Source organism: Ostrinia nubilalis, chromosome 6, assembly GCF_963855985.1.
Source record: "Ostrinia nubilalis chromosome 6, ilOstNubi1.1, whole genome shotgun sequence".
Taxonomy (NCBI): Eukaryota; Metazoa; Arthropoda; class Insecta; order Lepidoptera; family Crambidae; genus Ostrinia; species Ostrinia nubilalis.
The window spans coordinates 17,430,467-17,574,645 of record NC_087093.1 but is presented as its reverse complement, the minus strand read 5'-3'; the positions used below and the strand labels follow the sequence as shown (position 1 = coordinate 17,574,645).

General features: G+C 38.5%; 6 protein-coding genes across 15 annotated transcripts; 4 read left to right on the top strand and 2 right to left on the bottom strand.

Annotated features, from left to right (window-relative positions):
- Positions 1–35,352: 35,352 nt before the first annotated feature.
- On the top strand, positions 35,353–103,851 carry LOC135072739 (embryonic polarity protein dorsal). Of its 10 annotated transcripts, XM_063966777.1 has the most exons (10): positions 44,159–44,276; positions 55,553–55,618; positions 71,436–71,562; positions 83,288–83,440; positions 85,109–85,296; positions 90,355–90,584; positions 93,312–93,467; positions 98,506–98,584; positions 100,510–100,578; positions 103,605–103,851. In XM_063966777.1, exons 1-10 carry the CDS (start codon positions 44,210–44,212, stop codon positions 103,727–103,729), a joined length of 1,260 nt encoding a protein of 419 aa, XP_063822847.1. In that variant the 5' UTR covers positions 44,159–44,209; the 3' UTR covers positions 103,730–103,851. The 10 variants fall into 10 exon arrangements, 9 of the variants coding, with proteins under 9 accessions (XP_063822844.1, XP_063822847.1, XP_063822838.1 ...); XR_010257487.1 differs by having other exon boundaries at positions 98,506–100,578; positions 103,605–103,633; XM_063966774.1 differs by lacking the exons at positions 44,159–44,276; positions 103,605–103,851 and adding an exon at positions 35,353–35,411 and having other exon boundaries at positions 55,550–55,618; positions 98,506–100,603.
- Positions 103,835–111,117, top strand: LOC135072853 (uncharacterized). The gene is made up of 7 exons (XM_063966891.1): positions 103,835–103,861; positions 105,058–105,336; positions 105,722–105,796; positions 107,455–107,622; positions 107,756–107,851; positions 108,440–108,617; positions 109,796–111,117. The coding sequence occupies exons 1-6, from the start codon at positions 103,835–103,837 to the stop codon at positions 108,614–108,616; spliced, it is 822 nt and encodes a 273-aa protein (XP_063822961.1). The 3' UTR covers position 108,617; positions 109,796–111,117.
- A 3,610-nt stretch (positions 111,118–114,727) lies between these two features.
- LOC135073005 (intraflagellar transport protein 43 homolog A) lies at positions 114,728–116,258 on the top strand. The gene is made up of 3 exons (XM_063967003.1): positions 114,728–115,104; positions 115,339–115,449; positions 115,824–116,258. Exons 1-3 carry the CDS (start codon positions 115,025–115,027, stop codon positions 116,026–116,028), a joined length of 396 nt encoding a protein of 131 aa, XP_063823073.1. The 5' UTR covers positions 114,728–115,024; the 3' UTR covers positions 116,029–116,258.
- Positions 116,259–118,094: 1,836 nt separating this feature from the next.
- Positions 118,095–120,124, bottom strand: LOC135073004 (gamma-secretase subunit Aph-1). Its single transcript, XM_063967001.1, has 3 exons — positions 119,711–120,124; positions 119,365–119,538; positions 118,095–119,221 (listed from the first exon to the last, which is right to left on the bottom strand). Exons 1-3 carry the CDS (start codon positions 119,930–119,932, stop codon positions 118,895–118,897), a joined length of 723 nt encoding a protein of 240 aa, XP_063823071.1. The 5' UTR covers positions 119,933–120,124; the 3' UTR covers positions 118,095–118,894.
- Positions 120,125–121,231: 1,107 nt separating this feature from the next.
- On the top strand, positions 121,232–123,954 carry LOC135072729 (ATPase family gene 2 protein homolog A). Its single transcript, XM_063966757.1, has 2 exons — positions 121,232–121,691; positions 121,961–123,954. Exons 1-2 carry the CDS (start codon positions 121,343–121,345, stop codon positions 123,850–123,852), a joined length of 2,241 nt encoding a protein of 746 aa, XP_063822827.1. The 5' UTR covers positions 121,232–121,342; the 3' UTR covers positions 123,853–123,954.
- LOC135072730 (DDB1- and CUL4-associated factor 7) lies at positions 123,943–132,173 on the bottom strand. Its single transcript, XM_063966758.1, has 8 exons — positions 132,007–132,173; positions 131,745–131,827; positions 131,505–131,607; positions 131,223–131,358; positions 130,167–130,417; positions 127,902–128,027; positions 127,055–127,236; positions 123,943–126,395 (listed from the first exon to the last, which is right to left on the bottom strand). The coding sequence occupies exons 2-8, from the start codon at positions 131,807–131,809 to the stop codon at positions 126,197–126,199; spliced, it is 1,062 nt and encodes a 353-aa protein (XP_063822828.1). The 5' UTR covers positions 131,810–131,827; positions 132,007–132,173; the 3' UTR covers positions 123,943–126,196.
- Positions 132,174–144,179: the final 12,006 nt, after the last annotated feature.

Below are 144,179 nucleotides of genomic sequence, written 5' to 3'. Positions count from 1 at the left end.
GTCGGGTCAATCTAGCTAGCACGTATTTTCTATAAAAATGTGTCAAAATGATCCGTCACATAGGCTATCCACAACTTATCCAGAAGTCGTGAAACAGGCCCTTACTAAGCGATTGTGAAATATGCCCTTAATGTCAAAAAACGAACAAATGGACAGTAACATTATGTTATTACGTGTAAAAAGACATTTCTGTCATTAAAACAACATTTCACGAAGAAACAATTAAATTTAGTAAAGGTGTAGTTATATTGAGAATGTTATCGTGAAAGTTCCCGAGAATAATATTCTCGACAATACTGCAAATAGAGTGTATTGTTTAATATACACTTATATGTCGACTTAATTTGATACTATTTTACTTAAGAATTGTTGTTTATTTCCATTTGATAAACATGATTCTCACCATTCTCACTAACTAGATGATTATTATAAGCAGCGTGAAGTTCATTTATTAGGTAAGGCTTGCCGCGTTGTACATTATTATTGAATTAAATAAATAGATCTTAATTTTTATTAACTACAAAATATTGTAGTTGTAGCCTACTGAAACAGGCAAAATAATATAAATATTGCGGCATTGGTAATAAAGTGTCGTCACTTATTATTTTTATTAGGTATTGTGAAACTGCTAAGTTTGAGAACTTTCAATAGTTGGTTTTAATTGATCTCAAATCTATATATATAAAAATGAAACCCGTTTCGCGTTGTCACGGCATCACGTGTGAACGGCTGAACCGATTTCGATAATTCTTTTTTTAAAATGTTTGTGGAAGTCCAAGGATGGTTCTTACGGGAAAAAATATTAAGAAAATCTCTACGCTAAGGCGGTACGAAGTTCGCCGGGTCAGCTAGTAGGTAATGAAAATGTAAAGATTTTATTTTGTGTTGTCTTTTATGAGTATCTACTTTTTTAAAGTGGTAAATTTAAGAAATTATTATATTAAAACGTATGATTGATATCAACGAATGCTAAAAATAGTAAAAACTTGTTTTTTTTTTACATAAATATAGATGTTCAACACTAAAACAGGTTTTGTTATTTTTGACATAAATGCAATTTTCTTTATTTCCTGAACTACTAAGTAGCTAGTACTTAGCTTAAATGCCGTTATGGTGAAAAGTTTTGTTTTTAACTGCATTTTAGTCTTGTAATCAAAACGAATCAAACAGGCATACCAATAGTTTCGTAATTTATGTGTTAATACTAGACTTAAATGACGTTAGCTAACATTAGCTGCATTTAAGGCAAGTATTTTGACGTTAAAAAATAATAGTATTACCGAGCTAAAACGTCGTTAAACTATTTAACGGCATTAAAGTTTAGTAGAATTATTATTTAGAAACTCATTTTACAAATGTATCAAAGTTATTCAAGATCCAAAACTTAAACGCCGTTAAGGTAGCCATACCGGCGTTTTAGTTGTGTATATTTTGAGATATTATTTCAATAATACTGAGTTAAAATGTATGAATTAAAATATTTCAAAATCTATAATATGTAGCGTCGTGAGAGTTTGTGTCAATTGTAGCTCTTAAAAATACCTTTAAAATGATATATTTAAATTACAAATTACTCTTTTACTTTTGAAACAGCGAATTTTTTTTAATTCGCGATCTTTAAACTCGTTTTTCTCCGAAAGTGGTTTTTGCACTTAACGGCGTTACAGTGATCGGACGGCAGTATGGGGCTAGCTTCTAAAGCCAAGATGCACTGTCAGTTGACAGAGCGGCTTTACTATAGTTAACTATAGTAAAGCCTGGTCCGTGGCAGCTTGGGGTCATTGGACGGGATTCTACGTGCTCACGGACCAGGCTTTAGTTCTGTCAACTAACAGTGCATCTTTACTATAGTTACTAACTTTGTGAGTGGGCGCGGCCACATATCCAGCTGGGCCTGCGTGTGCTGGAGCGCGCGCGCCACGCGCTGCAGCTCGGCGCGCGTGAGCTCCACCGTGAACCGCAGCTCGCTCTCTTACGGCTATAGGACTAGCTTCTGAAGCCTAGCTAGCTGCTGTTGCAAACGCTACTACACTGACTTGGTGAGTGGGCACGGCTACAGGTCGAGCTGGGCCTGCGGTGCTAAGCGCGCGCTGCAGCATGGCGCGCGTGAGCTCGTTTACGGCCATAGGACTAGCTTCTGAAGCGACCGCAATGGTTCGCTATTATACTGACTTGGTGAGCGGGCGCGGCCACATATCCAGCTGGGCTTGCGTGTGCTGGAGCGCGCGCGCCACGCGTAGCAGCTCTGCGCGCGTGAGCTCCACGGTCGCGCGCAGCTCGCTCGTCTCCTGCGCCGCCGCCGCCACGCGCGCGCTCAGCGCCGCGCATTCGGCCGAACATTGCGCGCGAGCCCTGCGCGGAAAGAAGGGTTGACAATTTTCAATAGGGGTAAGCCTTTCTACGATTCAATTGACTTAGGTACTTTTTATGGGCTGTCAAAAGGGTTATCAAAATGCGGTTCTCCCTTAGATTTTGTACAGCAAAGACAAGCTATGACGTCATTTTTTCGAACTCAATTGATTTTTTTTTATTCACAACGAGAAAGCTCTTGGCCTGTATCTCACCTGATGGTAAGTGACGATCAAGCCTAAGGTGGAAGCGAGCTTCACCCGGAATCCTCAACCACGGAGGAACAGGCTATCTTACCTCTTTACTATCATCATTTTCAACTCAATTGAAAACAATGCAGTTTTCTGGGCTAGTGAAGATGAAATGACGTGATCTTTTAGAGAGGTTGTTCCTTGAAATTATTGATGGTTTCAATGAGCCATTTTCCGGGGTGGTCAGGCGCGGATCCAGCCCTCTAAAAAGGTTGTGGGCACAGCCACCAAAAATTAGCAAAGTGAGAGCCAAGTGGTCGGTGGCGGCGGCGTTTTAGTGGAACGGCTGTGTTCCAAATCACGCTCGATTTTTTAAAGGCTCATCAGTCAGCCGTTTTTATCATCAGCCTATGGATCTTGTCAATAGATCATAATTAAAACAAGTAAATTAGGTTGTGGGCATGCCCACAGTGCCCACAACGGTGGATCCGCGCCTGGGTGTGGTTCGAAGTCCGCACTACACATAGCGGACTTACTCGCGCTCCAGCTTCAGCTGGGCGGCGGCGCGCTCGAGCTCCCGGCGTCGCTCGTCCGCACAGCGCCGAAGCGCCGCCGCCTCCGCCTCCGCCGCCGACAGCAGCGCCTCGTGCTGCGCCAGCTCCTTCTCCACGATCGACAGCTGGAACACCATTCCATCTTTAGGCAATGAGGGCTATCGTTTTAGCGCTCACCAGTTGGCGCCACTGTAGAGTAAGGTCCTGTCACTTGCTAGTAGCGAAGACATTGGCGCCAGCTGGTGAGCGCGAAAGTGGTAGGAGGACTATCGCATTTGCACTCATCAAGATGGCGCCACTGTAGAGTAAGGTCCTGTCAATCGCCAGGGGTGCCAACTGTTGGGTAAAAAAACGATAGCCCTCATTCATTATTAAAATGTCTCAGCGAATAGAGTCGCTTCTCAAACTAAATTTTAAATAAACTTGAAAAAATCGAACTGCTAAAGACTAGACTCGAACCCACGACCTTTCGCCTGCCGGGCGACTGCTCTTCCAACTGAGCTACTTAGACACTGGATGAACCTGTCGAAATTTTCAAGTGTAATACGCCGTTATGGCTGCCGTTACGGCCGCCGTTATGGCCGCCGTTATGCTGGCTTAAGCCATTCAGTCTCAAATGCACGAGAACGACCCTCTCTAATTGCATCATCATCATTTCTGCCACAGGTGCTAAATAAGTATAGGCTCTTTCATGAAATTAATGCCATTCCATCACCAGGCCGTCGCTTACTATGGGCCTCATAAGAAGGCTCAAGGTCACCCAAAGGGCGATGGAGCGTGCTATGCTCGGAGTTTCCCTACGTGATCGAATCAGAAATGAGGAGATTCGTAGGAGAACCAGAGTGACTGACATAGCCCGCAGAATCGCTAAAATAAAGTAGCAGTGGGCGGGGCACATAGCTCGTAGAGCTGATGGCCGCTGGGGCAGGAAAGTTCTTGAGTGGCGACCACGAGCCGGAAGACGTAGCGTGGACCGACGATCTGGTGAAGGTCACGGGAGGTGCCTGGATGCGAGCGGCGCAGGATCGGTCTTCGTGGAAATCCTTGGGGGTAGGCCTTTGTCCAGCAGTAGACGTCTTTCAGCTGAAACGAGAACGGTCTGCATTCAACGCCTTCTTGCTCTCTTGAGAAGGACATAGCTGTCCACTCTATTTTACTAGAGGTGAATGGAGGCACAAAGCACAAAAGAAAATTATTTTCATTAATATTTCCACTATGCAATCTTCGTTTATTCGTAGTACTGGTTTAATATTTATAAGTAAATATATCGTTGTTGTTTTTAGATTCCAAGAAATCCTTGGATGGAATAATTCTTTGATACAGCATATTTTCTTCTGTGTTTTCCAAGTCAGTAGGTAGGTATATCTACTCACGGTAGATAATTGTGCGATATTAAAACCTAACCTGCCTCACATCACAGTAAACAATCCGCTATGAATCATTGTAAGGAGATATGACGACTACAATTTAGATACACCTAGGTACGGTCTACCTAGCTACCCAGCCCGATATGAGAAAACAATCATAATGACCTCTGCAAAAGGGATTCCCAAACAAAAAGGTCCCCGTGTTATTTATATAAGTATTTATACATTTTTCCATTTTTAAATGTCTTTTTCCCTACTTATTGCTTTATTAATGCCCTCTTAAGGCAAAACTGGGTACCTAGGTAACTATACTACGAGTAAAATATCTAAATTAGTTCCTTCTTGCCAAAATGATATAAGATAAGTAATGCATTATTTTTCGGGGCTTTTCTTTCCAATTCCTTTTATTTTTACAATTGTTGACATCCAAGGTAGGCAACTACCAAATTGTTGGACCTTTTGCGTCCTTCTCACCTCTACGCCTCGTACAAAGAGGGTTAGCCAAATTGCCTTACATTTTTTTGGAATTTATCAGTGGTAAGTACGAGTAGTTGGGTTATTTCTTAACAGATTCCATTGAACTCGGCACGTGTAAAACACCCGACCGGATCTCGAGAATACATTATAAAACATCGTCTAGCTGGTATAATTAAGTTTAATGGCCGTAAGTTACCTGTTACACATAATCGCATGTTATTCGGAGATTCGGAAAACATACGGCGAATTCTCGGAATGGCACGAGTCATATTAAGGCTACGCATCCACCAACGCTGAGCTGCGTAGCGTAGCTAAGTGATGCGCGATTATTTTATAAAGTATGCAGTGTTTTTTCCTAGATTTGGCGGCGACGAGACGCGACTAAACATACGAGTAAGCTTGTGTATGGGGCGATGTGTCGACACCACAACAATTCTTCGGTAAAACTCGCACTCACAGATTCGCGATTCTCTCCGCGTAGTCGCGTTCATACAGATGGAATGGCAGCCTATAAATTTAAGAAGACGGAACGACTGCGGTGTGTTGAAATTTTCAAGGCCACGTCCGTCAGTTACATCCTGTCTAAATCGACTCTCAAAACTTTATCAAAATAATATTTTTATCCTTCGACATTTTACACTTTGGGCCTCCGCCCATTATTGGTTTTTGGGCCTTCATTTGCGCCAGCTCGACCAGGTTTGATCTATTGTGGCAGCCCTTGTGTTTAGAGTTCACTGCTTAGTCCCGTTGAGTCTATAAATTTCCAGATTATTTGGGGCGTGATATCTGCTATCTCATCCGGGTGCATGATGTGTCGCCCGAGATGGATACTTCTTTTGCTCATAAGCGGGCCATATGAGCAAAGAACATGCATGGCCGTTTCTTCTTCTGTATGGCAGAATCTGCACAGCCTGGGATGGCGCAGCACGAAATTGTCGAAGGATATCAAGACACCCTGTAGACTACAGACTTTTAGTCGGCCGATAGTTGGGTCGGGTTGTTAATCTGTACTGTATGAACATGTATGGAAGTGCGCATATTACACAGATTTGGTAACGGCCGATTCTTCATTATGCAGTCTCCAAGGCATTGTCTGGAGAAACAAATTATCTTGGGACAAATAGAAGGCAGACATGCTCGAAATAGGGCACCGCCGAGATGGTCAGATGCGGTGAAGAAGACGGTGGGCGGAAGTTTGCATCGTGCGGTCCACAACTCCAGACAGTGACAGAAGTCTGTGGAGAAACACTATATGTGGTCGCGATCCTCATCAGTGAGGGAAGAGGAAGATTCTTCATACAAATTGGAAGCCGAGTAAACTAGTCTGTAGTCTACGGGGTGTCTAAGCCTTACCTTGCGCTTGGCGAGGTCCCGCTGCGCGCGAGCTCTCACTCACACGCCACCCTGCTTCCCAGTCAGGAAGTCAGGGGCAGTCCTGTTGTCCCCCCCGGTTGGATCCTCACGGCGTACGAACCGAATCTCGGGAGAGCGCGCGGGTACTTGCTCTGGGCTCTTTTCCCCGGGCGGTTTGCTTGACTCCCTACAAATTTATCTGATCCATGTCCCTTCTCATAGTCAATTCTCCCCCTTCTGGGCCTTGACACCACAAATACGGTACTTCGCGTCGGGCTGCTATCGTTGATAAATGTCGTCACTTCTTCTCGTAACTTCGCCTGATTGTGTGCCAGGAGTGCGCGAACGCGCAGCGCGATCCAGTTACTGCGACTACCCCTGGGTGGACCAGGGGGACAACAGGACTGCACCCGCCAGACACTGGGATAGCGCAGCGTGAAAATATCCCAGGATATTAAGCCTTACCTTGCGCCGGGCGAGGTCTCGCTGCGCACGCGCATCGGCAGCAGCGGCGCGCTCCCCCGCCAGCGCGCGCTCGCACGCCGCGGCGGCTGCGCGGACGCCCTCCAGCTCGTTGCGGCAGTTCCGCCAGCCTGTAGAACACACCGGTCGAATGGGCATTTAGGACGTCGCCACACTTCCCAGATAGATCCGCGAAGGCATTTCAGCTAATAGCAAATGTCTTAGAGCGCTTTCACATTAGGGCGTTAGTAGCGCGACACCAGCGCGGCAGCGGCGTTTTTATAATGTGCAGGTATGTATCAGCTGTCACATAGTATAAAATTTTCGGCAGCGCTTCTGTCGCGCGTTTATCTCCCTGCTAAATCGCCTAAATGTGAAAGCGCTCTTACCATATGCTAGGCAGACATAGCCGAACCGTGAGTTTAGGGGGCCTTGGGCTATTACTTAGGGGCCCACTAATACTTTCGCATTATCGTCTAGTTTCGACTTTGACTTACTTAGCTGGGGGCCCTTCGAATCCACGGGGCCCTGGGCTGAAGCCCAAATAGCCATAATATGGTAGATCCGGCCCTACTCATGGGCTACTTGTCAGACTTATTTTAGGGCACAACTTCTAAAAACAATCTGTTGTATAATTAAATTTTAAATGTAGTTTTCAGTTTTAGTACATTAAGTTATGTTCACGAAATAATAGTGATATCATAACTTGTCTTTGTATTGCGTTTTGACAGCTAATAAGTAATGCACTTGAAAAAACGGACTGCCTCAATTAGGAATTGACCCACAACCTTCTGCTTGCCGGGTGACTGGGTGGGTACCTACCCACTCTGATAACTGAGCTACTACGGAGACTGCTAAACCCTACGTCTTAGGTGTATTTTACGCTGTGAGCCAGTCGTCCGGAAGTGAAGGTTGTGGATTCAATTCCCAGTTGAGGAAGTAGGTTTTAAATGTTGCGTTGCGTTGCGATGTGCCGATGTAAGTAGATATATAATATGATATAAGTAGATATATATATGATAAGACACGAAGTTTAATTAAAACTTAAGCAATGGCCTGTTTTTAAACTACATTGACTGTGATTGGTTGAAGAATGAATCCAATTTGGGTATTTTACAGGCTTGCATACGCATAAGTAAGTAGGTGTGGTAATTTATTTTTGAGCTTCGCGTCGCTTCAGAATACGGGCGATAATTGAGTCGTCTAGTTTCAAAACCCGCTAAAACGCTCCTGCAACTAATTTCTGTTTATATCTCTAAATGATGCTACTGCAATTTTCTCATCATACTGTTCAATCATTTTCGATCAAAATACACTAAAAGACTACTAAACTAGCACTTAAAATTAGGTTTGTGTTACAAACTCCGCTAAAACGCCGTCCGTTTCTTTCAAAACCCTCTAAAAGTTGATTGACCAATGGTAGCACGGTATTTTGGTCACGTGACTGCGAAATCAGTATGGAGATTTTTTTATAACGTGGTTGCTTCATAATTTGCTCTTATCAAATCCCGCTAAAATACAACATGTCCGTTTCAAATCCCATTAAAACCGAATGTTCGTAACAAAATACGCCAAAATGAAAATAGTTTTCATTATAATTCAAATTATATTTAATTTAAAGATAAATAGCAATTACTGTTAGTATTGCCAGATGACAATAATAATTCGTATCATATTTTTTTTTGCCTAAGGCCAAAGCTATATGGATAAGCGGTTTTTTTCAATTTCTCGAAATCTTATCAAAATCGTTTTAGCGGGATTTGAAACTAGACGCCTCCAGTGGCGGATTTACAAATTTGCCGCTAGTAGGCCATTCAATTTTGCCGCCCCTACTGACTTTTGAAATTCAATACGTTAGTTTAATCCCGGGGGATTTCGGAATTTGTTAATAGTTTTAACATATTCTTAACAATTTTTCAATACTAGAAAAAGAAGTGGAAAGGCTTTATTTTCTGAAATAAACATTTTGACGTTTTCTTAAAGCGTGCGGTATGAGTGCTCCTATTTATTGGCCATAACATTTTTATCTTAGGTTTAACAAATTTTTAAACTTCATCGCAATGTTTTAACATATTTTAAGTAAAACTTCCTCGATTTTTGTTAAGATTGAAGCAAGGATCACTCAATCCACATGCACATGTTATTAGTATGATTGTGAACTTAATGATATTTCTGTCAGTTACTAGATTATTTTTGCAACCCGCTATGTACCTACTGAAGAGTTTAATGTTGACCTAAAAACAGCAGCATACCCACACTATACAGTGTGAGTCACGATAAAGTGCACATATGAAAAAAGATGAAACTAGACCTATTTTTATCGACAAAAAAGAAGTCAAAAATTTTTTAAGTATTTATTTTTTATTTTTTATAGAATTTTTTTTCTTCCAATTACTTATTGTAAAGAAAACGTAATAACTTTTAAACTAAGAGGTATCCTGATAAAATAAAAACAGTAATAATGCTAAATAACAGGCGATAATAAAAAAATACATAAAATACTCAGAAAATGGCAACAAATAATAAAATTTTATACATTTTGAGAAAAATCTGCGTTTAAATTCGTGTTTTTTTGGTTATTTGATAAATTTCTCCAAATAATGCCCCCATAACAGGTGGTTTTTATTACTTTGTGTTATTCTTTATCGTATTACCTTTGTAAAACCAAAAATCGCATAATCTCTATCCCTATCACAACGTTTGCAATGATCGTTTTGGTGCTAAGGAACTGTATACTTTTTTTGATTGAGGACCTTATACTGGTTGCTTTAGTAGCAAAACTGTTGATTTCCTACGTGTGGTTTTCGAGATTTTGGCGTGTAAAGAAAAATACAAAATTTCATCAAAATCAGCGTTTTTTAAATTTTTAAGTGCTCAATAACTTTCTTTTCCACGACTTTTGTGTATGAGGTGTAGTGGTGGGACTATCACGTTACATCCCCCAGCAGCAATCAGCCATCATTATGCCGATCCCAACTGCCATGGTACCCCTCTTACAATGGTTTTTAGGTCTTGATGGCATCGCTCCCGCTGTTCTTTTAAGTTTACTTAATAAATTAATTAAAATGTTTTTTTATGCTCAAACTTTTTTTGTTCTTTCCTCACTTTATCCACTCTGAACTTCATGTTACGGCTTCTTTGACCATTGAAACATTGCCTTAAGTGTTCACAGCAGCTTACACAAACAATTTTGGGTATCCACGGCTTGAATACAACCCCAATTTCCGACTTAAAGTAAGAAAAATAAGCACTTTTAATAAAATCTTGCCTGAATTTTCGAACTTTTTAACTGTGTACACACCACAAATGTAACAAAAATACATTTTGATTGTTGAGATAACTTCTTGGCAATGCAGACATGATATTAAAATAAATGTATTTATAAAAATGTACCGATAACACTACAAACTGTGCAACCAAAGTACCGATTAAAGATAAATTTTAAAACTGAGGGTAGATCCAAAACTACACGTAGAAAAAAAAGAAAAATATTTTTATTATTACTAATACTCACCTAATAATAAACTATCATCAGAATCTCGGCACCATTTTCATTTTGATTTTTTGTCGACCTGTGTTATAGGGGCATTTTTTGGAGAAATTTATCAAATAACCAAAAAAACACGAATTTAAAAGCAGTTTTTTTTATAGTATAATTTTTTATTATTAGTTGGCATTTTTTGAGTATTTTCTGTATTTTTTTAGTATCGCCTGCTATTTAGTTTAAAAGTTATTACGTTTTCTTTGCAATAAATAATCGGAAGAAAAAAAATTCTATAATTTAAAAAAAAAAACTCAAAAAAAAATTGATCTCTTTTTTGTCGTTAAAAATAGGTCTAGTTTCGTCTATATTCATATGTACACTTTATCGTGACTCACACTGTATGAACACAGACAAAAAATGTGTGGTCAGTAAACATTGTTTCTGTTTAATATTTTTTATTGCACTTAACAGTTTAAAAACAATACAAACAATTTCTATTAAAGTTACTAAATTTAAATTGAAATTAATATTAATAATAGTTTATTTATTTATTTATTTTCTCTCCACAACAATCAGATAACAGAAGATAATTAGCTAAGAACTACTTAAAGGTAAACAGAAAGACCAAGGCTTGGTAATAAAACAATATACACGAAGTTGTGGAGAGATGGTGCTCGTGCTAGGCTCCGAAGATCCTGTGTTACGAGTTATTTATTTTATTTTTATTGAAACGCTATTGGAAAATTTTAAAATTCATGATCACATAAGTACCTAAGTATATTATTATTATTACAGTGCGTTTATTAATCGTTTATTTATATGGATTGTGTATACGTATAATTATAATTTTTTTTCTGTGAAAAAAAAACAATTAGCTGAATTTGCCGCCCCTCTAAATCTGCCGCCCTAGGCACCGGCCTACTTGGCCTATTGGTAAATCCGCCACTGGACGCCTCACTTATACTATACATATGTTCTGGGATTCGAAACCTTTGACTCGCAAAAACAAATAAAATGCATTTGAATTCGGAAATTTTCGTCTCGCCAGAATTCGTGATTCATACTCGATCATTGCCCTAATCTACCAAGACTGCTGAGAGCGTGATATCGAATGCTATTATCGAGTTGCCTGAGAACGCTAGAAAATGTTAATAAGAACGAATAAGTGTATGATATCGACATCAATAAAAGACAGCGAATCATCCTCAACCTCTTTGGGCCGCTTTATCGATACAAGAAATGAGGTATACCGCCTTATTGTGCTCAATATATTTTTAGGGTTTGCCAATTTTACCTTAGAACGGTAGAGACCTGTAACATTCATAGTGATGTATTGACTGAAGCTGCACATTAATGCTGTGAGTCACTTTCCTCTGACCGCAAATGTCCGCACAGAACGTAAACATCAGAGGTAAAGGTCGGAGTCCGATTTGAATCAATCATTAATCTATGGATAAAGATTCTTAATATTGTCATTTACATTAATAAAAGAGTCGACTCTTATAATACGTCTTTGGGATGTAGGTCAAATAACAAGCTTACTACTTAAGCCTTGGGCAGACCAAACGCGGGGCAGTAGCGGCCATATTATAGCATGACACACCGGACGCAGGGCGGTAGCAGCACGTTGAAAGCGGTTTTTGAATATTTAAATTTTTGACAACCGCCCGCGTTGCAACTGCTTTGAAACTGCGCTGCTTTCAGTGTACCTCAGCCGCGCTGCAACTGACCCGCACTGCTTCTGACCCGCGTTTGGTCTGTGGAAGCCTTTAGGCCGACCATCTTACTTTGGCTTTAACAAACGTCAAAAATCTGTCAAACTCCATACAAAAAACGCCAGTTTTATTATAGTTACTGTTAAAGTAAGATGGTGCAACACATAGCCTTAGTATGTAACATAAGAAACACCGTAAGGATGTAAGGATGTTTACTAAAATGATTATTGCAAAAAATACCAACTAAAATAGTTTGTAATTAAATTGTATTTATTTTAATGCGAAATTAAAAGGTAGAGCTGCTAGGCAATTGAAGCGGCGGTACCTACGCAGTACTTATTTATGTATTAAAATAAAAGACAAGGCACTAGAAGTTGCTAAAAAATCGTCCGTAAAACATAATAAAATTATGATACAAGTGATTTGCATATGTTAATAAATAACACTATAAAAAAACACGTGTGGGAAGTAACGAAGAAGCTTGCGCGATGATTTACTTAAGTACTTGTTATTTTAAATAATTCGTGTCAAAAGCGGTCTACAAGTCATAAACACAGTTTTATAGCTTTAAATGTGTTTATTTTGATTGTAGGGGAGACCTAGGAGAGTTGTGACAGAGGTGAGTTGTGACAAGGACGATTTCTCCTTACTTAATATAGTTAGGAAGCTGGTAAAAACGTTTGTTTGTCGCTTTTAAGACGCTCTTCTTGACTAAGTACCTGTGGGTGGTGCTAGAGGCACGGTTCCGTAAATATGACGTCTGTGTACAAAAAAATGCGAAAAGTAAGTTTTTCGTCAAAATTTTATTTAAGTTTATATCATGTTTTAGTATAATGTGCACTGTTGTGTTATTTTTTCTCAAGTTGCATGGTTATTCAGGTCTCAAAATGTAGCACTGATATTTTGTGTGCGCATCGTGTTTAGAAAATAAAAAATATTATTCGAACCAAGTCGTCATTTTAAACACCTAGGAGAGTTGTGACAGCCTGTCACAACTCTCCTAGTTTACTTAATTTTTCTGATGGGCCATTTCCACGATGTTTTTAGATGTTTTTTTGTATGTTAATAGGTTCATAATTTGTGTAATTGCCTGCTGCTACTTTTTTGATTCTGAATGCCTAATAGGTAACTATACATGAATGCCATATACATATAGGAACTGTTTGCTGGAGTCGAAATATAGGACCTAGCTTATGAAGTGATTAGGTTAAAAAGGGTTAAAGTTTAAGATTAATATGCTGCCTGCGACCTATTACAATCTAAACTTGTCAAGATATATTAAGAAGAAAGAGGCTTATCAAGTAAATCCAGAAGGCGAAGCTCCGTCTATGGATTATACCACCGCGACTATTTTATTTTTACAGAAGAGGAAGAAAATATATTAAGTGACTACATTAGCTAAAAAATATAATTAAAAAAATCCAGTGTGGGAGAAAAATGAAAGCTGGAGAAATGTGGTTCAATCTGTGTAACGACATCCTATAACTATTTGTTTTAATTGTTACTAAAGGATGATTAAAGTACTTTTTTGCTAAAAAAACATATTATTTGATTGAGTATTATGGTATTTTTATATCTAATAGATGAAATACAATGCTGTCACATCTCACCTCGGTACCTGTCACAACTTACCTCGGTGCTAGGAGAGTTGTGACAGAGGGAGTGGTCTAAGATTTTGGTGATTTCCTCAGAAACCCTAATACTTTAGTCAACTTGGGTGATTGTTTTGAAAACAGAAGGAACGGCGCTACATAAATTTGTATGATTCATAGCTGTGGAATGTTTTTTGAGCGAGATATGGCCCCTAAAGTAAAAATTGTCACAACTCTCCTAGGTCTCCCCTACAAAAACAGACTGATTTTGATTGAAATGGAACTCTATGACATAAAACCTACCTACTTATCTTACTTGTGTGACTATGATTTTTAATGAGCTGCGATTGAGTGACTCTCCCATGCAGCTTTCCTTGAGTTTTTTTAGTTTTTTGTGAGAAACAACCTCTTGGATACAAAACTTGTTTGCGATACTTATGGAACTACGAGAAACTGGGTGGCAATTTTCATTGTAAAGTGAAAAATTGCATTTTGATCACCTAAACAATTCGCTCCCGTTTCAGCCTAGCCAGATTGTTTGCCTATCTTTCACGTAATTAAATCATCGGTGCACGTTTACGTTCCTCTGAGTTATTTGCTAAAGACATGACATTTACCTATTAAACGATGTTTGAATGATAAACTAATAAAATAATCAACATACCGATGCTCATCTCGGAGGCCTGGTCGTGCGCCGCGCACACGTCGCGTTCGAGAGCCAGTTTTTCCTGTTCGAAATAAACATCCATTATATTACGTCTAAATCGGACTCGGATGTCCTAATGTGGACTTTGGTTCATGTTTTGCTGGGCTATTTTAGCCTTTGAAATAAATTAATATCGTCAACAAAAATTTTGGCTCGGATACCGAAAATTTCTTCAGTTCTTACGTACCTACGAATAAACATTGTATTCATCGGTGCATTAGACTAAGTTCATGTTTGGATTAGTATGTGCTGTGATTGATAATTAAAAAAAATCATTTCACGCATAATTAAAATCAAAATCAAAAATATTTTATTCAGTTTAGACCACAAGTGGCACTTATGAACAACATACAATGCCTTTATAATTTTGAATTCCTCAACATTTTACAGAGCACGCGTTTAAAACACGTTTGAGGACAGATTTGATCCGCTCGAGAACGGCACACGTGCTTAAGTTCTGCTTTTGAGATATTGAGATGAGAACACCTCTGAGTCGCGCAATTAGGCGCCAAAGTCTCAAGATCTCAAGACGCAAAACGATAACCTCAAGACGCAAAAAGTGAGTCATGGTTGAATTATTTTCCGTAATTTCTTTTAGCAGAACACAAATCCATCAGCCCTACACTCGAACTCGCATATTTAGGAGAGAGAGTGTGGTAGAGTCGGGTTATTGCCGCCCTCTAGTCGTTTTGCCACGTTTATGAATATTTCTTCAGTTTGTGTTGTGGAAATAACAAAAAATGGTGCGACATCGGCTAAACTTTAAATTGGATTTCGAGAAAAATAAGTTAGAAGGTAAGCGAGTTTAATTACAATTAGACACGATTATTACGATTACATAAAATCTTTAATTAATTTAATGTGTTAGTTCGCATTTATGGGTAATTGGAATTTGGAACACGCATACTTCATCATTCATCTACATCTTGAGTTCACTTTACCATAATCGATGTTTTTTGTATTTTTAAATACCATGTTATAGAGAAATTACGGGTGTGGATATTTAAAATCGACGAAAACCAATAAATTCACTGCTGAACAGGCTATCCCCAGCCACCCAGATTTTCCGATTGTAATGGACTTACAAAGCGGCTTTCTGCAATTTTATGAGGTTTTCTGTCCACTTTGTTTTGGGGAGGATTAACTTCAGTGGTAGGCATCTACGAAATAATGGTGACGGTGAAGACTGAAACATAAGTACCCGCTGCAGCAGCGCCTTCTCGACGTCCCCGTCACGAAGCAGCTGCTTGAGGCGCTCCAGCTCGCGCATGGCCAACCGCACCTTAGCGGTGTCTGACTCCAGCAGCGCTTTCAGCGTGGACACCTGGATGCGCAGGCGCTCCGAGCACGACACCTGATGAACACGACGAAATCTCAACACAAATAGTCAGCAACTATCGCCTTAGCTACCGCCCTTCAGTGGTATCAATGATACGGAGCTACAGCCCCCAAGGCCAAGATCGAGAAGAACTTAAACACTAAAAAACAGAGTACACGCACCAAAATGGCATCTGCTCAGTATAAGCCGTGACGGCAGAGAGCAGATTAGGGGCCTTGTTGTTGGTGGTGTAAAAAGGATTAAAAAATACCCATTTCACTATCAGTTGTGCAAGCCGGTGATGTATTGGGTACAAGCCCTAGCGCTAGGGTTAAGCTTAGGTACCTACCAGGGCCTCGGACAAGATTTGATCACAACACAAGATGATCTTGTTATTCAGAGGCGAGACTCAAGAGCAATTTATTTGTCTTCACTACAAGAACACGATCCTCTCCAATTTACCAGACGCAAATCGTGGATTTGGCCTTTTTTCCCACCCAGTGCCCCGATTACGCTAATTTTTAACGTTTCCAATACATACTTCGTTGTATGTATTGGACGCTTCGCTGTAAGCGTATTCGCTTCTTCTCCAGTTGCGCTCCGTTTTTCATTCCAGCTGAGGTGCAAATTCGGTATCAATCACGGTAATGGACCTACCTTTACCGTTTGGAGAGACCTGATGATCACTAACTAGTAATATTTATTATTAGGTATGGTTCGGGTGAATGTGATATGATTTAGTTTTAACGAGCCAAAGAATTTTTAAATGTGGCCAAGTCAAATTATTTTGAAGTTTTTCCCTAGTTGTAGGTAAACTAAATATATTTTCTTATGAAAGGATATTTCCTTAGGAGAGATGTATAGTTAGATCCTGTTTTGATGATTAACAAAATGTATTGACGTTCCACTTCACCAGTTCCGGATATGGAGGATAATGTCCATTAATATTCACAGATATGAGAATATAATAATGACCTCAGATCCCGGATTTATTGACTACATATACCTAAAAAGGGTTGTTAAGCTACGTTGGCTCTTAAAATAAACTTTTCTTACAAAGGTTACAGAGGCGATAAAATTGGTATCAAATCAAACTGTTAAATATATAAACTATCTTCGATTGCGCAGTGAAGTTATGTCAAGGGCACCTACTGAGACATTTTAAAGCGGAAGTCTTCTCTTACGATAATACATCTACAAAATTGGCATTTTCTATTGCCGCTTCAGACAGAGAGTCTATTTCTTTGGTTATTAAACGAATCTCAACAGTATAACACAAAATAGTGTATCTCAACGGGAATAAAGAAAACAGTCAACTAGTCTTCATCGTGGCAGTGATATATTCTATAGAGACTATAGAATAGAACTACAACTTAATGAACTACGTCATGCATATTCACATAACACGTCAACGGATGGCGTAGCAATTTTTTTTTATCTTAACGGTGCTTAGTGCATCCCTTTTTATCTTGTATTATGTCTTCAATAATGTCTCTTTTACACACGAATCTATGGTAATTCCAGTGACATTTAGTAAGAGGAAAATTCACTTGTAAACAATGAGTCATATACGCACGCGACCAATGTGTACATACATTTTGCTAGACAATATTATGTGGGAATACGGATAAATTTCACAAAAAATAGTTAATATTTAAACGCCAAATTACATTGTAGGTGGTTACAATCCAAATTATGTTTTGCTAGCTATTGCAAGAAACTTCGCCCGTGTTGTTTTCGGTCTGTATGTCACTTATTGTCTTTATTCATTGATATCATCCATCAGGGATAATGTATAGCTCTATCTATGGTGAAAGAATTGTTTCGGAGCCTTCAAAAACAAACAAACCTTTTCTCTTTACAATACTATTAAGATGGAGCACTAGTAGGTAGGCTTGTACCTGGCACTCCAGCGTCTTCCTCAGGCATCGAACCTCGTCCCTGCGCCGCCGCCAGGCGCTGACCACCAGGAAGTCGTACACCTTACGTGCTGCTTGCTCCTCAGCCGCCGACTGCAGCCCAGGCGACTTCACCGCTTCCAGGCTGCTTTCTTCCCTAAAGCATAACTCATTTGTAACCTCCTAATGATAGAAGAACTAAAGGATTGAATCTAATTGAAATTGATTGATCCTAATGAAAGAAGAACTGCATGCGTACTGCGGTCAGTGGTCAGGTCAAAGTGAACGCAGCCCGCATCATTTACTTATTTATTTATTCATGAATAGAACGGTAGTACCAATTACACTATTCAAACAAGACGTAACAAAGCTCAGAATAACATTTATAGCCTGACCAGGAACATAAAAACCCTCGCCATGTTGCGGAAAACTAATGGTACTAATTTATTTTAATGGCAACAGTAACTGAAAACTTCATTGACATGTCACCTTGCATGTCAGTCTATTGTTGTCAAAGTGTAAACAAACTTTATTTTAAATGTGTGCAATTGATTTTGTGAATTAAATTGCTAAAATATTTTTATAGTCGTGAAAGAAAAGTGGTTCACAATGTGTTAATGTATTTGTCGAAGAGAAATACTAAGGGTTCGGACAATATTTTCATTGAATAATGTTTCCGACAAAGGTTGTCAAATTGACTGACATGTTTATCGTATAGTCCACTATGAAAATTAGCTGTAGTCTGTTTCAACTACCTATTTTAAAGTTTTTTGTCACTTTCTAAGTTTTGAATTTTATGGAATTGGGAAAGAAGTACCGAGTTTGAAGCGTTAATGAGCAGACATTGCAGTTGAATATTCAAGTTCTGAATTTGATTATTGATGAATAATAAAATAAATCCTACTAGCTCGATTGATGGTTTCATTTAATTTATTTAAACCAGGTTACCTTTAATAATATTTTTTCGTTAATTTATGAAAATATCAAATTAGCCCGTAATCCTGAATCCTGATACATAAAGGACATTGTCAGAAACCGCCTAAAAAACCGCCCAAAAACATTAACCCATCATAATTATTTTCTATTTTTTTTAATACATTAAGCACCCTTTCGTTCTAATGGACACTTAAGCATTGAAAAATTAAATAAATAAGTCTTTTAACGTTTATTCTATAATACTATTACAACTTCCGGACGTTTTGGTGCGTGGCATGGTCTAAAACCTATCAAGTTCCATAATTTTTGCCGATAAAATCTGTACGAGGCATTACCGTACTTTATTGCTGGGAGTCCATGTATAGTGATGTTCCTGCGGCCATCATAGACAATAAAATATCGATTTTGAAAATAAAATAAATCGATTAAACTGCTTTGAAGACTAGATTTGCGTTAAAAGCTAAAAAGATATTGACACTATTACAAGAAGCTATCTAAAGTGTCCAACTGGTCGAAGGTCGTAAATAAAATAAAAATAATTAGGACCATAAACTGATATTCATGGTATCATAACTGTAAAAGTGTCAGAATCCGATGTTGAATCCAATGCCAGTTGAAGTGAGAGAAACATTATATCAACCTAGTATAGTTGCCAGTCTCTCTTAATCTATGCCAATGATATGATACATATCTGTCAATGTCATGTCAAAAATAACCAATCATGCAGCATTTGGACCTCACGTCTACGTATTGCCATCTGGCGGATTTTTCAATCGCGAAAACCCTCATTCATAGCACATGTATAATAATAGACCAAATGAACTTTTATAGATTGTGAAAGAGAAGATAAAGATTTTATTATTTTATTAAAATCTTGCCACGAGGTAGTTTTTCAGTAGAAACCAGAGCCCCGATTACGGTAACTTTTATAACGTCTACAATCCAGACGCGTTTCTGATTCTACGATACGATTGGTCAAAACAGCTGACGTACGCTGTTGAACGACCAATCGTATCGCAGAATCGAGAAGCGTGTCTGGATTGTTGACGTTAAAAATTACCGTAATCGGGGCTCTGGATTGGATAATCGCTACAGGCAAGTATCAGAACATTTTATAAATATTTTTAATCGATTATATCCTTGTGAATCGTTTTAATAAATTGTCATTTTACTTTTTCAATTAAAACTTTTTCAATGCCTAGTCTTGTCAAACTGTCATAATGTCAACAAATTATAAATGTCACGTCAGTTGACTCAATTTCAGTCTTCTGTGCGTTTATTGTATTTTTATTTCAATGAAATAGTGCTAAAGGGTTAGTACTAAAAGTGAAAGCCTTTTTTCAGAAAGAAAACCAATGTGGTGCCCTTATTATTCATACTGTTTGAAAGTTACAAGTCAGTGATACAGAGTTGCCGACATTATAACTCCGTAGTGATACCATACCAAAGAAGAAGTTTTCCTAAACACACACACTTGTGTTATTTTTATATGTGATCAAATAAAAAGGATTTGCTCAAATGGAATAACTTATCCCAAGAGACCGAATATAAAAAAAAAACCTCTCCATAGAAATTATCACCATCACGAGGATGTGAATTTTTTTGAGAATTTGATATTGGTCCTGTAAGAAAAGTAGTTGTATTTCAGTAGTAGAATCAACCCTTCTTGTTTCATCAGCAAGAGTAACTATAAAAACGCCCTGTAGGTAGGTATTATTAAGCTGAAGAGTTTGTTTAGTGTCAAAGACTGTCACACAGTGTAACTTAAATTGGCATATTATGATAATGAACATAAAAACTTAAATAAATATTTATGTTAATATTTTTTGTATTTATTTATTTTCCCAAAGCTTCACAGTGACAGCTGAAACAGCAATACTGTTGTAAAACTAAACTTGGAACAAACTGTTACAAATATTTTACAAATTAAAATAAAACCGCATGTTGCTTTACTTTCTCGTATAGGTAATAAATGTAATTAATGGCTAGATTATTAATGTTACTTTGTTACCCTCAATAGTGAGGAGATCTTATAAAATGGTAACCCTGATTTTCATTGTCATTCAAGTGCTCTTTCTTCGCATAGGCTTCTGTGATTTGGCCAAGGGCCACACACATTGCGATAACATTATGCGACATTGATTTGACAGCAGCGGAGTGAAGTCTTGCGACTATGCAAAATGATACCCTGTAATCGTAGCGTATATAGACATAGACGGGGCGGGGCACATAGCTCGTAGAGCTGATGGCCGCTGGGGCAGGAAAGTTCTTGAGTGGCGACCACGAGCCGAAAGACGTAGCGTGGGCAGGCCTCCCACTAGGTGGACCGACGATCTGGTGAAGGTCGCGGGAGGTGCCTGTATGCGAGCGGTGCAGGATCGGTCTTCGTGGAAATCCTTGGGGGAGGCCTTTGTCCAGCAGTGGACGTCTTTTCGGCTGAAACGAACGAACGAACGATACGTATTACCACTATTTACCAGACATTACTATTTATTGCATACTCGCCGGATTACACGTAGGAGCACGCGCGTTACAGCTTCGGCCTTGCATTATTATAAGATCTTGTTCCGCCCTTTTACGAACTTCCTCCGTGAGGATATCCCCGCCGAATTCTATGATGAACCTATCAAAAGTCATATTCTGCAATGTCAACCCACCACAAGGTGGACCGACGACCTGATAAAGGTAGCGGGAAGGCGCTGGATGCAGGCCGCTACCAACCGTGCGATGTGGAAGTCATTGGGGGAGGCCTATGTTCAGTATTGGACGTCCTGTGGCTGAAATGATGATGATGATGATGAAATGAATGAAAATGACAAATCTTCGAACGTGTATAATACCGTGCCAAAGTAATCATATAATTTTGGCACCTTAATAACTATTGCCGTTTTTGTTGTAAAGATCATGCAGCGCTACTTGCGGATATTATTGGAAAGAAAACTATGTGGGCTCTAGATCTGAAGCCGCTTTAACGAACACGAAGTGCTCATACAATGCGGCGTATTTTCTTCCAGTCTTTAGTCAGGACTTTAGTCGAATTAAAACCCCGGTTGAACGTGATATAGCCGCACTAGAATACGATGCTTTTTTGCATAATCGCAAGACTTCGTTCCAGTGTCGACCGAATGTTATCACGATGTATGTGGCCCAGGGGTTACCGTAGCCGCTAAGGTTTGAAACTTCTTGCTTAAAATATTGTAGTCTTTGGCATAGACTACGACGGTAGTCATGGAGATAGGAGTTTGTTATCTCGTGTCAGATGTAAATGGTGAAAAGAAAACTCATGATTCGTGTTATTTTTATGCAATATGTAGGTATTTTATAAAAGTGGAACCCCGAGTGATCTCCAAAACCCATTCTATTATTATATACGATTCGGCTTCGATATCTATAATACAATAGGAGTTTATTTCATGTGTCAGATGACAAGGGTGGAAACAACCTACGATTCATGTTGTTTATTTACGTGCAATATGTGGGCATATTATAAAAGTGGAATGCCGAGTTGTATTTCTAAAACTTGTTCTATTTTATTTTATACTATTTGGCTGCGACTCGGCGTGACGACAATACAAAACATTTTTCGCGAATCGGTGTTCATACATTCACACAATACATTAGACGCCATGTTGTCATAAACGACATATTATAAAATCACTGTGATTTAATATTCTTAATCATTAATTTTATGGCAAGTGTCCATCAGGAATCATTGTTCTTACACACAGAATCGTATTATTTCGCTTTCGGGTAGTAATATGTCAAAATTGTTGGTTCTTAGGCGAACAATGTATGGAGAACGAACATTGTCCTTTAGCCTATTAATTTAACACATGTACGACTGTACTCAGTGTTGCACTATCAAATGCAATTGACGCGCCTCTATGCCAGGGTTTTTATGTTCCTGGTCAGGCTATAAGTAACAATTTATCATGAAACAACATTGTCGGTCTTGCCCGAACCGCCGACTCTTGCCCTGACCGACAATGTTATGGCAAATCCTTGTAGAACCACGGGAATCGCCAGTCGTTCCAAATTCCAATCGACTAATTAAATATCTCTACTTAATTCTGAGAATGAATTCTTGAGAGGTTAAGTAATAACACGAAGGTAAACTGGCCGAGAATGTCTTATGGCATTAAGTTCGCCTTATTTTCGAATTTTGGAATTAAAAAATAAATCATTAACATTACACAGTAAAACAAAGTCACTTTCCGCTGACTGTCCCTATGTTTAAATATTTAAAACTACTTACGTTACGAATTTTGATGCGGTTTTTTTTAATAGATAGAGTGATTCAAGAGAAAGATTTTTAAGTATAATACATTGTACCTGTGCGAAGCAGGGGCGGGTCTCTCTAGAAAATAGAAAATAAATAAAGTAAGACGATTTTGGCTTGATCTACTAGCTATGCAGTGGCTCTACCAGAAATTACTAGAACTTACTTTGCGTACTTCTTGAGAATTGAATCCAGTTTTAGAAGGACGACTGATTTAATACACCTAATCGTTGCAGTTTTCTTAATAAGTACCCAACTAATCGGATTAAAAAATATGTTCACCTATGTTTTTCCGCGAAGCGGTGCAAAGATACATACCTATGTATCAATTCCACGTAGTTTTGTTATACATATTTAATTGGCACGCGATTCACTGAACCCATCTCAGTAACAAAACACGAAATCACTTTGTTTACGGATGACGATGCCACTTGAGACCAGCCGCGCGCGACTGAAGAGCGCGTAAACCGCTCTCAAGACCGTTCTCAAAGTTTGAGATAATATAGCATTTGAATATTTTCAATGATATTCAAGTTGACATTATCTAAACATGTTATTTGTGATTAATTATGCCACAGCAAATCATCAGATAACCTTATTAATTGGCACGATGCTTTTCGGATTCCTGTTGTAAAAATGACTCACCTACATCTTATCTTAAACCAAAACATCCTCAAGTTGTGGGATTAGGATTACGTGGTTAAGGCAGCGGTAGACACGATACAACAAAAACGGTACAGGAAAAGTGTCGTGACGTAACCTTTGTTGTATTGACATGGTGTTACGTCACTGATGTGTCAGAACAGTGGTAGGTTGTACCACAAAGTGTTACCACAAGCTTGATGCCTTGAGAATAAGGTACAAAATCTGTTCAAAGCCTTCATGAATGTATTATACTTGCCATCGTGGCGCGTGCGACGCGATTTGCACACACGTGGCGCAGGACAACAAGATAATATTTGAGTTGCACCATGATGCAATAATAATTACATAAATGAGCAGGTATTAATTTATACATACAGAGTTTATGTTTTTACGCTTAGAAACGCAAGAATACTTACTTATTGAGAATGTCTGAATCGAATCCTACCTAATAACAGTAAAGTGCCAAGAGCAAGAAATAGGGTCTCATTCTTTTTTGGCTTATTCCACTATTCCCCGTTGACAAACCCCGTCGACCACCAATTGGGCTTATTCCACTATTCCCCGTTGACAATCCCCGTCAACGGGATTAGTGAACTTTTTGTCCACTAATCCCCGTTAACGCCAATTGGAGTTTATAATGGGGAATAATGAACTAAAAAGTTCATTAATCCCCGTTATATTAGGATTTTATTTTGAATGTAATGGGGATTAATGAACTTATTAGTTCATTATTCCCCGTTATAAGTTCCAATTTAACGTTAACGGGGAATAGTGGAATAAGCCTATTCTTTTTGAGACTATCAACACAGTATATATATGGGCTAAAGCAGTACGGAAACTTAGCCCTTTCGGCGAGTTAAATACCTACACTTCAACTGAGTGTTAGGGTTGGCACTCTTAATCCTTATAAAATTAATAAGGTTCTTACTTACTTATATATTAAAACGTTTATTTAGGTTTTTTAATTATCAAATACCTAATGGAATAAATTAATTGACTATGTAGTTAACAAAAAAATTAGGTTAACGTTAATAGGTTCTATAATGATCGAATACATAATCGAATAAATTGATTAAGTACTATTAGAGGCCGGTAGAAGATCTATTCTCATAAATAAAATACCGGATACTTACTTTCACATACCTATTGCCTCATTTTAAATACAGTTCATCACTTAGTACCTACAAAAGCGCGCGGAGCAAATTACTTTATCAAATAGAACACATAAATTGTTAAAAAGCGTAATTACGTAATTTAAAAAGAACTATTACAAAATCAGATGTAAGGACTTTATTTAAAAAGTAATATTTAATCATCTTTTCAATTCAGAATTATTACGATTCATTTAAAAAATGAACGTTCTGGTTTTGAAGATCCCGAGTTCAAGCAGCCGTATACTACGCAATACACTCGTGGCATGTTTTCAACCGACTTCAAAAAAGGAGGAGGTTCTCAATTCGACCCGTATGTTTTTTTTTTCTATGTTTGTTACGCGATAACTCCGCCAATTATGAACCGATTTGAACAAATCTTTTTTCGGCGTATAGGTAATACCAGGCCTGTTCATCTCCGCGAGTTTACATCGAAAACAAAACACGCACGATTGCCCCCTACAAGAGTACTATTCGACAAGGCCTCACATACGAGCGAACATTGACTCACGCACGCGTATTCTTGTGTATGATGGAAAAAAATAAAGAAAATGGTGTACTAAATACTGTGCAGTATTTAACTGCCTAAATAATAATAAAAACACAGAATGTACTTTTTTAAGTTGCCTGAAGACACTGAGAGGTAAATAAGTAGTTAATATTATTCATGATAATTCATGCTAAATCATGTATTTCCTCCACCATTTTCTGCAGATTGGCACCTCACGTCACATCATTTTACCGAAGTCAGCCCTATAGCTTCGGCGCAGTACTGATCACTGACGTTTGTCAACAAAACTTCTGACAAACTTGCTTGACTCTTGAGACAAGCTAAATTACACCATATTGTTAATGACATTGAGAATACATTTTTTTAAATACCTTCGCGAAGTAAAACTTCTGTACGTAGTACTTATTATTATTCTGTGGTAATACCTCAAGGGTGGTCCCATTTAAACTTAATAATAGAAAAAACAACCCCCAAGGGTGGAAAATTGGGGATGAACTTTTTTATACGCAATATCTCCGCCGATTATAAATCAATTTGAACGATTATTTTTTTGTTGAATAGGTATTATCAAAAGGGTGGTTTCATGCGAATTTGAAGAAAATATTTCACCCCCAAGGGTGGAAAATTGGGGATGAACTTTTTTATACGCAATATTTTTAATTTTTAGTTTTTTTTTGTGTTCACGCATTTGAAGTCGGTTTTATTTTTTTTAAAAGTTAATTATTAAAAATACAGCGGACAGCGCATGCATTAAAATGATTATTAAAAACACAACGCGCGCGACACCCGCGACGGATGGACTGCGAGGTTCGCTTAGAGCTCGTCGTGTAAAGCGTGCGTCTGTGTGCGTGAGTCTGATTTCGAGCGTTTGTATGAAGCTTCCGTACTGTTTGATTTATCTACTGTGCTATCAAGCTGTACCTATTATAGGCTTGATCATAATCTTGATCAACAAAGATATTGAATTTGATCTCTATATACACTAAAATAAACTGTTTTATTTATTATTAAGCTCAAATATTTGTCTGTTACTTTTTCGCTTAGCTCAACCGAAAATCGACCCATGACCACCGCCGAACTCAGTAACCACCAATTAGGTTTATGGAATTTATTTCTCATAAGAACTTTAAATAATTCTCTAAACATGAAGATGTTTTTGGAAAAAAAATTAAAGATAGCTCAGTGTCATTTATAATCAATGTAATGTAATAAAATTGCGTCATGTCACTCTGGGAAAACTGTAGTTAAAGTAAACAGATTGTGGTTACAAGTTGCACAATATTTTTAACTGTAATGTATTTGAAACTAGCTTTCCGCCCGCGGCTTCGCCCGCGTGGAATTTTGTCTGTCACAGAAAAACTTTATCGCGCGCGTCCCTGTTTCAAAAACCGGGATAAAAACTATCCTATGTTCTTTCCCGGGACTCAAACTATCTCTATGCCAAATTTCATCAAAATCGGTTGCGAGGTTTAAGCGGGAAAGCGTAACAGACAGACAGACAGACAGAGTTACTTTCGCATTTATAATATTAGTTGGGATTGGGATTAGTTGGGATTTGTGCAACAATGAGTAGGTAATGAATGAATATCTTTGATAAAAACGTAACAATTGTTCGCGGTTCACCATTTTTTGAGACTACCTATTGCGCAGCTGCGGTAGGTACTGTTCGAGTCAGATCTTTTAATGCGTTCCAGGTTGAGGTAGAGCAGCCGTTTTTCATTTTAGACTTTTCTTAAACCGGTATTCACAAACGATGCTTGCTTGAGTGAAGCAGTAAATCGAACGCACAGCGTTGAATAGAGCTCTGTGATTGGTTCGTGTGTCACCCTGTGCGTCCACGCGCACTGTGAGAGCTCATAGTAGTGTTTGTGAATACGGGCGTTAGTCCTCTTGATAGACGACAGTTGAAGCTAGGTTTGGCTATGCTATAGCAGCTCGTAGTTGTAATTTCTCCTGAAAGTTACCGCCATCCATTAGCTGTGTTCATAGGACGAAACCAAACCAAACCACCTTCCTCATGTTCTTGGTCCTCTTGGTAAACCGAAAACGTGTGGTACCCTTCACACGTGGTGCTAGTCGAAGCAGCTTTTGATGCGTTACATATTTAGGGGAGAAGCAGCAGTTTATAGTTTTAAGTCAAGTTAAGGAGTAAACTCTTCTATAAATCAGACTATTTACCTCATGTTTTTGGTCCTCTTGGTGTCTTGATATACCGTAAACGATGAATACCCATAGAGGCAACCTTCACGAGTGGTGCTACTTACTCGAAGCAGCTTTTCATGCGTTCCAGATTTTGGGGAGAAGCAGCAGTTTATAGATCCAAGTCTAAGAGTAGGCGCACACCGTTGATTTTTAGTTGGCCGATAGTTGTGCCCGATTTTAAATTGTATGAAGAATCGGCCAAATCGAATCGGCGTAGTGTGCGCACTCCCATACATGCCCATACTGATCAACTGCCCGACTAAACTATCGGCCGACGAAAAATCAACGGTGTGCGCCTACTCTAAGTTAAAAATTAGAATGTAAACTCTTCTGTAAATCAGACTACTTACTTCATGTTCTTGGTCCTCTTGGTGGGCGTGAGGTCCTCCATGGAGACGGCCTTGGGGCGCACGCGCACGCGGCGCGCGGGCGTCTGCGCGCGGAACTGGTCGAGGCAGCTCTTGATGCGCACAAGTTTGGGGCAGCTCGTGAAGCGTGCCAGTTTGGGGTAGCTCTTGATGCGTGCCAGGTTGGGGATGGGGACACTTACCTCATGTTCCTGGTCCTATTGGTGGGCGTGAGGTCCTCCATGGAGACGGCCTTGGGCCGCACGCGCACGCGGCGCGCGGGCGTCTGCGCGCGGAACTGGCCGAGGCAGCTCTTGATGCGTGCCAGTTTGGGGCAGTTCTTGATGCGCGCCAGTTTGGGGCAGCTCTTGATGCGCGCCAATTTGGGGCAGCTATTGATGCGCGCCAGTTTGGGGCAGTTCTTGATGCGCGCCAGTTTGGGGCAGCTCTTGATGCGCGCCAGTTTGGGGCAGTTCTTGATGCGCGCCAGTTTGGGGCAGCTCTTGATGCGCGCCAGTTTGGGGCAGCTCTTGATGCGCGCCAGTTTGGGGCAGCTCTTGATGCGCGCCAGTTTGGGGCAGCTCTTGATGCGCGCCAATTTGGGGCAGCTCTTGATGCGCGCCAGTTTGGGGCAGTTCTTGATGCGCGCCAGTTTGGGGCAGCTCTTGATGCGCGCCAGTTTGGGGCAGCTCTTGATGCGCGCCAATTTGGGGCAGCTCTTGATGCGCGCCAGTTTGGGGCAGTTCTTGATGCGCGCCAGTTTGGGGCAGCTCTTGATGCGCGCCAATTTGGGGCAGCTATTGATGCGCGCAAGTTTGGGGCAGCTCTTGATGCGCGCCAGTTTGGGGCAGCTCTTGATGCGCGCAAGTTTAGGGCAGTTCTTGATGCGCGCCAGTTTGGGGCAGCTCTTGATGCGCGCCAGTTTGGGGCAGCTCTTGATGCGCGCCAGTTTGGGGCAGCTCTTGATGCGCGCCAGTTTGGGGCAGCTCTTGATACGCGCCAGGTTGGGGCAGCTCTTGATGCACGCCATGGGACTGGGGACACTTACCTCATGTTCCTGGTCCTCTTGGTGGGCGTGAGGTCCTCCATAGAGACGGCCTTGGGCCGCACGCGCACGCGGCGCGCGGGCGTCTGCGCGCGGTACTGGTCGAGGCAGCTCTTGATGCGCGCCAGGTTGGGGCTGGGGACACTTACTTCATGTTCCTGGTCCTCTTGGTGGACGTGAGGTCCTCCATGGAGACGGCCTTGGGGCGAGGAACATGGGCATGGAACTGGTCGAGGAAGCTCTTGAAGCGTGCCAGGTTGGGGCACCTCTTGATACGCGCCAGGTTGGGGATGGGGACACTTACCTTATGTTCCTGGTCCTCTTGGTGGGCGTGAGGTCCTCCATGGAGACGGCCTTGGGGCGAGGAACATGGGCATGGAACTGGTCGAGGAAGCTCTTGAAGCGTGCCAGGTTGGGGCAGCTCTTGATACGCACCAGGTTGGGGCTGGGGACACTTACCTCATGTTCTTGGTCCTCTTGGTGGGCGTGAGGTCCTCCATGGAGACGGCCTTGGGGCGCACGCGCACGCGGCGCGCGGGCGTCTGCGCGCGGAACTGGTCGAGGCAGCTCTTGACGCGTGCCAGTTTGGGGCAGCTCTTGCTGCGCGCTAGTTTGGGGCAGCTCTTGATGCACGCAAGTTTGGGGCAGCTCTTGATACGCGCCAGGTTGGGGCTGGGGACACTTACCTCATGTTCCTGGTCCTCTTGGTGGGCGTGAGGTCCTCCATAGAGACGGCCTTGGGCCGCACGCGCACGCGGCGCGCGGGCGTCTGCGCGCGGAACTGGTCGAGGCAGCTCGTGAAGCGTGCCAGTTTGGGGCAGCTCTTGCTGCGCGCTAGTTTGGGGCAGCTCTTGATACGCGCCAGGTTGGGGCTGGGGACACTTACCTCATGTTCCTGGTCCTCTTGGTGGGCGTGAGGTCCTCCATAGAGACGGCCTTGGGGCGCACGCGCACGCGGCGCGCGGGCGTCTGCGCGCGGAACTGGTCGAGGCAGCTCTTGATGCGTGCCAGGTTGGGGCTGGGCACGCTGCTCTTGGCTGTGAACTTGTTAACGGGCACCGAGAACAGCTGCTTCTTCGGGTGAGCTGGTTGGACTCGGCTGGAAAAATAATAATTTGATATAGAGCATATCTACTATATAAAAATAAGTCAGGTTTTCCTCCCTGACGCTATAACTCCAGAACGCACAAACCGATTTCCACGGTTTTGCATTCGTTGGAAAGGTCTCGGGCTCCGTGAGGTTTATAGCAAAGAAAATTCAGGAAAAATGTCAACAGAAAAGCGGGAAGGGGGTAAAACGGGATCCACGCGTACGAAGTCGCGGGCGGCCGCTAGTTTTACATAATTATGTACGCGCCTGAAGAGTCCGCGCGATTTTTTTTTGAACTTGAAAACCTCTATTCCTTCAGGTGGGAATAGAATCGACGACCATTCGTTTGCCAGGCGAATACTCTGATTACTGTCTGAGCTACGGAGATATGGGTAAGCCCGTCAATAGATGAAGTCCAAAAGGCTCAACATCTGGGTCAGGCATGAGGTCAAGCGTTAAATAAATAGTACAGAAGACAATCATCTGTTACTTTGCTATTTTGCATATGCACACCGACGCGTCTCAAGCGCACAGCACTCGCGCTTGCACTGGTTTAGACTGGTTTACGATTATTGGTGATATCATGCCCATGGTTAGAGTGGTTTGCGATTATTGGCGATAGTGTCCGTGAGCGTAGCCTGAGCGCACTTTGTATGAAAATTGTCTTCTGCTCTTACCAATTTTTTGGGTCAAGAAAGTACATACGTGGGAGGCGTGGCCTGCAGGCTGTCTCTCTCCCTCGAGAGCTCTCTCTCGGATATGTCCCCTGCGCCGGCGCGCGCCACCGGCGACGCGCTCTGCGGTATCTTCAGACCTTCGGGCATTCTCATCGGAAAATGTACAAATATTTATTAAAGTAGCGTCTGATCACTTGGGTCATCCAATTGTTATTGTCAGTTTGACAGCCAGCAGCCACCGATGATTATTCGTTTTTTGAAATTTTTAAACAATCACCTGTTTAATAAAATGAGGTGGAATTCCTATGGTCTTAATAATATTCATTTCGTTTGGTTTATTATTTTGTTTATTCGATTTTTACATTTTTTTACAAACAAATTATTTATTGAATAATATTAAAATACCTATTTACAAAATCTTTCCAGTGCAACTAATAAAATACAGTCAAAGTGAATTAAATAACTGCACCTGAAGTTATAGTTTTGTAGGTAGAGTTCAGACAGATAACACTAACAATAACACAAGCTAACAATAAACTATATTATATATAATATAATTACAGAAATTTTACCATAATGTATTAATTATACATTTATTTTTCATGATTAAGAGGTTTTTCCAATGAGCCAGTGCAGTGTTTTGAACGAGGCGAGGTCGGGAAGTTATCTTTTTTTATCAGTCGTAAATCACATCCCAACTGAAATTCCGGAATTTACGAACTATTCAGTATAGTAATTACTGTAGCGACAGTTAGTCGTGCTAAAAGAAGAGGCTAAAATAGAAGTTTGTTTAGTAGCTTTAAGATTTTAGAAGCTACTCGTATCTACTTTAAAAGCAGCTCGTACTTCTTCGGCTATAATTGACTGTGAAACTTACTTCAGTGACTTCTGGAATCGGGAAAGATGCCAATCTATCCTTTTTTCAGCGATGGACTACGCCGAGGTAAATAAAAAATGTTAATCTAAGAAATAGTTAAATCGCATACAAATTGAAAAATTCAGATCTATCCCAGTCTATGTATTTTTGTGTACAGCAGTGTTTTTTTTAATTGATAATTAATTATATTATTAATTACTACTTAATGCTAATTTAATTTAATACCAACACTGATACAGGGTTATTTGTAAAACACCAACAACCTTATAGGAATCGTGACATTTGCAAGTCTATCTATGGCCAAGTTGCACCATCTTAACTTTAACCGTAACTATAACCGGTTTTATTGTATGGACTACTACACACTTTTGTCGTTTGTTATAGTTTTTGTAAGATAGTGCAACCCGGGGAAAGAGCTAGTGAACGCCAGACCTACGTCATTTTATAAAAGCTGAAAGTTTGTCAGCGTATGCTCCCAATATAGGATATAATGTTGGTGAATTATGAAGTTTGGGTCGTGGTGGCTTTGGGAGCTACCCTAAAAAAACTGTCTGGCAAGGAGTTGGAACTGTCAAAACTGTCTGGCTGTTGGGGAAAATACTTCTAATTATTGCCCCAATATTATACATAAAAATCAGATTTTTTATTATAACGTAAGTCTAACTTTTACGGTGGCTTTTTCTGTATATTCAAAAGACTGTAATTCTACTAACGTTATACCATTAAATCTGATTTTTATGTATAATATTTGGACAATAATTAGAAGTATTTTCCCCAACAGCCAGACAGTTTTGACAGTTCCAACTCCTTGAAAGACAGTTTTTTTAGGGTAGCTCCCAAAGCCACCACGACCCAAACTTCATAATTCACCAACATTATATCCTATATTGGGAGCATACGCTGACAAACTTTCAGCTTTTATAAAATGACGTAGGTCTGGCGTTCACTAGCTCTTAGTCTAAAACCAAAGAACGATGTAATCGTTATCTGACTGATCTTGATGATACGCGCACGCGTAGATAAACATTACAGCGGTTAGTAAAATTATTTGTATTGCTCAATAGACCTCGTGGTAATTAATAAATTAATAAATTATAATAATATGCTTGTGTTACGTACGACTACGAGAGGGTTCACCACAATAAGTAGTTCGTCGGGGGTGGGGTTCGAACCCGCTGTATAATTTTACAGTGCCTCTACAATTTTTTTTTAATTTAATCAATTAGGTATTTCCATGTTCACACCTACAAAATCTTTTATTAATGATTGATTACACTAAACAGTCATTTATCATTATAAATAAACGTGTCCTTTTAATAATCAAGGGAAATGAAACATTGAATGGGCCTTTTTGATAAAACACATATCGCCAAGGGAAAAACCAAGCGATAAATCATCTATTATTCGCGTTTTTGTACTAGGTATCAGTTCACTCAAATATCAACCGTTTTACAGTTTACTTTCATGTACATTTAATTCAAAATAGTTGCTAAGCACTTAATTTGTAGTTATTTAAAATGTTTTTGATACATTAAAGTTTATTCAGTGTTAGCATCACATTAGCCAGTACAACAATGAGCAGTAAGTAATGTTTCTACATATTTTCATATTAAAAAATATTGCGTAACTTTAACTTGTGTATTCGGCTTTGCATGTGTCTATTTCGATCTGTCACAGAAAGTCTTATCGCGATCGCTATCAAAATAACGGTTTTTATAGAGTTGGGGATCCTCCTTATGGGGTAGCTTGCTACATATTATACAGTGTGTCCGGGCATGTAGTGATCAAACTTTAAGGGCGTAATCTATGGACAATTTTATCGATGAAAATACTTCAAATTTGGGGCCTGACCCATTTCTCGAAAAATTACATCGATTTAAGTTTTTAATTTTTAGTTTACACCTCTTCTTTAAAAAACAAGTGAAAGCGTGGGTAGCTTAACATTAATAGGCAAATATTTTATATCATGCGATAGCCAATAAAATTATCTATTAGTAGAAGAAGAAAGCAGACACAAGTTTCATACATTTTATGGGAGTAAGAATGGATTTAATTAGAAACATACATTACTTTTTTCACTTCTTTTTCAGTTATTTTCCAACACAAGAAAAACCAGGTCGTTAAGGTATGTTTTATTTGCATTGTATTTTTAGTATTTGAGCTATTCTACAAAACGAATGTAAATTTATTAGTCTACGTCTATTAGTTTCGACATAATTGTTGAACAAAGATACCCCTTCCCAGCGGTTTCCATAGTAATCGGAATAGGCTGAGTGATTCTTTCAGGCAGTGCATTTTCGCATGTCGCGTGCACTATGGAAACCGCTGGGAAGGGCTGTCTTTGTTCAACAATTACGTCGAAACTAATAGACGTAGACTAATAAATTTACATTCGTTTTGTAGAATAGCTCAAATACTAATAATGCAATGCAAATAAAACATACCTTAAAGACCTGGTTTTTCTTGTGTTGGAAAATAACTTCAAAAGAAGTGAAAAAAGTAATGTATTTTTCTAATTAAATCCATTCTTACTCCCATAAAATGTATGAAACTTGTATCTGTTTTCTTCTTCTACTAATAGATAATTTTATTAGCTATCGCATGATATAAAATATTTGCTTATTAATGTTAAGCTATTCACGCTTTCACTTTTTTTAAGGGAAGAGGTGAAAACTAAAAATTAAAAACTTAAATCGATGTAATTTTTCGAGTAATGGGTCAGGCCCCAAATTTGAAGTATTTTCATCGATAAAATTGTCCATAGATTACGCCTTTAAAGTTTGATCACTACATGCCCGGACACACTGTATAGTGATCTGTGTTATGGGGAGGACTCATGGATTCGATAAGCTGATGGGGAGGTTCGTCGTCACATTTTATTACGACTCATACGATTGAAGAAGAATTCATGTTTTTGGTTTAAGTTGACCATTTTATAGTTATTTAGTGATAAGGAAAAGGAATACAATATTTTTGATTGCTCACATTTCAGTTAGCCTTTGCATTTTTAATATTATTCAGTGCTTATTCTTTGTTAAAAATCTCTAAAATCAAGTGATTTGATTTGACTTTTGATAGCCACATTAGAACAGCACGCAAAGTCGTTTTTTTAAACGCGTGGCATTTGACGTCACGCTTTTTTGTTTCCGATTTAAATACATTACAGAAATCTACAATTTAACTCAAGCGTCGCCGTGCTTGTAATCCGCCAGTATGGCAAGGCCCTTACACCGTGTAGGTACCAGCAGGCCGAACGAAGAGGTATAATTTAATAACTTTTAAAAGCGATGCATATTCCGTATTGTTCAATGCACGTTACTTGTTTGCTTGCCAAACTGCCTGTCATTTACATGGCGTCTTTTTCAGACTGTATGGACGCGCCCTCCAGTATCCTGCTGAAGTACGCGACCCTGGGACTGAGGGCGGCGCGCCGGCCCCCCGCCGGGCCCAGGCCCCCCGCCGGGTCCAGGCCCCCCGCCGGGTCCAGGCCCCCCGCCGGGACCAGGCCCCCCGATGATCCCAGGCCCCCCACCGAACCCAAGCCCTACAGGTTCATTTACAAGTAACAATCTTAAACTTATAATTTTCAAGTAATTATAAATGTGTCAATAATATTGTCCTAATTAAATAAATTATATTAGTTAAAACAAAGTAAGAATCCGTACTATTTATACTAATCCTACTAATATAAATGTGAGTTTGTGAGGATATTTATAATTTCTACGATAATTTATCGGATAACAACCTTGATATGTAATTATATTTCAAATGTGCCAAAATAATTCGTCCTTTTACCTACTACATGACATGATTGGTCTTGCAGCCAGAACTTGACTTTAAGTGTTTAGAACAGTTCATTTTCTACATTCATATTACCAGAAACGACTCGTGTCGTGATATAATTTTATTTATATTTTTCCTTAGAGAATCAAATGTATTTTTCTCCACGCCACCCGCCACCGCGCCAATCAGATCACCTTGAGAAATTTTTTGTAAAACCTGTCATTTGAAACAGAAAGAAGTAAGAAAAGTAATAGAAATATTTTAATAGTTATTTAATGTTTAGGATGTCCCCTCACGGAAGCCATCCCGCCGTGAAGGTGGAGGTAAAGGAAGAAGAGCAGGAGAAGCCTTCGCCGGACTTCACACCCTGCCCCTGCCGCTCGCAGCTGCGGATCAAAGGAGGTAAGTTTCTATTTCTTACCTTTTACCTCTACAGGAAATACTTTATACTCCCAAGCAGAGAGAAAATTCGAACTCCTCCTATGTTCTTCAGATCAGTCCTGGATCTGTCAATAGGCCGTATAGGCCGCGGCCTAGGGGCGGCAGATTTCAGATGACGCTTACTCGATTTCAGAAGATAAAAGTTAAATAAAGATCCACAACCCCACCCTAGCCTACGGGCGGCAAAACTGTAAATCCGCCACTGCTTCAGATTTATTTCTTTGCGAGTCCAATGACAGCTTAACTTTCCCCCGGGACAAACTTGACCTTAACTGATTGGGTTTTTATAGGCTGTCAAGCTGTAGATCCTAGCTACACTGGAGTTGCAGCGATGGGAACATGAGGTGGGAATAGTTCCGTAAGCAGAGAGAAACCACAAGGGATTATTATTATGAAGATTATCTCTGGATGATGAGACGAGAAATCAACTCATTTTGTATTTCTACCGATTAACTTTTCATTTTTATACGCATCAATTTGTGGTAACGATATCAAAATCACGCTATCCCGCTTTTCATCTAAGCCAGTGGTTCTTAACCGGTGGTCCGCGGACCACCGGTGGTCCCTGAAGTCATTCCAAGTGGTCCACGAAGTGCACTTGCACACCTTGGTCAAAACCAATTTTAACTAATTTTTGCAGTCAAACTGGTTTTGACCGATTGAGGTGGTCCCTGACAAGATAGAAATTTGGTAAAATGGTCCCTCATGACTTAAAGGTTAAGAACCACTGATCTAAGCATTGGTTCCCAAATTGGGGGACGCAAAGACCTTTAAAGGGGGGCGCGGGCCATCTGTGTATTTAAGTATGAAAAACCTGCGACCGCTGAGAGAATGCATTCCAGACTGCTCGATACGACCAATAAATAATCTTGACTGGAGGAATTTTTTGTAAGCTAGGGAACCCCTGATCTAAAGTAATTCGGTCCTCTACTACGAGCAGCTACGGGCTACGAGCCGTAGTGCACTTCGTAGCATTACGCCACTGCTACGGGACTACTATCGTAGACGTAGATCTCGTAGCTAGCAGGCCTATCTTCCGTGTTAACTTCCCGACAGTGTCGTATCTCAGTCACCGGTCGTGAAAGGTTAACACAGTCTAAGTTGTGAATCTTATTTATAAATGTACCTTTAATTAAATAATAACTCCAGTGACATTTTTATGACCCGCTTAGCTCTGGTTTTAAGCTTTATAACAAAGAAATGTTACACATTTTTCTTCTTTTTTTTTTTTCGAATCGAATTAGATCTTATCTAACTGAAACTGACTACATGACCACCAAGACGTGTAGCAAACAATCGTTCGGCCGACCCGTTAGTTAGGTAAATAAATATTCATATTTTTTTGAAATCATAAAACTTCATTGAGGCTTTAAATCAAACATGTTGAGTACGGAGAAAAGCATTTTGCAAAAACATGTTTTGTCGAAAAAATATAATCTAATTTAGACGGCTCTTGTATTATGTTCTTTTGGTTGATGTAATGAATAATGATGAGAACATTAATTGAAAACTAACTATTATTTAGGCTACATTCGCCTGCTTAGATGTTACTCAGTCTTTGTTTACGTATTCCATCTCAGAATACTTTTTAATTATTGATGACTCCTCCCACTGACCAGAACTGTTTGAGACTTTTATGTAGTAGTCTTTGCTGTACTAAGTTCTGCTTCATGCTCAAAATAAGTTATTTATTTTACGAGTTTCCTCAAATGCGAGGCCATTTCCGGCGAACCCTGCACCTGTGCGTATAATCGCCTGAATAATTAAGGGTTGTAAGGCGCACCGAGCACTTACGACTTTGAGTTCGTAATTTTTTTACGAATAAAAAAACCTGTTACAATCTGTGACTTTCTGCCCAAGAGGGGCTCAGCATTAATCAAGACAGCCGTGGGCAGGTCTCGCCTCGACACTGATTTTCAGTATGGGGCCCTTTCTTTGAGGTTGAAAACCACGGGGTTGCTAAACTAAACGGAGAAAGTTATGTTAAAAGTCTCCTTCACCGGGAGCATTCACGTGTAATGTAATGTAACTTTGAGCATTCTATTCAGTTTTCCTCCCTCTTTGAAGTAATGCTCGAATCTGTAACGTTACATTACACGCGGATGCTCCCGGTGAGGGAGCACCTTAAAGTACCATCGACCTTAAATACGCCTTAAGGTCATAGCAGACTTATCAACTCGGAAATGGATCAACACCGTATCGCCTTTCGCGAGCTGTGTGCTTACCTTAAGTTTACGTTAGGTGTGCTCGCTAGCGAATACGTCAAAAAAAATCTATGAAGTTTTTATTTCTTGAAAGTAGCCGCTAGAGGCGCTGCACAATATGTCATTTATGTCATTCACTTTATGTCATTTTTTTACGTAGTCGCCAGCGAGCGAGCACACCTAACGTAAACTCATGGTAAGCACACTGTAATCGCCTTTCGCGAGCTGTAATCGCCTTTCGCGCGCTGTCAATTGCGAGGCGAGGCGTTTACGTTACGGTGCGGATAAGTGTGCGTTGCAGTACGGAGTTTCATACAAAGAATACTGACCGCCTCGAGTTGATACGGTTACGACCCCTTTCCGGGTTGATAAATGTACGACGTCCTTTATTCGATATCGTTGGTCAGTACTAAGTATTCTGCGACGTCGTTCAGCGCGCGCCCGCCCTAACACCATGGGGTCGCGTGCGTCGCAGGCCTGGCGGCACCGCGCGCCGCCGCCGGACGCCGGACGCCGAGTCGCGGCGGCTTCATGTACGACGCGCGACGTTCTTTATTCGATATCGTTGGTCAGTACTAATTCTGCGACGTCGTTCAGCGTGCGCCCGCCCTAACACCATGGGGTCGCGTGCGTCGCAGGCCTGGCGGCACGGCTCGCCGCCGCCGGACGCCGGACGCCGAGTCTTGGCGGCGCCAGCCCCGGCGACGCCGGTGCCGCACCCTCGCGCCGCGAAATCGCGATGACGCATTCGCATACACACCAACACGCATTTATGTTTTTTTAACGCTGGTCGCTGCTTCTTTGAAAACAATGCTTTGACGTTAAATTCTGCATCGAAAAGCTACTACACCTTCTTCAATTTGCGTAGGCTAACAGACAAGTAGGTACTATGTTACCGTGAATTATTATGTAGGGGGAACTGGTGATTCCGCGATCATAATAAAAGAAGTTATATCCTTCTACGAGTATCATGTAGCAGTAAAAATATTACCTAAATCTCGTATTCAGGAGCCACCCAACTTGCTCTCAAATTCTAGAAGTTACCGAAACTTTTTTAAGCTCCCACGCTAGTCGAAAATAAAAAGACTAAGAACAAAATGTGTGGCAATCGGTAGCTTTCCGTTGGAGAACTGGAGACCAGCACTCAGTAGCGAACAACATTCTAAGGTGAGCCTGGAGCCATGACTTGATTAGGTACACGCTGTGTATGTATTGTATCATTTGATGGGCTTGCTGTGACTACCCTGGTGTCAATGTTATGAAGCCTCTAACTAAAGGTTCAGCCAAAACCAACGCGATCACACGCGATGAGCAGTCGTGCAGCGATGGCGATCAGACTTAAATGCATTGATCGCCATCGCTGCACGCCGGCTGATCGCGTGTGATCGCGTTGGTTTGGGTAAAGGAGTGTGTGTAACGACAGTGCAAGGCTTCTCGCGGTGCACAAAACGAGCAAACTCAAGCAGCCTCGCGAGCAATGGCGTAATGTCGATTACACGAATGATTTAACATCACATCACCACAACACACAAATCAACACGCGATAAGACCGGTTTCCACCTCAACGGAGAGGAGAGGAGATGTGTCTAACTAAATCAATCAGGTTTCGTTATTTCCACAGCATTTCTTCTTCGACTTTTTAGGGTTCCGTAGCCGATCTTCTCTCAGTTTCAGTTCAGAAATCTCTCGTCTCCGCTCTATGGTGGAAACCGGACTTTAGTGTGCCGTAGGTACATCAAGGATATGTATAAAAATTGTTAATTAAGCAGTTTAATTAACGATTTATGCATCTTCTCTTCTGTCTTGCGCCCGCGCACGCCACTCAACATTGAGAACCATCTTTCGTTTATCCTTTTTGTCCGCTCGCTCGACGCCTTTTCAGCTTGTAGCTGTAGCCCCAAGTAGTAGCTTGGGGCTGCTTTTCACTTAGGAAGATAGCTGTTTTTGCCTAAATTCCTAAGTTAAGGTCCAAGAAGTACTTGACTAATTAAGACAGGAGAACATACGCCAAGGAAGTAGGGAGAACATACGGCATAGGTGTAATACCCAGGTAGACTTATGTTTTTCATTCAAGGTGATATCTTAAAACTTCCTAAACCTCATCGCGTTGGTAAAGTTCTTAGATCCTACACAGGCTTGTGTCGAACTGCACAATCTTATTGCATAAGATTAATACACCCTTTGTTTATGTAGCCACCCCTTTGGGTAGTTAAGTAACCCTACCACGCATGTACACGAGGGTCATAACATAAAATAACTTGATTAAAATTATTAAATAAACCATGTTATTCATACCTACTACGCACTCTTTATTAAGCGGGTAAGTTTAAAAAAAAGCAATATTTTTTTGGGAACCGGAAATTTGAATGAACGTTAAAACACGTGACAGAGCACGTGACACAATTATAGACTGAAATCAATTGATATACTTATACAAGTATTTAATTTGAGTTATTGTTCATTTTATCATTCATAACAATCCATAATTAAAAACATAGCAAATGTATAATTTCTGACTCGAGTTGTAGTAGGTATACGTATTATGTACATTTTCAAACATAATTAATTAACGTTACCATATTTAGGTACCTATTTATATTTAGTTTGGCAGATGTTAAGTTTTACTACTGATTGCCAACAAAATATTTGATCCAACCTAAAAGCCCGCTGTGCCTGAGTCATAACATTTTTAGTAACGTTAGTCCTGTGTTTTAGTCTAGGTAAATTATTAAATGTAGGATAAAATTACCTATAATATTTTTACTTTTGTATTTCTTTTATACAGTTAATTTTTTTTTATGCAAGACAAGGCAGGTATTCGACCGCAAATAAAGAACATTCACATATAAATAGTTTTTTTATTTTATTTTAGGTTCACTTTTTCTGTATCCAACAATGTTATCGTGTTATGTTGCGTAATTTGTAAAACCATGCACCTCCAGGAACGTAAATATCGGTTCGAATTTAGAATCGCTAGTAAAATTCGAGAGGCGCCTCACGCAACTTAACTGGCGTCCTGACGCGACCTCCCCTACCCCTGAACATGACTCACTCAAGGGTTGTTGTCGCACGATCGTGTTGACAAAAATATTATTAAAAGCAAAGATGGATAAGATAATTTGTTACACAAACTTCAGAAAAAAGAAACAGTTTGGGTCTAAATAACCTAAAAGTTATCTAACTCGAATCAATAAGAATCTAATCGAATCAAATGCAGTGCCCGACAGGGTCCATAATTGTATCTTGAGGCTATACCACCTTTTGTAACATTATGGATGCAATAAATTGTTGAGTATCTGAATCATTTTTTCAGTTCGATTGTTAAAGCGACTATATTTTCTTACGTGATCATTTCAAAGTAAACAACATGCAGTAAAATCCGTTCTATCCGTTCGCGATAAGTTTGCCGCTGGCGATATGACGTCACTCCAAGGAAAGCGTCTATAACTATAACAAACTATATTTATAATATTTTTTATTTATTTATTTATTGATAAGAATTGTGTATTTGCGTAAAATAAGACACATTAATTGCGTTTAATCACTAAGTAATTACCTTTAATCGCGGTTGGGGGAGGGGACGCGCATTCCACGGACCGGCAAACTTAGCGCGAACGGGATGTTATTATTGGCTCATCAAAAGTGGCTTAACCTTAAACAAGAAATAATCCTAAAACAAAATGGACTAATAACGAAAACGAAAACGATATAATAAAATAATAATAAATAGGTAAAGCGGAGTACAATGGAGAACTGAACCTGTATCCCAGTAATTATTTTGCTAACTATAATAAAAATACTTAATTAGGATTTTTTAAGTTATCTGATAAATTTATTTCTCCCTTCGCCTGGCCAGTGCAAGTCATAGTCACTTATTCCATAAACAAAAACATTATCGTATTGGAAATTAAAAAAACATGAAAAATTAAAAAAAACATCAAATAAAATCACAAATTACACAAAAAAGATCAAAAGGCAGGAAAGGGACTGCCAACTGTAATAAAATACTTGAGAATTTAAGTTAATTGAGTAACAAAAACATTTTTAAGTTATCTGTTATACAGGGTGTTTGGCGCATCGTGTGCCAAAATGATTTGGCGGATAGAATGGGTCATTTCCTATATTTTCAGCCCCCATAACACGTTCCATACCAGGCGGCTACTTTTAAATTAATTTTTTTAGTAATTTCACCAAAATACCCAAATCGCATCATTTAATTTCGATTTAAAAAAAAACTACTAAGCGCAGCCCTAAAGTAAATATTTTGTTTTGACGTGCATTAATGTAGGGTTGCATCAAATCTAAATTTATTGGCAAATATCATCTAGTTTTTTTAAAATTCAGCTTTGAAGTTTTCCGAAAAGTTAAAAATGGACTGAACATTTAAGTTTACAAGGGTATAATTTTTTTTTTAAAAGAGATAGCGATCTTCGGATTTTATTAAAACTTCTCTAGTCTATCCTCATTCAAACGGTATACTAATATTGTTTAAATAATAACAACAACTTCACAAATTCCTTAAATTAGTGCATTGACTCTACTCGGACTGATTTGCGAAATTTGTGTTTATAGCTCCTTTTTGTGTGAATAGCACGTAGAACACCTAACAGGTAAAAATTATTTATCTTATGCAATGTAAAAACCTTTTATCTATCGTTTTTCAATGTGGATTTCTTGAAATTAAAGACGAAAATAATTATTTTGATCGTTTATTAATTATTACAAATTTTGTTCAAAATGTCCGCCTCGGCAACGTATACACTCAAGACATCTTCTTCTAATTTCGACTGTTGTCGTATGCAGCCACATTTCTCTTTTTATTACTAATAAGGCGTTTTCTATTCGTTGTAGTTTTTTTATTGTTTGAATCCGTTACGTACACCAGTTCTTTAGCTTGTCCCCAGACGTAAAAATCGAACGGAGTTAGGTCTGGGGAACGTGTAGGCCACTGTATAGGGCCATCTCTTCCAATCCACGAGTAGAAAACGCCTTTGTAGTAATAAAAAGAGAAAATTAGAAGAAGATGTCGTGAGTGTATACGTTGCCGAGGCCATTTTGAACAAAATTTGTAATAATTAATAAACGATCAAAATAATTATTTTCGTCTTGAAATTCAAGAAATCCACATTGAAAAACGATTGGGAAAAGGTTTTTACATTGCATAAGATAAATATTTTTTACCTGTAGGTGTTAAACGTGCTATTCACACATAAAGGGGCTATAAACACAAATTTCGCAAATCAGTCCGAGTAGAGTCAATGCACTAATTTAAGTAATTTGTGAAGTTGTTGTTATTATTTAAACAAGATTAGTATACCGTTTGAATGAGGATAGACTAGAGAAGTTTTGATAAAATCCGAAGATCGCTATCTCTTTTAAAAAAAAAATTATACCCATGTAAACTTAAATGTTCAGTCCGTTTTTAACTTTTCTGAAAACTTCAAAGCTGAATTTTAAAAAAACTAGATGATATTTGCCAGTAAATTTAAATTTGATGCAACCCTACATTAATGCACGTCAAAACAAAATATTTACTTTAGGGCTGCGCCTAGTAGTTTTTTTTTTAATCGAAATTAAATGATGCGATTTGGGTATTTTGGTGAAATTACTAAAAAAATTAATTTAAAAGTAGCCGCCTGGCATGGAACGTGTTATGGGGGCTGAAAATATAGGAAATGACCCATTCTATCCGCCAAATCATTTTGGCACACGATGCGCCAAACACCCTGTATATTTATTTCTCCCTTCACCTGACCACTGCAAAACAGGAGAGTAAACCATCAATAAGCTAAAACCTAAATGGCAAGATTACCTTCCTCCCTCTTGCGCCCGAGCCGCCTTCTGCCTGAGTGTCCAATAATTTTGTGGTGGGTTGATTTTAGCCAATAAACGCCTCTATAACAGGCATCTGTGGTTCGCAGTCGGCAGGGGTTTTCCCATATATGACCAGTGCAAGTCATAGTCACTTAATCCATAAACAATAACATTATCGTATTGGAAATTACAAAAACATGAAAAATTAAAAACCATCAACTAAAATCACAAATTACACAAAAAAAAGATCAAAAGACAGGAAAGAGATCAGGACAGTAACCATCAATAAGCTATAACCTAAATGGCAAGAGGCGATCATCGTAGCTGCCAACTATAATAAAATACTTGAGAATTAAGTTAATTGAGAAACAAAAACATTTTTAAGTTATCTGTTATATTTATTTCTCCCTTCGCCTGGCCACTGCAAATCAGAAGAGTAAACCATCAATAAGCTACAACTTAAATGGCAAGACCACCTTCCTCCCTCTTGCGCCCGAGCCGCCTTCTGCCTAAGTGTCCAATAATTTTGTGGTGGGTTGATTTTAGCCAATAAACGCCTCTATAACAGGCATCTGTGGTTCGCAGGCGGCAGGGGTTTTCCCATATATGACCAATTTCCTCCGCGCGTTCCCTCGTATTGACCTCTTAAATGATTCGCGATGATTTTAGTTTACTTATGGCATTGCGACGGAGAACTTGTGTTCAGTGATCTCGTGTAGTGTTGTGCTGTAATATCGATAGATGGCGCAGTCTGTCGCGGAGTGGGGACTGGGGCGCCTTTATCTTAATTCGGTGCCTCTTTTTATCGGTGGGTACAATAATTCGGTTTTGTGAGTAGATTCATTTGATAAAGAAAATAATCTCGGTAGTATTAGGTCTATTAATAGGTAACTATAAATTTCAAGTCTAACTTAAAACATATTTATTTATTACTTAGGTATTATAAATTAAGTACAATCAATGTTTAATCATATTATTTTTTAAACATTTACTGTTACTTACTTATTTATAATGTTATTAATGGTAGGTAGGCCTAATTAGAAAAACATTTCAATAATAACAAATTCAAGCCAGGCACGGCACCGTTCATAAATAATCATTTTAAGGAAAATGGTACGGGTAAATCTTCACTACTTGGTTTACTTATTTGTAACTTACTTAAAATAAAGAGAAAACATCTAGTTAGGTCATCTCAATATCTACTAAATCATAATTTTGATACAAAGAGACGATTAAGATAAATAAATAATATTAATATGCCAAACTGTTGCACATTCATCATGTCACACTCGCACTCATAATTTTTGTCGTTCATTCATTCTACGTGTAAATCATTCATTCATTTGGAGCTGCCCCTATTTCCGGCGCGTTACCCGCGTTATTCGTGACTCACCGACCAAAATCCGCTGAAACTGAAATGGGATTCGTAAGCGTCCCACCTACGCACTGAAATAATACGCAGCCTTAATAAAGCCTGCATGATTCATCCGATGTCGCATCGCATTATCTTACCTTCTATAACTTTACCTATATTAATAAATAATGTTATTAAAAGGTATATTTTTTACATACCTACATATTTATTAAAATTAAGTAAATTGCTTCAATGTCCATCATATTGTATGTTGTACCAAAACACTACTACCGACTTGTGAGTATGCTATAAACTAAACGCAATAATTTTATACATTAACGCTTATTCTTCATATTTCAACTTTAATTATTTATTATCGACAACATTTAATGCTAAAACTTACGTAAAATACAAAGTTAACAAAGCGAGATTACAGTTTTAATTTTAGCATCATGAAAGGAGCTAGCGCAACGTTTTGTTTCACTCACTCTTAGGTAAAAAGTTTTAGTTCATTGCGCGCATGCGCAGTGTCCGCATACGTCACAGTCGGCCATGTGACACCCCGCCGGCCAATCGCTGCCAGTGTACTGAAGTGTGACGTTCGGCTTTCACGCACACCAATACGATTTATCATCAGTTTTTTGACATTCACTCGTCGAAGAAGTAGTGCAACTTTGTTAAATTAGTGCCAATCGCTGAATTTTTCTGTTTATTGTGGACAAACGTTCTCAATTTAATGTGAATCAAATAAATTTTAACATTAGGGTACGTCGAAATTCACATTCTAACCTGTGAGCAATTCTTGGAAGCGCGTTTGCAGCGATCGAGACGAGACCTTGATAACTAGTTCTTTGGACGAGCGAAGAGACAGTTATTATAGGATCGTTCATGCCCGTGGAGGTATGTTTTTAGTTTACAATCTGTGAAAACGATCGTGTGTGTTTTAGTTTTGTTTCTAATCCGTTTGGAGTATACCATAACTGTGGTGTGGAGTGCGTCTCAAGTTCACTGCGCAGGGATTCTGCAACTGGGAAGTGCGAATGTACCAGTCATGACGAAGTTATAAATATGTGCGTTTTGATATTGTCGCGTGCGGGAGGACGGCTGTGAGGCGTCCCCGCGGAGTACCGTAGTGCCATGGACGTCGGCGGAGGTAATCAAAGAGAAGCCTGCATGCTGCCGTGTCGGTAGTGGTGCCCGGCTTGCACCTGCACGCCTCTAACCCTGGGCATTGCCCCACCGCTCAGTACTCACAGCTCGGTGTCAGCACATTTCCAGCCAGTACTGTAATAGCTTGTTGAGTTCACTGGTTGAGTGTAGATCTAAAAATATCTAAACTAGCCGCACGCTGTTGATGGAGAATGGTGTAGTTTGCTTTCAATATGTTACGTTTGGTTCTTGCAATGTAAATATGTACATAGTTTTATTTTGTTGTAGTACAGACAGACTCAATAGAGAAGATAATCTTTAAAATTAGACAGAAATCACAATCATAATTTTTTAGCACAGGGTAGTGACCCCACTAGTGAGTTTATTGTTAGTAGATTACATTTTAGCATATTTTTTTACATTAAAACAACAATAGTAATCAAATCAATATGATTCAAATTAAAACTGTGAGATTTCTATATAGGAAATAAATTTACTTTTCAGTGGTGCAGGTCCACCATTCATTTTCTATAATTTAAATACTATTGTGTTAGTTTCACAACTATAGGGCTAGTCTATAAAAAGGCATCTTATTTAAAACTAGCAAATATAAAGCAAATGGGAATATTGTTCCATGTAATTTCTTACTACTAATACAAACACTAGCAAATACAAACTAAGTTAACCCCTTGATACATATTTGCATATTAAGTCCTTGCTTATTTTAATGAAATTATAACTTTAATTTACTGCAAATTTTAATGCATTAAATAAATAACTTCTAACTTGGAATAAGAATAACAAAGTGGCAGTAACTAATAGATAGTAATTTAATAAAATTGACATTTGCCATCATGGTTTTTTAACCTTTAACTGTGGACGTCCCATGGAGGGTAGTTGAATGGAAAGCATGGTGGATCTGTTTTAATGGTTTTAATTTATTATTTAATGGACTTTATTGTACAATTTTGTGTTTTAACCTCGTAAGACCGAAGAGTAAATTGTGTCGACTTCTAAGTATCGCCGAATGTGCTTTCAGAAGAACGAATAATTTGAAGTAGTAAACGCCGAGCACTTCGAGTAAAAAAATTTCTATGTTAGAGATTTTCTTTTGCATTCATATTTTCTGGGGCTCTATATAATAGTGCATAGAGCTTATTTTAGGTGAAAAATAATAAAAAAATGTTTTCTCTTAAAAGAACATTCGGTATTACAGACTTTAAAAAGGAAAAGTAAATAAATTGTATTTTATACTTTAAAGTAAAACATAAATGTAACCTTCTTAATAAATTAATACTACATAAAGATACAATAACGATATTAATAAATATAACTAAAAAGGAACAACGGTTTTAATTTTATTTAATGTCTCATAATTAGTACTTTTAAAAGTACTGTCGGTTTTATAACATACACTAATGATAGGTTAAAATGTACAAGAAGTAAAGTGAATATTCATGTTAATTATAATATTTACTAAACTAAAAATCAGAACGTTCTCATGGTAAATTTTCTCAATCATATCATAATTTTAAAAGTCCAATACTCAATCCCATCTCAATAGAAAAAATATACAAAAATAAAACTTTCACCATCAAGACCGAATGTTCCTTGCAAAGAACTTTTATTTTCAAACGAAAAAAAATCTTACAAAACTAGTTCAAATTGGGAAAAATAATTTTTTTGCTTGTTTAGCAGTATTTTAACTTAAATTATACTGGTCAGTTTTGCAATTAAACTACGTTTACGTGAAGAAAAAAAATTAATCGTACATCATGTCTTCTCGGACGAACCACCTTGTCAAAGAAAAATGATAATTTGACAGTGACATTTTGTTTTTTTTATATTAATAAGTTCGGATACCTGATTTTGAATACTTTAAGCCATAGACTATCACTCTTTTTTTCGATAGGCGCGAATTTTTGAACTTAAATTTATCGCTAAAGTTTTAGTTCCTCTGAAGGCACATCCGGCGATACTTCGAAATCACCTCCGAAAATGTCTCGGCGTTACTGACTACAAAGTTTCAGTTCCTTCTGAGGCACATCCGGGCTTACGAGGTTAAAGTGCATATAAGTGATAAATAAATAAAAATATTGAAACATTTCAAATTTGAGCAAGCATGGAGTGTCGAGTGAGTTGTCTAAATTAATAGAGTATGAAAAGGACCAAATTAAGACTTGCATGGTATTGTTAGATATGGCCTATTACAATCCAATGGTTAAATTACCCTTGATTACAAAAATATATGAAGCCACGAACCGAAACTTGTGAAATTTAAATAAAATCAAGCTAAAAATCCCAATTCAGAATAGTAATTTTTAAACATATTAAATTCATCCTGACAATTTATTTATACAGGGTGGCCAAGACAGTGAGGTCTAAAAGAAAAATTTAGATTCCTTACATCAAGGTGTACCTAAATCACCCCCATGTATATAATACGATTGTGCTTAGTTTAGGAGATAGAGTTAATTTTGTGATATTTTAAAATTTTATGACCTAGTAGGCTTCAAACATTTTTATCTTTTTTTTGGGTTGACTTTTTTCGGATTTCTTTTTTTCGAAAGATTTGTTATTAATTGCAGATGTTTGAAAAAAATAATCACCTTCCTATCTTTGATTCAAGATACAAAAGTTTTGCTAGAAACATTAAAATTATGCTTTTATCAGAATACTATCAAATTTTCAACTTAAAAGTTTAAGTAAAAAAAAGAACTTCCATAGGTCCAAAATCATTTTAAAAACTGCGCCGTTTCCTGAACATTCATAATAATACAAAAAAACATGTACTTAATGGGCCACTATTTCCTGTAATCGGTCCACTAAAGTGGTAAGTCGGAGATTCCGGTACATGTTTTTGACTTTCTTAGAGTGAATTAATATTGGGAATCCTCTAAGTTTACATTACGTAGAACAGATTTAGAGCAGTAACTGGACAGAACATGTTTTTATTCTCAACGAGGAAGCTCTTGCCCTTCATCACACCTGGCGGAAACTGATGATTAGGCTGAAGGTGGAAGGGAACTTCAACTACAGAGGAACTATAGCTTCCTACCTCCAAATGCCGGAATACAGTATTGCTATTAACATTATTGTTATAGTGACAGACTTAGGAAAATAGAGTTGCTAGCCAGGCAGACTTAGATCAAACCCTACCGCCAACCAAACCGAGCAGAAAATTTCACCTCCACTGGGAATCGAACCCGGGACCTCTGAAACTTACCTCTTACCACTTGAAGACAGAGGCAGTTTTTACATTTTACTGTTACCCTTGAAATACCTACTACAGTGAGAAGAAGAAGGAGGGATATTTGGTTTATGTTCATTAAAACTTACTTAAAATAACAATGTGTTCCAGAATTTGGAGGTAGGAAGCCATAGTTCCTCTGTAGTTGAAGTTCCCTTCCACCTTCAGCCTAATCATCAGTTTCCACCAGGTGTTATGAAGGGCAAGACCTTCCTTGTTGAGAATAAAAACATGTTCTATTCAGTTACTGCTCTAAATCTGTTCTACGTAATGTAAACTTAGAGGATTCCCAATATTAATTCACTCTAAGAAAGTCAAAAACATGTAACAGAATCTCCGACTTACCACTTCAGTGGACCGATTACAGGAAATACTGGCCCATTAAGTACATGTTTTTTTGTATTATTATGAATGTTCAGGAAACGGCGCAGTTTTTAAAATGGTTTTGGACCTATGGAAGTTCTTATTTTACTTAAACTTTTAAGTTGAAAATTTGATAGTGTTCTGATAAAAGCATAATTTTAATGTTTCTAGCAAAACTTTTGTACCTTGAATCAAAGATAGGAAGGTGATTATTTTTTTCAAACATCTGCAATTAATAACAAATCTGTCGAAAAAAAGAAATCTGAGAAAAGTCACCCCAAAAAAAAGATAAAAATGTTTAAAGCCTACTAGGTCACAAAATTTTAAAATATCACAAAATTAACTCTATCTCCTAAACTAAGCACAATCGTATGACATACATGGGGGTGATTTAGGTACACCTTGATGTAAGGAATCTAAATTTTTCTTTTAGACCTCACTGTTTTGGCCACCCTGTATTTTACCCTGCATCTCAAAAAGCAATCTCTTTGGAAGTCCGTGCCTAATATTTTAACCATTTATTGTTTTTTAATATTATAATTAACAAATTAAGCCTACCTATGTATTCCAATTTGAGATTTATTTGCTACTAATATAAATTAACTGCAGAAAATAAAATATTGTTTTCATTGTGATCATAGTAACTCGAACATATTTTTTGTATTCATAATGCTTTTTAATTGCAGTAAGAATTAAATCCTCCACTGTTCAGATAGCCACTTACAAATTTATAGTTTTATCTTAATTAAAAGGTCACTGGCAAATCCGAGACGGACATCAAATGTTATATTAATTAAATTTTTATCAGCATTTACACTTTACTTGTATATCTAAGCAATATCTTACATATTATACATAGCTTCTTCCCACGTAAGTGGTAGCCCCAAAGTCTCCTCCATATTTTGCAAGTTTCGGTTTTCTGTATCAGATCAAATAAATTTTGTTACTTGTAAGAAAATTACTACATAATATTAATTTGGCTCTACAAAACTTGAACTTTTTTTTATTTTTGTCTCAACTGAATTAAATATGCCCCCTTTGCCGGCTCGTTTAATTTATTTATTATTTACCTACTTAATATTTAGCCGCTACATTTCTGATTATAGTAGTGTCTTAAATCCTCTTGATTGATTTAATTGAGTAATTAATTAAAAATTCATTATTACTATTAGATTCTGATGATTTACTAACTTATGTAGTTGTGCTGGATTTTTTAACACTCCATAAGCACATGTCGGTTTTTGCATAGTAATCAGGTTCAATATTTACCTGCTATATAGTTTATTGGTTGTGTACACAAACATGACTTTAAAAATGTGCGCGAAGTAACTCCAATGAGGAAACAGCTATGCGTTATGTGTTGATAACACGCAGCGAGATTGATCGTAATATAACATACTTATTTACGATAGTTATATGCTACACTTCTAACTAATATTTAGTTAGTCGTCATGTCCATTTTTTTTTATGCATAACAGGGCATGTATTTGACCACAATCGCACCTGGAGTTATGTGGAATGCAGTCTAGGATGATGGTACATATCTGCCCTGTAAGTACCTACCTATTACATTATAACTCTAAGTGTTAGGGTGTTCTTTAGAAGTGGTTGATTAAAAAATATAGTTTTTCGGATTTCATTGTTGACAGCCCATCTAGTAAACTGTTGAGTGAATTGTGGTTGTAACAGGTGCTATTTATTACATATAATTTCACCTGCGCGAATTTTTAATTAATTCTCATTAATTGTTAGTCCAAGTCAAATTTAAAATGTGGGGTAAATTCTGTTTTAGTCCTACTTAATTTTTATTTTAGTAATCATAAATCCTGAGAGGTACCTTGCCCCTTTATTGCATCTAGTAAAAAAAGTTCTTGTTTTGCTGGACGTTTGACTAGAAAAACCAATTGCTACACTTGCATAGTAGCATAGATAGTTAAAACCCACATGTACCAATTAGCAAGTTAAATACAATAAACAATCATATGCCTCGCGAAATGGCTGTCACAAAAATTAGTCTTATTATAACTGTTTACGCGGGTAAACAGTTATTGTTATAGCCTAAAAATAATCATGGGGAAGTCCCACTAAGATGTTCTAAAACCGGCGAATAATAAAAAATAACACGTAAATCGGTTACAATCAAAACCTCATCTAAATAATATGATTTAAAAACATGTTTGTCTAAAACGTAGATAGAAGTATGTATTTCATCGTCGATTGTTAACGCAATTATGCTCAATTTTTTGTGCTTAAATACGGTTCCTTCTTGCAATATTACGATCATCAACTCCTTGTTATGGTTTCATAGTAAAATAACAAATAAATACTTAACCCTTTAAAATTCGCCACGTTTGTACTATGTCCTTCTGTTCGTAGTTTAACCACAGAATAGTACTTGTTTAACTCAGACACTAAACCAGATACTTGTTCCAATTTGGCATGGTTATTCATTAATTAATGCATGCGAAATCATGATTTTTTTGTGAGTTACATTTTTACATGTTAAAACTAATACATCTGAGGCTTGACAAATTTTAAAGTTTATAAGAGTACTTAGTGTGTTGCTCAACTAAAAACTAGACGGAAAATTCTATACAAATTCGCGTTTCTACACTCATCAAAAATTAGAACCAAATACTCAATCAGTCCTAAATTAAATTAAACAGGTCTCTATACTTTAAAATGTTTAAGAAATTAAAGAAGAGGCAAGTGCTCATATTTTTCACTCTTCTTAATTCTTAAACTGCTTAGCTATACCTAGTATTTACTGTACACATATTTCCTTGATGCATTGCATTAGCTTCCGTCGTGTTTAAAAATATTCTGTTCAAAATCTAATAAATGTGCTCGAATAGTAAGAGATAATAAAACACAAACCTTGTCAACTCATACATCGGAAATTGCGTGAAAATTCCTAAGCTTCAGTCTAATTCCACATTGAGATGCCAGATCCGCCCACGCGCGAAACCAGACGCGTCTAGTCGCAAGTAGTCACCATAAGGCACCCCGCAGACTGTAGACTTTTAGTCGGCCGATAGTTGGCCCGATAGCAAATCGGTGTAATGTGCGCACTTTCATACATGTCCATACTTCATAGTTATTATTAACCCGACCTAACTATCGGCCAACTAAAAATCGGTGGTCTGCGCCTAGGCTATGACACCCCGCAGACTACAGACATTTAGTTTAGTCGGCCGATAGTTGGGTCGGCTTCCAATTTGTATGAGGAATCGGCCGACACCAAATTGATGTAGTGTGCGGCGTGCGCACTTCCATTACATGTTTAAATACTAATCAACTGCCCGACTGCCTAGCAGACGCAATATTCCGCCTGCATTCGGCCACAATAACCGTGAGGTTGGTAAGGCCATTCGTGGTGGTGGAATTTGATCAACTGCCCGACTAAACTATCGTCAGACAAAAAGTCTGTAGTCTGGGGGGTGCCTAATAAAAAGTTCGGACACATTAGTCACAAAATTAAATGTTATACGTTTTTAAGATAACTTGCGTGTGTTTTTATCATCTAGAGTAATATTTTTTTGCATTTTAAAGTTAGTAAATATCCTGGAAAATCTGGATTGATGGTAACCCTAGCTGATCGCAACACATCGGCAATCGGTGTCTTGATAATTTATTACCTAGATTCGCTCGCGTGATTTTTTATAATATTGCTAATATTGATATTATAGCATTTCATCAAATCCCGTCCAGTATTTTTTGTGAAGGAGTTACAAATTACAATGCTTCCTTGCCAAACTTGCGTGTTGCTAGTTGCTCCGTTCGTATAAGTTTCGCCTCTAAAAATAACCTACCGCAACGCAACAAAAGTAGTTCAATGATCTTCTAATGGTGATTGGATGACCATCACCATTAGAAGATCTTTCCATCATCATCCTTTAAAAAGCATAGACAACTGAAACTCATGATTTTGCTTTTTATCTTTGTCATGTCTACCTCACTTGGAAAAACGATACCCATTCGCTAAGTAGCACAACATTTAAATTAGCATTTCTACTCCATATTTAGACAAGCGACTTAAAAAAGTTGCAATTTTTTTAAGGAATATATAAAAAGTATTTATTGACACTTTTTTGCTAATCCTGTAAAAATAGATAATGCTTCGTAAGTCGCGTCGCGCAAATAAGTTTCATTCAATGCAAGGTCGGCGAGCAGTGCGTTCACCCTACCATACTCAGCCTTAACAAAATGAGTGTTATGTTCTTGGTATTGAGTATTTATCCCTACCTATTTAATATTACAAATGTGAAAGTAACTCAGTCCGTCTGTTACGCTTTCACGCCTAAACCACTGAACCGATTTCGATGAAATTTGATCTAGAGATCAGGATAATAGTATGAAACATGGACGTGCGCGATAAAGATTTTCTGTAACAGACAAAATTTCACGCGAGCAAAGCCACGGGCAAAAGCTAGTTTACTATTAAATTACGCCTGCTCCTCGGAACCTATGTAATACTTAACTATTTTTATCGTTAGTACTCGTGTCATAAGGTATCCTAAGATAGTCTCATCCTAGCTTGACAGAGAAATTAAATACAACAATCATAAAAAAATCATTCCCAAAAATAGGGATTAACTAAAATTATGGTATATAAAAATCAGTTAATATGTATGTCAGTTCGAAATATGTAGCATAAAAGGTAAGTAGGTAAGGTCGCACACAATCGGCCGATTTAATTTGGTGAAAAACTTTATTTCTGGAAATCAGTCATGTCATACGCTCCCAAAGCGCCGAGGGGTTTTGTTAACTGACACCATAATAAGTCTTCCATGGCTTCACTAAATTTAGTTTTCATGACTAAAATGCTATTACTATTAACAAAGCACGCAATATTACCATAAAATGTAGAGACGTAGGATTCGCGCTAATAAAAACACAATTCATTCATATCTTACACGTTCTTTGAGAGTAAAAATCTCAAAAAAAAAAATTATTTTGGAGTTTTCGGAAGTTAATTTAGTCTTTGTTACGCGAATAATAAATAACCGATGTGAAGGAAAAAACCGGTTTGCAGAAGCTGCGATCATTAAAAACTTAATATTTCGAATTTTGCATACCGGTATAACCCAATGGCCTTTTGCATTTTTCAACTTGTATTAGGTTTCTGTGTACGGGTCTAAAAACCGTAGGGTTTTCTGTAATATTGATTATAAAAAAGAGTGTATTTTGGCAAAGCTTACCATTGATTCTTTGGATCGCTTAGTCCGCGGACGCGAAGACGAATCACAAGGCTTAGTTGAGACAGGTGCTTGGATTGGATATATTTTATTTATTTACAAAAGTGAGACCTTGTAATTTATCTTAATTTGTTTTATCAAAATAAAAATACAAATAATTATTACCCAGATTTATATGCAGTGCAATGACCTATGCATTGAACCTTTTATTTAAAAAAAACTAATAGCCGTTTCAGCTAATTAACATTTTTTTCCTCTTTCAATGTTGAATTGTGATTAGTCACCATGCATGAGGGTGGCACTACTTCTTGTAATTTTAGGCGAAGCGTGTCTTGTTGCATATTGATGTTGTCAATGTAATTAGTAGAATTAATTAGTTTTGGTGAAGGACTTTTCATTGGAACAAACTTTATGAATTTATCCCCACATGTTATAATGTAAGCAAATATCACTGTTGGTCTTCTTTAAAGTGAGGAGCATTAATGGGCCGCAGTATTTCTCAGATTTTTTATTATTTTCACCTTTTGTTTGGCTTAAGGAGTGTTATACACATAACTATACAATCGAATGTGGCTATGTATTTATGTTATCCTTCAAGAATATTGCGTTTGTTTGTTGGAGGAAAGGCTTTGTTTTTTGTGTCGTCTCGCTTATGTGTATACCACGCCTAAGCAACATAAATTGCTGTATTTATACTGCGAGGTAATCCATAAAGTTTGTTCTTTGGTTGCTTGTTGTCCGTCCTCTTATGCCGTGCTGTTTTCCAGAAGGCGTGGCCCCCGATGCGGTCGTAGTGCATAATGCCGGCGACCAGAGCGCCCACCTGAGTGATGTTTGTAAGTATATTCTCCTCATCATCATCATTAGGTCATTAAGTCCACTGCAGGAACATGACCTTCTACAATTTACTAGTAAATAAAGGGTTTGGCTTACACTCCCTACTGGCCAAACTGGGTTATTATAGTGGCCATCCCCTCTTCATATCAGAATGTAACCATAGTAAATTGTATTTTTGAGAGTTGTATTTCACATTATCTTGGTCTTTAATCGTATGGGTGTGTCTGCGAGGGTTAAGGGTAGACAAAGTTGAATAGCAGGTAAAAAAACCATGCTACACTTTTAACGTACTACATACACTTAATCTGCTGGCGCCTCTTTTCTGCGTTAAACGGGACTATTCCCACCTCTCGTTCCCACCGCTGCAACTCCTGTGTAGCCAGGATCTACAGCTTGACCGCCAATAAAAACCCAACCAGTGAAGGTCAAGTTTGTCCCGGGTGAAAGTTAAACTGTCATTGGACCCGCAACTAAATTAACCAGAAGAATATAGGAAGAGTTCGAAGTTAAGGTTCGACTTCCCTGCTTCTTTTCTGCGTTAGCGACAGCAGATTACCTTTGTATACTGATAAAAATACATGTGCGTTAATCCTCTCACCTTAGCATATGAATTAAAATATTCATATTCATTCGTATGAATACTAATGATAGTAAAATTACTATTATTTTGATTAAATTACTTATAAAACGACATCAATCGCAATCCAATAGAAATATCCATTGAAGTGCAAACGGCTTAAACCTTAGATCTTCTAACTTCCAAAATTATGACGCATGTTACGAGTGCAAGCCTCGTCTACGTCACAGCATACGTCACGCGAACATCACGTGTTGCCCAAGTGCAGGTGGCTCGATTGTGCAATAGTGTTAAAAAGTGCATAGTGGACAGTTTTCGATGAAGTGAATCTTTCGGACAGTTTCGCGGCGCCTTTTGAGCTTCAATCGCGGAAGCATCAGGACGTTTAGTTAAGAACTGATCATCGTGATCACTTTAAGATAATCACCCTTGTAATATCTATGTAATAAATATATCTATAATTAAAAGTATAGTTTTTAAAAATCCTACCCGACGGCTCAACTCCGTAACTGGCGCAGTCGGTAGGATAGTCGAGTCAGTGCGCGATTTCACACTTCGAACCGCCTGATAGTCGTTTCGTCGGCGTGTCGACTATCCCTACGAATCTACGTGAAGCAGTCGTCGGACGGAGAAGAAGAATCGACTTCGAAAACCGGCGCTAATCCAAAAATCGATGGCCAAGCTAAGCATCCTGCTCCTGTGAGTTATTTTTTATAAGTTACGCATTCCTATTGGTTGCCAGCGGTCCCTTTCCTGTCTCCCGTAGGGCGTAATATTTCTTAAAATAAGTGTTTTCTAGTATTTTTTTTTATAAGTAGTTTAATTAGTTTTCAAGATTTTCCATCCGAGGAGTGATAGGGATATCGGGCCGAATCAACGGCGAGGTATCCGACCCAATTCTAGAGAATTTAGATTTTATCGTGATTTTGAGACTATAGCAGAAGAAATGGCGACCGAGCAAATGCCTGTTGCCTATGATAAGACAGAAAGAATTTGGAAAGCTCTAAGACTAGTACCTGAGTTTGATGGAAATTCAAATGTTTTAATCAGATTTTTGAATATTTGTGACCAGCTAATTTTGACATATATCGATCCAGCCCCGGGCAACGAATTAAATAATTCCGCCTTAATTAATGGCATTTTAAATAAAATAACCGGACAGGCCGCTAAAACGTTAAATACAAATGGCATTCCCCAGGACTGGAACGGTATTAGAAATGCTCTTATTAACAGCTTTTCGGATCACAGAGACGAGTCCGCTCTATACACTGATATGTCTATGTTAACGCAAGGTTCCGACAGCCCACAGATATTTTACGAACGAGTCCAAAATTTATTAAGTGTAATAATGACTTATGTAGAGTTACACGAACCAATAAAAACCACAGTTGAGGCTAAGCGCGACCTTTACAAAAAATTAGCTCTCCAAACCTTTACTAGAGGCCTAGCCGAGCCATTGGGCTCCCGCGTGCGTTGCATGCGTCCCGATTCTTTACAATAGGCATTGGAATTCGCGCAGGAGGAATTAAACGTATTATATCTGCAAAATAAAGTCGGAAGCCCGCTCGCTAATTCCAAGAAATCAGTGACGAATAATGCATTTAATTACTCGCCTTTTAATTTGCATGATTCACCCATGGCGCCAAGACAGTTGAATTTTGCAATGCCAACGCGTCCATTTAGACCGTTTAACCCATTGATGCAACAAGGTAATTTTCCCGGAAATTTTTTACCTAACCATGGTTTTCCTAATAACAGTTTTAGGCCTACTTTGCCTCCTCAAAACCTTTTACACCAGCAAGGACCTTCAAGGACTCAACAAATTATGAGAGCTTTACCACGTTCCAATATGTCTACAGGTTTCAAAATCCCACCACGAGGAAACCAGGCATATAATAATTTCCAAAATTTCCCAAAGCCTATGAGTGGCGTTAGTCACCCAGTTGCTCGCATATTACCGCCCACTCAACAAAATTCACGTCCTCAAATTAACTTAAATGAATTTTATGACCCTGAAACTATGTACTACAACGACTTTGACTACGGCCAAGAGCCTTCACTACCTGAAAATAATTACTTGACTGAGGAAATGACCGAGACAGCTGACCAGAATGATCAAGAAAATTTTTGCTTGACCCCAGATCAGATATCCCCAACATAGAGTTGCACCTTCAAAATCAAAGGCAACTACCATTTATTCAAATCCATGACCCCCCTTTGAAACTTCTGATTGACACTGGTGCTAACCAATCGTTTATTAGCCCAGAAGCGGTGGAAAATTTTTTTTCATCGTATGACCTGAAATATGACCCCTTTATCGTCACGAACATTCATGCTACAACCAGAAATAATTATTCTGTAACTATTCCATGTTTTCCCGAATTCAACGACCAAAGGCCTATAAAACTTTTTGTGTATAGATTCCACGAATATTTCGATGGTCTGATTGGTCTAGATCTCCTAGAACAGTGGCAATCTAAAATTGACTTAAGCTCTCGCGTGTTAAAGACCCAATACGCACAAAATCCAATCCTTATGTACAAATCAGGCAGCATTAACCTATTTGAAACCGTGATTCCCGCGCAATCATCTCAGTTTGTACAGGTTCCAACTAACATTTCTGAAGGTGATATATGCATAGAGTCGCAAACTATAAGCGGTTGCGATATCACAAACTGTCTATCGACCGCCCAAGATAGTCGAGCCTATATAGAAATTGTTAATCCATCCCAAAACGACGTCATTTTTACCTTATCAGAACCTTTGCAGGTGCACATTTTCAATGAACAAAGTGACTCACTTAATACAATCGACGGAATGACACATGACGCCGAACGCTTCCGAGAAGTTTTGTCGCGGTTGCGGACGGATCATATGAATGCTGAGGAGAGAGCCAATTTGCTTACATTATGTAAAGAATATTGCGATATATTTTATTTGGATGATGAGCCATTAACTTTTACGAACAAAATTAAACACCGCATTACAACCACAGACGAAATTCCGGTACATAGTAAAACTTACAGATATCCGTTTGTGCATAGAAAAGAGTTAAAAAAAGCAAGTTAAAAAAATGCTTGAGCAAGGTATTATTAGGCCTTCCACTTCAGCCTGGAGTGCGCCTATTTGGATAGTACCTAAAAAAGCCGACGCATCGGGCAAAATTAAATGGAGACTAGTAGTTGACTTTAGAAAACTCAACGAAAAGACTGTGGACGATAAATATCCTATTCCCAACTTGACTGACATCCTAGACAAGCTAGGTAAATGCCAATATTTTACTACGCTAGACCTAGCTAGCGGCTTTTACCAAGTGGAGATGCATCCAGACGACATTCATAAGACCGGTTTTAGTGTTGCAGACGGCCAGGGACACTTCGAGTTTTTGAGAATGCCCATGGGACTCAAAAACAGTCCATCCACGTTCCAACGTGTCATGGATAATGTTTTAAGAGGCTTACAGAACGTCATTTGCGTTGTATACCTAGATGACATCCTAGTTTTCTCAACTTCCCTTCAGGAACACATGATAAACCTCCGTAAAATCTTTGACAGGCTTCGAGACTCAAATTTTAAAGTTCAGATGGACAAGTCTGAATTTTTAAAACATGAGACTCCATATCTCGGACACATTATCACACCACAAGGTATTAAACCCAACCCGGATAAAATTTCAGCAATCTTAAAATACCCCATTCCAAAAACTACTAAGCAAATAAAAGGATTTTTGGGACTCATTGGATATTACAGGCGTTTCATTCCCGATTTTGCTCGTTTGACAAAACCTCTGACAGCATGTCTGAAAAAAGGCTCAAAAATTGTTCTCACTCCTGACTACGTAAAATGCTTCGAGCACTGTAAGACCTTACTTATAAATGACCCAATTCTTCAGTACCCCGACCTTTCCAAAGAATTTATTTTGACCACCGATGCCTCTAACGTCGCCCTAGGAGCCGTTTTGTCCCAAGGCACGATAGGCTCTGACAGACCAGTTGCGTACGCATCAAGAACTTTAAATGACAGTGAACTGAACTACTCTACCATAGAGAAAGAACTACTTGCCATAGTCTGGGCAACGAAATATTTCAGACCTTACTTATTTGGACGCAAATTCAAAATTGTCACGGACCACAAACCTCTACAGTGGCTTCTCAATCTCAGGGAACCAAACTCTCGATTGACTCGATGGCGACTGAAATTGGCAGAATATAACTTCACTATCATTTATAAAAAAGGCAAGGCTAATACTAATGCTGACGCTCTATCTCGCGTTGAAATTCACAACGAAGAGTTAGATTCAGTAGTAGTTAATATCAGTGACTCCTCATCATCTCCGTCAATTGTCCAAATAGATGACTCGTCATCCTCAACAGTTACAGCCCCCGATGATAGACCACTCATCAGTCAATCTTCAACCGACACAGCACCGAGCTTGAGACCAATATTCACCCCACCACCTGAAAATAATGACGACTTACCGTTTTTACCAGATTTTGAAGAAGGCACTGACCACACCAGCGTAGAGCATCCTGTTCTTGAAATACCAGTATCAGAGGACCCCTTAAATAAATTTAAAAGACAATTAATTATAAAAGTTAACTCTAACGTTTGTACTGCGAAACCAAAAATGACCATTCCTTTTGAGACATACAAGAAAACTGTAGTTCAAATCTCCGAAAGCAACCTGGAACAAGACATTATATCTGTAGTAAAAAATCACATTGATCCTAAATTGCGTACAGCTATTCTAGTGGAGCCCCTTAATAAAATGTATGACATTGTACCTATTTTACAAAAAACTTTAAAAAATAGTGCAGTTAACTTAATCCTAGTAAAAAAAGAGATCCAAGATATTTGTGATTTTCTGAACCAGCAAGATATAATAGCAAAGTACCATGAAGGAAAAACTAACCACAGAGGTATAAATGAAACACATTTAGCGCTTTCCCAACGTTATTATTGGCCAAAATTAAAGGATAGCATAACTAAATATATAAACCAATGTGACATATGCAATCGTGCTAAATACGACCGCGTTCCTTTACAACCTCAGTTCCAAATTGTACCTCCTCCAGGTAAACCATACCAAGTAGCTCATGTGGATGTACTTACCATAGAACAGGATAAATACCTAACAATTATAGACTCATTTTCAAAATACGCCCAAGTATACCGACTACCAGATTGCACTGCCCCCAATATAGTCAAAGCTCTTTTGACCTTTGCTACTCATCATGGATTCCCAATGCGTCTAGTTACAGACCAGGGAACAGAATTCACAAATCAAGTAGTGAGCGAGTTTTTAAAATTACATCAGGTACACCATCATAAAATAGCTGCTCATGCTCCCAATGAAAATGGCATGATAGAACGTTTCCATAGTACTCTTTTAGAACACATTCGTCTTTTAAAATTACAACACAAAAACGAACCCACACAAAATTTAATTCCATACGCAATCATTGCGTATAACAGCTCTATTCACAGCCTTACTAAATGCCGCCCATTTGACCTTATTACTGGTCATTTTGACCCCAGAAACCCGACTGACTTAGACTTATCGGAACGACTTTTACAGCAGTACTTACAAGAGCATCGTAGTAAAATGGACACAGTTTATAATATTATACATGACTCATCTTACGCTGAGCGTACAGGCATTATGGAGCGACGCAACATAGACCGTGAACCTGAAATTCAATATAGTCAGGATCAAACAGTCTACATAAAAAATCCAGCTGCTATTAGGCAAAAAACTGCACCCCGCTATACACAGGATAAAGTGATTTCTAACCTTCCCATACACATTTATACTTCCAAGAAACGGGGACCAGTAGCTAAAACTAGACTCAAGAGAGATAAGAAAAATAAAGACAGTCAATTGTTACAGGACCCTGCTACTAATGGCGGACCTGGACCAAGCACAAGCAGGTCCACTGACTGTAAACGCGATCCGACTTGATGACCTGTCTGACGGACCTGGAATTCTGCCTTTTAAACTTGGTTCGACTAGAATCGTATCCCATGACCATACATTCCTCCACGAAATTGACCTAGACAAAATTCAACGACAAATTGACTTACTGCAAACTCAACTTACTGACTTAGCTAATAGACTACCTAACCAAAAATTAATTTTATATAAATATCAAATATTGCACTTATTCAATAAACTTAATAAAACTTCACTAGAGTTAGAAACTTTCGAACCAAAAAGAATTAAAAGAGGTATTTTCAATCCTTTGGGAACGTTTGTTAAAAGTATATCAGGTAATCTTGACAATGAGGACGCTCTGAAATTCGAAAATGCTCTTAAAATATTACAGGAAAATGATCAAGAGCTTTCTGCTAGCTTCAATAAGCATATAAGCTTATATAAAGAAATGACTCTCCAACAAACTCAAATTTTAAATAATATTACTTTTAATCAAAGGAAATTAGAAAAAGCAATAATATCTTTGAGTAATGCATCTATTAATGATAAAGAACAGATGTACCAATATGCTCAAATTTCACAACTTTTCAGTATAGTTACTGAAAATGTTCAGGAACTTTCAACCGAAATAAGTAAATTAAGTAATATTGTAGCTTTTAGTCGCACAAACGTAATGCACCATTCTATTCTACCTATAAGTGACTTAAGAAATATGTTAAGCCAGCTTAAAATAATCTATAATCCTGGCACATTATTAGACTTAGATATCAGGTATTACTACGATTTAATTTCAATAGGCTCATATTTTATTGATAGAAAAATTGTAATTGTCCTTAAATTTCCCATAATGTCCCTTGAATCATATGATCTGTATAGACTCTGTCCTGTTCCAAATAAAAACTCCGAAATTATCCTTCCACCATTCCCATATATGGCATCCAATTCCCAGGAATTTGCGTACATGGAGGCTGAATGCCCGAAGATAGACACCTGGTACATCTGCAAGCAGCAGCTTAGTCATCAAACCCGAACGCATAGTGATTGCATCGTTAACCTCATCTACCATCAAGACATTGGAAACTGCCATCCTACATCTGTATCACTTCAAAAGGAAGCACTTCTGGAACTCGACAGTCAGCATTATATCCTTTCACTGCCCAATGAAATCAAAGTGCAAATATCCTGCGCGCAAGAAAAATACCATTTGTTACGAGGTAGTTACCTAGCAACAATTCCACGAAATTGCAGCATTCGAACACCTGAATTCACAATCATCAATACCGACGACAAATTTCGTGGACAGCCTGTTGAAATCATCACATTCCCACAATCGATCCTGACGTCAGCTAATTCGAAGACACAGCTGCCACATTATAATTTCACAACAATCGACTTGAATAAGTTGCACAATATTCAACATCAAGTACTTATGGATCCACCCGTGGCAATTAACAATGTGGACTTATCCAGCTTATACCACACAACGATACCTACCTACGTCATCGTACTGTTAAGTGCACTTGCACTCATTAGTGTGGCTTACTACCTACGGCGGCGAATCAATCTGAACCAAATTATATCTTCACAATCCCAAGATATTGAAATGGCATCAGCAGTTACTACACCATCAATTGAAGATAGAAAAGCCGCAACATTTGCTCTCAACCTTCGCAAATAGTTGCTCGTCTAGGAGGGGAGGTGTTACGAGTGCAAGCCTCGTCTACGTCACAGCATACGTCACGCGAACATCACGTGTTGCCCAAGTGCAGGTGGCTCGATTGTGCAATAGTGTTAAAAAGTGCATAGTGGACAGTTTTCGATGAAGTGAATCTTTCGGACAGTTTCGCGGCGCCTTTTGAGCTTCAATCGCGGAAGCATCAGGACGTTTAGTTAAGAACTGATCATCGTGATCACTTTAAGATAATCACCCTTGTAATATCTATGTAATAAATATATCTATAATTAAAAGTATAGTTTTTAAAAATCCTACCCGACGGCTCAACTCCGTAACTCGCATCATAAACGTAAACAAACCTTACGTAATATTTATATGGCAGGCAGGGAGTGCGTGATATTGACTCCACCTGTTGATCTTGTAAACACTTGTTCCCTTTCCTTACTATACATTTATTTTAACCTATTTAGAATTAGAACCAATGGAACCCAAAAATATAAAGAAAAAAATGTTATTGGAATTTTTGCGTTGGTAATGTGTTTTTAAGGTGCCCGTGAACTCGAAAGTATAGTGGAGATTTTTGTTCCATTTATACAGTGTGAGTCACGTTAAAGTGTACATATGAAAATAGATGAAACTAGACCTATTTTTATCGACAAAAAAGAGGTCAAAAAATTTTTGCGATTTTTTTTTAATTTTTTATAGAATTTTTTTTCTTCCAATTACTTATTGTAAAGAAAACGTAATAACTTTTAAACTAAGCGGTATATCCTGATAAAATAAAAACAGTAATAATGCTAAATAACAGGCGATACTAAAAAAATACATAAAATACACAAAAAATTCCAACAAATAATAAAAAATGATACTTTTCAAAAAAAATCTGCTTTAAAATTCGCGTTTTTTGGTTATTTGATAAATTTCTCCAAAAAATGCCTCTATAACAGGTGGTTTTTATTACTTTTTATTATTCTCTATCGTATTATCTTTGTAAAACCAAAAATCGCATGTCTCTATCCCTATCACAACGTTTGCTATGAACGTTTGAACAAAGGCCTGCCACAACATTATTCTCCGCTACAGGTAGAGACAATTTTAATTTTAACTAAAATGCTTATTTTTCTTCGAAATCTTTTGTTTTTATTTGAAATCTAACTTGTCTTTATCAAAATTACAAATCGAGAGCCATTTTCAGTTTCGTTGATAACGAAGCTTTGAATGGCGCGCCCGGAGAGGCTTAGTTCAAACGATCATAGCAAACGTTGTGATAGGGATAGAGACATGCGATTTTTGGTTTTACGAAGGTAATACGATAGAGAATAATACAAAGTAATAAAAACCACCGGTTATAGGGGCATTTTTTGGAGAAATTTATCAAATAACCAAAAAAACACGAATTTTAAAGCAGATTTTTTTCAAAAAGTTACATTTTTTGTTATTTGTTGGCCTTTTTTGTGTATTTTATGTATTTTTTTAGTATCGCCTGTTATTTAGCATTATTACTGTTTTTATTTCATTAGGATATACCGCTTAGTTTAAAAGTTATTACGTTTTCTTTACAATAAGTAATTGGAAGAAAAAAAATTCTATAAAAAAATAAAAAAAAATCTCAAAAATTTTTTGACCTCTTTTTTGTCGATAAAAATAGGTCTAGTTTCATCTATTTTCATATGTACACTTTAACGTGACTCACACTGTATTGTTAACTGATTAAAGTTGGGGTACAGTCCATTTCTATGGGTCGCGCGCGTCCCATGGTAATAGCAGGTCTTGGTCGAGTGAAAACAATTCAATAAATATTAACCAGAGTTCGTTCGTTCGTTTCAGCCAAATGACGTCCACTGCTGGACTAAGGCCTCCCCAAGGATTTCCACAATGATCGGCCCTGCGCCGCCCGCCTCCAAGAACCTCCCGCGACCTTCACAATAATTAACCAGAGTAGGGTTAGTTAAACCAGCAGCCCCATATAAAATACAATGTCTGTGTGATCATGAACATTTCTTTCACCGAAGGCAATCGATAGACTTGGCACGCTCCTTTGGAATTGGGCCAAGGTGGTTCCCAGACTTCCCAGTGTCACAGATCAAAATATACTGCTTTTCTTTGTGTATATTATATCTGTCATAGTTACAGTAATGCTTATTAGGAGAACTTGCGTCATAGTCTTTCACGGCTAATGCATTGTGTATTCTTTTATCGATTTGATAAAATATCTTTATTATTGTTTTTTTATACCGTAACTGCCAATTTAGTTTATAACTTTTGTCTAAGCTGAGATAGATCCAACAAAATTACATCATATTGAATACGTATTTGAAAAACGGTAAGAATTGAAATTACTTGCCTAATTTTGAAGTACCTGGGTAGTTTGATTTGGCACGTAAAACGGTATCAAGATTTAACTACAAGGATTTCGCGTGATTCGTTCAGCATCGAATAAATAAAGCTCAGAACAACATAAAGGGAATAACATTTCAGAGAAGATTTAATTCTCTCGACCTTGATACGGCGCTGGCACATCAAGTTACTTGATGTAAGTTGTTAGAGGATCTTACAATTTTTTTTTTGTCTTCAACGAGGAAGCTCTTGATATACATTTTGGTTCCTTGATTGAATAAATAGGTAACATGTAAATTTCTGTTAAGGATTGGCGATTAATCTATTGCGGTTCATAAGGATTATTATTACAGCCTACACAAAGACATATTTTTATCCCACAACCTTCCAAGACCAAACCATCGGGGTTTTGCTGCTCCATCCATTGCATCCTTCTGCAGATGTGCAACGACACATTTATTGACTACAAATCTTTATACTCTCCAATCCAATGCGACATTTTAAACATGTACATTCATCGAATAAAGGTGACCAGTGCGAAATGAGAGAGTTAAAACAGTCGCAAAGGAGGTCGAGTTGAGCCAGTTCCCGGTGGCCTGATTCCGTTTTTCCACCCAGCTCTTGCCTATTCCTCTTTGCCAGTACAAAGACAAAGTTCTGGTGGAAGACTTCGTATCTTATTCCGTACCTATTTTCGTCTTCCCTGGTATTATAATTCAAATTCATTATTGACCGGGTTTCAGATCAAGAGCTAAGCTACTATAGCTTAGGTGAGCTCGCATAGGTGACGCAGTATCCATAGTGTTACATTAAGGAAATTTGCGTCAGCTATGCTAGCTAAGCTGATATCTTAGCCAGGTTTTGTATTGATTGTAACCTCAGCACGTCACTACTTTGTTTCAAATTCAAATAGTTTATTCAGTACGTAGGCCCTTTCTAGGGCACTTAAGGCTTGGTATTTCTGCTAAAGTAGGTATTTCGCGCTGTCAAAATCTGCGCGCGCAATACTTCGCCGAAGACAGCGCGCCAAAGAGCTCTCGCGGCTACACAGTATAGAAATACGCAGATTAGAAATACGCAGTTGGTTAGGTTAGGTTGACTTCCTTCCCTTTAAGCGTCACACTCACAGCACTTTCTAATACAAATCATATCCAAGTGATACAAATTAAAACAACTTTCAAAATTTTTGGGAATATATTTTAGAATCGAATAAAATAAATATAGAATATAACTGCCAAAGTAAACACGGTTCAAAGAGGCGTGGCGTCACCCGACCTTCCGGAAGTTCCACGCCGGCTAAAAGAATTTCAAGATTACGTCACCCGACCTATCGGTAGATCCTCGGGAGCTTGAGCGATTGGAAAAACATTTTATGATCAGTTACTCGTAGTAGCGATTATTTAGAGCTTGGATAATAAATTATAGTTGTTGCAATTCACAAAGCTTTGCATGTGGTTAATTACATTAATCAGTACACGCATCAATTTTGTTCAGTCTTTTTGTTTATTAATAAATAAAAATATCATACTAAAATTGCATACATATTTATTTGTATTGGTCTGGGTGTTTTCTTTCCATAATTTATGTATAACGTATGTACGGGGCTCTGTATCGAAAATCACTATGAGCAATGAGCATCACACACTGTTACCTGGAGTGCATTACCGCAGATTTTTTTTTATAAATGTTGTGCTTTAGAGAGTCGAGAGTATAGCAGATAATTAGTCCATCGTGAGCAGAAATTTGTCCACTAATAGCAAAATTCGTTCAAATTATAGTTTTAAAGTTATTGGCTAGAAGATTCTTTTATCTTGCAGCTTAGACCTTTAGCTACAGACCTTAGACAGTATTTTTGAAACATTCTTACGCATGGTGGAGGAAGGGACGCTCTAGAGCAGTGGTTCTTAACCGGTGGTCCGCGGACCACTGGTGGTCCCTGGAGGCATTCCAAGTGGTCCACGATGTGCACTTGCACACCTTGGTCAAAACCATTCTTAACTGATTTTTGCAGTCAAACTGGTTTTGACCGATTATGAGGTGGTCCCTGACAAGACAGAAATTTCGTAGAATGGTCCCTCATGACTTAAAGGTTAAGAACCACTGCTCTAGAGACTCAAAACTACAAGGATACACATGAACTCCAGTTTTAAATCCGTTGACATCTGCTGCATCTGCCATCTTTTTGGGTAGAAGATTCTTCCATCTTGCAGCTTAGACCTTTAGCTACAGACCTTAGACAGTAATTTTGTGAAAATTCTTACGCATGGTGGAGGAAGGGACGCTCTAGACACTCAAGTCTACAAGGAGTCACATCAACTCCAGTTTTAAATCCGTTGACATCTGCTGCATCTGCCATCTTTTTGGGTAGAAGATTCTTCCATCTTGCAGCTTAGACCTTTAACTACAGACCTTAGACAGTATTTTTGAAACATTCTTACGCATGGTGGAGGAAGGGACGCTCTAGAGACTCAAGTCTACAAGGAGTCATATGAACTCCAGTTTTAAATCCGTTAACATCTGCTGCATCTGCCATCTTTTTGGCTAGAAGATTCTTCTATCTTACAGCTTAGACCTTTAGCTACAGACCTTAGACAGTATTTTTTATTATTTATTTGTGTCAGTGTGCTCTTCTAAAGAGTGTAAGACGATTGTATGTAGGTACTATTAAAATGTAATTTTAACTCATTGGTTTTGTCTCATATTTGAGGAATGTACTATGTATCATGAGTAGAGTCTTCGTTTAAAAGGATGCGAACGATTTAAATTTCAATAGGTAGACAAAATTGATAACACTGGTCAACAAAAAAAATAAAATTGTTTGTTCCCTGTGATTTTTTTTCTGTTTCTATCTCAAATTGACGCATATTTTTTAAATATGGAAACAGTTTTTCTCTAACAGCTTTTGTTTTTAAGTTATAGCTATCTACCATCATTTAATATTTTTACTTAAATTTTTGATTTAATTGGACAAAAAAATATATTTTGTTGATGTTTTCGATATTGCTTCGTTATGAAGATGTCGTGTGCTTATCCAGATGGCTTCTGCTATGTTTGTGGTAAATATGATATTTGAAAAACATCGAAAACCTCTATCGGACTTGATGAAAACTGCGTAACAGCGATAGTTTTATATAAATATTTGAAATTAAGTAATCAAGACCACAAATGGGTCATTTGTGTTCTGAGAATAGGTAACATCTTTTAGGCCAACAAGGGGGCTACACAAAATTCCCGTTCCATGTGTCTCTGGAATAGTCGTAACAAACAATAGCATTGGTTACAAAAAGTTTGACCAGTGCGGCTTCCCGCACACACAACTTTTAGCTCTTCAGCTAAAGTTGATACAAACAATTTTATAAACGTGCCTTTAGTTAGCCAAGACCGTATCACCGTACTTCCACCACTTTATATTAAGGTCGGCATCTTGAAATAGTTTGTGAAGGCGCTTAACAAAAGTGACGAATGTTTTAATTGTCTTTCACGCAATTTTTCAGAATTAAGCACAGATAACTTAAAAGCTGGTAATTTTTGATGGGACTCACATTAGGCAACTGGTGAATGATCGTAATTTTAAGAAATCAATGAGTAAAGTCCAGTCCTAAGCTTAAAATGATTTTTTTTGGTTATAAGTAATTTCCTAAGCAAAAAGAGATTGTTGAGAGCATGCTATCCAACCTGCAAGAGCTAGGGTGCAACGTGGGCATAAAAATACACTTCATGTACTCGCATTAACATCGATTTCCATAAAATGTGGGTGATTTTAGTGAGGAGCAGGATAAAAGTTTTCATTGGAATTTTCTGACAATGGAAGAAGGTTATCAGGGGCGTGGTGCTCATATAAGAATGGCAGACCATTGCTGGAGTTTGCAACGAGATCTACTCAAACTTGCCTATTCAAGGAAATCATATAAAAGATCATTTGCTAGTGTTTAATAGAAATTTTATTAGCACAATGTGTAATTTTTCGTATTTTTTTGTCAAAATAATAAAACTCTATATTTTAAAATGTAAAGCTGTTGGCGATCTCCCAGTATTTTTTTCATAATCAGGGCAATAGAAATACCCAATAACAGAAAAAAAATTAAAGGAAAAAAACATGTGTTGACCAGTGTAATTCTTAATTATCAAAAATTTAAGCTTTCTCCAGTAACACTGATATTATTATACTGTGACTCATCAAAGTCATCATTGTCAAAAATATTGACAAATCGCGAACTGTCACGGCCAAAAAACTGACACGCGTCCGTCCTCCGTAAGCGCCACCGCGCGACTGATTGAGATTGTCCAAGCCGTTATGGACGATTTTTTCCACATTTTTTAACATAGTAACTAAATAAGACGCAATATAAAAATTTCATCCGTTAAAAGCCCTCAAGTTATTTCTGAACTTTAGTTTAGTAAAAGATTTAGAATCTCAAATCGCTTATTTTAAAAATAAAACCATAAATAGAAAACGAATAGAGGTAACTTTGGGAATATATTCTATCGAGTCAACTTCATCAAATCGTGTTTCCATCCGTTAATAGCCCTAGAAAATATCCTCAACTATGCCCAATAAAAATCTTAGCCTTTAATTTTACTGTTTAGTACCTCAAAAATGAAAAATGAAAACCTCATTTTCGCCATTTTCTCTGCTACCCGGCCTTAAACACGTCCCAAATATAGCTTGCCCTAACACCACTTCGGGACAACATTATGGGCTGTTTATTATAATACGCAATTTTGTATATTTTTTTGTAAGATACACCATACAAAAATGCGTGGTAAATTCAGAGAACTGCTCCTGTATCAATAATGTGGTCACTGTGTTTGTTGCGGCGCTTCTTCTCAGCACTTGCCAAATGTTTGTCTCGAAGCGCTGGTATGGCAAAAAGAGTATGAGACATGTTCGTTCGTTCGTTCGTTTCGGCCAAATGACGTCCACTGCTGGACAAAGGCCTCCTCCAAGGTTTTCAACAATGAACAAAAATGAAATGAGACATGTAAAATTGTAAAGGCTTTATAAGACTAAAACTACAGAATAATAAGTATTTAGTACACCATTTTCTTTATTTTTTCCATCATACACAAGAATACGCATGCGTGAGTCAATGCTCGAGCTCGCTCGTATGTGAGGCCTTGTCGAATAGTAATCCTGTAGGGTGCCATCGTGCTTGTTTTGTTTTCGATGTAAACTCGCGGAGATGAACAGACTTGCCTTTTTTTTTCTAGAAATATTTGACGATTTGCAAGCACTATTTAATAATCCATACGAATAATTTTTGAGTTTAACTTGACGTGTTTGTGTGGCAGTTGAGGTGATCTCGCAGGCGGACCCGTCGTTCGGCGCGGGCGCAGCGGGCGACGCGCACGGCATCATGGCGCAGGCCCCGGCGCCCTACGCGTACATCATCGAGCAACCCGCGCCCAAGTCGCTCAGGTGAGAATATACTTTATCCTACTATAATATAAAGGCGTAAGTTTGGATGTCTGGATGTTTGTTATTCTTTCACGCAAAAACTACTGAACGGATTTCGTTGAAACTTTACAGTATTATTGTTTATAACCCAGATTAATATATAGGCTATAATTTATGACGATTTGTGAAAAATAAATTTCAATAAATAAATAAGACGTGTCTAAAAAGCGCCATCTATCGTCATTGGTTAAAATCTACAGCGCTGGACAAACTACTGTTGACGTTCGTAAATATTCATGCGGGGGAAACCGTGAAACGCCATCTATCAACATGATATGTAACGGGGGTAAAACGAGGTCCACGCGTACGAAGTCTCGGCCGGCCGCTAGTTTTCTATATGGTATCATCATTATCATTTCAGCCATAGAACGTCCACTGCTGAACATAGGCCTTCCCCAATGATTTCCATGTAGCGATTGGTAGCCTGCGTCCAGCGCCTTCCTGCTACCTTTATGATGTAGTCGGTCCACCTTCTTTCTTCAACATCGACGCTCAGGTACGAACGTGGGGAGATGTACGTCGCACATTGTGCGGGTGAGTGCAAGGGAGAGTCGTATTGTAGCGAGGTGCGCAGTTAACTTGATCGGGATAATCAACTACAAAAACGTTTTAATAAATTGCCTATATCATGTTTTAAGTTTGGTTAGACGACAGAACTTATACAAAACAAAAATAAAAACATGCAGCAGCTGCAGCCAACAGCAAACTTTAGTTTTAATTCTTTCCAAATTGGGGCAAGAATTTATGTTTATTATTTAGGTAATTTTCTTACGATAGATTCTCTCTTTTATAAATTTAAATCATAATATCTGCAAAGATTCAAGCCGGTTGTGTCAGAGACTTTAGCGTGATACAATTTATTGTTCTAGATTTTATAAGGAAAAAATATGAATGTACATGAGATAAGTACAGCCTACTAATATAGGGCTTAAAAATATCTTAAGTCTCCGCTTGCTTTCATACATAGTAACATCAAATATCTTATCAGTTACTCATCAGAAGTTAATTAATTAAAGATTCTGAAGTTCAGATAAGTATAATACAATAATAATCTGGATTAGTAAGTGATCATTTGTAAACCTCGTATGATAATTGAAATTCTCATCTTATTTTATTGATATTTATTTATAGTTTTTTTGACAGTCGATAATTATATTTTCTGAGGCATATTATGACATCTTTAAAATACGTTTTTTCTCGACTATACAAAATTAATTGTTAAAATATCCTGAATTTGTTCACCTAGCTTGTTATTATGTCCAGGCAAACTCTTGTTAACGCGGTTATTTATTTATTTATTTAATAGGACAACCAACAAGACATACTCCATACAAAAACACCGGTTATAATTATAGTTACGGTTAAAATAAGATGGTGCAACTCCGAGTAAGTGCTGCCTTATTAAGGTTGCCACTGCATGCAAAAGTGGACTTAAATTTTAAATAGTGCCTTTACATTAATTACATGGTCTTATATATGCGTAATTATATGATATAACTGATAAATATATTTTAATTAACGTAACTAAATGATGCAATATCTTATTATCTACGATAACGATTGCCATTGTATTTTTTAATCATTCCTGTCAAAAGATAATAAATATTTTTAGCTTAATCGGCACGCCCACTGACTCTACCATTTAAAATAAAAATACGTAAAATGAATCGGTTATATCTATTAGTTTGTTACGTTTTCTCACCTAAAAATATTCACACAGCACATAATGCCTACCGTGGGGCTTAGCTTACGAAAACATCACAACATGCGGCCACAAAAGTGATGTACACCAGAAATGTGAATACACCTTAATAATTTAATTTAACTGACACAAAGTAGACAATAGATATAACAATAGACGTGAGTCACATTTGACACAAATTGTGAAACGACTAAACCTCAATCGATGATTTTTGGCTTGGAAATTGGTTCTAGAAGAAGACGTAGGAGAGGTAGCACTGGCCCATTTATTGTCCCGAGGTAGGGGTACAGTTAAACTGGTACTTTAACGTTACTAACGGGACCTTACGTTACTTTAACGTGAAAGAACATGTAAAAGCGCTTTTTAAAAGCCTATTTTCAGAAGATAAATGACTTATAACTTTATGACAAAAACAGAAAAGAGATTCTGGGACGGATCCGAAGCAAGCACCGACTTTTGTCTTAACCACTAAAGGAAACTCCAACAAATATGAATACATTGTACTGTAAAGCAAATGCGTAATGCGTGAATTTGTGAGTAATATGTTTTGTCCTGTGAACTTGCTCCCATCATTCATTGAACGGTCTCCAGTTTTACTATAAGGAAAAACACCACATTTGCGAAAGGGAATTGTGACAAGGAAACCGTATTACTGTAACTGGGTAACTCGACACGCCTATTTATTAAATAAATTGGCAAATAGTATAAAAACTAACATGATTTATCTTGACGTAATGGTCAAAATTGTTGTTTCCTATGTCTTATTTAGTTCCATACTAATTAAGCCAAACACTAAAGATGAATCAATAGCAAGAAAAGATGATTGGTCCAGTCTAAGTATTGAAATTCAATTACAAATGTGAATCTATTCTTGAATATGAATCAAGTTTTGAACAATGTTTTAGATCCGTCCATAGACTAGTCGCGCAGTCACTCATCAATTGTGTGTCATTTTACTGATAGGTACTAGAAGGGTTAAATCTTAATAAGTTAAAACTTGATAATAATTAAACACAAATTATAATGCACTGAAATAAGTAAAAACAGTCGTAGAAAATTTTTGGTCAAAAATAGCATCTTTCACAACTGCATAAGATTTAGCTTGATGTGCCGACGTCCGTTAGAAAGTAACGTAAATAAAAACACGTTATTTTATCGATTTGATTGACCCTATAAAATAGCCCATTGATGATGGTAATACCACACCATAAACCATACAACTGCAAGGCTAATTTGGAAATGTCATTAAATTTTAGGAAGTAGTTGGTATTTTCAAGGCGCGTAAAGTAAGGCGCTGGGGTTTTGTGGAAGACGCAGTATTTGGACCGGTTTTGAAATTGTACAAGTGGGTTTATATTATTTATATGGATAAATGAATAAGCATGGCATATTCTGGTTCTAATAATTTACTCTTTAACTTTCACTGACTAAACCCGAAATCTTTTTTATTTAATAATAGAATTACAGAAATAAATCTGCCTTTTGGTCCCATGGGTTTCAAGATCTTATATTTTTCGTTAGGGCAACATGTTAAATATGTGGATTTTCCTTTGGAAGCCTTTGCATGTCCCACAATAAAATTGGTCGTGTGCGTCCATTTATTAATCAATGAATATGGCGCGTGCTTATAGAAAAACCGCACTTTTTATGGTAATTTCAATCTAAGAATAAACCGAGGGATCTCCCCTGGCTGCAAGTTTTCGCCATTGTTTTGTTCTCACGGTGCCAACGCAATTGATTATAACATTCGTGCTTGGAAGACGTTGTAAACAAGTTTTGCCTTACTGGTTTTGTTTGACATCTGATAATGTAGTTTTATTTTGATGCGGTAGAGTTCGTTGGAATAATGCGTTTACGTCAAAAACCTGTCAAACGATTCTTTCTTTAGTATCCCGAAGCATTAGTAGGGTTAAAATAACACTGGGACGTGTATTATTCTGTGGTACTACTTACAAAATGAATGGTCGGTTAAATAACTAACAACATAAGGAGGAGGTCCTCAATTCTCAATACGTGAAACAATATATTTGTGAATAAATAATTGAAGATAGTTTAAAAAGCTATAACAATTTCCCTAAAGCGTCATGATGTTGCTACGTTCGTTCTAATCTTGGCCAGTTCTGTCCCGCTATTTTTATGATCGGCACGTGGGCGGTTTGACCGGCGCTTGTACCGATGTTTCCCATCGATGGCCAAAGTTTGTTAAGACGGGTTATTCTCGATTTGCCACAAAGATGATTCGTCACGAAAAATATAATTTGAATATTCGTCATATTTGTATTAGTTGTAGCAAATTATTTTGGAGTATTGCCATGTTTATGACGACTTTACTTTCAATGTATGGAACTCACAAAAGTGTGACGAATCTACTGTGTGGCAAATCGACAATAACCCATTCAGACTACGGTTAAATAAGGGAAACACCATGGCATCTTCTGTAGTTGTAATAAATGCTATTTTTCAACAGAAAATGATACTCTGATGTGCAGTCAACTGGTCGTGCAAGCTCTGCATCTACCCAAAAATCGAGTGCAACAAATATTTCCTGTTTTGTTTCACTATTAGTATCAATTCACAAGATCGAAACCGCACGTTTTCGTTTACGGCATAATATGTGTATCTCAAAAAAGTAACTAGTGTATTTTTTGTTCCAATCATATTGCATGTTGGGAACGTGTTTCGCCGCTTTATGAATGCGCGCCCACATTAATACGAGGAAAATCGCGATCTGTACATTTATGAATACACTCGAGCACCCTATGACGATGCAATAAGGTTGAATTTTATATTTTTTTTAGTTCTTGACTGTACGCGCAGACCACTGTCTAGACCTAGAAGCCGGTAAGAGTTAATGTTGATTGTTGCCGACAGAAATTAAAACAAAGTAGCAAAGTTAGTAGTTTCTACGACGTGCATTTAATTGGAATCACGCGCAGATTCATTCTAATTGGTTTTGATTATTGGTTTAATTTGATTATTTATCAAATATTGTTGTGTACCTATCATAGTTTTTATTCATAGCTCTACATCAAGTTAGCAAACATTGCCGTAGTTGCAATGAAAAGTGCGCTTTTACTTTAACTTACAAAGTAACGTTTTTGACCTCTTATTAATAGTCAGGCAATTATAATAAAAAACTAAATAAAATAAATAAATAGAAGCTGAAATGCTCATTGACTTAAGACTTTTATGAATATTTTATTTCTACCAGGAAATAAGACAAGCAAACTATTTCTATTATAGGAATAAATACAATTATAAAAGCGTCTAATGCTTAGCCTTTATGTGCATCTACACTTATGTAGGAGATACTTGGAAACGTAAATGGCAAGTCACATATTTATTCCATACTTCCCACGCGTAACACAGTGTTTATCAATAAGCAGATAACATAACATAACATATAAGTATTAACTACATCAGTATTCATACAAAGCTACGTTAATATCACTAGCACAGATCTCACACTCACTCGTAGGATTCAAAAGAACTAATAACAATGCGCTAATTTTCTAAATACGGTTGCTTCGAATAATTTCATATACTGTTTTATAGTTCACACACGCGTCATTCCAAGAGTGGATAACTTGATAGTGCAACATGAACTGCAACCAAATTGAAACCTTGAAGTCCAATGAACAAGGTTCAAAAGAACTATGTTTCTCCTACCTCATACTAAATTTTCAATTCTAAGTGAAAGTGACGCAACTACTAAATCTTAAAAAATGCACGGATGACGGCTCAAGATAAACACTGTGGCATCAATGCTGTCATAGTTGTAATCGATGTGCTGTGGTGACTAAACCATTTTATAATTCTCAATTTTGTCTAACATGTGTTTTATTAGTCAAAAACTTAACCGAATAGTAGTCGAATAACAGTTCTAACAGCACTTCCTTATTGCATTGGTCATGTATTCTGCCCTTGCGTAACCATGAGGAAAATTCGTGTGTTTAATAAACCGGTCGACCGCAATGAAAGTGTCTCTGATACGCAACTGCTTACCGTTGAATCTTAACCAACTTCTCTGGCATCTGTTAAATTTCTATTTAAATAGAAAGACCAGTAGTTGGACACGAAAACAACAGTTTTAAACTTACGCTTCTCGTTTATATAAACCAGAATCATAAAGTTGAAAGACTAAAATTCGTCATGAAATAAATAATACCGACATAATAAAAAGTAATTTCAACTTGACCACCATTTTGCAGCTGTAGTTTAAACCCGCCAATTTTCCAAAACGTTATTTCAATGTGGGAACTACGTAGCGCACGCGTCATCGAAGGTTACGCTCGTGACACCGAGACGCGGGCCGATTCGGAATAACCAAACGCAAATATTACGGTCTCCATGTAAACAATGACGACCTGATCGCTTACTATTTACTAACAGTTATGGAAGCTGATGATCTGAGCCAACAATGGCCGAAGTGAAAGGTGTTACAAGTGAGCTACTGCACTTCTATGTAACATCTTGAGAAATATAGGCATAGAGAAGTTATCTTGTTCTTAAGATATCAAAGATATCACAACAACAATTAACTCAATGCCTGAGGTATGGAAGCGGCACGGGAGGGGTGACTTTGACATAATATGACGTGATAGAGCACGTTTGACGTTACAAAAACTCCCGTGCCGCTCCCATTCCTCAGGCACAGACTGAGTTAAGATAGACCTATAATTTTGAATCCACATAACTGAAAATGTGATCGCTGAATTTATACTAAAACATCAAATGACCTTAAACAACAACAGTCAAGTCATTCTACCGCAAGTGTGTCTGTTGACGGTCGATAGCGGTAGCGCTGCAATAATTAAGATAATACTCTGACATTATGGGTCAGCCAATCTGTCCGTGAGACCGTGATGATTCAGAAGAGTTTAATATTTTGCGGAATGTAAAACACTCATTTTTAATGTAATACATTACCCCCTTTCTAATAAAAATTACACGTTTGTTGAACACTGTTTTAAAGTGTTTCCATACTAAACGTCACTTTAAAACACTGTTCAACGGCGTGTAATTTTTATTAGTAAAAGGGTAAGTATAAGGGTGTGTCCTTGTAAATCCTCTTATTCTGATTACACTAATTAATTATCATTATACAAGAATAGCCAAAACAGTAGGTAAAGCCGCTGGTATGCCCAGTGAAAAGCCAAAACATGTTTTGTCCGTTTAGGGTCACTTGCCAATAATGTTCTCGGCATTATGGTAATCGTATGCAAGAATCATCAAAGGTTATTTCCCGGGATTTTAGGCATTCGTTATTAATAAATTCAAAAGGTGTGTCAGTGATAAGACGAACATAAATTGATTTATTAAATTATACATTATTTTGTTTCACATTTTATTATTAAAACTTTTTTATGATTATCTTCTGATTGATGATTAAAGTACCTTTTGCTTTTTAGGATTAATAATATGGTATTAACTATTTTATAGCCTGATTTGGATGTATAAAACAATAGTCCTGAAACGATCAAATTTCGGATTTGTTCAGTACTTTTATCGTGAAAGAGTAACAAACAGCCATCCGCACATAAATTTATTGAATAAAAAATTATTAACCATTATTCTGTAATTAAAATAATTACGAATCGCATTATATGGGAATCCCTATCGACTGCATAGTAAAATTAATGGCTTTTTACGCATTGGGAGTGGATACCCACTACTAACCTGATATGGCCGATACGTATAGTTTTATAGAACGTGTTTTGGTACAACATATCACGTGGCGGTTATTACGTATAATAATAATGTATCCCGTGTAGGTAAATTGACGTAACATAATGACAGACATGATCTGATTATACCGGTCTTTCGGTTGGAAACAAGAACATCGGAACCGGTTTGGTGGTGTCTCAAAATGTTGATATTCATTTTGTTTCCTATACATCTGATGATCTTGAAATGAACGAATCAAAAGAATTTCGACTTTAAAGACATTAAAGTTCAAAGGAAATAAATTAGTGTTTGAAAAAAAAAACAACATGATATTTTGTGCGTCTTTCCAGGTTCAGTTTGGCAGTTGGCGTTGAGATTTTTGTTTTACATTTGACTTTTTTTTTCAATTGTAAGAGGAAAATGTTGCCTAATAAACTACTAATCTTCATGTAAACCATTTAAACTTACTCATGGTCTTCTTGTATGTAACAAAGCCTAAATACAGTTTTTCCTGTTAAAACTGAACCCCATAATTACTAGCTAAAAATAGATACGACATAAACTTTGGAATTTATAAGACTAACATTATAAATGAAACTACTAATTTATAAAATTGTGAATTTATTAATGATGCCCGTTTATACATGATTCCCGTTCCCGTGGGAATTTCGGGAATTACTTTCTTAGTGCACCTCTACGGTACCTAAGCTACGTCCCTTCCAAATTTCAAGTGCCTACGTTTAGCCGTTTAGGCTGTGCGTTGAGCTGTCACTAAGTCAGTCAGTTTCTCCTTTTATATATTTAGATTCGGTAGCAAAACCGCAAAATAATCTAACTGTTTTTTCTGATAAATATTATTACCACATAATCTCGTTTTTATCATGTGAAGGCAGAACATTAATGCTTAAATTTGTGGATACTATAAATTGTACCTTATATCCTTTGTCTACTTTGTTACTATTAAAATTCACTCGCCTATTTGTCGTGGCTTTCGAGTTTTTTTAACACCCACAAACCACAAGCAACTTGTCAAACATTTATTTTATATTTTAAGAATTACCGATTGATTTTTTCATTTTCGAACGGCATAATTTCCATTTTTGAACAAGATAATATGACATACCTAACGAATGCGGGTTGCATCGGTCGGGGTCGACAACCCGAGCTCTATGTAAATAAACTAGAAGCGGAACTAGATCGTTGAAAAAGTAGTTCGAAATAGACGAGATGTTTCTGCAGGAGTCCTAATAGCGAGACCAAAAATATAAGTTCTAATGGGAGAATACTGCGAATGTATGGTTTATTGGAGATAGGTCATGATTTGAGTGTCACTGACGCCACCAGCGCAAATTGGACACACTCAAAAGACAATAGGCACAAACAATGCGTTTTTTTATAATGGAATAAAACATTTAACTGATTTACGTTACACCTTAACTAAGCTGATAGCTTTCCGCGTGAGCTCCCGCGGCCATTTGCATTACAGTTTTTGTGATAATGAATGGCGCACGCAAAAGAAATCTGAAACTAAGTGCTCATCAATTACTTGTCGATATCTGTAATTTAATCAGTGGTCCATCGAACTAAAAACTGTCTTACTAAAAACGTTGTTTTATGAGTTGTGTCACTTTTCAAAACTTTCGAAGTTTTATTTTTCAATTTTTCATCTAAATTAACATTTTATTTTTTCATCTGTATACAATAAAAAAAAGATTCGTCATCTACTCTTAAGGCAACAAGAACAATACACACTAACTACGCTGGTGAGCGAAGCAAGTGCATAAAAACTGAGAAACAGGAAAATTGCGAGGAAGTGTCGATGAAAACGCTGTCTGTGACGCTTTAATTGATCTCGGCTTCTCGAGTTTTGTTCATTGGAGCCGATTCCGAGATTCTTTCTCTATTTTTTTATTCAAAAAACTGTAAAATTAGTAGGGCACACATTACCAAGATTAAATAAATAAATAAATTACCGTTAATCCTTCCAATTAAACTAAACTGTATTGCTTGTGTTAGGAGTGGGTCCACCACAACACAATATTCAGTGGACGACAGGGATAAAACAAGCGTTCCATGAAAGTCGACAATATTTCCCTGTAAGATTAAAAAGCCACTTAAGAGTATACAATTCAAAACCTATGGAAATAATTGTAATCTGTTATCGAAAAGTATAAAATCTTAGCAGATATCAAAATTATGTTTGATCAATTCAGAAACCGGGGCTAATCCCATGTTTTGAATATTCGTCTAAACTTCAGAAGACACAGTAAATAAACTCAGAATCGGGCTCCATTATGCAGCTTCGGTCATTGGCGCATTGGATACAGCCACCTCAGTATCTAGGACAATGCATCGGCAAAAATCTACCTCTGTAACAGAAACAGCAGACTGAGCGTCGTGAAACATAAAAGTTTAATCTGATTTTGAGAAACATTGATATCAGATGCATTATCAAATCAATTTGACATCATAAAGATATAATATGTAGCTGGCATTTCGCTAATACACAGTAGTATTACGATGTAATAAAATGTTTATATTGTTTGTATTAAATAAACATGATAAGTGTAAAATCTAATGCGCGTGAAATCCACTAACAACGCAAAGATTAAGTCCACTCAGGCGCATACATAATTTATTTTGCCGATTGCATATCAGTTGTAGTGTCATGTCAAACTGACAAGTACTTATTATGGTAAAATGCTAAGTACCCGCTGATTGATATTTCGTGAATATGCTTTTATTTTTCTTTATTATATTTTTTTTTCATACACAGTGGCAAGCAAGCATCAACTCAAAAAGCTAATTTTCACGCGTTTGTCAATTAATCTTCGATTAGGTATATTCTATTCATTTAGTTAGGTCATCGAGCGTCTATTATTTTTTCTGCTCAATAAAAAAGGTAAATAATCGTAATAAACTTTGGTATATGATCATTAAGTAATTAATTACAAAACGTGTCCACAGGACAGTCATGATTGCGCGTTGTACGAGTTATCCTTTAGTTTATCCTTTGTCCGCGTGTTGCGAGCGCCATAGTAAACACACACTCATTACCGGTCGTAAACTTTGATGTATGACGCTTTGTGTATGATTCGACTCAAATAAACAAAATTACGAATTTACTCACTAATAAAATATTTTGTATTTTTTCGTTGACAGTCATTAATTAAGACGTGATAATGCGCTATATTACACACAGATAAAAAATAAAATGAAATAAATACTTATAATCGCTGGAAGACTCCGCAGTGGTTAAAATATCAGTTGCTGATGTTTGAAAGTATTAAAAAATCAATTAAATGTCACAAGTTAATAAAATAAGCTCGCGTTTCGGATAATAACTGTCTAAGTCTGTAATCTGCGCAGGAGTCCGTTAATTAGTATTATCGTGATTGTAAACCATCAACCCACTCGCAACTCTGTGCTACTACAAGCAAATTACTTCCTCCATAATCTATGTATTATGTTAAATATCTACGATCATGTAGATAACCATTGATTGATTGATATATTGATTTGTAAAAATTATGTTAGCATTCTGCGTTACAAAGGTAAAATAGATTATGATGCACTGACAAAAATCGTCTTTTAATAATATGTACGAATATGTATCACTTTTCACAATCGATTATGCTTTAAGAAACTTATCACTTTTTGGATTAAGAGATCGTCGAGAGTCGTTCTGGAACATATTTTCTTAAATAATATTGTAATGCAGTACCTAGGTATTACAAAATGGAGACTTTTAAATATTGATTGATTAGGTATGTAAAATTCTAGATTCATTTTTGAAAAGTAGTAAGTTGTACTACTTTTGCCAAGTAGGGTTCAAGAATGTCTAAGCTTCCGACATTTAATACGTTTTAAATTGATACTGTACTCGCATGCAAATTAATTGTTTTATAATCACTTAATGCGTCTTTAAACAAATAAATATGTAATGCTTGTGATTTACATAGAAATATACAGAGTATATACCGACCGAGCGATGCGTTTATAGTAATTCCTTGTAGTATTCAAACTCATTCCAAGAATGCAATCATCTCTTTAACTGCACGATCTAGACTGCATTGCTACAGCCAAGAAGATTTTATCTATTGGCTGCAGCATTCATTTTTAATTTGTAATAACATAGTGAACTACCGAATTTAACTTTGCAATAAAATAATGATTTTCACATCACTAGAGTGAGACAAAGACAATCAAGTGCCGATATTAGCAACTTTATTTGGTGGCCAATTATTACCGATAGTGCTATAAAAGTTAGAGTAATATCTGAAAATTATTTTATTTATATGAAGGATTTGTTAACAGGTTTCGCTATGAGTGCGAAGGGCGGTCAGCGGGTTCGATTCCCGGCGTGAACAGCACGCAGGAGAACAAGACGTTCCCCACGATCAAGGTCTGCGGCTACAAGGGCTGCATGGTCATCGTGGTGTCATGTGTCACCAAGGAGGAGCCCTACAAGTGAGTACCATGTCTACGCACAGTATGTTATGAGACTGTATAATCGGACATTCTCATTTATTTGATGAACCGTATAGAGCTCAGTTATACAAACATGATAGTAAAACTCCCGTTTGAAAATTCCAAGTAGTTTTCGCGGTATAAAAATTTAAAGTTACCTATTTTTTTACTTCAAAATTATTCAAAAATATTCTCACTCGTTAACTAATAACATTTAATTCAGAATTGTTATAATACTTCATAGAGCTCTTAAAACTACACGTAATAGGCGTATTAAGTGCTTCGTAAACGCATTCAGTTAATTAGAAAAAATGATTTTAGTGATTTTTGTTTTTATTTTTTTTCTCAATTATACCTTAATATAATAGCTCTATGAAGTATTATAACAATTCTGAATTAAATGTTATTAGTTAAGGAGTGAGAATATTTTTGCATAATTTTGAAGTAAAAAAATAGGTAACTTTGAATTTTTATACCGCGAAAACTACGTGGAATTTTCAAACGGGAGTTTTACTATCATGTTTGTATAACTGAGCTCTATACGTTTCATCAAATCAATGAGAATGTCCGTTTATACAGTCCCATAACACACTGTGCTACGTCATCATAATCACCGTTTATAGATGTCCGTCGCTTTACCTGGTGGTGGATGAATTGTTGCCACAATATTTTGAATTTTATTAAGACAACATACCGTCTTCCCATCAGTTCTCACTTGGCTGAAAGACAGCAAAGGTTGTCTCCAGCTTCTCCCATTAGTTATCATTTGGCTAGGTTAATATTATTAGTCGTTTCGCAATCGTACCATGAGTTCGGACTTTTTGGATGGGACCTTTACATTGTGGGGTGATCGTCTAAGAACTTTTTTGTAATAGGTTGATTCGAGCATGATCAGGAACAAAAGTTTTTTTTTAGAGGTTGATTCGAAAAGTTTTTTTATTATTACTATTTAAAAGTATCGATCCGAATCGACCAATTTATAAATTAATCGTTAGGTCATTCGCATCGCTCTAAAGTTTATAGTACGACCAGGCCTGTTCATCTCCGCGAGTTTACATCGAAAACAAAACACGCACGATGGCCCACCTACAGGAGGGCCATCGACAAGGCCTCACATACGAGCGAACATTGACTCACGCACGCGTATTCTTGTGTATGATGGAAGAAAATAAAGAAAATGGTGTACTAAATACTGTGCAATATTTAACTGCCTAAATAATAATAAAAACACAGAATGTACTTTTTTAAGTTGCCTCAAGACACTGAGAGGTAAATAAGTAGTTAATAATATTCATGATAATTCATGCAAAATCATGTATTTCCTCCGCCATTTTCAGCAGTTTGGCACCTCACGTCACATCATTTTACCGAAGTCAGCCCTATAGCTTCGGCGCAGTGCCGATCACTGACGTTTGTCAACAAAATGGTGCTTGACTCTTGAGACAGGCTAAATTACACCATATTGTTAGTGACATTGAGCATACATTTTAATAAATACCTTCGCGAAGTAAAACTTCTGTACGTAGTACTTATTATTATTCTGTGGTACGACAAACAAGCTCCATTCAATAACATGGTCCAGTTGACTCATGGTGCGAAACGCCTAAAGACCTAGGCAAGTAAGATGTCATCGTTATCCAGCTCTGACGTTGTTCTGCTGTTCCCCAGGCCGCACCCCCACAACCTGGTGGGGCGCGACTGCCAGATGGGCGTGTGCACGGTGAAGGTGCGCACCGAGGGCGACGCCGACGCCTGCCAGGTGCAGTTCAAGAACCTCGGCATCCAGTGCGTCAAGCGCCGCGACATCGCCGACGCGCTGCGCACGCGCCAGGAGCTGCGCGTCAACCCCTTCAAGAGTGAGTTTTTTTTATGTGACAGGAGGCAAACGAGCAGACGGATCTTACTCTTACTCTTCTTATGATACACAAATTCAAATTCAAATTCTTTATTGCTCCAATGTTGATACCATACAAGAATGCATGGTAAATTCAGTGAACTGCTCCTGAATCGAATGTACCTACTACTACTATTTCTATTTATTTATATTAACCGGCAGACAGTGGTGACTGAGTTTGTTGCGGCGCTTCTTCTCAGCACTTGCCAAATGTTGGTCTCGAAGCGCTGGTAGGGTAAAAAGATTATGAGACATGTAGAGGCTCCTTAAGAGCATATGACGATTTGTAAGAACTATTTATTAGTCTAAACAAATAAAGAAATTTTGACTTTGACTTTGATCACCTGATGGTAAGTGATTACCGTCGCCCATAGACACCTGCAGACCCAGGGGGGTTACAGGTGCGTGCCGCTTGTCCCGTCATCATCAGTAGCAGGTCGTCTAGTCTCGCGCCAGGTGCAGTTCAAGAACCTCGGCATCCAGTGCGCCAAGCGCCGCGACAACCCCTTCAAGAGTGAGTGCCGCTTGTCCCGTCATCATCAGCAGCAGGTCGTCTAGTCTCGCGCCAGGTGCAGCTCAAGAACCGCGGCATTCAGTGCGTCAAGCGCCGCGACAACCCCTTCAAGAGTGAGTGCCGCTTGTCCCGTCATCATCAGCAGCAGGTCGTCTAGTCTCGCGCCAGGTGCAGTTCAAGAACCTCGGCATCCAGTGCTTCAAGCGCCGCGACAACCCCTTCAAGAGTGAGTGCCGCTTGTCCCGTCATCATCAGCAGCAGGTCGTCTAGTCTCGCGCCAGGTGCAGTTCAAGACCCTCGGCATCCAGTGCGTCAAGCGCCGCGACATCGCCGACGCGCTGCGCACGCGCCAGGAACTGCGCGTCAACCCCTTCAAGAGTGAGTGCCGCTTGTTCCATTATCAGCAGCAGGTCGTCTAGTCTCGCGCCAGGTGCAGTTCAAGACCCTCGGCATCCAGTGCGTCAAGCGCCGCGACATCGCCGACGCGCTGCGCACGCGCCAGGAGCTACGCGTCAACCCCTTCAAGAGTGAGTGCCGCTTGTCCCGTCATCAGCAGCAGGTCGTCTAGTCTCGCGCCAGGTGCAGTTCAAGAACCTCGGCATCCAGTGCGTCAAGCGCCGCGACAACCCCTTCAAGAGTGAGTGCCGCTTGTCCCGTCATCATTAGCAACAGGTCGTCTAGTCTCGCGCCAGGTGCAGTTCAAGAACCTCGGCATCCAGTGCGTCAAGCGCCGCGACATCGCCGACGCGCTGCGCACGCGCCAGGAGCTACGCGTCAACCCCTTCAAGAGTGAGTTTTTTTTATGTGACAGGAGGCAAACGAGCAGACGGATCACCTGATTGTAAGTGATTACCGTCGCCCTTAGACACCTGCAGACCCAGGGGCGTTACAGGTGCGTGCCGCTTGTTCCATCATCAGCAGCAGCCCAGGTCGTCTAGTCTCGCGCCAGGTGCAGTTCAAGAACCTCGGCATCCAGTGCGTCAAGCGCCGCGACATCGCCGACGCGCTGCGCACGCGCCAGGAGCTCCGCGTCAATCCCTTCAAGAGTGAGTGCCGCTTGTCCCGTCATCATCAGCAGCAGGTCGTCTAAAGCCTGGTCCGTGAGCACGTAGAATTTTGTCCAATGACCCCAAGCTACCCATCCCTATCGCTCGCGTGTAATTATATTGCGGCTTTAGTCTCGCGCCAGGTGCAGTTCAAGGACCTCGGCATCCAGTGCGTCAAGCGCCGCGACATCGCCGACGCGCTGCGCACGCGCCAGGAGCTCCGCGTCAACCCCTTCAAGAGTGAGTGCCGCTTGTCCCATCATCATCAGCAGCAGGTCGTCTAGTCTCGCGCCAGGTGCAGTTCAAGAACCTCGGCATCCAGTGCGTCAAGCGCCGCGACATCGCCGACGCGCTGCGCACGCGCCAGGAGCTCCGCGTCAACCCCTTCAAGAGTGAGTTTTTTTTATGTGATAGGAGGCAAACGAGCAGACGGATCACCTGATGGTAAGTGATTACCGTCGCCCATAGACACCTGCAGACCCAGGGGCGTTACAGGTGCGTGCCGCTTGTTGCATCATCAGCAGCAGCCCAGGTCGTCTAGTCTCGCGCCAGGTGCAGTTCAAGAACCTCGGCATCCAGTGCGTCAAGCGCCGCGACATCGCCGACGCGCTGCGCACGCGCCAGGAGCTACGCGTCAACCCCTTCAAGAGTGAGTGCCGCTTGTATGACATTAGTCATTCCACAGATGAGCTAGGGAACACATTTACCCGATCGAGTTGCGCCTGGCAGCCATGACGTCACACCGACGCTCTGGTACGAACGGGGCGAACGCGAGTAGGTGTGCAGTTGATATATTATGGAACTGTTTTCAATTTCCCACTTCTCGTTACCGATGCTACTGCTGGTAGCGCAGGATCTGGTATTCAACTAGCGTTACGAATAGATGATTCTGTGATTCCAGCTCTATGATGTCAAACTATCCGATTCTACGATACTTGAGTTTCGAACATATAAGAAATTGAACTAAAAATATACATACGATTGCGTCGATAGCTATTAATTTTTGAATAACGTCAATATATTATAACCACAACGGCTTAAGCGCATCGATGTAATAATATCAACATCCCGTTTTTATAATACATTGATTAATTCCTTGTGGTTATACTCGTTATCAATTGATGTAGTTTTTGTAACTTCACTTCGAAGGTTTACTTCATTTATCAATTACCGTGATATTTCTCATTCCGAAAATTCCTGAAATTATAATTATAATGAGGTCAACAATGTCTCATAATATAATTATAGATAATAGTAGTTGTTTTTCTAACGATAGTATTGCAAATGATAGTCGAGGTGAAAGGGTTATCATAAAAATGCGTTGAATTGATTAAATAAAATTTTATTATTCACTTAGGCAGGAAATACCATCAAAATATTTATATTTAACTTTACATGTCACAATATCTAATTTGTATCATTGAATATTTTTATTTTTTTTTAATTAAAGAAAAGTTACTGTAGCAACTTAGATTTTCAAATAGATTTTTTTGGGGAGTAAATCATTAGAAAATAGAAAATTATGAAGTTGTCTTAACACTGGCACTGGTAACACCTAAGCAAAAGTCAATTCAATAATAGAGTAAACGATTTACGTGGAGTATAATTACCGGCCATTAATGCCGTACGATTGTCCGCCGATTACAACGCTAATTTGTTGTTGGACATCAAGGAAACACATGCAACGCGACCCGCGCTAACGCAGAAAACTACCAAACTATAAATAATAATAAATAACAAAAGATGTCTCAAAATGTTTTAATAAAAACAAGTGCCCGAGAAAAGGTATAAAAAATAGATTTTAACAATTTTTATAACATTAAGATACTATTATAGATATCTATAGACTAAAACTGGCTAGATAATTTTATTCTCTAATTAGATAGTTTTCTAAAAGCAAATCGATATATTTTTTGTTTGAAAAATTAAAAAAGGAAAATCTTAGATCCCGACACTTTTCCTACTTTAAATAGTTCGTATTAAAAGATTTATTAACACCTACTGTAGACAATGGCTAGTCGCCATCAGTCATAATCGCTATCAATTCAAAGGCGATTGAAGTTGCGACAAGGCAACCGTTTATTTAGCTTTCCACTATTACCTGTGCTATTACTACAAGCGTGTGTATTAGCGAATGAATCGAACAATCGCTGGCGGCGGTGTCGTAACAATGCGCTATTTTTGGCGCGCTATTCCAGGCGTGCGCGCACGCGGCCCGCGATCGATGCGATTCCATGGCGTTTACGATTTTACGAATACAATTTTATTACTAACTGGGAGATTTGGATAAACATTGTAAAATACATATACTATGTAAAATAATACCAAGTGAAAAGTATGGCTATTCTATAGAAGTATAATTTTATACTTCCTATGGCTGAATAGATGATGATGATGATAATTTTATATAGCAATGCCAACAAAGCCAATAATGATCCTATGTAATCACTGCTATGTTAACTTGTGTCTCGTGTCCTCCACTTTTAACCGACTTAAAAAAAGAGGAGGGTCTCAATTCGACAGTAGAAGCAGGTTATGTGTTGGGAAAACGCTGGAGTGTTCCCAATGCTGCTTAGTGTACGACCCTTTGGGTACTAAAATAAAAATAGCCCCTATCTTTATTTGAGGGCCGACAATACTAGTTATGCAAATATCACCATTCACCACATTATCTCTACGCTTAAATGTATATTTTTTTGTGGTTTTGTGTAAGTTAAAATATGACATCACATAATGTCTACATTGCAATCTTACGAAGCCGGAGTAGGTCGCTTGTCTACACTTATTGTTTGTTTGTATTGAGTAGGTTCCAAAACTACACTCGTGAGCAAAAGTATGGAATCACCCTATTCGTTTTGAGTAACCTTTGTAGCTAAACGACTATGAAGATTAAATTAAAAATGGTACCAGTTTAAAGGTTACAAACTTTAACTTGATACCATAGATGCATAGATAGTCATTGAGTTCTTCAGATCGTTGGGAACAAAACACAAAAGGGTGATTCCATACTTTTGCTCGTAGGTATATTACACCGATTTGAGAAATACTCTCATCACTAGAATTTTACACTATTTCTGACTAACATAGGCAGTACCTACTAAGTTCGCCGGGTCAATTGGGATGATGACTGGGTAATGAAATCGCAATTCTATTTAGTCCGTCAGACAGATAAGAAAAAAATATAGAACACGTATTTTTTTTCATAATCGAATAATTACAGTATTATATTGAGGTGAAATGTCGCGTGACGTCACTTTTAAGTATAAAATCTACATAGTCGTGACGTAACGCGCCATTTCAGCTCGATGTAGCACTGTTATTATTTAATTATGAAAGAAAATAAAAATACGAGTCTAATATTTTCTAATTATCTGTCTGACGGCCAAATAATTGAAATTTTGTCATCTAGCCTATTAGTGTTGTAATATATGTGACTAAAACTGAATATTTTTGTTTCCAGCGGGCTACGCGCACCGAAGCCAGCCGCAGAGCATCGACCTGAACGCGGTGCGGCTGTGCTTCCAGGTGTTCCTCACCGACGACGCATACAAGGTGCAGCGCGCGCTGCCGCCCGTCGTCTCTGACGTCATCTACGACAAGAAGGCCATGTCCGACCTGCTCATCGTGCGCTCCAGCCATTGCTCTGGAAGCGTCAAGGGCGGGACCACCGTCATTCTGCTGTGCGAGAAGGTACGTGGCTTGAACCTTGCCTACTCCTCATAAGGTTGATCAGCAGTCATCTACGACAAGAAGGCCATGTCCGACCTGCTTATAGTGCGCTCCAGCCATTGTTCTGGGAGTGTCAAGGGCGGGACCACCGTTATCCTGCTGTGCGAGAAGGTATACACTGTAACTTGATCCTTATTCCACGCACCATAAGGTCGAAGAGCGTTCTAGGTGTTCCTCACCGACGACGCATACAAGGTGCAGCGGGCGCTGCCGCCCGTCGTCTCCGACGTCATCTACGACAAGAAGGCTATGTCTGACCTGCTTATAGTACGCTCCAGCCATTGCTCTGGAAGCGTCATGGGCGGGACCACCATTATCCTGCTGTGCGAGAAGGTACGTAGCTTGAACCTTGCTCCCCTAGGTTAACTCCTCATAAGGTTGATCAGCAGTCATCTACGACAAGAAGGCCATGTCCGACCTGCTTATAGTGCGCTCCAGCCATTGTTCTGGGAGTGTCAAGGGCGGGACCACCGTTATCCTGCTGTGCGAGAAGGTATACACTGTAACTTGATCCTTATTCCACACACCATAAGGTCGAAGAGCGTTCTAGGTGTTCCTCACCGACGACGCATACAAGGTGCAGCGGGCGCTGCCGCCCGTCGTCTCCGACGTCATCTACGACAAGAAGGCTATGTCTGACCTGCTTATAGTACGCTCCAGCCATTGCTCTGGAAGCGTCATGGGCGGGACCACCATTATCCTGCTGTGCGAGAAGGTACGTAGCTTGAACCTTGCTCCCCTAGGTTAACTCCTCATAAGGTTGATCAGCAGTCATCTACGACAAGAAGGCCATGTCCGACCTGCTTATAGTGCGCTCCAGCCATTGTTCTGGGAGTGTCAAGGGCGGGACCACCGTTATCCTGCTGTGCGAGAAGGTATACACTGTAACTTGATCCTTATTCCACGCACCATAAGGTCGAAGAGCGTTCTAGGTGTTCCTCACCGACGACGCATACAAGGTGCAGCGGGCGCTGCCGCCCGTCGTCTCCGACGTCATCTACGACAAGAAGGCTATGTCTGACCTGCTTATAGTACGCTCCAGCCATTGCTCTGGAAGCGTCATGGGCGGGACCACCATTATCCTGCTGTGCGAGAAGGTACGTAGCTTGAACCTTGCTCCCCTAGGTTAACTCCTCATAAGGTTGATCAGCAGTCATCTACGACAAGAAGGCCATGTCCGACCTGCTTATAGTGCGCTCCAGCCATTGTTCTGGGAGTGTCAAGGGCGGGACCACCGTTATCCTGCTGTGCGAGAAGGTATACACTGTAACTTGATCCTTATTCCACACACCATAAGGTCGAAGAGCGTTCTAGGTGTTCCTCACCGACGACGCATACAAGGTGCAGCGGGCGCTGCCGCCCGTCGTCTCCGACGTCATCTACGACAAGAAGGCTATGTCTGACCTGCTTATAGTACGCTCCAGCCATTGCTCTGGAAGCGTCATGGGCGGGACCACCATTATCCTGCTGTGCGAGAAGGTACGTAGCTTGAACCTTGCTCCCCTAGGTTAACTCCTCATAAGGTTGATCAGCAGTCATCTACGACAAGAAGGCCATGTCCGACCTGCTTATAGTGCGCTCCAGCCATTGTTCTGGGAGTGTCAAGGGCGGGACCACCGTTATCCTGCTGTGCGAGAAGGTATACACTGTAACTTGATCCTTATTCCACACACCATAAGGTCGAAGAGCGTTCTAGGTGTTCCTCACCGACGACGCATACAAGGTGCAGCGGGCGCTGCCGCCCGTCGTCTCCGACGTCATCTACGACAAGAAGGCTATGTCTGACCTGCTTATAGTACGCTCCAGCCATTGCTCTGGAAGCGTCAAGGGCGGGACCACCGTCATTCTGCTGTGTGAGAAGGTACACACTGTAACTTGATCCTTTAGGTAGGGCTTATGATCCTTATTAAGCCATATCCACTTACGAAAGGTCGAAGAGCAGTCATCTACGACAAGAAGGCCTTGTCCGACCTGCTCATAGTACGCACCAGCCATTGTTCTGGAAGTAAGAAGGGTGGGACAACTGTCATTCTACTGTGCGAGAAGGTAAAGCATTACATTAATATCGTCCAGTTTGTCTTTGTTATCCTTTTTTGAGACTATAAGTCCAGTCATCAATGAATCATTTATTGTGCAATGCCTACTATACTCTGCTTTATACCACATAAACAAATAAATAAATATCCTTGGACATTTTACACTGCGCTTCTAGTCCCAAACTAAGCAAAGCTTGTACTATGGGTACTAGATAACGGATATAAACATACTTAAATACTTTTTTTTTTGTAAATACATACATATTTTACATAGATGTCGGGATTTAACTACGAGTAAAGGCGCGCGCGCACGGTTGTCTTTTGTCACAGTGACAGTATGTCTCTCTGCAAATAAGTTATAAGAATAAGTTCTACGTTTTCTCTATTTCTCTTTACGAAAGTGTAAAAGAGAAAAATATGCTGTCACCTTACCTTTTGCTACGCCCTTAACGTCGGCGGCTGTTCCCCAAAGGCGTCAGGCGAAACCTCTTCGCTCCCTCTTTCTAGTCCGGTCGCCGAGCACGTAGAATTTCGTCCAATGACCGGCGGCAGCAGTGAGTGTGCGAGCGCAAAAGCAATATAATTACGCTCACTTTACAATATATCATCCCTCTTCGCCTTAGATCCTGTTTTCACCAGACGTGTGTTGCAGGTGACGCGTGAGGACACAGAAGTGTGGTTCTTCTTAGAAGAGAACGGCGCAGTGGTGTGGTCGGAGCGTGGACACATCGACTACGTGCACAAGCAGCTTGCTATAGTACTCAAGACGCCGCCCTACCGCGACCAGCGCCTGGACCACCACGTTACTGTGAGTATAACACACATCATCATCATTTCAGCCACAGGACGTCCACTGCTGAACATAGGCCTCCTCCAATGATTTCACATCGCCCGGTTGGTAGCGGCCTGCATACAGCGCCTTCTTGCTACCTTTATCAGGTCGTCAGTCCACCTCGTGGGTGGACGTCTCACGCTCCGTTTTTCGATACGTGGCCTCCACTCCAGAACCTTACTGCCTCATCGCACAGTACAAAGTCCACTGCTAGATAAAGGCGTCCCCATGGATTTCCATAACGACTGGTCTTACGCTGCTCGCACATAGGTACTTTCCGTAACCTTAACCAGTTCGTCGATCCACCGAGTCCTGCCTACACAAAGTTTTCCGATCCGTGATCGCCCCTTGAGAATCTGCCCCAGGGTAAATCCGCGAAACAGTAAAAAACTTATGTTCCGATCGATAAAAAAAAAACTGTTGTAGTTCTGGTAAATTAAACTTCTGAATAACGATTCATACAAGTTTCCACATAAGGCGCCTTGATCCATATTGATTAAATACTTCAAGTTATTTCGATAATCAAGAAAACACGCACTAAACGTCATTACCATCACAGTAAAAATACTGACCTTTGCCGTTGTCTTTTAATTTTTTTTACTTTACCTATACACAGACCAGATTTTGATTATAAATTTAAAATGTACATATTTACCGTGACAAAATAACAAAATTATATTGAAATCGTATTAGCCAATAAAATGGAATCATGAATTGAAATATTGTCACGAGAAATCGTCATAGCCATCGCGGCAGCATCAAAGGTTCTTTAATGTGGCCGCGACGCGACTTATCCCCGCTTGTGTCCGCGCGTCCCACTCTTCAATTCGTTGCTCGTAACAGAACAGAATGCACGTAAAATTTACGCAGCTCCGAGACTTTTTAAACTCCGAAAACGAGAGACACTCGCAGTTTGTCATCGGCTCGCGTCATTCCCATTTTGTGCGATTTGGTAAGTTTTATATATCGATATTTTTCTAATAATTAGCACTTTGTAGCATGTGATTACAATAAAAAAATGGCGATATTGAGGTGTCCCAATAGTGGTGACAATTATTTTTATATAATTTTAAAATCGTTTTCGTCATTACCATTAACATCATTACCATATCATTTAGGCTTATGGTGATGACACTTTGTATATGGTAATGATGACTATGAATGGTTTCCTAAAAGAACAATGGGACAAAACGTCCCCAGAACTGTAGCACTTTAATACCTACCTTATAATATGATAGTACATGATAATACTATAATTTTATTATAATATGACAGCTCAAGTGTGACATGCATGTCTCAGAAAAAAGTTATATCTAAAATAAGAATCCATAAGCAACCCTGAAAAAATACATACAAAATCACTTTTGACCGACTTCAATGGGTATCACGACAGCTTGACCCCGGGACAATTCGACTCCTGTGTCAACTCGACCCCTGCGACAACTCAAACCCTGCGACAACTTGATTTTTTTCAACACTCAACACTTTTGACTTACTTCAAATGGTTTCACGACTGCTGGACCATACGACAGCTGAACCCTACGACCACTCGAACCCTCCGACAACTTGACCCCTGCGACAACTCGATTAAATTACTTTTGACCTACTTCAAACGGTATCACGACTGCTTGAGCGTTAAGAAAACTCGACCTGGACACCTCGATCCTTGCGACAAGTCGATCTCTATTACAACTCGACCCCTGTGACAAGTTGAACACTGCGACACGTCAACCCCTGCGACTACTCTGAGCATTTATTCTAGATTCTGTTCAGGCATTGATTGATGGAGCTAAATGGTTTACAATAAGTATCATAGTTGTCATCGGGGTCGAACTGTCGTAGGTTCCCTACGACAGTTCGACAACTGGACCCCTGTGACAACTCGACCCCTGCGATAACAAGATTAAATTAATTTTAACCTACTTTAAACGAAGCTCGACCCTACAAAAACTTGACCCGGACAACTCGACCCCTACGACAAGTCCAAAATATTCAACTATGATACTTATTGTAAACCATTTAGCTCCATCAATCAATGCCTGAACTGTATCTACAATAAATGCTCAGAGTAGTCGCAGGGGTTGACGTGTCACAGTGTTCGACTTGTCACAGGGTCACAAGTACAAGTTGTCGGAGGGTTCGAGTGGTCGTAGGGTTAAGCAGTCGTAGGGTCCAGCCACTAGCGGCGTAAGGGGGGGGCGGTCCGCTCCGGGTGCCACTCATCAGGGGGTGACAAAAGTCACGCAGATTAGTACTCACTGGCGCTAGTATAACGAGGATATGCCATGATTGGGGGGGGGGGGGGGTGTTGCGATTAGTATCATATAGCTCATTCGAACTAACACCTTTCATTCATTCAATCGGTAACCCAAAAGAGGGGGTGCACCAGACCATTTTGGGGTGTCTTACCTCCCCACTATATGTATACCCAACTTACTTACATTAAGGACTTATGACGGGGGATGCTGTGCTGTGCTATGCCCCGGGTGGCAACCCATGCTACGCCGCCACTGTCCAGCAGTCGTGAAACCATTATTTTGAAGTAAGTTAAAAGTGTTGAGTGTTGAAAAAAATCAAGTTGTCGCAGGGTTTGAGTTGTAGCAGGGGTCGAGTTGTCACAGGGGTCGAATTGTCCCGGGGTCAAGCTGTCGTGCCCTTTGAAGTTGGTCAAAAGTGATTTTGTATGTATTTTTTCAGGGTTGCTTATGAATTTTTATTTTTGATATAACTTTTCTGAGACATGTCACACTTGAGCTGTCATATAATAAAATTATAGTATTCAATTCAATTTATTCATTTAAAGATAACAATGATCCACATGGTTAGTAAATGGGTGCCTTATACAACTATGTTAGTAATTTACTTATTATAACATACCACTAATTATCCAACCCGTTCGGTAAGAAGTAGCCGAAGGAAATGTCGGATAATAGGAGAGTCGTACCTCTCCGCCACGGTCTTCAGGATACTGTTGGGGCTCGCCCGTATCCTACTGAGCAACGAGGCAGTCTTCTTGCATAGGACAGCAAAGAAGCCGTCAGTATGCGACTGAGCAAACATTTCCGAAGCACTGCAGAAGCGAGGCAAGCCCAACAGCACCCTGAAACCGTTGTTATATTGGACCCGAAGGACGCCAAGCGATTTCTGCGAGTACGTGGTCCATAGGTTTCCCGTGTATAGACTCTGACAGTATGCTTTAAACAGAGTGATCTTGACATGGTCATTACATCGGGCAAACCTGCGAGCCAACATATTACACCTTACTGCCAGCGCCCTTCGTTCCCTCTCGATATCAACATGATCTTTAAGGTCATCAGTAACGTAGTGTCCGAGATATTTAAATTTAGTGACTCTGTTTAACTTTACCCCATTCAGCAAGAGGTCGGGTACCACGTTTGGACATTTACTGGCGGCCTTAAATACCATGTATTCGCTCTTCTTCACATTATACAAATAAGCCATGGCATTTAGCATACGCTTCACACACACCCACCATCTTTCTGAGAGCCCCCATTGTTGGCGCCAGCAGTACCATATCATCAGCGTAGCTTATGTTGTTGATACAAACACCATCTACCCAGCATCCGATACGCATACTGCTAAGGGCAACAATGAGGTCATTTACGTATAGGTTGAAAAGCTTGGGAGACGTCAGCCCACCCTGTCTCACCCCGCACTGCAACCCATACTCCTCAGAAAAAACGTTAGCCCATCTTACGCTGTTAATCTGGTTAGCATACTAATAATGGAATATTTGTGATACTTCTGACGGGACGCCCTGCCTCCTCATCTTATCCCAAAGGATGTCATAAGACACAAGATCGAACGCCTTGGAGAGGTCGAGGAAGCATGCGTAAATGGAAGTCCCCTGATCCGTGTAGTACCTGACAGTGTGCTTAAGACTAAGGATGGCGCTCTCGGTCGACAGTCCAGGCTTAAACCCGAATTGAGCATTATGTGATTTTAAATATTTATCTAGTAGAGAGTCAAGCACACTGTCAAGGACCTTTGCCGTGATTGTAGCTAGAGAGATCGGTCGGGTATTAGCATGGTCTATCATACAAGGTAGGTATTAAAGTGCTACAGTTCTGGGGACGTTTTGTCCCATTGTTCTTTAAGCTTTGTTTTTAAATGAGAAGGTTTTTTATTAGTTTACGAAAAGACGTTTTTTTATTCATTTCTTGTATGTTGACTATTGTGTAAGTCTAAGTAAGAGTACCTAGGCATATTTTTCAATCAAAATCCTCATTGGTGTAAATATATATTTTTTCTGATTCTGAATAATATTAGGAACGTAAAAAAAAATTAACTAATGTCCGTATTGTTCCAAATTCAATAAATTCATTAAAATATTGAATACATTTATTTTTATTTCCAACCCATTCTTTAATAGGTACGTGCTTAGCTAGGAAAATAACATAGATAAAATTGGTGTTTAGCTAAACAATTATATTTAAATTTTAGTTTTTAAGTAATTTTAATTTAATGTATTACTATAAAATATATTTCGTCATCACCATTAACATAAGATCATTACCATTTTAATAAAATCATTACCATTAGGAAAACGTCATTACCATTTTGTGAAAAAATATTTGGACGCTTGTTACTTCTAAAATCACGATTGAATCTAAGGGCCTCACACTGATCTAAAAAGCTTATTGCTTAACCTTTCAGTTTAAGCTAGTTTGCACGCATCCCTGTTAAGTTTTTCAAAAAACGTAAAATAAATCCCGCGGAATAAAATCGGCGGATCTACCCCCCAACGTCCATCAGTTCTACCGAGCTATTCCTCGCCTACTATCACATAAATTTGACAATTCTGCCGTCTATGTCGGTTCTCCTAAAATGCTTGTATGTATATGACATTAATGCCCGTTTTCACCATCAATCCCTAATTTTTAAGTGACCCCTATGAAAACAAAATTCGTCTTATGTGTCACTTAAAAATTAGGGATTGATGGTGAAAACGGGCATAAGAGACGCATAATATGAACTCCTCGCCCCATTTCAGGTCCAGTTCCAGCTGCAGCGGCTGTCGGACGGCGCCAAGAGCAACGCCTACAGCTTCGAGTACATCCCCAACGTGCAAGGTACCCGTAAGCCGCTGCCCGACCTCGCCTCCCTCGCGCTACTACTGTCAGACACAAACCCCGCCCCAAATCCCGCCCCTAACCCTACAGACACAAACAACAACAACCGCGACAAAGACGCACTCGTCAGCTCCACCAGCGACTCTTATTCTGACCATACCACGCCCCTCGACACAAACGGCGACGCCTCAGAAGCGCTCCTCCCCGATTCCAACGAAAAAAGCCTCGACGATCTCCTCGATCAAGTCGCGGAGCTCGACGAGATTTACACCGAGAATCGCACGCGTTTAGAAAACATCACGTCAATGCAAACAGACGACGACATGGAAGACTTCAACGACGCTGGAACCTACACCAGTCTCCAACTCGCCTTCAAAAACCCAATAACAATAACTGAGCCGGAATCGCTTCCATACGAGGACGTCCAAGTCCACAGCTACCGCGGCCCGATTATAGAGTTTGCGCCGCTCAAACGCGACACCGATGATGATGATAAAGCCCCCCCGTTGCCCCCGAAACGCGTCCGCAAACCCTCGACGGAACCGTTTAAGACGAGCCAGACCTCAGTTGACAGCATCCTCAAGCCGGGCCGCCAAATACCTGTTACTAGAAACCCTGAGGTCCTGCGCCGTGATCGCACTGAGTTGTCTGTAGCACGCAGCGAGCCGGCTTTACCTCCGGTCAAGAAGCGGTCGTTCTTCTCGCGTCTATTTAGGCGAAAAGAGAAGTCTCCCGCTCCGAGCGTTAAATCGGAAGGCAGAAAGGAGAAGAAGTCCAAACCAGTCGGAAGATCGGTCAGCAGCGTTTCCGGGCTGCGACCTTCTAAGTTCAAATCCTCAGTATCGCATACGTCTCTGAAAGACAACGCGTCGGGAGCCGGTCTAAGCTACGCGGACAGTATCACACATATCTCCCTACACGGTGACGGTGAAGATGACCGCTCGCAGGCGTCTCTTCGTCGTCCTGCCAGCCTGGCGCCTCTACCGCCGACAGATGGCGGCACCATCTTGGTAGCGGAAAGCGTCCTCGCATTAGACGCGTCGGCCTTCAAAAAGCTCCAAGACGATCTCGATTTAACCGACGCGGAACACTACGCCCTGTATATGGCTGTAGCGCCGCACGCGACGGTTTCAGAGTTCGACGAGACCAGTTGCTACTACTCGCCGGTAGATGGCAGCAAATTTCAGAATTAAAATTAATAAAAAAATAAAAAATGGTTCTAAAAAGGCCTATTCGAAAGAAGGCAGCTATTAAAGATAATTCTATTTTAAATATTGAGGCAGCTAAATTCTTATTGTAGTGTAGGTACTTAATAAAAAGCTTCTATGAGGCAGCTATAAACGCTGATAAAATCGGCTAATGAATAAAATATCCTTACTAGTCTTTCTAGTCTTATAGTAAATATAAATTTCAACCACCGCTATCGAAAAATAGGCTCAAATACGTACAAAAACTGCTTATTTGTTTAACCATTACTTCGCTGTGACGCTCGGCACAACACAGAAACTAAACACACACATACACTTGAGTAAGCCAAAATGTACTTAGGCATACTCTGTACATACAATTCCTTTCCCTTCCCGTCCCCAATGCCAAATTTTTCGATACCTTTTACACTGTAATTGCGAAAGATTCCAAATATTGTCTTCAAAGTCTTATTTTTCTTTTCAACGGTATAAACTGATGATCCCAAAGAAAGAGTGAATAAGTGCCCAAATGTTTCAAGGGTGTATTTATTCATTGGATAATCACTACAACTGTAGTCAATATTACATAGTTTGCAATCGCATTACTTGAAAGGTTGTATTTGGTATTTAATTAACATCAATTTGTATCGTTGAATGGAATCGAGACTTCTTTTTGAACTCTGTACTTAATTTTAATGTTTGTGTCGTTATATCTAACGTGTGATTGATATGTTCTAGATAAAGAGATAATACTAGGCCTTAAGCGACGGAAGAAACTGTCGCACACTTTACAGGAATACGATGAGAGTAAGTGTATTTTTATGCATTTTTGTATCGTGATCATCTATTGAGAATTTTGTATGTGGCATTATGGTGCTGGGACTTGAATGTTTATTGAAATATCACAAATATAAATCATACGTGTGATTATTTTTGTGAGCGACGAAATGGTTTTGAACATTATGACTTTAGAATAAAGTTCAAAATTCATCTTTTTATAGTGGAATATGGAAGTGCTAACGATTGTACTTTATTACAAATTCTCAATGGAGGATCATTGAAATATATGTACCATCGGAGGAGCATGGGTTAATTCATGTGGGTCTTCATAAAATTGTGTATGTATAATCTAACAAACATATTATATGAAATCATGCTATATCTATCTATAAGGTATACTGTTATATCGCCTAACAATTATAAGTATCATTTTTATAATAGAAACAAGATATTTATTGAGTAGGATAGCAAATACGGTCGTCTATAGGTGGTGGCTCTAACATTAGCAAAATAAAATAACATGAAATGTGGTGTTGTTAGAATTAGACTGTACTCTAATCTATTTCAATATATTCGACGTCATCCGTCCCTTTCACTCACTTATACGAGTGAACGAGACAACTAGAAGCGATATATTGAAATCGTTTTGAAAATAGACTCGATTATGACATTATGTCAAATGTATAATAGACTTTATTATTTTGGGAAATAGTGTCTTTAAATTAGAAAAAAATATAACGTTACCATTTTGGATCTAGTAATTATTATAATATCTTTTTATTTATTCTTTATTTATTAGGATTTGCATAAACTTTTTATGAAATAAACAAATATTGCAACATGTTGTTTCATAAAAAGTTTCTAGTATACTTTGTTGGTCGTAATTTATTTTCATTGTTGATGTTTTGAGTATTTATCGTTAGTTTTAGTGTAGTCAGCTTGACGAGACTTGAATCCTATCCAACAAAATGCCATAGCATTTATTAGTTAGTTTCAAGTTTATTAAAACCGGGCAAGCTCTAACTCCTTGGATACACTAGGGGTTTACCAGGGAAGGTACTTTTCTCCACTACTACTTGAAATAGGTAAACTCTTGCTGAGTTTACTTTAGTATTTATGGTGTTAATTCGGTAAAATAGGCGCACTAATTGTACCATGACCCAACAATATGGGATTTATGTGTGTTCGTCTAGTAAATGTCCTGCAAAACTAAAATGTTATGATTGAACAAATAAATTAATTTTATCTTTCCTTCAAAATGGTGCGAAACATTTGACTTATTTTATAGTTGTGCGTGATGTTATGGGTCACTTTTGTCCCCTAGTGTGTCCGAGGATTAATCTATAAAATATAGGATTTCCGCTGACTATGCTACAATATTTTATTACTTTTCGGAAATAATGTAATTGTTTGAATTCTGAATTCTGAGTCTTATTTATTATGAATCTCTTGGAGATTATAATTATTGCTATTCAGGCAAAATTATTATTGTTTTGCTCAGAGTGTCACTATGGCAGGCATAGAGCACACGTCTGCAGCGTACAACGCTACAAGTACAAAAGTCCTTCTTTTGCGTTTAGAGTAAGTGCTAATGTGGATATGTGTGGTTAACAAACAAAAGGTAACAATAAAAAGCTTATTAAAACTTAGGATAGGTCTTTTTGTTGTTTGTCAAATGTATTCATTTGTAATTGATTCTAAATAAAATTAATTACCCTTTTAGTTACCAAAAACTTAGGTATTGTTTAAACTTATTATAAAGTAATTTCGTTATTTTTCATCTTGTTGTTATAAAAATATACTTTGTTAATTATTCGAAAAGTATTATATTATTATATTCATTGCATTTTGTTAGATTTTGATTTTGTTCTGATGTTCTCTTCATTTTCGTTTGTCTATGTCAATTGTATTTTTTCTATAGATAAATAAAATCCCAAATATTAATAAACAGACTGTAAAAAAGTATTTAAATTAGGCGCAATCCTGATGTATTGTTAAATTAGTAAGGTGCGGACATATCCTTCATTAAATTTATGAAATATTTATTGAAGTTTTAGATGAATTTACTTCACAATCAACATGTATTGAGTTATTTCTATCGAATTATTTAACGGCAGACGAATCCCAAAATTGATCAACAATCGTGCTAAAGTTTGAAGTTGTCTGGTTTTGCGATTCGGCTGTTGGATGATTTTTTTACATTTTTTATACAGAAATATATTTTGATTCTATGTAGTGAAAGCTTGAGTGACGCGAAATTCTATATTAATATGCTAATTAAAATGTATTTTTATTTATTGAAATCCCAGAAATTCCCTCAAAATGCGAGCCGAAGGTACGGACCCCACTTTATGGCATGGTTGTGTTTCCCTTTGTTTTTACTTGTTGTATTTTTAGTTCCAATTGTAATTTTTAGTTTCTTTTAATTTTTTTCACACATATTCATGTTAGCGTTGAAACTGTTACCACTGAACCTGCATGTTTTATTTTTTATTATAATTTCTTCTAAGATATAATTTTGTATTTGTAAATAGTTTGTACTGTACAGATGTGTTTTTATAATTGCATGTTGCGCTTTATAGGTTTATAATCATTAGTTTATAATGGCTTTGGGATCATCTCGCACATTTTTGTTTTTGATTAACTTTTTGTTATTGTATACTAGTTACATTTATCGGGTCACATTCCGAAATACTCATGAGTAACATTCAATTAAGAGTTCTGCACTACAGAATAGATCCACCAAGCTGTGCGCTGGACTATGTAAATCCACTCGTTACACAGGCATATACTTACCTTAGTTGTAGGCCTAGAATGTGCGCCGCGATAAGCCATTTTATTGATTTTACATACGCTTATCGTCTAAAATATCTATAAGATTTTATCACGGCGCGTATACTAGCCCTATTAGTTGTTAACGGGAATATTAGTCATTTGTGCACTACAAATTCTGAGAGTCGTTATAAAGTATGAAGCTTCATGTTTTACGGAATGTGGCCCAATATACACATGGTTAGCGTCTTGCAGTTGTAATAGTTGATGGTGTTCCGCAGGGTCCATGGAGATGGCGATCAAGGCCGAGCCACATGACCGCACGCCACCGCACCCCATGGCTGCCGCCTACGCTGACCAGGTAATAATAATAATAAATACACTTTATTGCACACCAAACAAATAACATAACAGAAGAAAAGGAACACACAAGGTACAATTAGGCGGTCTTATCGCTATGAAGCGATCTCTTCCAGACAACCTATGGTGAGGACAGTTACTTGAAACAAATATGAAGGGGAAGGCGGTGTCGACACAGGTAATTTATTTATTTATTTGATCACCAACAAGGTTACATTGTAGCGTTAACAAGAATAACTTACAAAAACGACACTTGTTTTAACAAACAACAAGCATTTATTTATTTACTAGCTGACCCGGCGAACTCTGTTCCGCCTTAACCGCTTGAGTCCCAGACGGCATTCATTAACGTCATAACAATTGATTATCTATTGTGTCTAGATTCGCGGGCCTTGAAGGATTAAAGGCAGTAAATAAGCCATCGCAATTTTTCCTTATTTGCTCACCGTTTAGACCTACCCTGGACTATGACAAACATTTAAAAACCAAAATCAGCTCAATCGGCCCACCCGTTCTCGAGTTTTAATCAGACTAACGAACAGCAATTCATTTTTATTTATATAGATTTTATAGAGACCAACAGCGATACATTGAAAATGTTAGTTATAAGATTTAAACTGATAGTATAGCCAATGAAAGGTTTCCCTTTTTATAAAAGTACATTGTTGTTGGGAAAAAATATGAAAATTGGGAAAAAGCATTAGAGACTAAAGCAAAAATAATGTTGCTTACACTCCGGCATCATATATCCTTGTATAGATCGCCCAGCAAGAGTTGAGGCAATCAACACAAGCAAAGATTTGTGTCTGTAGATGCTTGCGTGCGGTCTATATTCGAATTCTCGAGGTACAGTGGACTCAGGCGACACTGTTGGTGTCCTTTGATCACCCATGGATAAGATCACCTAGGTGATCAAAGTGAACTTCTTGTCCATGGATGATCAAAGGACACCAGTGTCGCCTGGAGTCCACTTTGATCACCTGGGTGATTTAATCCAGATGATCAAAGTGGAATAAACCTGCCGTGCTGACGTCTTGCGTATTCTGATTGATTTGTGTGTTCTGTATTCAGATGAGTATGTGTTCGCCTCAACTTTCTTTGCGCGACCTATAATGAGTTCTATACGAGTTCGGTCGTTCGTTTCAGTCAAATGACGTCTACTGGACAAAGGCTAAGATTTACGCTATACGAGTACATGGACCATAAATGTTTAGTCTGGTATGATGTCGTCATAATTGAATGATGATATCATAACAAGTTTAATTTTTTTTCTAAATTCATACAAGAGAAGCCTGGGTATGCAGCAGCCAGTATCTTATAAAGGTCGAATATCAAGTAGCAATGTGAGCATTCCTTTATAATTCGTCCTTTCAGCCACAATGGCGCGCGGAGATGGTGGGCGGCGCCCAACTGGGCCACGCCTACGCTCCGCAAGTGAGCTGGCAGAGCCCGCCCTACGCGCCGCCCTCGCCGCATCTGCAGCCCTCGCCGATGCATCAGCAGCCCTCGCCCATGCATCAGCAACCTTCGCCGATGCATCAGCAACCATCGCCGATGCATCAGCAACCATCGCCGATGCATCAACAACCCTCGCCGATGCATCAACAACCCTCGCCCATGCATCAGCAACCCTCACCCATGCATGTACAGCAGGTACGTTACTGATGATTCAAGTAGCCTGTTAGTTATGTTATCTACGTGCCTTATAGCTGGTGTCACTTGTCCTTCCAGCAACCGTCTCAACGCAATACATAAAAAAAGAATATTAGTAATTTAATAGTTCCTTTAACTTCTCGTGGCATGTTTATTTCTAACGTGTCACGTGGCTGCGTGGTATTTGCCAAAAAAGGTCTCGCTTGCTGGTGATACAGTTTTCGTTTCCTTTGCTCAACTCTTGAAAACTTAACCCTTAACCAGGCTCTAGAGCCCACATGAATTTGAACTTTACGCTGTGATGATAAGGTTGAAAACCAATGACTTTGTAGCCTGGTTAAGAGTTAAAGGGTAAACCTTTTATAAATAAAGAGTTGTTCCACAGGTGGTGTCGCCGGGGCTGCACCCGACGTCGCCCTACGCCGTGCACTTGCTCGGCGCACAGCAGATGCAGCATCAGGTACATTGCATTTATTATTCGTCGGCCGTTTGGTGTAGTGGTTCGAAACGGACTACTATTCCGGAGGTAGCGGGTTCGATTCCCGCACAGTACAAACATTTGTGTGCATGAACATATTTGTTTGTATTGGACTGGGTGTTTTCTATGTATAATAAGTATGTATTTACAAAAAAAGAGTATTTAAGTATGTTTATATCCGTTGTCTAGTACCCATAGTACAAGCTTTGCTTAGTTTGGGACTAGAAGCGCAGTGTTAAATGTCCAAGGATATTTATATTTATTTATTTATATTATGGTCACACAATTTTTTTTCAGTACGGCTAGCACGAAAAACTTTCGAGTTCGAATCGTTTGCGTATTTGAATCGCCATCAAAAGATTTAGTACGAAAACCACAACAGCGCCCTTGTGAATGTGTCGTAAATTGAACTTAGTATGAGAAATGGTTGCACCAAACTTATTTTGAGAATCAAAATTGTCACGTTATCGTTTAATTCGAAGGTTGAGTATCGAATTTTATCGAATACGCAAACGATTCGAAGACGAAAGTTGTTCATGCTAGAGGTACTGAGGCCTGAGTGTGAGTTTACATTAAACGTCCCCCTTTTAACTGTGGTTCCACTCCAACTTTCCCCCGGGACAAACTTGACCTTCACTGGTTGCGTTTTTAATTGCGGTCAAGCTGCAGATCCTGGCTACACAGGAGTTGCAGTGGTGGGAAAGAGAGGTGGGAATAGTCCCGTTGTGGTCCCACTGATATACCTACTGGTGGGTCCACATGTATTTTTTTCTCCCTGTAGACCCACTGCAAGTTTTATGAAAATTTTAGGTCTTGAAAGTTTCCGCTAGGGGCGCTGTACAATCCGTCATACATTTAATGCCATTTTTCGCGCTCACTAGTGACGACGTTTGATGTGAAACACACTACGCCCCCTGAATAGTTCTGCCGTGCTAGCGATATCAGCAGTAACTCCAATATTTTACTGTTAAAAAAGCTCCTGTTAGCTCAGATGAAATAAGAGCTCATTATAGTTTTAACAAAAATGGAGTTACTGCTGATATCGCTAGCACGGCAGAGTTGTTGGTCTGTTTTCAAGCTAGTAGTAGAGCTTGTTTACTAGTGTATTACGAGGGCGGTGTAATAATAGGGTTGTGGCAAAAAACTATCGAATTCACTTTATATTGCTTTAATTGAAAATAGAACAACAATAATCAAATTCGATGTTGAAACAAAAGTGACAGCGGCTATGTTACGCATCATCATGTTAAGCTAGCAGCTGACAGTTCTTCGTGTTGCCGATTGACGTGATTATATCGCACAGTGAGTTTTTTTGCATCATGCGCAGAGGACCATACTAAACGCTCCTGGAAAAAAAAAGCAATAATGACAGTCTTCTTATCAATATGTGACATGTTTAGATTAAAATCCAGGTTGAGGACTTTCACACCCGTATTCACAAGCTGCTTGCTTAAGTGAAACAGCAGCGCTATGCGAAGTCGAACGCACAGCGTTGAATAGAGCTCTGTGATTGGTTCGTGTGTCACTCCGCTCACAAGTATTGTCTATGAATAGATTTTGGGACCCTGTGCGTCCACGCGCACTGATACCTCATAGTTATGTTTGTGAATGGTCAGGGCTTAACAATGGTGTGTTTTCAGCAGCAAATGCATATGGCGTCGCTGCAGGTGGGAGCGGCGTCGCCCATGGGCGCCTCGCCCGCGGCTTCTCCCGCGCTCATGCAGCCGGGAGCCATGAGCATGCCGATGGGGCTGCAGCCTACTATGGACCCCGTCATGGCCGACTTAGGCGCGCCCACATACACGCAGGTCAGTATTACGTATCCTCGCACATCTCTGGTGGAAACGCAGAATGACGTGCGCGCCGATTTAAAAAAAAAACAGCAGCAACGCGCCATTAAAATTTTGAAGGCGATCTTAACCCGGCTCGGTGACCATCCAGTGCCAAAACCAACCAGGAGCTATTAGCATGCCGATGGGGCTGAAGCCTACTATGAACCCCGTCATGGCTGATTTGGGCGCGCCCACATACACGCAGGTCAGTATAAGAGGCTACCTTCCAGCACCTTTCACTTCCCAGCATGGCGTTGACCAGGTTTGGAAGCGAAAGGACACAGCGCTGCTCCTTCTAGCCTGTGCAGACCGCGAGGGTGTGACGAAAATCGTTTCAAATGCCTGGGAGAATGTGTACGCGTTGACGAATACAATGTTCGTGGAAATAGCCAAAACGATTGGGTCTAAAGACTTTTGAAACCCGTAGTTCAAAAGGAACCAAAATGATCCATACAGAATCAGATACAGATACCAACTCCCTAGCATCTTCTGACATCTAAAGCCGCGTATCCACTAGAAGCAGCCTCGGGCCGAGTTGCTGCCTCGTTCGGAGGCACAGTAAGTGGGAACGTTACCTCAATCTGTGACTCGCCGCGTCTTGAGGAAAATTTGTCGCCGCGAGCCAAGCCATATTGTGTTGGTTTGCAAGCTCAAAAGCACCTCACTCCTAGCCGTGTGCTTTGTGAGCCTCGTATCCACTTGAGCACAGTTTGCCTCAAGAAAAGGTTGCTCAGGATACGAGGCTTTATACAGTTGCATACAATAGTTGATTTTTTTTCAATTTCTTCTGCAGATGGACAGCACGGTGAACAGCACGCCATCGCTGACGTCGCTGCTGCAGCAGGCCGGCGAAGACGACGTCAGCTACACCTCCGGCGACCTCGCGCACCTGTCCAGCCTGCTGGCCGACCGCCACGACCTGTCCGACTCCCTCACGCGCCTGTCCACGCGCGACCTGCTGCAGCCCTAGCGTGAGTACACAGCACTTGCTGCAGCCCTAGCGTGAGCACACAGCACCTGCTGCAGCCCTAGCGGGAGTACACAGCACCTGCTGCAGCCCTAGCGTGAGCACACAGCACCTGCTGCAGCCCTAGCGGGAGTACACAGCACCTGCTGCAGCCCTAGCGGGAGTACACAGCACCTGCTGCAGCCCTAGCGTGAGTACACAGCACCTGCTGCAGCCCTAGCGTGAGTACACAGCACCTGCTGCAGCCCTAGCGTGAGCACACAGCACCTGCTGCAGCCCTAGCGTGAGTACACAGCACCTGCTGCAGCCCTAGCGTGAGTACACAGCACCTGCTGCAGCCCTAGCGGGAGTACACAGCACCTGCTGCAGCCCTAGCGGGAGTACACAGCACCTGCTGCAGCCCTAGCGGGAGTACACAGCACCTGCTGCAGCCCTAGCGGGAGTACACAGCACCCGCCGCGACCTGACGTCAGCTACACCTCCGGCGACCTCGCGCACCTGTCCAATCTAGGGTTTTTTTGTTCAGGGGACCCTGATGTGTCACGATTCGTATCACCTTCAAATCAGTAGCCCCACATTCTGGGGGGAACGCGGAGGCATTTGGGGCCCCCCAGAGACCGGGGGCCCGGGGTGGGACGCCCCTTCCGCCCCCCCTTAGTCCGCCACTGCCTGCCCGCCTCCCTCACGTAGAAATATATCCAAAACTGCCACGCGGTCTCGTGCTAGATGGGAGTCTTAAAGGCCACCTTCTATCAACGGGAGCGCGTAGTAAGTAACTTGCTTCTGAATGTATTGTAACTTCCTACTTTTTTTATATTTTTAAACCGGCAGACAGTGGTGACTGAGTTTGTTGCGGCGCTTCTTCTCAGCACTTGCCAAATGTTTGTCTCGAAGCGCTGGTAGGGCAAAAAAAGAATGAGACATGTATAGGCTCCTTAAGAGCATTTGACGATTTGCAAGAACTAATTTAATTAGTCTAAACAAATAAAGATAATTTTGATTTTGATTTCACGCGCCTGGCCACTACCTACACTAGAAAATAAATAAGTTATGGGACTTCTAAGTTGCACCTAAATTATTTCAATTCTAGGAACAATGTATGTCACGTAATTTGACTTAAATGCGGCATACGTTCGCTAAATAAGCTATGTTTATAAAAACAATATTTTTTCTTCCCACCAGGCCGTTCAGCCGATCCAGATTATCTGTTGTGAAGAGTCATCTCGTTCCTTCCCAAATGCGGTAAATACCACATCGGAGGCAAACTACTCCAGCTTCGAAGAAAGGAGACTAGAGATGTTTATTTGATAATGTTCATCGATATCGATGTTGGGTTTAGTTAGGCGAGTTTATCACTTACTGCATTTAAGACTAAAACCAGAAAACTAAAAAAAAAGAGACATTTCGCTAATTGTTCGTTCAGATTCTAAAACCAACATTTAATGTAATATTTTATTTCGCTTGTATAATAAAATCATTAAGTTAAAATTGTTTTGGTTAATTTAATCCGAGTGTGTTTATTTCGAATTAAATTATTTGTAGTCTAAATGTGTAAGTATGCCGTTTGATATTGTAAATAAGTGATCTCCAAAGAAGCGAATTCGACGTACCGTTATCGTTTCGTTGGCGTGTAACGCTAACGTTACTGATTTGTGGAATACTGGTTATTACTACTAGAGTGGGACTCTGATAGTTATCTTTTAAATGGCAATTTCAAAGCCTTTTATTAATACTTTTTTAATACTAAAGCTTGATATTGCAATGTAAAATATACCTGAATGAAAATAAATCATTCTGATATCATAATGAAATGAAAAAATACTTTTTATACATTTCCATATTTTTGAAATGGAAGATTATTGTATTCAATATGTTTATAATTTTTTGATTGCGATATCAAGATTTTGTTCTGCTTGAAAAGCAGCTTGCTTCTCTTTATTGTGTTTGTACGAATTTATTTAATGCGTAGTTGTTAAAAAGAGGTAGCACTTTAGTGGGTAGAGGTATAAACCCAAGGCGTAACTTATTTGACACGTCGACTTAAAAAAAGTCTATCCATTGGAAATAGTTAAACAGAAACAAGTTCTATTGAATAAAAAATAATTGTGGTTACCAATTACACAATTTATTAAATGAATGTTTGAATTAAATACTTCAATCTTTTGTATTTTGACCATCTCCAAAGGATAGACTTGACAAACCAGATAATGTACCGGAAAACTGGGAAAATGGCATGTAAACCTATCACAATATTATTGTGTCTTTATTCTATCATCGTATTTGAACAAATTTACTATGTCAAAGTATTTTTTGTTGAGTGTCATGCCATTCTCATGTCATGAGATATTTCCCGGTCTTTGTCACTGTAATGTTCCGTGAACATGGTTGGCCCAGATTTGGAACATTACAGTATAGAAATCTAGCATTTTCAATATTTATTCCACCAGTTTAATTCGCTAGATATCCCATTTATTCTTATGATACTATTTTAATGTAACAAGCAAATATATAAAACCAGATTTATGTTTAGAGACATGTATATATTTGCTTGTTACATTAAAATAGTATCATAAGAATAAATGGGATATCTAGCGAATTAAACTGGTGGAATAAATATTGAAAATGCTAGATTTCTATAATGCTGATATTTTACGGTTGATGTAAAATTAGATTAAGTTGTAAAGTTTATATAACATATTGGTTACCAAGAACACAAAGCCCTCGTAATTTTGTGTGCTATATTTATGTTTCTCTTCCATAGCTGCATCTTTAAACATACTAACAACTACAATCACGAAAACAGGATATTTCAGTATCAAACTATAATTGGGAATATGTACAAAAATGTATTTGCTCAATTAATAAAAGGATATCGAAACGCTAACTGGATATAGCCTATCTAGATATGTGTTCGTTTAGATCATATTTCTACTTATACTAACATAACAGTAACTACAGTTAAGACACTAGAAATATCTCATAAGATTACCTGAACTAAGTTTTGCACGTACGTAAATATATAAACCACATATTCCCTTCCACATCTAAAGATGACGAAATATGAATTTCCCAGTCTGTTGATTTGCCGTGTGGCATCCAGTACCGTTTCTAATTGCTTTAGAAACGACTACTTGGAGTATTTCTCGGGGAGTATAACTTGTACTAAGAAGTGCAAGTACCCCCAATCTTTAGTAGACCTTCGAGCACAGAGCCTAACGGTGGAAAGTTTTTTTTCAACTATCACCTATAGGGGTCTAAAATAAGATTTTGAATTTATAAAATCTCGTGCTCATCAGACATTTTCGAAGCAAACTCACACTAAAGGCGCGCGCGCAAGGGTGACTTTTGTCACCGTGACAGCACGTCTTCATAGATATGAATAAGTACTACGTTGTGTATTTTTCTCTTTGTAAAAGTGTAATAGAGAAAGATATAGGGTAAACATCCAGTAATTGGACAAAACACTCCTTGAACCCTTTTTTATCTCTATCGGTCTTAGTTGTTGTAATAGAAATGATATTTTTAATTCAGTAAAGATCTGTCCAATAACTCAGAGATATGCCCTTAGGTGGCCAATGACTGGAAGTTCACCCTACTGTCACGGTGACAAAAAATCACCAGTTCGCGCAAAGCCTAAGACAAAAACATGTTCGTTATACATTTTCAAAGACAAAGAAATGGGTATCTATAGTCAAAAATATTTATTATGCATTTAATGTTTATTTAGACATTCTAAGATGTTAACATATAAAACCAAGGAAAAATATTTATATTTTAAGGAAATGATGTGTGAAAGCTATTTTGGTATAAAATATACTTGCATATATCATCAGTACGAAAACTACAACAGCGCCCTTGTGAACGTGTCGTAAAGTGAACTTAGTATGAGAAGTTGCACGAAACTTATTTCGAGAATCAAAATTGTCACGTTATCGTTTAATTTGTCGAATACGCAAACGATTCGAAGACGAAAGTTGTTCATGCTAGAGGTACTGAACTGTAAACTATCAAATCAAATTTGAAAGTGCTAAATTAGGAAATTAAGTGTTGGTGCTACAGTATTTTGAATAAATTCCGTTAGACTATCATCAAATTGTTTTTAAAATTAAAAGATAGGACGTACAATAATTTTATAGTATTACCTATTTACAAGTTATTTTTTGGGTATATATTTTAACGTGTTAATCTTTGTCTGCAAGTACAATTGGCGCAAAACACCGACTGCCGATCTGATTATTTTACGATTTACTTAGTATTTTGAACGTAATGTTATGTTGTACCAAGATAAAGTTTCTGGTTTTTAATTAGACCTCGAATGTGATATTATAGTGTCGAGCTGGCTAACAGTCTTTATTAGCTTCGCTCGATTTTCTGGTGATTTCGCCAGGATATCATCCTGTCACAAACTATCCTTGGTTAATCCTTACCACTTTACCTACACAATTTTTTTTGTTAGGTGGATTACCTGGTGCGTTCGAGGTCAATTATTACTAATGAATGCATTACCTAGAGTTGCGGTCCGCAAGAGATTGCCGTATAGTGTATTATGATAGAGATTTTGTGCATAATAAATTAAGGTAATTTAGATTTTATTTTTTTAATGATCTTTTGGTACCAAATACTACAATTTTCTTTAGTTTTCAAATGATTCAATGAAACCCATTGCATATACTTGTTCACTCATGAACATAATGATCACGAAAACGGAAAACATCTAATTACACAGAAAAATACGTAAAAATGTTATATTTTAAGAGTATGTTTACGAATGTTAATGGTGCAATAACGCATGAAATGTATGTCGGTTATCAAATGTGTTGTCAGTTTTTTAATCTATGAAAAAATAAACAAAATGCTATTTTAAAATGCTGTTTTTTTAATTCATAACCAAAATGTATTCTTGAATTTATTCCTAAAGTTCTTCATGAGTCGTATGATTCATCGGACAATTAAGTTGTTGATCAAGTCGATGAGCAAAAAAATCAGTGAGCTACTATAAAGAAGTAACCGTCTAGGTATCGTATATTTCGCCATCAGGATCATTTAATACTCGCCACAGAAGCCTCTATATTACGAATGAAAATATAATAAAAATCGTAGAAGTTGGGGTAGAACCCAAAATGTCAACCAAAAAAACAATTCTATAATTCCATAATACAAATACAATACAAATTGCTAATAATCCTTTTACAAAAAAAAATATCAGACTTCTAGATAAATTTAGAATATAGTCCATGAATTATTATGACCCACCGCGATTTGTCGATGTTATGTTCGACATCACTAGTTTTATCAGTCAGCAAATTTTTCATCTGTGGTGTGTCAAATTGCGTCAATCAAGAATAGTGATGGGCGATATAATTTTCTTTATACGATTTTCGAAAACAATTTTAAAGTAATCGAATATCGCATGTTAATAGTGAAGATAAAAATCTCATTCTAGAATCCTGAGAACTTGTGAGAATAAAACTTTGTTCTTATTATCGAACCTAAAAGCTTTAAAAATCACTATTTAAAGTCAGTCGACCGACAGTAAAACGATTTTACACCACCGATTTCTGTTTAATTTCCCTGGCATTAAGCTGGTAAGTCAAACAAATACGGCATGCTTCTAATTTAAAATCGGATGTTAAACCAATAACAAAACGTTATAATCGATTGGTATTAGTTCCGACTACTTTAGAGCCACGGTATTTTAACTGTCATTCGAATTCCAACGAACGAATGGTTTGATACTACAAACATTAACAATCGATCGCTAATTCGCACAATCGAATGAAACAGCAAATTTATTTTAATGAATATGTTGCCATAAAAATTTGTCTTTCGCACACAAAATAAAGTCCAATTTTGATTGATATTCGAAGACAATCGAAAACACCGGAACCGCTAGTTCATTCGAATAAATGAATGTAATTACCATACAAAATCAGACTTTTTCGCACGCAAAATAACGTCCACTTTTGATTGATACTCCATGGAACAATCACATGAAACTTCTACAATCGAATACTATCATTCTCAATCGCTCATTCTTAGCATTACCACATCACTATGGAGGCGTTTGGCAGAAAATAGAATTTGTTAAAAATTGCAAGCAAAATGGCGATCGCCGAAAACCTTACCATGTTTTCAGCGAAGACACGTTTCTGTGATGTTTTACCATACATTTTTCTAGCAGTGAAAGCACGTTATGCCGCTAAACGAATATTATTAGTGCTAACAATTCTATTTTTGGCCAAACGCCTCCAATGGCAAGTAACCTCGGCAACGTCACTTTTTGTAAACAAACAAAACTTGATCGGAAATACGGAATATCTTTTGGTAGTGACGCAAAGCAACACGTACCGCTTAATCTAAGCACGTACCGCACGTACCTACCACCTACCACTGAATAAATCTTACTGAAAAATGAATGATTCCTTTAATTCTAATGTACCAGAACCCAAAAAGGTTGGCGTCTGGGCCGAGGGCACCCACATAGAAGCAAAGTACGTAACAAGTATGAAGAAAAGTTGTTCTATTTGAGTAATTAAACCCTTTTGTGTAAAGCGAGGTTTAGACTAGCAATAAAACTTGCAGAAGTTGACTTCCGCTAGCTGTCACCAGTGTAAATCTAGCTATTTACACAGTAAACACAGCTTGCGGAAGTCAACTTCTGCAAGTTTTATTACCAGTCTACCTCGCTTAAAAGTGATTGTGAAATCAGTTTGTTGATATTACAGAGAGTACATAATTCCAAAAAAATCACCAGACTCCAGCGATGATATCCCCACAATACCAGATTTAGACGATTTACAGGACATTCTAGAAAAGGAAATATCAATGCCGCCTGCGTAAGTAATTAAAAATTAACTTCATCATGATTTTCAACTAGAAAGGTTACCAGTTTTTTTGTTGACATACCTACTAACAGTGGGTACCAGAGTTATGAGCAATTTTATTAAACAGTATAATTTAATATCCTATTTTTTTAAATTGAAATGCCAGTGTTCCGCAATTTTTTTGTGTTCAAGGGGCTAGGAAGGTTGGGGTTACCAACTAGGAAATCTAGATTTTTTGGAGGTACACCTTTACTAGTGTTACCCTTACTTACTTACTATTATATTTTTCCGAGGCACACCATCTAATGCCCACCGTACACCAGTGTGCCACTGTACACCGTTTACAGAACACTGCCCTATACTATCACAATGTCATCAATTTTCAGGACTGACCGCAAAGACACCGATACAGTGAACACTTTAGCAGAAGTAGGTGGAGGCCTGAGTGCATCTGTAGACAGTGTGGATTCAGCAATAGAGATACTAAAATCTTACATACCTCAAGTGGATATGGATTCTGCAGACTCAGTGTGGACTGTGGATTCACTGCTCACTCAACTGGCTGAGGAAATTCAACCTGTAGTTTTGTAATTAACCACTCTTGAACACTTTTAGGATAAACATTATGATTTGTAAAACAATTCACAGCTTGCAACATTAATTAAGTGTTATTTAGATTTATTTATTCAATTTATAGAATTATGAAATGAAGACACAGAAAATGTTAGAAATGGAGGTAGAAGTGAAAATTCATGGTGGCCATTTTTTTTTTCTACTGGTGACCAAAGAGTGTGTTATCAATCAATAGGTCCTGCCATTATAATTTAAAAAAATGCACCTCAAATTAAACTTTGGATTAATTATAAAATTAATTTGAAATGAACATAGAACTTCTAATATAAGGTGTTATTTTTTGTACTGATCATACTTTACCAACGCATCTAATAAAATCATACAAATACAACCCAAGTGTTTTTAAAAAAAAATTCAGGCTAGTTTTTGTTTTTACTTTTCCTAACAAAAAAAAGATATTATTTTTACAACCATCCTGTCTTCACTCACTGCCTCTCTCTCTTTCTTTACTCATTTCATTCATACGAGTACGAACAATGGCCGCGCGCATTCATTCAACGTTCACACACATAAAGGTTAGATTACACTAAACCTACGTTACCAAAAATTATCACTCGTGAGTATGTACGATGTTACGTCATGTAATAGGTACTACGCGCTGGGAGAAACAAAATCTAGCTACATAAGTAGGTAAATAAGTGTATTTTCATTAGTGTAATAGCGGGGGACTTTTCCAACGAACCGAGGCGAATCATCCGCGTTAAACTAGAAATTTAAAATAGGATAGAAATTGGAATTCAATATCTACGGTTTCGTAATGCCTACGCAATTTATTTAGAGACGTAATAAAAAATTGATAGGTACATACCTATTACTACTTCGCTTCGCTTCAGTGGAAATGCACCCTAATATTGAATATGAATAGGTGTTGTAAATAAAACTCACTGATCAATTTTCCTGGTTTTAATTCCTAAATTATGATTTGCCATCACACTTTAGATTCATTGATTTTACTTATTCACACATTTACCTATTTTGAATGTTGTTTTTTAAAGTTCCTAGGTTATTATTACACTAATCACAATACATTTTGAACGTCAAGCCTTTGTTGAATGTTCACGTAAACACTGTCTTGCACTGTCTAATCTAGCCACGATCGAATTGAGGTAATGCTTTCGGGCTGCACACTTGCTTGCTGTTCACTAGACACCACGTCGGATGTTGTATTCACAATTCGCGCACTAACTTTTTTACGGAAAAAGTCCCTTTCGCGTAAACAAGCACTCATCTGTCCAAATCACACTGTAGGTATGTACCTAGGTAGACTTCCGCAATAACCATCGATAGAACTAGGTCGCGGTCGTGGCCCTCTGGCAACAACTCCTTGATAAGGCATTCCGTATTTTTACGCAAAAGCCACCGTCTGCGGCGCTCGCATCTGGGTACCGCCAGCACTGTGCCGGTGATTGAAATTGAAATCCAGAACTTCGTCCTCGAAGCGCACGGAATCTCGTCAAGTCAGGATACGGCTGCGCTCCCTGAAGCGCTGCGCGGCTCCAAACAAGCAAGGTATGAAGGTTTTCGACTCGTCAATGTTTCTCGTCGGCCAGTTAGTGTGCCCGAAACATAATTTCACCTGCGTTTTGTTATTGATCAAGCGCGGCATTGTAATAAATCACACATACACTGCAATACGTTTGGGCGCATTGGACGGACTGGGACGATTATTTATGTTGTTGCGCTCCCGCATGCCGATCGGCGGCTCGGCGCGGGCTGTGGGCGCGGAGCGACTGGCAGCGATATCAATATGGCCGACTCACGCGGCGCGGCACGTGGCAGTGGTCGTTGCCCTCGGCCGGCTACTACGATAGTGCGTACTGCGTACAAACGAATACTCACCGCGCTCAAAGGATGATTTATTTTTTATTTTTTTCGAAACATTCTTTGTCGTTTTACTCGAAAACTAGCCTGAATTTTTTTTTAAAAACACTTGGGTTGTATTTGTATGATTTTATTAGATGCGTTGGTAAAGTATGATCAGTACAAAAAATAACACCTTATATATTTTTTAAAGAAAAATGAAGTTTGTGTTTCTAATTCTTTATTTTATAAAAAATCTTTTTAATAATTAATTGTCTTATTAATTATCCAGAAATAGCATTGTTATTTGTCTGTTGACAATAATAAATTCAGTTCCGTCCAATTTACAAGAACTAGAATAAATTACAAACTAAGGGAATGATCTCTTTACTTATTTTATGATTTATAAACTAAGGCATAATAAATAATGATAATTAGAAATTAGTGTTTTATTTTTGTACATAATGAACAATTAATAAGCAAAATAAATGTGTTTTCAATATTTGCTTTCTTTCTCTACTCTCAAGAATAGATATTTGTGAAGGAAAGAAAATTAGTAGAATTTAATTGTTCCACAGCACATTTTCATCAATCAATGAATAATGATCATTAATTTTCCTAAAATATATACCCTCTTACTAATAAAACTTACACTCGTTGAACAGTGTTTTAAAGTGACGTTTAGTATGGAAATGTCATTTTAAAACAGTGTTCAACAACTGTGTAACTTTTTATTAGTAAGGGGGATAGTCTTTGTGTGAGACCATTCTTTTTCTGTGTAGATATGATCCATTGCTCTAATAAAGGCGGGATGTTGCAATACCTTATACACACTGCCCATCCTTCACAATCCGTATTAACAACACTTCTAAATTATCTATGTTGACGTTAGAACAGGCATAATCTCAACTATCTACTAGTTCAAATTATTTACACTTTACCAATCCGATCAACAAATTGTACAAATGAGTGTCATGTCACATTAAACTAATGCAGTGGTCAACAAGTATTTACAACAGCTGCCCTATGACCGCACTGTAAAACTGTCAATAAAGCTTTTGCTGGTCCCTCCCGCACATTTATATGCTATGATTGCCGTGATGATTAATACGATGTATGAGGGCAATATTGTAACGGCATACAATTCTTTACTGTTCAACAAACTTATTGAGGAAACTAAGAAATGTGAGAGGATCACCCATCCAATTTTCATGTAGTTACTTTCATCGAGGCCACTGAAGAATATGACACTCCAGAATGTGTTGAGGAGGATCATGCAGAGGGTCATGGCTGCACTCGTGACAAAGAAGTACTCGGTGCCTGTTTTAAGGCCTAACGTGCCTGGTCCAACCTGTGAACATGATTTATCAAAATTAATTAAATTCTTTACCTTTAGATATTGCCAGGTTAATCTTTTTCATGGCACCTTCAAGACCCAAAAAATTGCGTTTTTGGTTTTAGGTATGCAAATACAACAATAACAATAGAACTTACTGAGTCTGCAAGGACGTTCACTAAGGCGAAAGCTCCACTCATGACTCCGAATCCAAGTCCAGATACATATGCCATCTCCAGCTTATTGCTGCCAATTTCATGGTTCTCTGAGATCTCTTTCAAACCTGCTTCTGTTTTCCTCAATAAGAGATACATGCCGTAACGGAATGCTTCCTGAAACATGATAAGAGGGTTTTATAAGCCTTGTTTTTTTTTTGTTTTTGTTGCAAGTAGACTTTTTATGAAAGTAATAAATTATCAAAGTGTTTTATACGGTTGTAATTTATTGTTTAATATGACGATGACGATATAATTATATAAATACAGTAAAAATAAATTATCTTACCTGGAATATGACTGCAAAAACCATTCCAAATGCCAAATATGACCGTAAAGGCACTACAGCATACCATACCAACGACGACAAGAGAAACGATAGGAGCCAACCAAATGCCGCTGCTATCATGATGATGATCCGGACAGGGTCGTTCGCTATTGTCATCGCGAACATCGCCAGTGGAGCTCCGAAGGCAAGCAGGGAACAACTAAAAAACTCCGCGAGAGTCATCCTACTTACAATCTACTGTTTCTATGTACAATAACGATATATTACAAAGATTGCAATATGCCGCTGAGCGGCGTTTTATTCGAGTTCAATTAGCGGACGTAAACGACATTTGTGTGTAGCGCTGATGAATTTTAATTTTCCAAAAAATTATCGCACGCACAATCAAAAATCAACACCATCACCCAGCTTTAAGTGACAGATGCTGTCATTTTTTGTGTGGATGATAACATGAAGCTAAAGATAAAAATGGAGGGCAGAGTTGGAACAAAAACTTGAGTCAAATACCTACTTATATCTATCTCGCTCTCTGCGGCCCTACCTCTCTTTTTAGTGTGAACTGTAGTATTGCTATCTTCTGATTTAAATCTCCTTGTAAATTCTTCGAAATAGCCAATTCACTAACCAAATCAGAAGTTAAACAAATAAATAATTAATATTTGAAACTAAGATTTCCTAGTTAAATAAAAAATCACAAAATTTGTCGGCCATTTAGGCTTAATGTGTTGGCGAATCAGGGAATTACCTACAATCCCAATTCCTGGGTAATCGGTACCATGTGGCAACATCGGCCCAATCCGGCCCATCATGGCGGTTGTTTACTATTTTGTTTATTAAGCAGTTAATTTCGTTTGAGATTGTTTACAGGAAATAATCATTGTTTTATCACAAGAATTGGTGCAAAATTTTGTAGTGCGTGGTTGCGGTAGTACGTGGTGTCCTGGAAGTGACATAAGATTCCACGCGTAAGTGTTTATTTCGTGATTTCCGACATTGGATCATTGTAAACATTTTTCACATTTTTTACAGTAATTTCTTCCTAAAACGTTTTACCAGTAATTACACTTATCATTTTTAATGATACCTATGTCAAGAAATAAAGATTTTACATTGGTTTCATTGAATTTGAGCAATTTTATATTTTTTGTTTATTTAGAAAGAGCCAGTCTGCCCACAGAGAGCGAGATAGTGATACTTAGTTTGTGCTTCAAGTAGGTATTCGGAGTGTGGCCTCCATTTTTATCTGTAGCTTCATGGATGATAATCTGTGGTGTTGTCATAGTATTTCCAATTTCCGCAGAATATATTTCATTCATATTTTTCGCAGAGTCCCTATTCATTCCCAACCGAAGCAAAATTGAATGCTGATTGATTGTTAATTAATTACAAAATGATTTGTTCCGAAAGAAATAACGAATGCTTTGTGAGATATTCTGAAAAATCAAATTAATTTACAGGTAAAAATTCAATATCAGTCTGAACAAAACGGAACCTTAAGTAGTTTTTTCTTGACATTTTGCGTTTTGTTATCAAAATTTTACATAACCTCTAAAATATTTTGTGAGCTTTCTAAAAATACATTTTTCCAGCCAATTTATAATTAAGAGTACTGAAAAAGTATTTAAATCAAATATGCCTCCAAAGCAAGCAAAGAAGACGTTATGGGTGGATTGCGAGCGATGTGGCTGCAGTATAACCTCAAACGACAAAAATGTTCATATTGAGCTGAACTGTGAAAAGAATCAGCTGAAGTGTCCGTACGTGGAGAATGGGAAGCTACACTCGTGGCTAGTGCGGGGCGCTGCACCGCCCGAGGGTGTCCCCAGAGACGCAGTTTTGATTCACCCCTCGGCCGGTACTTTAGTGGGGGCAGTAATAGGTGGGCCACTGGAACTCAGCAGGGATGGAGCGCCGACCCTCGTCAAACGCATGTGGCCTTCGAAGACGTCAGCGCCGGCAGCCGTCATATTACCTGTAGCTGGTAAGTTGGTTATTAGCATTTAAAATACAATTAATCTGAACTACCTACCTGATAATCTAGCTAGATCTTTAATTTAGTTTATTCGACATTCCAATTCAATACCTTATCGCAGCAGTTCTTCAGTGGTAAAAGTAGTCACTAAGCAAGCAAATGTTTTAACTTGGTTTTCAACAGTTTTGGCAATAAAGATTATCCTATTCTTATATTTTGAAAAACTAATAAAACTATTTTATTTGTGTGCCTAATGAATTTGAAATATTTATTTACAGACTTGACCGGAGCTTGGAACAGTGACAACAAAAAGATTACAGTATCAGTTGTACAAGGAGACATACCAAAAGCATCTTACTTAGCAGTCAAAGTCAAGAACCACAAAATAGACCATGATATTTCTGATATCTTAAAACAGCAGTTTCAAAATGATTTTGTGTGTGTGGGCAGCGTTTTAGTTTACTACTACTTTGGCAAAAAGTTGGAAATACAAGTAGTAAATGTGAAATCAGAGGAACACAATGAAAAGACAAACAAAACATGGTTTGCGTTAAGTGACAAAACTGCATGGAATATGGACAAAGATGTCACACAAAAAGTAAAGAAGAAACCTATTTGTTTAGGTGGAGTTGATGACATATTGGATGAAGTAAAAACTCTCATTAAAATTTCCTTTGACCCTGAATTGGCCGCTGCTTTTCAACCCACAAGAGGTTTACTGATTCATGGCCACTCTGGTATAGGAAAAACAGCAATTTGCAAGTATTTGATAGAAAACAGTAATTGTAGTTTTACTGAGATCAATGGCCCTGCTGTATTCAGCAAATACTTTGGGGAAACAGAGTCATCAATTAAAACTCTTTTCTCAAAAGCCATTGAAAATGAACCAAGCATTATACTGGTAGATGAGATTGAAACAATCTGCCCTAAAAGATCTTCTGGGAGTACTGAGCAAGAGAGAAGAGTGACTTCTGCATTTGTGTCCCTCTTGGACAGTCTTCATTCAGAAAACAATAGAGTATTCATATTGGCAACCACAAGGAAACCAGATGCAATAGACCCCATGCTAAGAAGGTTTGGGAGGTTAGATAAGGAGATAGAAGTGCCTATACCTGATAGAGTAAGAAGAAAACAGATTTTGTACACCTTGCTTGGGAGTCTACCAAACAAAGTGTCTAATCAACAAATAGATTCAATATCAGACTTGGCCCATGGGTATGTTGCTGCAGATTTAGTGAACCTGTGTACACAGGCTTCAATGAAATGCATAAAGAGGGGTAGCAATGTGATAGAACATGAAGATTTGATAGCAGCTTTGACAATAGTCAGGCCAAGTGCTATGAGGGAGCTACTGATTGAAGTTCCCAATGTGAGATGGAGGGACATTGGGGGGCAGGATAACTTGAAGCTAAAGCTACGCCAGGCTGTGGAGTGGCCTTTGAAGCACGCGGAGAGCTTCCGCCGCCTCGGCATACAGCCACCGAGAGGCATCTTGCTGTACGGCCCGCCAGGATGTTCAAAAACTTTAATAGCAAAAGCACTGGCCACTGAAAGTGGTTTTAACTTTTTGTCCATCAAAGGTCCAGAGCTGTTCTCCAAGTGGGTCGGCGAGTCTGAGAAAGCCGTGAGGGACCTATTTACAAAAGCGCGGCAGGTGGCGCCCTCTGTAATCTTCTTCGATGAAATGGACGCAATAGGAGGGGAGAGGAGTTCGGGAGAGGCGGGCGTGCACGAGAGAGTTTTGGCTCAACTGTTGACGGAGTTAGACGGCGTAGTGCCTCTCAATTCTGTGATCATTTTAGCTGCAACCAACCGTCCCGATAAAATCGACAGGGCTCTGCTAAGACCGGGGCGTTTGGATCGACTGATATACGTCCCGTTACCAGATTTTGAGACCAGGCTGCAGATTCTGGAGCTGAAAATGGAGAATATGGGTACCAGTGATGATATTAACCCTCACGAGCTGGCCGTGAGGACTGATGGTTTCTCGGGCGCCGAGTTGGAGTCTCTGTGCCACGAGGCGGCGCTGCGGGCGTTGGAGAAGGACCTCGATTGCCCGGCGGTCACCATGGAACACTTTGAACATGTCTTGCGGGACTATAAACCTAGAACTCCGGCTTCGTTACTGAAAGTATATGAAGAATTTGCTTTAGGACAAAAGTCTGGATAAAGCCATAATTTTCTAAGTAAAAACATAACGTTTTCCACTAACTTATTTTATACATGTTTTATATTTTTAAGATCAATAAAAGTGTTATAATCTGTTTCATAATTTATTTTATCAATAATATGAAACCTAATTCTACTAATGTGTATAAATTAATAATTAATCTAGTTCTTATTTGTAATTATTTAAACAAAATTTCGATACCAGCATTTGAATGGTTGTTACATACATGGTCAAGGAACATAATCATACAAAATCATGTCTATATCGACATGACACAACAATCCTACAAACAAAAGTCTTTTGGGGTCACATATTAATTTAAAATAGGATTTACCTATCCATATAAATGCAATTCGATAAAGGCAAGCTTAGTAGGTACTTATAAGGCAACTAACCCTGGTTTCTTTTATTACTTAATCTTTATCAGTTACAAGTTAGCAACTAATTTGAAAAAATATTCCTTACATTAAAAACAGGGTGACCGTGGTATTAGATGGAGATTGGACATAATAAGATGCCCTACCAAATCATGTCAGGATACTAATCAAAATAGCCACTAAAAGTAATGCTGTTTTCTTCTTATCCCCTATTACGAAAAGGACAGCAATACTTTCTACACGCCACAACAATGTTGCCATATAAGTACCATTTCATTTGGCAGCATCAACCTAAATGTGGTCATATACAAAAAATACTGTATATTCTTTATAAACATGGAATCTTGCCTCGTTACTATTTGGTATCTCCCTGTATACAGGTCGATGCTGTCAGATGTAGCTAAACCTCTTCACACAATAATTTTGAGACCTATTATACAAAATATACATCCTATTAAAATATACCATACGTCGCTCACAACAGATCTTGCTGGTTCATCTTCTAAGGGACAGAGAAACATGGTCACATAATACGAAAATGATTTTAGTTGTATTAAAATAGTTTCTATGTTCTTACTTCTAATACTGATACTACACGCTATTATTTATGAAGGTGATTTAATATAGAATAGGTCATAGCAGACTTATCAACTCGGAAAGGGATCAACGCCGTATTTCCTTTCACGAGCTGTCAACTGCGAGACGAGGCGTTATGTAACGGTGCGGTTAAATGTGCAGCATGGAGTTTCATAATAAATAATACTGACCGCTTCGAGTTGATACGGTTACGATCCCTTTCCGTGTTGACAAGTGTGCTACGTCCTTAATGAATAAGTGCTAAAATAAATTATTGACTAAAAATTAGCCTAGTCGTAAGCCCGAAACAAAGAATGAATAGTTTCTCTGTCCCACTTTTGTCAATTCTTTACTTAGCACGTAGCAGCCGTTAGGGCCTGCTTTATCACACATTATTGCAAATCATTTTCACTTATAAATACATTTTGAGACGACACACAATCCTGGAACTTATCCCTTGAACTAAGTTCCATCAAACAGCGCATTTTTTCATTCAAAATCCGCACAAATATGTTGATTTAATGAAGTTCGAGTAAAAGCAAGTTAACATTATGAAGTATTTTTGATGTGAATTATTTTTTTTGATCTTTTGTCATTATTATCTACATAGAATCTTTCCATTTATTTTTTTCATTTAAAACGCGCTCACAAACGGCGATATTTGTCGTCTAACATTACAAGTGTTACCATTACTAGGTGGTAAATAATTTTATCTATAGTTGGACCAACAGCAAAAAAAAATTATGTAAACAATTATTTAAATAGATTTGTTGAAAATTGATAGAATAGATTTGTTGAAAATTGATAGGTTTCAGAGAGTGAGAGTGAGTAAGAGATATAAGTAGTTGACGAAGTAATATACGAATAATTTATGAGAAATTCGAAATAGGCGCCCAGACTTTCTTAACAGATGTCAATTTTTTATTCTGAACAGCTTGTTACTAATTTTTGCTGTTGGTGCAAGCGTCGCGTCTTACCAGCGCTATGCATTGGATATATTGGCTCCAATTTAGTCTTGAATCCAATACACCAATGATGTATAGATCGGTTGGACATAATAAGGTCAAGATCTACACGTTGGCGTATAGGATGTAAGGGAGAAGTCACACGATGCGGTGCGGTCGCGGCGCGGCGCGGCGCCGGAGCGGTGTCGCTGCGGCGTCCTGCATATAAAATCAATGATATGCCAGACGGTGCGTTCCGGCGCCGCATCGCAGGCCCACCGCACTTCGATTGAGCGAGACGGTGCCGTATTGCGGCGCCGTATTCCACATGTGTACAGTGACGCGGCAAAATGTTTGCCATGTTCACTGTGTGGCTTCTCCCTAAGGCTACAACTTGGAGCCAATATTCTCAATGTTTGCCACATCAAGTGTAATCACTTATCCATTCTACACGCGCAGTATCTCAGTGTGGCGGTTGTAGCATATCGCGATCCAGTCAGGCTGCGTGGCGCCCCACTGTATCTGGTTGACTTCGCCCTCAGCGGCGGTGTAAGCCAGGATGGGGTCTTCAATGGCGCGCGGCATTTGCTGGATGTCCCAGATCAGCGCCTGGTGGTCGTCGCCCGCGGTGCAGATGTGACATGAACTGCGGGAGGGGTTGCCGTTTTAGTAAATGATTTGTGTTACCAAAGGACAGTGCCAATCCATGTATGGAAGTTGGACCAAGTGCTGCCCAGAATGAAACCATGGTGCATTTTGTTCCTCAGGCCAATACTAATTTATAAACCGGAGCGCACTGAAATCTATCCCTGGAGTTAAGAGAAAAAAAGAGTTTTGTTTAGAATTATTTACATACAAAATATCATCGATGTATACGTACTAAGCATAAGATTTCGAGATTGTGGCATTAAATAACACTCGATATGTTGAACTTAACCATACTGCATCCGTACACCTTACTTTAGTACGACTTCGACATTCTTTATAAGCGATAAAACGCTGTTGCAGTAGTTTGGTTACTTGACAGAAATTAATTATTTCCAAAATGGAGCAAGAAGTTTTAGCTTAATAACTCCAATATAATCGATTGTAATACACCAATAAATAGATTTTTTGCAATGATATAGAACTAAAACTTCTTGCTTCATTTTTGGAAATAATGAATTTGTATCAACTTACCAAACAATTAAAACAGCGCTAGATAGTTTATAAAGAATTTCTAAAGCCTGGCGCCTGACTTATTATCAGGGGCGCCTTGACTTCAATATCAGGGGCGCCCTGAATTCATTATCAGACGCGTCTTACCTGTGGGGCGCCCAGGCGATGCCGTTGACGCAGGCGCGGTGGTTGTTGAGGCGCGCGACGGGCGTGCAGGGCACGCGCACGTCGAGTATGATGACTTCGCACGCGTCCATGGCAACGGTGGCCAGGTAGTTCGGGTCCTGCTTGTTCCACGCCAGACGGAGCAGCGGCGTGTGCTGCGGATCCTGTAGCAGATTTGTTTATTAGGAAAACCAGGGTTTTACAGTTTATAATAAAAAGTAAAAACAAGTTAGGGAATAGGTAAAACACTTTTAGGTTCTCACGGTAGAAAAGATTGAATTCTTGATAATTAGGTTACACTAGTTGTGTTTGATGAAAGAGACCTGTAACTAGCAATGGACTGTTAGAAGCTGATGATTAAAAAAATGAGAACATAACGTGGTATAACTGTGTAGTGTGTATGTATACCAAAGCTATCTTTAATCTACTACTTAGAGCAGGATCACGAGTATTCACGATGTTCCAGCAAATTAAAACAAAGAAGCTAAAAACACACCAGAAATGTGCAAAATGAAACAATTGTAATTGCAAGGAATTCAAAGATTTAAGGCTGGTTTTAGTGTCACGCGGACCGTCCGGTGCGGACCCGCTCCGCACGGCCAATCTGTATGAACTTCTAGGGAGCGTTTTAGAGTAATGCGGTCCGGAGGAACCGCTCCGCTCGACGCGCTCCCTAGCAGTTCATACAGATCGGCTGGGCGGAGCGATCCGCACTGACAGTCCGCGTGACACTAAAAGCAGCCTAAGTTCTGCTACCCCGTCGATTTCGGGGCCCAGGGAACTTCTTTGGCGACCTATAGAAAACCTGGTGGAGCTTATACGTACGTACCTCGTAGATGATGGTGGAGTGCTCGAGGTGGCGCAGGTCGAACATGCGCACGGAGCCGTCCGCGCCCACCGACGCGAACATGTCCCGCCCGCCGCCCGCGCGGCTGAACGCGATGTCGTACACCTCCTGCGGGCACCAGGCAGCCGACGTTAATAATGATATTATAGAGGACGATAAGAAATAAACCTACCATAAGGCCTCAGCCTCGAATTTAGTGGGCAGCGGGGCGGGAGCGGCGGCGGCGCTGGAGCGGGGCGGGCAACGCAGACCCGTTCTCGAAACAAGCGGGCAGCTCGCGCGGCGCTTTAGCGGCGAAGTGTTGTGTTCGGGGTTGTGTTGTCGAGATATTTGTTTTTATTCGCAAACGAAATGTCTGAACAACGGCGACAATTTTATTTCGATTCAAATTTATTCCTAACGCTCGATTTATTATGGGCAAAAGAAGGAGTGCGCTGCCCGCTCGTTGCCCGCTCCGGCGCCGCTGCCGTGCCGCTGTTTTCGAGAACCGGTCTATTTGATTTCACGCATAAGATCCTGCCGCTGCCGCGCCGCCGCCGCTCCAGCCCCGCTGCCCGCTAAACTCGAGGCTGAGGCCTAAGACACTCACTGAAGTTGCCATAAGATCATTTCATTTTACTAATTATAAACCTTACGTTCCAAAACTGGTTCCTATAACCTCCCTCTATATGACGGCTTTTTGTTATGGCGGTTTTAATTCCAGTTATCCTGTGTACACATGGAGCAATGATTTGAACTTTTCCCGCCCGCCGTCCAAAAATCTGAAGGCGATGTCGTACATCTGCAGGCACCAGCCGATATTATACAAGACGGATACGGAATTATACAGGACGAATAGCGATTTTGTTATGGCAGGTTCAATTCCAATTACCCTGTATAGAAGGGAACAAAAAAAAAGGCGTACGGCCACCAGTGGGTGGGGTATACAATAGTATAGAACTTAACACGCCAGGGGCGCCAACTGGAAACCCCCATTGGACGTTCCCTTCGTGTAAATAGTCAATAGATGGCGCTAGGTGTATCTGTACATGAAGCGAACATGTCGCGCCCGCCGCCCGCGCGGCTGAACGCGATGTCGTACACCTCCTACACACCAGCACCAGTGAGACGTCAATAAGGTATACAATAGGCCAGCCGACATAATAAGGGCCCTCGCCCCAGTGGCGGCGTAGCAGGGCTTGGCACCCGGGGCAATTAATATACAGCTGGGGGCTATGACACCCCAGAATGGTCAGGTCTGGTGCCCCCCATCATTGATTGGGTTACCGATTCGAAGATGTTAGTACGAATGAGCTATATGATACCAATCGCACAACCCCCCGAGTAAATAACTTAACTGACGTTATGACATTATATCGTCAACAAACAAACTGTTGTTAGTAAACAGTAATAATAACAAAGAGGTGAATAAATTGGCGATGACGAAATAAAAATAATTAATTAAAACGCGATTAGAAGACATACTTATTTTCTAAAAGTATTTTTAACAATAAAAAATATCGACAGAAGCAAAACTTATTATTATGTGTAATTTATTAAGCATTACGAAGACCAATACACAATAAATGCTTTAATTAATAAATGAGTCGTCCATTGCTATGCAATAATTAATTGGTTTCGTATATATTAATTAGTAGATGAACATCGAAATACTCAATTAAAATTCTTCTTTGGTCAATCATCCTTCAAAGACAGAAACATTCGAAAAATATTGCCATTGTAGTGTTCATATTTACTGGAAAAAAACTTTGCACACTGACTTTGGTGAATTTGGCAGTCAACCTGTAGATCCTGGCTACACAGGAATTGCAGCGGTGGGAACGAGAGGTGGGAATAGTCCCGTTTTGGTAAACTAAGATGAAACTGGTTTTAAGAAAATATTACATTTAATATAGGCTGTTTTAGATTATTATAGCTGACTAGCTTTCCGCACGCGGCTCCGCGCGCGTGGACTACGTTATCTACATATTTTACGGAACCCTATTTTTTCCAAAATAAAATTTAGCCTATGTTACTCATGGATAATGTAGCTTTAGAATGGTGAAAGAATTTTTAAAAACGGTCCAGTAGTTTTTGAGCCTATTCATTACAACCAAACAAAGTTTTCCTCTTTATAATATTAGTGTAGATGTAGATAAGTCAATACAAAAATAGATGGATATCGTAAAATAAGAGGTCAAAGTACATTAATTTGCTTGTAATTGTCATAAAATCAAGCTCTTACCACCCCACCTATCATTACATTACCTTGTCATGTGCGATGAGCTGCGTCTTAACATGTCCGGAGACCTCGTTGACTCGTCCCAACACCTGCCCCGTCTCCAGCCCCCAGATAGTGCAAGTGGTGTCAATGGAGCTGGTGCCGATGAGGTTGGGGTCTACCTCGTTCCAGTCAAACGAGGTGAGCGGTGCGCAGAAGTCAGAATTCTTGTTGTTGTTTAGAACGCACTCGAAAAGGGTGTACGGTTCTCCAGCGCGCCATATGCGGAGGTAGTCGCCTGGGAATGGATGGAGGCAGAATTGAGATGGAAAGTAGTAAAACAGGCTACAATTTTATTTTAACTTTGACAACATGCTTCTGCTCAATAATGCAGGTAAAAGGGCATTGTTGTGTGATTTACTAACATAGTTTCTAAGACCTTTGTTACTAACACTTTTATGGGATATGCCTGAATTAAATACCTTTTATTTATTGCTTGTAAGGAAGATGGTCTTTCATGAACATAACACTTTATTGTACAGTTTAAGAGTATTAAAAACAAATAGACTATCATTAATTTACAGTTAGTAATAAAATCACACTTATTACAACTTCAATTGCCATTGTTTCTACTTTAAAACTTCTGAACTTGACCTTTATTTCTGAGCTTGTTATAAAACTATGGCTACACAATGATACCATTGTTCTTATTTGTGTTATTTTTTAGAATGGTGTTGATCAATTTGAATAGTTGGCAAATGTTTTGCACAGTATTTTTGTATACTTGGAGATGGAAAGAGAAGTAGAGGTCGCCAACAAACAAGATGGGAAGACGACCTAAAACTCACAGTTGGACACTATTGGAGAAGGGTAGCACGTGACAGGTCCCAATGGAAATCGTTGGAGGAGGCCTATGCCAAGGGGCAAACTGAGCTTCGGGATATTTTTTAACACAGATCTTATTATTTAACATATTTTGTAACTATTATGTAACCAAGTTCAGAATAAAAAGGCTTATTATTATTATTTATTATTATTATTATTTTGTATACTTTAGTCTTTAATGCAATTGTCAAAAATCAAAGATAATGCAAAACACGTACCGCTGGTAGCTAGTAGATCTGGGTACACCCCTTTACTGTCCGGAATCCACATGATCTTCGTGGTGGGGTAGGGGTGGTCAAACGTGCTTTTGGCACTGAATTCACTTGTCTCTTCATCCAGTGATATTATTTGTACCTAATCAAACAATTCAATATGTAACTGTAACGTCATAAAAGTAATTTTCTGCAAATTGACTTTAAAAAGTGCTTTTAAACATCCCTTCGGGAAAATAACAATAATTGCAGACTTAAGGCTTAATCAGTATTTCAGTAATATGTTACCTTATTGTTATATTCTTCTACAAAGCTGCCAAGGGCCAGTCTGAATCGTTTGTCAGGACGCACGGACCAGTTCATCGAATACAACGGCCATGGTGCTTGATATCTGGAAGTGAAGGAAATAAACATTGCATTTATTACCATTACTTAGAAAAATACCACAAAATGTATGAAAGTTGTGGTATTTAATAAAGATAGAGAATTTAAAAAATAACGAAAGAAGTACATGATAAGAACGCTTACTTGTATATTTCTTTGCGTTTCGTGCTCGAACTCGTCGTACTAGAGCTGCTATGTGGCATAGACATCGTTACAAAACTATGATCCTGAAAATTCATTTTTTCTCAACTTCCACTTAATTAACACAAACTAATGCATATGCATTAAATTACTGGTGATATTACCCGGGCTAACACATCACAACAACAATAAATAGTTACTAAAATGAGGCTAAGAAGACGAAAATAACACGAGCCAAAGCAACCAACACAAAACGGTTACTTACTAGCACAAGTCCCAAAATCACACTTTTATTAGATTACTTTAGTGACCGACATGAATATTGTCGTAGTTTTCGTCAGTTTAACGAAGCCTTTTCAATTTATTTATAGAATAAATCGCATGTTTTCATCAAACAAGCATTTCAGCAACATTGACGTGTTTAATGACATTTAATTTCAATGTTGCCACTTTAAGCCAAACACCACAAAATGCTTCCAAAAACACCATACATAAATTCTGAGCTTTATGGTAAAAAAATAATTGTGTAAGGTTCGAGCGACAGAGTGACAATAGTGTCTTATCATATAAATTTATGAGTGTCAATTTTGAGATATTTCGTAAAATTGAAATACCTAACTCTACTTCATTACAAATTAATTTTTTTTTACACAAGGGAGAATAAACTTGAAAAAGGGAAAAATGACACTATATTATGGCAATTAGTAGAAACAAAATTTGTCAAAAGAATTTAAGATTATACAGCATTGATTTTTAGTTTTACACATAAAATACCTTTTGTAAAATTTAATAAATTGAAAATAAAAGTCTGAATTATGGTTTTATTATTTATAGAAATAAATTTCGTTTGGTTTACTTTGATAATTTTATGCGATAAAATAAATATTTTTCTCGAGATTACAAATAAGTTCTACGTGAACTCGATAGATGGCAGTAAAAGTAAAAGCATTGTGGTGTCAGCGTTGCATCGGTGGTTGTAGGTTCTGGGTTTGTTTCCCAGGTTCGGTTCAGACGTTCAACTAATGTGATACATATTTTGATTTATGAATGATGAATCTTTATGGGTACAATATAATACCTAACTAATATCGTTCTCGTTTCATTGTGCATTTATGGCAGCAGTCTTGCTCTAAAATAGAATGCTTCCGGAATTACCAAGTAGTTTACGAGCTTCTACTCCATAAAAAAATATATTTTCCGGAGTACCTACTTAAGAAACAAGGTTTATAGTTGCATAATTTCAGCAAGCAAATGTATTCCTATGTCCAGATACTTTCGCTGCTACAAGTTTTTCAATATCTTGCAAAAACATTGCCGCTTATTTTTAGCTCATTGGCAATTAAAAAGCTTTTTTGTATGTTACACTACTAAGTACTGTTTTAACACTAATTATTATTGCATTTTTGCGAGTAAAAGTATGGAGTCACCCTATTTGTTCCGAACGATATAAATGACCATTTTAAAGGGTAATATTTAAAATGGATACCAAGATTGGACAATAAGTAGGTATGTAGGTATTCAGTTCTAAGATGGCTTTGACACTGAACAAAACACAAGGGTGATGATTCCATACTTTGCTCGTAAGCTAATAAAGATAACTAGATAAGTTTTTCCTTAGTACCTACCTAGTCGAGTAGGTATCTTGCCATCGTAAACAAATACAGATAAAATTAAAGATGGCAATGTCCTTTTATGATAAGTAATTTAGATATCGATCAAAATATTTTGAAAGTAGAGTGATGAAATAGTGATGTCTTGTATGCTGCTAAGGCCTGCCTACACAAATGTAGCTACATTATATTAGAATTCCAGTGTTTTTTCATAATTTACTAGGTAACTTATTAATTATTATTAATTAGTAACACAGCTATGTTTATTTTTCAAGTCATAATCAGGTTTGAGAATTAATTAACAACTCAAACTTTCCAAAAGTTCATAACTCTAAAAAACGCCAAGTCAAGGGCATATCACTAGTCTGCCAAAATCCAAAGCCAATGCCTAATGAAGACTATTGGCGTGAAATCGCTAATCGAATCGAAACTAGTTTTATAGTTTATCTACATTAACCTTAGCGAACAAAGCGCGCAGCAGCCGTTGTCAAAACATGACGAATTGCGCGCGCGCACAAAAGAACTTATTAATATCTGTACACGCCTTGACCTATGGTCATAGGAGCTTGATATTATCCGCTTCAAAACATACTAAGCATTATGATTCCGTTTCGATTGACTTGCGTTTAATAAGACAATGGACAACACGCATAAGTTGTAATATTAAGTTAAATTATGACTTAATTTAAAGTTTAGATCACACACATTACACTAGTTTTTATTTCACCTCAATCCATCCAGTATTACCGAAGATAGAGCCTCGAGAAGTTTACGGACTTTTTAAAATTTTCAAAAATTTCCAATATTCGCGCGTGACGTCACAACATGATTTTGCAGCCCCTGCACGTTAACCCATTTACCACTTTTTGTCTTTTTCCAACTAAAATAAAATTTTACCTAACTGACAACTGTTGTTAGTTGTCATCGTTCAATCACATTTCAAACTAGGCGCTAAAAAGTAACCATTATTATAATAATAATAATAATAATAATACGTTTATTATCAGACCATTATGATCCATACATTGTGTTAGTAACAATCTTATACTTAAAAACTAGGTTAGTAGTAACATAAATCAGTCAAAAAACCGGTTTCTGGATCCATGCAAGTGAATATTAATCCAGTGCTTAAAGATTTATGCCACCTATTGCCAATTTTGTGCACTATGAAACCATTTTTACATTTATGCACTTAAATATAAATTTTCTGGAAAAATAACCAAGTTTGTGTCTTTGTGCTCAATAACGAGTAAATAGTCCAGTTATTTGTTAATTTTACTTGGAAAGTTTTCCGGAATTTTTGAAAATTGGTGAATAAATAGATTTCGCTATGTTCTTTCCGAATTTTGTGACCTCGTTTATAGCCGCGCGCGCGCCCGCCTTATTGAAAAAAATCCGCCTTAAAAAAGGTTTTTGACAACTACTTTTTTCATTTTATAATTTTTGGGACATAGACAAGCTAAGAAGCTTTGATAAATGTGATAAATTTCATGTAATGTAAGTTAAATAGATTTAGAGTTGTGAAACAGTCAAATTAATGTACCTGCTAAATTGCGAGTTCTTTTTTCTTTGATCATGGCAGGACACGCTGCCGGGTGTCCTAAATATGCTGAAGTATAAAAAAATTCGCGTTGCTGAAGTATACATTTTTTTTTGTCTTGTTTGTTCTACATTACATAATTGTATCCTACTAATATTATAAATGCGAAAGTTTGGATGTCTGGAAGTTTAAAATAAAGTAAAGTAATGTTTATTTCTCACCAACATAACAGATAATATTATGATAACAAACAATCAGGAAAAACAAAAAGTAAGAATGTTGGTGGGTTGATACCTGAACTAGGAAGATTCCTGTGTCTCAGGTTTGTTACTCTTTCACGCAAAAAGTACTCAACGGATTTTGTTGAAACTGTACAATATTATTGTTTGTAACCCAGATTAACATATAGGCTATAATTTATGCCGATCTGTGACACTAAATTTCACGCGGGTGAAGCCGCAGGCAAAAGCTAGTCTTGAAATAAATAGGAAAGTTTAAGGTTCTGAAACGTGGTCGCTTACTATGGGCCTCATAAGAAGGCTCAAGGTCACCCAAAGGGTAATGGAGCGGGCTATGATCGGGGTTTCCCTGCGTGATCGAATCAGAAATGAGGAGATCCGCAGGAGAACCAAAGTGACCGACATAGCACGCAGAATTGCTAAAATCATGTGGCAGTGGGCGGGACACATAGCTCGTAGAGACGATGGCCATTGGGGCAGAAAATTTCTTGAGTGGCGACCACGGGCTGGATGACGTAGCGTGGGCAGGCCTCCTACTAGGTGGACCGACGATCTAGTAAAGGTCGCGGGAATAACCTGAATGCGGGAAGCGCAGGACTGTTCATTATGAAAAACCTATGGAAAACCCAAAGGCCTCTCGCCTTTGTCCAGCAGTGAACGTCATTTGGCTGTAACGACGAAATAGGAAAGAATGTAACTATCAAAAATGTTCTCTAAGGCAGCATTTTTCCAATTTCGCAACGAGCGCGGCAATCACACTTAACTAACAGACTAACAGAGAGCATAGCGAAATCTATTTTAATCACCAATTTTCAAAACTCCCGGAACACTTTCCAGGTAACCACGTTAATTTGTACCAAACGACTGGACTATAATTAAATTGATATAAAAATTTGGGTACATCTTCTCAAAAACAAAAGAACTGGTGCTAAAAGGGTTAAGTGACGTTTTGACATTTGTAGAGGGCCTTGTAGAAGGGGAGGCTATGGTGCTGAATGTGGATTAACTCGAGTGTCATAGTAACTTATTAGACTGCTAAGCTTGATGATAAAAAGAAAAATATTTTATTCAATGTACATAGTGTGGTCATAAGTTCTGTCATAATATGATAATAACTTTTGAATGAAGGTTTCAAAAACATTTTTTACTGAATTAGAATTAAAAAGAAAAAATGTGCGATAGTTCGAATTTTATTGTATGTGTAGTGGACGCATAAAGAAGTCCGAACTGCAGTTGTCACGTTGCATTGCTACGCGCCAAAGCAGATTTTCGTTGTGCTGAAAAAATTTAGTTTATATTTTCATTAAATGATAGGTTTATGTGTACCAGAATCTCATGGCAAACAAAAATATTTGAAAAGTGTGTCTTTCATATGGCAAATGTCTATGGCTTTATTGTCACCTGTCAAAGTAAATCAAGTGAACTGTCAGTCGCTGCAGAAATTTTGTAATCTCTTCATGCCTATTTGTTATTTTTGTGAAAAAGTCGAAAAAGCTCAAGCAAGTCATATTGTTTTCAATGTGTATTGTATATATATTTAATATAAGGCATAATTCAAAGTCAATCTTTGATTTTAAAGCACGTCGTTGAGTTGACAGTAAGTTGGAGTGAAATTGGATACATTTAGTTTATTACCTAACTGCGTCAGAAGGAGGGTTTTTTAAAATATTATTCTTTTAATAGCTGCTTTATCGGGGGTTTCAGGTGTACCTCACAAATTGGTGCAGAGGAATGGTGAAAATGTTATGACCATGTAAATAAAATTGAAAAAGATTTCATCAAGTAAGATGTAAGATAGAATAATTGAAATGGTGGAAGAGCAATTTATAATAAATAACTCTATTATCTTGATCATCTATAATTGAAGAAAAGTGGAATCCTTGGAATCGTTTTCTAGTTCTGAATGAAGTGATTAGTTATAAGTATGATACATAATAAAATTAGTTACATAAAGTAATATACGATTTACTTATTTTTCAAGACATTTTCCTATTATTATTACTGACGGGATTGCTACCATGTACCTTAGTTTTGAGTTTCCAATATTTCGGCACTGTTACAAGCGCCATGGTCACGGAGTAATTGAAGAAATTAAAACCAGACATCGTTCAGATGTGCGTTCAAAAGACCTGAGATTTAAAAAAATCCCACGTTTTGTTTAAACAGTAAGCGAAAAAAAAGTGACTTGAAAATGGAATACAAAATGATAAGGTATGGTAAATGATAAGTCTTTATCAATGAAGAAGCAGAAGTTCAATTTCATGTGTCCTCCATCTAGACTAGTTTCCATCGTCACTCAAAGTTTGGCTGCGGTCTCAAATTTGGGCTTAATTGAGGTATTTTTTGGGTGAGAGGCATAAGAACTAATGCCGTTTTATATCAAAAATTCATACTTAGAGGTAATCAACCAGGTACAAAGTATTTCCTTGTATGTTAGTCTGCCACTCTTTAGTAAGTCCCGAAATCCCCGCTTCGGCTCCCCTACTAACCATTCTAACCATTGTACACAGATAATATCTTACATGCATCTTTTCATGTTACTACGTCACATTTTCAAAATCCGCGCGGAAAATCGCTCCTAGCGGAAGATCGCAGTTTGAGCTTGAATATTTCAGTCATTTTTAAAGATATCAAAAAAGTAAAAATACATTATTCATTCTAATTTTTTGTAGTTTTTTTTGGCATCTTCAACAAAAATTGTGCGCCATGTCCATTGCGTAAAATGTTTCAGCGTTGACAAACTTAAAGCTATCTGATGTTGACTAATCTTGTAGTATTAAAAATCCTTTTGTGTGACTAAGATTAAAAAAACTTCATATTATGGGTTTTCGCAATAAAATCATAAGGGCAATAAGACATTTACTGGGCAGTTACAGGTTTTGCTTTTACATTGATGGAGGCGCAGTAACGGGCAGCCCTTATTTGAATTTGAAAATGTTTGCTCATTTCTGGAACCTTCTATTGATCCGTTTCTAATGTACTTTTCGCTGAATAAAAACTTCAGCAGTTAACCTTATCCGAGAAAAACCTAGCGGCTAACTATTTTTGCTGGCAACCCCAAACTTAAGATTAACCAATTAACGGTCACGCGACCCACATTAGTCAAGTACCGCCCATTGCATTCCTAGCCTTTAACTATGGACATCGGGTCTCAGAGGCCCACCCCCCTTTCCGATTTCTCGGTTTAAACACCTTCCCGCCACGTGTTGCTCTCGACCATCTCAGTAGCTTCAGTTTTAACTGTGTTTGGACCGAGGAGGCATAAAATCGCGTCTTCTGGCACTTACTACGTGAGTAATAATCATTTAAAATTTTGTCCGGGTCTGGGAGACCCGATGACTATAATTTCCATACAAACGTCTTGTATGGATGTGACTTGTCAACTATAATTTTTTTATATTTTATTATTATAATCTTAAGTAAATTATTGTAGTTTAAGAATACATAGTGGCAGAAAGTATCTGAGTACATCAGCTATGTTATTAGCCCAACTATCTAAAGAACATTTCAGGAGTAAGGTATTAATTGTATACGATTCTGCTTTTGAGTTTAGATGTCTTAGAATTCACCATTGCTGCAGATTCCGATTCTGAATGATGTACATTTTGCCTACTTAAGTTCTCAAAGAAAGATAACACATGCCTGTGGAAATAATTTGTCTTTAGTGTTCTAGGCCACTGTGTATAAGTTTAGTAACTTTAACCCTTGTCAAAAATTTTATTTTATGTCCTTCAGAAATTCTGTTCATGTTTTTATGTTACATGGTTATTAATTAGCAAAGAAAAAATATTACTTTCATTTATTAATGATCGACTGTAATCAAGGAGCCTATATGTGATGGCAAGTCAATTTACTCTGAAAAATGTCTAAGTTTTTTAAATTTGCAAAAAAATAATTAAATGATGGTTAAAATTTGATTACATTTACTACTAAATCCTTTATTAATAGTTTTAAGATATATATCAACTCTTTAATAAATTCAAATTGATTCAGATATGAAAATAAGAAGAATGTTAGATAGGGGTCTGTGAGACCCGACGTCCATGGGAGTGTGATTATTTTTTCACGTCCATAGTTAAAGGCTAGGCACGACCTTACCATTCCGCGCATGCGTGTTGCGCTGCTTAGCTCCGGTTAAGGACGCCACTTTCTTTCTTACGTCAACCCCCCTTAAGGGATCATGATATATGTAATTAGTTGCGCAGGCGCGGAATGTGGCTTAAGTGTAACGTCTGGGGTAATAAAAAGGTTTGCTGTCGTATTTGTAACACTTTTGTTATATTTAACTCGGTTATGTTAATTTATTTCTTTGGCTGAATGTGTATCACAACTTTACAAACTGCTTAGGTAGTTCATGTACATATTCGTCGTAAACTTATTTAAAAGAAGAAGTCAGTAGTGCTCCTGCTCGAGTTTCTTCAATAAAGTGTATTAGTTGGCAGTTGTAACTAAATTAGCTAGGAGTGTTAGTAGGTACATATTGTTTAACTGTAACAAGCAACTGTAAGTTGTAGTACTTATTGTAACATCTAATATGGATGCGCTAATGTGGTAAAGCAATAAATTATTATTTAGTACCTGTTAGCTATGAGTTTTCGGAGGTTTTTTCAAGGGGGTGAAAGGGGGAAAAGGATGGGAATACGAACAGACAGACAAGGTCACCATGGGAGTTGGTATTTTGTGGTTTAGTTGCAAACTACTGTGAACTATATTCTGGTTATTAAGTGAAGCATTTTGATTCGAATCATATTTCCAAGAAAAAATATAGAGATCATATCTAAATGCCAGTACAATTTATAGAACCTAGTACAAGATACTAAAATATTCTGACAAATCTGAACATTAAAAGGATTTGATCATTTTTAGTTACATTTTGTAATAAAGAGGTTTACTTATTTTATTTACTTACTTCTACAACCTTTATCATTTTGGGATTCCGGAAGACTTATAAAGTTATTTTGATTTCATTTGCCTGTATTCCCATTGTCCCCAACATGGTGACATGAAAGGACATTGTCAGAAACCGCCTAAAAAACCGCCCAAAAACATTAACCCATCATAATTATTTTCTATTTTTTTAAATACATTAAGCACCCTTTCATTCTAATGGACACTTAAGCATTGAAAAATTAAATAAATAAGTCTTTTAACGTTTATTCTATAATACTATTACAACTTCCGGACGTTTTGGTGCGTGGCATGGTCTAAAACCTATCAAGTTCCATAATTTTTGCCGATAAAATCTGTACGAGGCATTACCGTACTTTATTGCTGGGAGTCCATGTATAGTGATGTTCCTGCGGCCATCATAGACAATAAAATATCGATTTTGAAAATAAAATAAATCGATTAAACTGCTTTGAAGACTAGATTTGCGTTAAAAGCTAAAAAGATATTGACACTATTACAAGAAGATATCTAAAGTGTCCAACTGGTCGAAGGTCGTAAATAAAATAAAAATAATTAGGACCATAAACTGATATTCATGGTATCATAACTGTAAAAGTGTCAGAATCCGATGTTGAATCCAATGCCAGTTGAAGTGTGAGAAACATATATATATATATATTTTTTATGTGACAGGAGGCAAACGAGCAGACGGATCACCTGATATCAACCTAGTATAGTTGCCAGTCTCTCATAATCTATGCCAATGAGGGTTTTCGCGATTGAAAAATCCGCCAGATGGCAATACGTAGACGTGAGGTCCAAATGCTGCATGATTGGTTATTTTTGACATGACATTGACAGATATCCACCAATCATGCAGCATTTGGACCTCGCGTCTACGTATTGCCATCTCGCGGATTTTTCAATCGCGAAAACCCTCATTCATAGCACATGTATAATAATAGACCAAATGAACTTTTATAGATTGTGAAAGAGAAGATAAAGATTTTATTATTTTATTAAAATCTTGCCACGAGGTAGTTTTTCAGTAGAAACCAGGATTGGATAATCGCTACAGGCAAGTATCAGAACATTTTATAAATATTTTTAATCGATTATATCCTTGTGAATCGTTTTAATAAATTGTCATTTTACTTTTTCAATTAAAACTTTTTCAATCCCTAGTCTTGTCAAACTGTCATAATGTCAACAAATTATAAATGTCACGTCAGTTGACTCAATTTCAGTCTTCTGTGCGTTTATTGTATTTTTATTTCAATGAAATAGTGCTAAAGGGTTAGTACTAAAACTGAAAGCCTTTTTTCAGAAAGAAAACCAATGTGGTGCCCTTATTATTCATGCTGTTTGAAAGTTACAAGTCAGTGATACAGAGTTGCCGACATTATAACTCCGTAGTGATACCATACCAAAGAAGAAGTTTTCCTAAACACTTGTTTTGTTTTTATATGTGATCGAATAAAAAGGATTAATTCTACTGCTCAAATGGAATAACTTATCCCAAGAGACCGAATATAAAAAAAACCTCTCCATAGAAATTCTCACCATCACGAGGATGTGAATTTTTTTGAGAATTTGATATTGGTCCTGTAAGAAAACTAGTTGTATTTCAGTAGTAGAATCAACCCTTCTTGTTTCATCAGCAAGAGTAACTATAAAAACGCCCTGTAGGTAGGTATTATTAAGCTGAAGAGTTTGTTTAGTGTCAAAGACTGTCACACAGTGTAACTTAAATTGGCATATTATGATAATGAACATAAAAACTTAAATAAATATTTATGTTAATATTTTTTCTATTTATTTATTTTCCCAAAGCTTCACAGTGACAGCTGAAACAGCAATACTGTTGTAAAACTAAACTTGGAACAAACTGTTACAAATATTTTACAAATTAAAATAAAACCGCATGTTGCTTTACTTTCTCGTATAGGTAATAGCTTTCCGCCCGCGGCTTCGCCCGCGTGGAATTTTGTCTGTCACAGAAAAACAATATCGCGCGCGTATTTACTCATCGTTTAGACCTGGACTACGACAAACATTTTAAAACCAAAATCAGCTCAATCGGCCCAGTCGTTCTCGAGTTATAATCAGACTAACGAACATCAATTCATTTTTATTTATGTAGATAGATAGATGATAGCTAGCGGCCGCCCGCGACTTCGTACGCGTGGATCCCGTTTTACCCCCTTCATCTATCTTCAGCGGTTAACTCCCGTTCCCGTAGGAATTTTGCAATATCCTGTTGTAACTAAGCTTTAAGTTTACTAAGGTACCTGCATGCCAAATTTCAAGCGTCTATCTTACGCAGTTTAGATGTTTTCATACATATGTTTTTTCCCGCTAACTCCCGTTCCCGTGGGAATTTTACGATATCCTGTTGTACCTAAGCTTTAAATTTACTAAGGTACCTGCACACCAAATTTCAAGCATCTAACTTAAGCGGTTTAGATTTTTCATACAAAAGGATTTTTCCGCTAATTCCCGTTCCCGTGGGAATTTCGGGAATTCCTTTCTTAGTGCACCTCTACGGTACCTAAACTACGTCCCTTCCAAATTTCAAGTGCCTACGTTTAGCCGTTTAGGCTGTGCGTTGATCTGTCAGTCAGTCAGTCAGTTTCTCCTTTTATATATTTAGATAAATGTAATTAATGGCTAGATTATTAATGTTACTTTGTTACCCTCAATAGTGAGGAGATCTTATAAAATGGTAACCCTGATTTTTATTTTCATTCAAGTGCTCTTTCTTCGCATAGGCTTCTGTGATTTGGCCAAGGGCCACACACATTGCGATAACATTATGCGACATTGATTTGACAGCAGCGGAGTGAAGTCTTGCGACTATGCAAAATGATACCCTGTAATCGTAGCGCATACAGACATAGACGGGGCGGGGCACATAGCTCGTAGAGCTGATGGCCGCTGGGGCAGGAAAGTTCTTGAGTGGCGACCACGAGCCGAAAGACGTAGCGTGGGCAGGCCTCCCACTAGGTGGACCGACGATCTGGTGAAGGTCGCGGGAGGTGCCTGTATGCGAGCGGTGCAGGATCGGTCTTCGTGGAAATCCTTGGGGGAGGCCTTTGTCCAACAGTGGACGTCTTTTCGGCTGAAACGAACGAACGAACGATACGTATTACCACTATTTACCAGACATTACTATTTATTGCATACTCGCCGGATTACACGTAGGAGCACGCGCGTAACAGCTTCGGCCTTGCATTATTATAAGATCTTGTTCCGCCCTTTTACGAACTTCCTCCGTGAGGATATCCCAGCCGAATTCTATGATGAACCTATCAAAAGTCATATTCTGCAATGTCAACCCACCACAAGGTGGACTGACGACCTGATAAAGGTAGCGGGAAGGCGCTGGATGCAGGCCGCTACCAACCGTGCGATGTGGAAGTCATTGGGGGAGGCCTATGTTCAGTAGTGGACGTCCTGTGGCTGAAATGATGATGATGATGAAGAAATGAATGAAAATGACAAATCTTCGAACGTGTATAATACCGTGCCAAAGTAATCATATAATTATGGCACCTTAATAAGTATTGCCGTTTTTGTTGTAAAGATCATGCAGCGCTACTTGCGGATATTATTGGAAAGAAAACTATGTGGGCTCTAGATCTGAAGCCGCTTTAACGAACACGAAGTGCTCATACAATGCGGCGTATTTTCTTCCTGTCTTTAGTCAGGACTTTAGTCGAATTAAAACCCCGGTTGAACGTGATATAGCCGCACTAGAATACGATGCTTTTTTGCATAATCGCAAGACTTCGTTCCGGTGTCGACCGAATGTTATCATGATGTATGTGGCCCAGGGGTTACCGTAGCCGCTAAGGTTTGAAACTTCTTGCTTAAAATATTGTAGTCTTTGGCATAGACTACGATGGTAGTCATGGAGATAGGAGTTTGTTATCTCGTGTCAGATGTAAATGGTGAAAAGAAAACTCATGATTCGTGATATTTTTATGTAATATGTAGGTATTTTATAAAAGTGGAACCCCGAGTGATCTCCAAAACCCATTCTATTATTATATACGATTCGGCTTCGATATCTATAATACAATAGGAGTTTATTTCATGTATCAGATGACAAGGGTGGAAACAACCTACGATTCATGTTGTTTATTTACGTGCAATA

Bases quoted from the DNA above. Each gene is read 5' to 3' on its own strand.
- LOC135072739 (XM_063966768.1), top strand. From the start codon at position 44,210: ATGGCGCAGTCTGTCGCGGAGTGGGGACTGGGGCGCCTTTATCTTAAT. The intron at 55,619-71,435 runs GTAAGTATATTC...TTTGTGTGGCAG, and splicing joins CGCCCACCTGAGTGATGTTT to TTGAGGTGATCTCGCAGGCG. The intron at 83,441-85,108 runs GTGAGTACCATG...GCTGTTCCCCAG, and splicing joins ACCAAGGAGGAGCCCTACAA to GCCGCACCCCCACAACCTGG.
- LOC135072853 (XM_063966891.1), top strand. From the start codon at position 103,835: ATGAAGGGGAAGGCGGTGTCGACACAG. The intron at 105,337-105,721 runs GTACGTTACTGA...GTTGTTCCACAG, and splicing joins CACCCATGCATGTACAGCAG to GTGGTGTCGCCGGGGCTGCA. The intron at 107,623-107,755 runs GTCAGTATTACG...GTGACCATCCAG, and splicing joins GCGCGCCCACATACACGCAG to TGCCAAAACCAACCAGGAGC.
- LOC135073005 (XM_063967003.1), top strand. From the start codon at position 115,025: ATGAATGATTCCTTTAATTCTAATGTACCAGAACCCAAAAAGGTTGGC. The intron at 115,105-115,338 runs GTACGTAACAAG...TTGATATTACAG, and splicing joins GGCACCCACATAGAAGCAAA to AGAGTACATAATTCCAAAAA. The intron at 115,450-115,823 runs GTAAGTAATTAA...ATCAATTTTCAG, and splicing joins GAAATATCAATGCCGCCTGC to GACTGACCGCAAAGACACCG.
- LOC135072729 (XM_063966757.1), top strand. From the start codon at position 121,343: ATGCCTCCAAAGCAAGCAAAGAAGACGTTATGGGTGGATTGCGAGCGA. The intron at 121,692-121,960 runs GTAAGTTGGTTA...ATTTATTTACAG, and splicing joins CGTCATATTACCTGTAGCTG to ACTTGACCGGAGCTTGGAAC.
- LOC135073004 (XM_063967001.1), bottom strand. From the start codon at position 119,932: ATGACTCTCGCGGAGTTTTTTAGTTGTTCCCTGCTTGCCTTCGGAGCT. The intron at 119,539-119,710 runs GTAAGATAATTT...ATCATGTTTCAG, and splicing joins TTTTTGCAGTCATATTCCAG to GAAGCATTCCGTTACGGCAT. The intron at 119,222-119,364 runs GTAAGTTCTATT...TCATGTTCACAG, and splicing joins TGAACGTCCTTGCAGACTCA to GTTGGACCAGGCACGTTAGG.
- LOC135072730 (XM_063966758.1), bottom strand. From the start codon at position 131,809: ATGTCTATGCCACATAGCAGCTCTAGTACGACGAGTTCGAGCACGAAA. The intron at 131,359-131,504 runs GTAACATATTAC...TTGTTTGATTAG, and splicing joins TAGAAGAATATAACAATAAG to GTACAAATAATATCACTGGA. The intron at 130,418-131,222 runs GTACGTGTTTTG...ATCCATTCCCAG, and splicing joins AGATCTACTAGCTACCAGCG to GCGACTACCTCCGCATATGG.